We start from the raw sequence: 144,179 nt of genomic DNA on the forward strand, positions 1-144,179 counted from the left end.
TTCTTGCTGGATAAAGTAATAAAGATCTTGTATCAGGTTTTAGATAGGGGGCCTCATTTTTGCGCAGTTGATTTTACTAGATCAGGAACAATTTGAGGGTTTTTTAATTTTATTTTTTACCTTGATGTAGAATATGTTATTTTTCTTTAGTAGATGTTAAATTTGGAGCATGTTGGTATTGGAGGATCAATCTGCCTTGGATATTTATGGTTTGGAACTGGTCTTGAGAAGAATCATTGAGCCCTTTCCAATTAATACAGTGAGCTAAATAAAGATCTGGAAGTAAAAGAATACCATGGATTTAATGTATTGCCTTTCTGTGGTACAACCAAAGCAGTTTACATTTAAATATTTCTTTTACAGAGTATATCTCATTCTTAATTGGATCTTGATTAATATTTTTTACTTTAGCAACCTTTTTGTCAAGAGTTGGTGGGCGAGACTGGAAGCAACATTATACTCCTGGTCTATTTTGCTGTTTTTGGGATCCAACATTTCTGCTAAATTGAATTGAGAAAGTGTATTAGCTTTAAAGGGCTTTTACCAAGTGCCAATGTTTTAGATTTGTCTCAGGTTTGTGGAACTCTCCGGATATGTGCCTCCCGGGCTGTACTCTCAGACAACATATCCCTTCTCTTCCATCTTTAAATGTGTAAATTTATTCCTGTATACTGCTTTTCTGGACAGACAGAGGAACTTCTCTCCCGTCTTTATTTAGGCATGAGGGAAAGAAGGAGTTTCCCACCCATTACTCTTTTTTATGATTAGCAGGAGCAAGGGATTGGGGAATTCCCATGAAATTAGACTGGGAAAGAAAAATGTGGGGATGGAGGGAAAGAAATAGTCCAGCAGCCCCTGAGAGCATATTTAAAGATGCTGAGGGCAATGGCATATCTAGAATTGCTTTTTTTATTGAGGGTAGGCAAAGTTAAATGGGTGGAACTATTCATAGAAGATTGAACCATGGTACTTGTATAGTCTTACAGAGAAATATAGGCTAATTCTATAACCTAGGTGTTCATCTTTATGTGTAAAGCACACACAGAAATATTTAGAATACTAACAGTTATACACATATGTGCACACTTATGCATATAAATGCTAGCATATCACTTAAAAGCAATTCTGTAAATACCTGCTGTGTGTTTTACAGGGAGGCATAAGCATCAATGGCACATAGGCGGGAAATAGTGAGGCTCCCACTTAGGCACACACTTGTTCAGTGGTGTAGTGAGGGTAGGAGGTGACTGGGACAGAGGCACCCCTCTTTGATCGCCTCTCTGCTCCTCCCCAATACCACCCCACCTCTGCCCCTCCCCATTCAATGCCAACCTCCCCCTGCTCCTTCTTTGCTCCCACACCACATTCGCACCCTCTTCCCACTCCTGTACCTTTTTAAATCTTCACCAGTGTGAGCAGCTTCTCTGGCCTGTTGCTCGTACTGGCATTGGCTTTCCCACTGATGTCACTTCCTGGCCCCTGGAAATGATTTCAGAGGGAGCCAGGTCGGTGTGAGTAGCAGGATAGCGTAGTTGCTCACTCTGGTAAAGATTTTAAAGAGGTATGGGGGCAGGGAAGGGAGGGCATGAGCCTAGCATGGGGGGTCATAGAGATACTGGTGCCTCCACCAAGATGGCATCCAGGGCCAAGCTCTGGAGTCTCAATGCATGGAAGAGGTGAAGGTGCAGGGAGGAGCATTTAAATTTGTTAGGAACTGGGCAACATACTGGGGAAGGGGGAGCCTATTCTACAAAGATGGGCTCCACCTTAACCAGCGTGGAACCAGGCTGCTGACATCAACATTTAAAAAGAAGATGGAGCTATTTGTGCCGAGCATCACACAGTAAATTAAAATCACTCCCAACCCAGTATTTTTAACTGGGTTGCCGGAGTTTTGTGCATCTTGTCCTTAGTCTCTTCCATTTACTGCTAATGCTCCATATAGTACTAGCATTGTACCAAGGAGAGCTTCATTCTGGAGTTCATAAGGTATTATGTGTATAGGCAGTTTATCTTTTTAAGGAGACCTGTGTAACCCAAAACAATGGAAAATATTTCTGTAGGGCCGCATGAGGAGTCGCTTGAGTTTCACTCTCCCGTTAACTCCTTGAAATATAATTTTGTCCTTTTTAAACTCTTTACCTGTCGCGATGCCGAAAAGGAGGGGACGTAGCGCTGCTGGAGCCTCGCAGCGCTCCAGAACGGCCGTCTTCAGGAACATTGAAGAGTTAATGAGGAGAATGCAGGGCACGCTGACAGCTTCAGGGAGTTCCCCGCAGGAGACGCATGGCGGAGGCGCATCAACGACGTTCACCATGGGGCCGGAGACATCGCTAAGCCCCGAAGTAAGAGCACCTCCCCCACGCCCTCAGTCGATCAGTTCCCCGCGAGAGGAGGAACTTCCTGAGGTTGGAGTTCACCTCCTCTCGGAGGCTAAGGAGAACAACGCGGAGACTGTGCTGCAGGCCTCCCTGCTGGAGCAGAGGAGTCTGAACGAGGAGACTGAGGAGGAAGCAGTGGGGGATGAGAGAATTCAACAGACTGCAGGAGGAGACACGCTGCCAGAGGGTGAGCTAATTAAATTAAAACTATAACCATTTCAAATTGTGAAGCCCCGAGAGATTACATTAGACTCTCTGTGGGATCTGGTAGCCAATTTGGCAAAATCCATTAACCCGCAACTACAACAATTAGAAAAGAAACTAGAAAATCATGAAACTGAGATTAAAAATTTAAAGATTGGACTTGAGGACTCAAAAACTTCAACACAAAATATTCATCAAGAATTAAAAGTTTCCCAACAAATTACTGAGGTACTAATCAAAGACAATACTAACTTAAGAAGGAAGATGGAGGTAATGGAAAACTTTTCTCGTAATAATAACCTCAGACTGATAAATTTCCCTAGGGTTTCTGTGATAGCCCCAAGGGAAATGTTGAAACGTTACATGACGGAAGTATTGGAGCTTCCTGAAGAGTCATTACCACCATTTACGCAGGTTTATTATCTCCCAAATAAGCCTCAAGACCAACAACAGCAACAACAACAGAAATTGGGACCTGATTTAATGAATATATCTAATATTTTGGAAATGTCTGACAGAGAATTAGTGACCCCGGCAACTTTACTTTTGACAGTAGCTCTCGCACCAGATAAAAACTGGTTGCTGAGACTTTTCTTTAAAAATAAACAAAAAGAGTTTTTAGGTTGTAAAATTCAGATGTTCCCAGATTTGGCCAAGGATACGCAGAGAAGGAGACGAGAATTTTTGTTAAGGAAACCTGGTGTTTTATCTCTGGGGGCGACCTTTTACTTGCAACATCCATGTAAATGTGTTGTTAATTATCATTCTCATAAATATGTTTTCTTTGAGCCATCTCAACTGACAACTTTTCTCTCAACTGCATCTCTGGAGAAAGAAAGTGCTTAGTTTAAGAAAGGGTACCTTAATCTCATCCGACTAGTTATTGCCTGGTTTAAATAATTTCTTTGATTCGCCTATTTCCCTTCTTGGATCTCTTTGAGGACTTGAGTAGAAATTTATGCTCATATTTGATATTCTTTGATATATGTTTTCATTTGTATTAATTTCTTGCTAAATTTCCTTTCTGTACAAGTTGTATGCTTGAATATATTGAAAAATTCAATAAATATTAAATTAAAAAAAAAAAAGAAAATATTTCTGTATCCTTCTTGGTTTCAGTTTGCACCTCCACACCTATTATATTCAATCAATGATTATAGGATGATTCTCCTGGGCCCCAACAGGGCCAAGATTGAATCAGCTAGACAGAGTGCTTACTTCTTTCTCTAACTCTGAGTCTATGGAACAAGTTACCTCTCTCTATTAAATCTGAAACTTATACAAGCAATTTATAGCTAACTTGAAAACCCATTTTTTTCCGTATGGCCTTTGGGGATGATGGAACGCTGGACAGAGGGCAGCAATAGTATCGCTGAATGATTGTTGACTTGTAATGCATAATTTCTCAAGGATGATTGTGTCTGTCCTATCATTTATTGGAGTTCTCTTTCCTGGTTTCTAATATTTTAACTTTGTACATCTCCTTGATTTGACCTCAGCTGAGATTGGAGATTCATCAATTTTTAAATAAACATTTTTTGATACATGAAGATTTTTTTCCTCTCTACACAATTCACCTGGGAGCAGCCCCTCTATTATCAGTAGCATGTACAAATTGCAGAGGTGGTTTTTTTCTTGTTGTGTTTTTCATATAAGATACAATTTTGCTTAGTCACTTCATATTTTAGTACATGAGGGCCAAAGTCATTCAAATCCTTTTGAATATTGATCCATCTACAGAAAGTTCAAATTCCTGTTCATACAAATAGCTTTATAGGAGAATGGCCGTTAAAAAAATCCCTTCTAATTTGTGTTATGGGTTTGTAACCCGAGGTGCCCGTGAGAATATGAAATATATGCTATAGTAGATTCTTTAAACAGTCTATTCTAAAATTATAAATCTTACAATATGATACAGGTGGAAGACAAACACAAATAAATATGATTATAGCAAGATCTTGAGTGTTTGCTGAATTATATTTAAAGCAATACATTATGGATAACAAGATAAGACAACTTCATTACTGTAAATTTAATCCCGATAGACACATTCTTAACATAAATCTACATACAGAACCAGGTACAACAATTATGCTGTTGATAGATTATTGTGTGCTAGAGGGTAGAAACTTGTATTTAAGCAAACGGGGGTTCTTATCTAAGTATCCTTATCTCAGTATGGAGAATTTCAGTTAATCATATATCAATGTCATGCCTTGCTTTTGCTTTAATCCTCATATTTACATGTCTAATGAGATGAGTTTCAATGACTGACCGACACTTCCTTCTTTAGTATTTTCACTTTAATTGCTGTTTTCTCTTGAGTAAGATGCAGGAGCAGGGCATAAATAATCCTGGCAGCTTACTTCAGTGGCAACTTAAAAGTTATGTATACAATGCTACTTATGTTCACCCTTGACTAACACTGAAGAAAAGGAAACAAAATTAGTTTGTGGTTACTGCCACAATCTTGATCTCTTTTTGCTCCCAGGTGATATCTCTGTGATTAAGGCAATTAATAGTCTGAAGCACATGTAATAAGGGTAATTTTATAACTGAAGTCCTCATATTTATACATTTCTAACGTGTAAATATTTAGAATATATGAAGCAAGATACATCACACACAATTGAGCCTTAAATCTCGGAGCAGCAAGAAACTGTTTCAGGAGCTGCAGGAACAGTGGTCCCTGTAGAGGCCCAAGTGAGTGCTGGTTTGAGATCTGCAGAACAGGTTACTAAATCCAGAAGGCAATTTAAATATGTACAAGCTTTGTTATAAAGACCCGTGATGCAGGCCTAATAGCCGAAACATGGCCATGTCAAGTCTAATGGAAGTTCTCCAGTAAAGTTTTTATATCTTCTGGATGTCCCATTTTGGTTTCTGGTCCTATCCACTGTGTGTGACATGGCTTTCTACTTCATGGAGATTTGTTATTTTGTTTGTTTTACAGAAGAAAAACTCCACACGAAATCCCAAAGGCAGGAATTAGTAGAGATGAGTCACTAAGGGCCAGATTCAGCAGTGCACCCTCTGTGCACGTAATTATAGATACCCAGTTATAGAATTGGTCCAAATGTGGGTAATTTTAAACAGGTGTCCTAGGTTTTAAGCCTATTTTATTGGAGATGAGCCTAGAAACCCTACCGGTATGATCATTTTTAGATTTTTTAAATCTTTTTATTTACCTTCCTAACAATAATGGAGTTCCTTTTCATTCTTTCTTGTTTTTAATTTTACTTTATTTTATCATTTCTTTAATGAATATAGGCCCTCTTTTACTAAGGGCTCTTTTTACAAAGGTGCTCTAGTGTTTTTAGCGCACGCACTGGATTAGCGCGCGCTACCCGAAAAACTACCGCCTGCTCAAAAGGAGGCGGTAGTGGCTAGTGTGCGCGGCATTTAGTGCGCGATATTCCACGCGTTAAGGCCCTAATGCACCTTTGTAAAAGGAGCCCTAAGCCATGGTAGAGTTTTCTACCACGTCCCAGAGCGCTAAATGGTCCGACACTTCTCTGAAGCTCATAGGAATTCTATGAATGTCGGAGCATTTAATGCTATGGGCCATAGTAGAAACCTCTACTGGGACTTAGTAAAAGGAGGGATAGTTAAATTGTACACTGCTCAGAAGGTATTTGAGGCAATATAGTAAAAAATTAATAAACTTGAAACTTATAAAATTCAATTTCCACATACAGTTCATATTCCTTAAAAAAAACAAAAAAAAATTATAGCCTGCTACATCTGCCAATTCTTTGTGGAATATAATTAAACATACACAGTAATACACTAAGGAGCTCATAATAATAATAAAAAAGTCCAAAAAGTGGCCTAAATCGGTACTTGATGATCAAAAAGCCAGACTGTCCAAGTACCGATAATCAAAGCTGGTTTTAAATGTATCTAAAACCAGCTTAGGCCTTACCCCTGCCTCTAAATGCCTAGAGCGAAAAGAGGCATTTTTAGAGGAGGGGAAAGAGTGGGAGGTGGGCAGGAGGTGGGCCGACCTAGACTTAGTCGTACAGCAAGTATAAACGAAACCTTTATCAGGTTGCCTAGTCGGAACTTATATGTTTTGACTTAGATCAAGTCAAAACAGGTATAAGTTCCGAAAATGGGCTGCTGAGCTGATTGCGGATGCCGCGATCAACTCGTCAGCCCCGGCAATCCACAGGAGGGGCCTAAGCCTACTGAGCCTATTCCGGTTGGCCCAGGCGTATCAGGCACCACCTGTGCGCGTGATTTGAGCCGCTTGGGCCAATCAGGCCCTAAGGCCAGCCATTCAATGATGGCTGGTCTGTCGGACGGACAGGCTTGGCACCCGTCCGTCCAACCAACGATTCTGAAGGTACGGGGAGGGGGGGGTGGGGTTGGTGGGGGGTCACGGTCGGCAGGGGAGGTGATCGGGGGTTCAGGGGGCCCTTGCGTCGAGGGCAGGAGGACTTGGGCTCCCTCCTTCCCTGATAGTGTCGGGAGATTCAGGGTTCACCTGGGCAGGAGGGCTTGGGCTCCCTCCTGCCCCGATAGTGTCGGGGAGTTCGGGGGTGCCGCAGGGCAGGAAGGCTTGGGCTCCCTCCTGCTCGGATCATTGTAGGGGGGGGGAAATTCTGTAACCGGTGTTGTTTTTGACAGACACCGGTTACAGAATCCAGCTTTTAGGCAAAGGATTAGCTCCTCCTTCGCCTAAAAGCTCTTGTTTTGGGCATTTGGGAGTTAGGCATTTTTTGGGTGGATTATATGGTGTTAATGTAGACGTAGTGGTGGTCTGGGCGTTTAAACAGCTGAACGTAGAGGTAGGCCATTATCAAAAAAAATCTCCTTTTGGATGTTTTTTTTGATAATGGACATTTTCCCTGCTTCTACTTTCAACGTTTAAGGCCTTAAGCCAAAAGGGGACTTAGACATTTTTTTTTATTATGCCCCTCTATGGCACTCCACTCATGATGCTTTTCCAGTCCGCGTATTGTCCATTTACCCCCCCTTTCTTTGTTTCCTATCCGCCAATCAGCTTTTAATCCATGTGAGTATATCACCCTCAATTCCATGGCTCGATTCCTAGCCTGCCCAACTTGCCTCTTTCTCCACACCCATCTTCCCCATTTTCCAACTGCCTTCCCTTTTATGCCCTTACTGCCCAGCAAGTAACGATGAGAACCACCGACGCCTTCCAGCCCTGTGTTACTGGTGCCCATCGAGATAAGCTCTCGGGCTTTTATTAACATCGGGATCTGCACAGGTCCTGTTGGCCTCTCGACTCCCCCTACACCCCTTTTTCTTAGTAGCATATATATATCACTTGGCAATGTGCCTGCATAAATCAAAACACGGACACTTTCAGTTGGGAAAACCTGCCGCAGCTCTGTTTATTGGAAACTAAAATTGATGCAAACATTAATAGTTGAATAATAACTCCCGAGCTACAACATAAGTGCCAAGAGAAACCACCATAGATATAGCCCCCAGGCCCGACCACGTCAGCAAGGGCCTAGGGAATAGCATGGACATCCATGCCCCATTTCCGGGTGACCCGACCCAATGGCAACAGTTTCCATAGTTTACTGCCAGCTAACCGTTCATCGCCAGATGAGCCAAGTACCCAGTTGCTCGAGATCACCACCACAGACCTGTAATAAAATTACAGCCCCCCCCCCTCCCAATCAACAGAGCTGCAGCCCAGGCTAAACAGAAAATGGTAACCTCATCCCACGGTAGCCCAGGGTGAGAACAGTTCTAACCACCAAAGAAGGGGGTTCCCACCCCCATCCGTGACACAAGGCCACTTCTATCCACACCACCTTCCAAAGCATCCCCACCCCTAATAGCCCCTCCCCCCAGGCCAAAAGCTGGGACCTACTTCCAACTACCTGAACCTTACAACCCTAATCACCACCCAGGTCCCAGGGACGCTGACAACCCCACCACAGCAGGACCCCAAGACTTCGGGATTACCAAAAGAAAAGGCTCCAGGCGCCAGGCAAACAGCCCCAATTCCAGTCCCAGTAACAAGAGGAATGAGCACAAGAGAAAATAACACTAAACCAGTATTAAACACCCAGAAAGAAAATCATCAAAGGGAACCATAAACAAGACCAAACTTTTGACCTCAATCAGAATAAAAGTACAGATGCCGCAACACCCCATATGCCACTGACCGTCTGCTGCCGCAAAGCACCCAGTCCTACACCCCACTTTAAGACAGGCAAATAACACCCCTAATAACCCAGAGGCAGCAATCTCTAATGCAATGGGCTAAAACCCAATGACCCCAAACTACCTTGCACCAAGGTGGAACAAAATGCGCTCCAAAGCCACCTAACCACACATAGTAGAGAAGTTAAAACATAGTAGAGAATTTAAAACATCAGACCCCAATAACAGGGAACCCCAGAACCCACCGGCACAGTGTTCCATTGATCAGACCATAACTCCAAATGCAGCCAACCATGTGCCCTAACCGACTTCCCCCTGCCACTCATTTCCCGGCGAACCACCTCAAACACCACCAATGGGATTCCCCATCCTGGCAGTACTATACAACCCGCAGAATGACAACCAATTGCCAAATAAAGGAGGAGAGGGGAATCCAAGAGATACCCACAAACTGACAAATTGGCCAGGAAGCAACGAGCACACCACCAACGCATTAAAGCAGCCCATACTAGATCTCCCTGCTAGCCATGCTCATGCACCTCTCCCTGGCTGTAAGAATTCCACTACCCCATATGCCCTGTCAGGCTGCCCAGCACCGAACTACCCAAGGAACAGAACTGGCCTACCCCCCACCAGTATACCCCAGGAGAACCCCCCTAAAAGCAGGAACGGGAGACCCATCAAGGCTAACCCTCCAGACACTAAACAATCGCCCCCTCCCCCGCTTGGAAAGTCCCTGCATCGCGGGATACCCAGGAAAAGAAATAAACAGGAACACGCTGACCAACATCAGAAGTATCTCCATCACAGGTGACCCGAAGACCTCTGCCCCATGGTACCATGTCAATCAACAGTACTGCAAACATCAGAAGCTAGAAAAACAAAGTCACACTTAACAGGATACCATGCACACATCCTGCCAACACAGTGGGACAGGAGAATCCAGAACCACCATTCCAAGAGTGGATTACCACTGGCCAACCAATGACCACTAGGTGGTGCCCAGGATCATAGGACTGACGTCCCCTCACCACCCCTCAGGCCCAGGGGCAAAAGCCACATGTCATGTATCTAGACTTCCTAGGCAGCAAAACCTCACCAGCACCCAAACAGGCCTCGTTCCACACTAATAGAGGCACCCCAGCACAGGAAGCCCACTAGGAAAAGAAATGGGAAGCAAAACCAAAACCATAGGCATGCTGAATGACCACCTAAATCCACATGGAATGCCACAGGGCAACCACCTGGCAGGGAACCAGTCTAGCCAGTCTAACCAGTCTAGCTCCCCAAAAGGGCTCAGCAGTCAAACCTGAGTAGTGCAAAACCCGGCTCTCGCACCACAGAGCATTCAGCCTATCTGGTATGAAATGAGTCGGACCATTCAAATAGGAACCGCAACCATAGGAAGGCACAGCTCCAAAATAACCACCTCCCCACAGCGGCCTGGGGTAATACAGTAACCCACCGAAGCCTCCCCACGAGAACCCGACTCACATCCCGCAACCGGAAGGACCATGCCACATGACCAAACCAGCTACCGTCCCACATGCCCAGGAGTGGGAGGTCAGTCAAATACTGCAGAAGAAATTTGTCCCAGCCCTCCAAATGGATACCCATAGACAGACATACATAACAGCCAAGGATGCCCAAAAGGGGCTAATAGAGCTCCCCACCCAGCAGGGAACCACCCTCTCCCATATAGGAGCTAGTTGCCAGCATGATCCCCACCCGAGCCCCAAAGCCAGTGGACCCATGTACTAGCTGGAGCAGCCAAACTGTCACTCCGCCTACCAGCACAAATCAACCAAGTGACACCTAACCAGGTACATAGGCCCACAACAGGACCCCCTCGCCCCAGCCCAAAATAGCAGCAGCAAATGCCCTGTCACCGCAACCAAAGCAGAACACCGACGACTGCCCCTGAAGTTCCCCTGTGCTGTGAAGGCGCTGTAGACCCCACTGTTGCAATGTAAGGGAGAAGATGTCAAGGAAGCAGAAGCAAAGGAGGCACGCACTAGCCCCCCTCCCCCCAACACAGCCCTCCATACTGTACCAGGATCCCGTCCACCCACAATCAAGCACCCCAAGGCAGCATATCAAACCCACAGCAATGCTCAATGCTGCCCATCCACTGGCACCAACACTCAATGATGCCATCTATTGGCTCCATTGCCAGCCAACACCCCATCGGCAGCTCATCACCCCTCAGCTGCCTCAGGTATTTGCCACCCACACTGCAAACTGCTGTGCCAGGCCTGTACGTATAACACCAGTCGGCAACACGGTGCCCCCACCAAAGGCCCCGCATGCCGCCCCCCAGCCAGCAGAACGAGCAACTCTACCAGCCATCAGTTGCCAGACATATGGGGCCAACTCCACATGCCACAACAGCCACACATCACCCTGCTGCTGCCAACCCATGGCCACAACCAGCATGCCAGGGCATCCACCACTACTACCATTGGAACCCAATAAGGGAAGCCCGACCACTGGACCCGTGCCTGCAGAATGGATCACACCTGATACTCCTCTAGCCATTGTACACGTGACAGCCCCGCCAGCAATCACCAGACCACCACAACAGCCACAGTCACCCTCCTGCTGCCAGCCCATAGTGGCCACAAACCAGCACGCCAGGGCTACGAGCACTTTTCCAGTGGGAACTCAACCAGCCCCTATGGGAAGCCTGGACACTGTACCCGTGCCTGTAGAAATGATCACTCCTGAAACTGCTACCAGCTGCACCAGTGACGCCTCCGCCATCAGTCACCATAACATTCAAGCGCTGTCCCTCGGCTGCCACTAAAGAGGCCCCCAAACCAGCCAAGGGGACTTCTCCATCCACAACTCAACACTACTCCATGAGAAGCTGGCTCAAGACCTGCAAGGAAACAACAAAAGAGAAGCAGCAACCAGCACAGCATGCCCATTACAAAGGCACACCTGCCCACCCAGCGCCGGACCAGACCCCTCCCACCCATGACTCCCTATACTGCTAAGCTCTCTCAGGAGGAGCCTACCTCCACTGCAAAACAACAGGAAGAGGGCGGAAAAATCAACCCCAGGAGCCACGTGCCATGCCTGCACAGCACCTGCGGCAGAAACAAGAGAGGCCATATTGCACATGCTTAACTGGGTTGACATCCCTCCAACCCGCCCAGCACCTCTAAGGCTCCCAAAGACACCCCCAGCCCCCAATTATGTGGGCTCCTGGCGGAGGCCAGAGAAGAATCCCCTGCCAAGCCCCGTTAACACCGACAACAGAGCCGGCAGGAAACAGGGAGAGCTGCACTGTAGTCTCTACAGGATCCAAACACCCTCTGACCACCCTGCCTAGGAACTCCCCTGAAAGCAACGAGTGTACTGCGCAGGATACTCGCTGACACCGGAGCTTGGGATGGCCTCCACGTCACCCTCCCACACACGATGCGCCAGAACTCAAGCTACCCCACCCAGCTACCCAAGCTCCGAAGTCAGCCCCGGCGCACGCACAAGCCTGTTCAGTGAAGAGACACCTCGCGGGAGCACCCCAGCCAATCCCCTCCCACGAATCCGAACCGGCACCCCCGGGAAGCACTTGCCTCATCAACATGAACACAGGTTAGCCAAGCCAAGCCAAACCAAGCCACCTCTGCGGATCAGGAACAGGCCCTGAGCCTCAGAGGTCCCGGCCCTTTATGCCCCTCCCAAGACCAACCATTCTCCATCCCCCAACCAATCACTCTCAATCTCCCAACCAATCATCTCCCTCTTCTCACTCGGGAAGCTAGTCTTCCAGAACGCCTCCTAGCCTGCCCAACCTGTCTCTTTCTCCACACCTGTCTTCCTCTTTTTCTAACTGCCTTTCCTTTTATGCCCTTACTGCCCAGCAAGTAACGATGAACGCCACTGAGCCCTTTCAGCCATGTATTACTGGTGCCCATCGAGACAAGCTCTCTGGCTTTTATAAATAAAGTCTCTATTTGAATGAATAAAGCACTCTAGCACCCAGAGGTCATCTTCACTGTCTTTTGTGGCAATACATTTCCATACATGGCTGTAGAAAACAAGGCTTTACAGGTTTTATAAGTGAAAAGGACTTGAATCACACAGTACAAAATAAGAGCCACATATAATAAACAGAAATGTAGGTTGCACAGCTTCAGATTAGGGCAGGTTCATGCGCCAGATTTCACTGCTTTGTAAGAAAGTGCATTTCACATATTCATTAGAGCACCAGTGTTAAACATTTCAAAGTGATGCCGATAAAGGTACAAAATGAAAAGGAGTAGCTTGCCTTCTGATATTCAGTCGTCTACATTTAAAACTCTTGAATATTTTTTGCAAAGATTATGCTGTTTATTGAATTATTTATTGCCACTTAATACCACCAGATCCGGACTTTGTTTGTTTAACTGTTTTCCCCCTTCTCATAGGGAATTGTTGCTTCTTATTTTCCTGCCAGCTCTTAGGTCCCCTACTATGCAGGAGAGAAAAATCAGGTAGAAGGTAACCTTAGCTGGGGTTTATGCCATCCTAAATTAGGGCTCGATAAACGTTTGACAAAAATATATTTATTGACCTTAATGAGTAAACATTACTTAAAAGGGATGTTCATAGAACATAAGTAAGAGGCTTTTGAATATTACAAAAGTGCAAAACTGTATACAGAAATAATCAAACAATAAAAAATATCCGCTATAATAAAACCCTTAGAGCGCATGCACACTTCAATCACTGTGGTGCCGTGCCTCTGTGGTGCCGTATCCACGCATGCGCAGTAGGAGCCTGTGGCAATTTGCGACGCTTGTGCCGGTTTCCCCAGTGGCAGTGGCGGTTTGTGATGCTTGCGGCAGTTTCCACATCTGAAAAAGGAGCCAGCTTAATAACGAGCGGGAAAAGGTGCTGCTGGACAGGTGGGAGGGAAAAGGAAGGGAAAAGGGCTACTGCGGGACAGGGGGAGCAGGAAAGGGGTGCTGCTGGACAGGGGGGGAGACACAGAAAGAAAGAAAGATGGACAGACAGCTAGCAGAAAGAGAGACAGAAAGAAAGAGAAAGAAAAAAAGAAATGCCTAAGTCTACACATCTATTCTAGCACCCATTAATGTAACGGGCTAAAAAACTAGTATATATATATACTAGTCAAAGCCACAGAATGCTGGTAATTTCAAAAAGATACGTACACTCTACTATATAAAACAAAAAACGCAACCACTCTTAGAGAAGGTGAAAGAAAACGCGACCACCCTTAGAGAAGGTGAAAGAGACCTTTGTAGTATTCCACTCCACCCACATCATTGCCCTCTATATCGCAGGGAAAAAAATGTAAAGTTCTATGTGTTGTTGAACAGAGGTTTAAACTAACAGGGCCAACGATCGTTTTGTGGTCTAACACCACTTCCTCAGGGTCTCATAAACCTTCAAACATGAATTTAGAAGCAATCTCTTCCTCTGCTTGTTCAGCAGAGTGTTCTTTTTGCGTAATTTTCCTCCACTCCTCCCAGTGTTAGTTTGGCAATTTCAAAGACACATACAGCAATAGTTAATGCAAAAAATTATTATTGAGCTTACATTTAAACAATTCCATTATTTTAAATAGGAAAACTGCCTGTTTGGAGGATTACAATGAGGTGCAATGATTGAGAAATGAGGCAGTAAATGAGAACCAGGAAGGTTGAAAGTTCAGATCTCACTGATGCTTCTTGTAATCTTGGGCAAGCCACTTAACCCTCTACTTTTTGGGGCTCAAACATAAGGGTCAATCTTCAGTATGGTTTATGCAGGTAGGAGAGGATCCTGCCCTCTTAAACCACGCGGAGTGGTCACCAATATTCAGTAGCACTTAATTGGGCAGTGCCACTGAATATCAGCTCTGAATACTGAGCACTGTCCGAGCAGCACTGGGGAGGTCTGGGGGCAGATTTGTTGAGGAGCTAGAAGTTCTATCTTTGCCTGCTTAGCTTCACAGGTGCCAGCAGTGAATATTGGTCAGCATCCGCATAACGCCTGGGTCAATTGAATATCCAGGTTACATTTTACCTGCAGCGGTCAGCAGTGAACAAACTGCATGGACTTTTTCTTGCGAGTCAGTTTTCTATGTATTGCTTTGCACCTCAATTAAACTTGAAGAAGGAGGATGAGATGTATGGCGTCAGCATCTATGAGACAAACTTATTTTTTTTTTTGTTGCATAGAAGTTTTTGGACTCTGTTAGATTACAATAGTTAGTTCAAAATCTAATAGATGCTGGCACTGTCGTCTTGATATAGGGACACTGGATCATCTGCTGTTCTATTGTCCTTTGATACTCAACTTTTGGAGTCAATATGGGGACAGATTAATACCATACTAGGGTCATCGATTCCATTGACATATGATTTTGTCATATGTGAGATGATATTGCATCTTAAACCCTCATTGGACAGATATAAATGTCGGTTTTTCCTTATTACGACCGGGATAACCATGCAAATGGTTACTCGCAATTGGAAAAATTGGGATCGCCTTAGTTTTACTTTTTGGTGGGCGAATTTATGCTTACGTTATAAGTATGAGAAAATGAATGCTGATATGCTAGGGCAGTGGTTTGCAAACCGCGGCTCTTTAGCCACTTGAGTGCAGCTCGCGGCTCAGCTAGCTAGAGCAGGCGTGCCCAACCTGCTTCCCTCCCCTATAAATAGGATGCTGAAATGCCGGGACGACCAACCTTCGCCACCCAACGTCAATTCTGACGTTGGAGAGGAAGTTCTGGGCCAGCCAATCGCTGCCTGGCTGGCTCAGAACTTCTACTCCGATGTTAGAATTGACGTCGGGTGGGGAAGGTTGGTCGGCCTGGCGCTTCAGCGTCCTCTTTACAGGGAAGGGAAGCAGGGAGAGCTCAGAACTTGGTGGCAGCCTGTTCCCCGAAGGCGGCGGCAGCAGCCTATTCCCCGACGGCGGTGGTGGCCTGTTCCCCAATGGCAGTGGCTTGGGGGAGGGCAGGGAGAAAGAAAGAAAGGGGAGGCAGGGAGACAGAAAGAAAGAAAGGAGACGGGAGACAGAAAGACAGGGAGAGAGACAGAAAGGGGGCATGGAGAGAGAAAGATAGGGAGACAGACAGAAAGGGGGCATGCATGGAGAGAGAAAGACAGACAGAAAGAAAGGGGCATGGAGAGAGAAAGAAAGACAGACATACAGAAAGAAAGGGGGCATGGAAAGAGAAAGAAAGAAGGGGGCAGGGTGAAAGAAAAAAAAAAGTGGGGGGAGGGAATGAGGTCTGGAGGAGAGGAAGCATACAGGAGGCTTAAAGAAGGGAAAAAATATTGGATGCACAGTCAGAAGAATAAAGTGCAACCAGAGACTGATGAAATTACCAGACAACAAAGGTAGGAAAAATGATTTTATTTTCAATGTAGTAATCAAAATGTGTCCATTTTGAGAATTTATATCTCCTGTCTATATTTTACACTATGGCCCCCTTTTACTAAACCGCAATAGTGTTTTTTTAGCACAGGGAGCCTATGAGCATCTAGAGCAGCGCAGGGCATTCAGCGCAGCTCCCTGCGCTAAAAACCACTATCACGGTTTAGTAAAAAGGGAGGGGGTATATTTGTCTATTTTTGTATAGTTGTTACTGAGGTGACATTGCATAAAGCCTTGACCTCTTTGAAAACCCACGGAATATAAATGATAGTTAACATTTTCTCTGCGTGCAGTATGCTTTGTGTTTTTTCAAATTTTATTGTTGGTAGATCATTTTGATTTGGCCACGAAGTAAGAGAGAGGGAGGGAGGGGAGCTGCTGAAAGACATCTAGTAATCCTTGCAGGCTTGACTGTGCAGGGAATTATTTTTGTAAAATCATGTTTTGTTATGTGACTGGCATTATTTAGACTTTAATTTCTAACATAGAAACTTAGAACATGACGGCAGAAAAGGGACATTTGGGCTAGACTTTTTTCAGTAACAAATAAGTGCCAAAAAGGTACCCAAATTGACCAGATGACCACTGGAGCGATAAAGGAATACCTCCCTCCCCTATAATCCCCCAAATGGTCTTTGAATCCCCTCCACTCTCCCTAAAAGTTGAAAGTGACAGTACTTATCAGATATAATGATCATTCCTCTTAGAGCAGGCAACATGCGAGTCCCTACTACCTTCGAGTCCCCTACTACCATGTCGAGCCCCTACTACCATGCGAGTCCCTACTACCAAATTAGGTGACAGTAGGGGCTAATATACTAATTGGAAATTAGTCTATGGCCATTAATACTAAAAGCAGGAAAATCAGCCATTTTACCTCAGCAGTAAAACCGGCCTTAGTGTGCGGGAATGACCCATGTAAAGTCATGCTAAGGCCAGTTTTTACTGCTGTATGATAAAAGGCCCCAAAGCGAGGTTAAACTGAGCTTTGTTTTTGTAAGACTACACTGCTTGTTATGTTATTAGTGTGCTGTATTTCTTGGATCGGTGTGGCCATAAGAGAATTGTTCATGATTGCTTATTTGTATGCTGATTCCTAGTATTGCAATGTTCGCACTGCCCTTGTTTCAATAAAAGACCTTGCTCAATTAAAAAAAAAGACTGAAACTTATTGTTGTAGGATGTTTCATTCCCTGACCCTTACTTCTGACAGATCTCATAGGCCCCTCAGAAATTTAAATCCTCAATCATTTTGCAAGCACAGAGAACTTCAAATGGCATCACTGAACAAAACAGCATCTTTCAACTGATATTTCAAAGCTGTTTAAACTATAATTGGCATGCAAATAAGCGTAGCTAAAGGAAAACTATTCCTTGGTGATCAATTACTATAGACTATAACATTTATACATCACCTTTTGATGTATTCATGTATCCTGTTAGGTTTTATTACTTATTAGGATATCAAATACATTTATTTTCTATTAGCTGTCAAATTCTGTTCCATAAAATTTCTATAAAATTTGCCAGAAGGGTGTTAATAACCAGCATTAACATTTAACAACAGTGCAAAAAATAAATTCTAAAGCCGTGATAAATATCAGCAGAAGTGTACTATGACCAGTTTACAGTACCATGGTGTCACATTTTGTAAGGAATCATCCTGTCTGTTTTACACCATAATCCATAGCAGCCTTTCAAGGCACTCAGTGCATGAAACAGCTGGGGAAATCATTAAATAATTTAAACAAATCAGGCTCTTGCTTGTTAAATTTTCAAGGTTTCATGATTTGTTTAATCACAAGCAGTGAAATCTTGAACAATTTAAGCTAAATCTTCAGAGATGCTAATCTTGTAAATCTGTTCATATCAGCTATGTTGTTATGAAACTCTTACCACAGTATCTCTATTGCAGGACTTCACAATTTATCACATGCGTGTTATTTGCAAATGTCCTAAAAACCTGACTGGTTATGGTGTCCCCAAGGCAAGTTAGTAAAACCTGATCTACCTACTAAACCAGGGGTGCCCACACTTTTTGGGCTTGCAACTACTTTTAAAATGACCAAGTCAAAATGATCTACCAACAATAAAATTTTAAAAAACACAAAGCACACTGTACGCAGAGAAAATGTTAATTATCATTTGTATTTGGGGTTTTTATCAGAGGTCAAGGCAGATGACTTTAAAATGTAATGTCACCTCAGTAACAACTATACAAAAATAGACAAATATACCCCCTCCTCTTTTACTAAACTGTGATAGCGTTTTATAGCGCAGGAAGCTGCGCTGAATGCCCTGCACTGCTCTCGATGCTCATAGGCTCCCTGCGCTAAAAACTGCTATTGCGGTTTAGTAAAAGGGGGCCACAGTTCAAAATATAGACAGCAGATATAAATTCTCAAAATGGACACATTTTGATCACTAAATTGAAAATAAAATCATTTTTCCTACCTTTTCGTCTGGTGATTTCATGATTGCACTTCCTTCTTCTGTAAAGCCAATATTTATTTATTTCTGCCTTTCTTTCTCTCTCCCCCTGCCCCCTCTTTATTTCTGCCTTTCTTTCTTTCTATCCCTGCCTGCCTTTCTTTCTCTCTCCCCCTGCCCCCTCTTTCTTTCTGCCTTTCTTTCTCTCTCCCCCTGCCCCCCCAAGCCATTGCACCGATTTCTCCACTTCCCCAGTCTATAATATGTCATATATACAATAGGAACACAAAAAGCTCTTAGAGAAAATAAGACTGTATTCGATGATAGCTCAGCTAATGGTTCAACAACCAAGATTAGTTCTGGCCGTTGACCTTGGGCACTTGAGAAATTAAGTCTTCATCTCTATGTATTGAGCTGAGGTTATCTTTGAGTTGTGTGTTGGCCTTATTACAGGAGTTTAAGTAAGATATTTATATGTTGCACATACAGTTGCCCACCAAAAACTAAAATTAATCCTATCATGATGTTTCCAAATAGATGTGATCATTTGAACTCCTATTCCTGTTAAAATCATAAAAAGGCGACTACTATTTTTATCCAAAGTGGGTTTAACATGAAGAATAGTTCCAAATATTATTGCTTCATATGTCAAAGGGATATCAGCTTGAAGAATATTATTGATTTGCCCCCAGATCGACTTCCAAAAAGCAAGTATCAATGGACAAAAAAACAGAAGATGATCCAAAGTCCCTATATCAATTTGACAATGCCAACATCTATTGGATTTAGAACTATCTACTTTGTTTAACCAAACTTATTAATCAGAATATATTATCTTTGGAATATGTGCATCACAAATATATATATATATATATATATATATATATATATATATATATAGCTATGCCACTGAATATATATAGCTATGCCACTGAATATATATAGCTATGCCACTGAATGCAATATATGTATATTGCATTCAGTGGCATAGCTATACAGCTGATTTGGAGAGAGGGGCTGGAGCCCAAAATGGGTGGATAGACACCAAATTTTCTCTCCATCTGAATGCAAAATATAAATACTTGAGCTGGTAGAGATCCCCAACCCCTGGCAACTGAAGACCTCTCCTGGTCTGGCAACCAGAAGTCTCCAAGCTTTGCAGCTAGTGGCAGTATCCTCAAGCTGCCAGTGCTTTCATACATACATGAGAGCCAAGCGGGAGGGGGGGGGGAGGGGAGAGAAAGGACTACAGTGGCTCTGCAATATTACTGCCAACTGCAGAACTTTGAAAGTTCTGGTCACTGGACCTGAGGAGGGGAAGTCTATGGTTACATTTATTTTTAAATTCTGTCAGAAAAAAGGGAGGTGGAAACTTTTAGATGGAGAGAGAAGGCATTTGTCCTCGGCCCCAGTCCTTCTCCCTCCATCTAAAAGTTTCCAACCACCTTTTTTCTGACAGGATTAAAAAAAATAAATGTAACCACAGACTTACCCACCAAATTTAAAATTGTGTCCAATGGACATTCCCGGCAAAATTTCAAATTGTGTTAACATCAAACTTTCCCACCAAAATTCAAATCTGAGCCTAACTGGCGATCCTCATAATGATTTCAAATCACAGCGCACACCATAATGTTTAGCTTTTGCACAGCATTGGTGCCCTAAGATTTCTCATTCACAATTTGCATTTTTCTGTTTTTTTTTTCTTTGGATCAGCTTGAAGTTGTCAAAGTGGGACCCCTGATGAAGGCATTTCCACTTGGCCACCATTATGCTACACCGTTTGTCAGCTAATTTACCATACTCAGCTTGTGGCATTTATTGTCTGCAGATAAGGACTTTCCTTTACAGACTGGTATATACCTGGAACTATTTGCTATTATTACAAGCTGTTTTTGGTCTATCATTGCTTTTGATTTTATGTTTTAATAATATATATTGTATTAATAAACCTGGGAGTTTCAAGTCCATCTACTCCACTTTGCTGCTTTGACTTGCCGGTTTCTAGTTTTGTGATTTCTTCTTTGCGCAATGGAGGATTGAAGTTCCTTGCTTGTTGTGACTTCAGAAAGAGATCTGCCTATGTCTTCAAGCTTTTGCCATAGAACCTGTCCCACCTCAGAAGAAAAAAATTACGGGTCCTACTCAAGATACTTTCTCATTAAAAAAAAATACAGGAGGTTTACACTCTATCCTCAATCGCAGGGACTTCAAACCTCTTCAAAGAAAAAATCAGAATGATTACTACTCCTTCAATTTTCCCTTAGCACAATAAGGGATATTGAATGTGTACTCTGGATCCCAAAGATGTATACACACATAGTAGGAAATTCTGAGACATGCCTAATGTAAAGTGACCATTTGTACAACAAGGAGTAGATATTAAACATAATTCAACAAGTCACAAATGGCTAATGACCTGTCAAATCACCTGTTCAGGGATAACCAGTCATTTTCAGTAGCACTTAATTGGTGAGCACTGTTAAAACACAGAAATATAGAAACATGATGGCAGATAAAGACCAAATGGCCCATCTAGTCTAACCATCCGCAGTAGCCATTATCTCTTTCTCTCTCTGAGAGATCCCACGTGCCTATCCCAGGCTCTCTTGAATTCTGACACAGTCTCTGTCTCCACCACCACTTCTGGGAGACTGTTCCATACATTTACCACCCTTTCTGTAAAAAAGTATTTCCTTAGATTACTTCGGAGCCTATTACCTCTTAACTTCATCCTATGCCCTCCCATTGCAGAGTTTCCTTTCAAATAAAAGAGACTCAACTCATGCGCATTCACATTACATAGGTATTTAAATGTCTCTATCATATCTCCCCTCTCCCACCTTTCCTCCAAAGTATACAGACTGAGATCTTTAAGTCTGTCCTCATACGCCTTATGACGAAGACCACACACCATTTTAATAGCCTTCCTATGGACCGACTCCATCCTTTTTAGTGCTGAACTACCAACTGGCTAATTAGGTAGAGTTAGCACTTGGAGGTAGAGTTAGCACTTGGTTGATTGGGTACTAATATTCATAACTGTCTAGGTTTACCACATAAACAGAACTGTATCTCAGGACCATCCTGGATTCACAACTAAAATTTGATCCTCACATAATTTCAGTAGTAAAATCTTGTCTTTTCTTTTTGTCTTTGCGCCTCATCTGCTCCCTTAGGAGTTACATTAATGATGCTGCCTATGCCAGTTATCTTATTCTCTTTTCACAACTCGTCTTAATTACTGCAATATAGTCTACTCTGGTATTCTGGTTAGCTCCCTGAAATATCTTCAGACTGTCCAAAACACTGCCATTAGAATTCTCTCACACTCATCGTTGCAATTATGCCACTTCTTTACTTGTACAACATATTTGTCTCCCAACTGCATTTGGTATTATGCACAAAATTTTAATCCTTGTCAATTTCCCTACCTATCTGTCCTCCTTAATCACGCCCTACACTCCCTCTCGTGCCCTTCATTCTGCTACTGCCTTGTCCCCGGTTTTTTGCTCTCATCTCGAATCAACTCAACATTCTGCCTTCTTTTGCCAAGCACCTATGCTCTAAAATTTGCTTCCACCTGAACTCTGCTCTGAACTCTTTTATCCCAAGTTCCATTCTGCATTGAAAACTCACTTTTTTCTCTTGCCTTTCCCTCAATGTCCCCTGATTAGTATTGGTTCCTGTGGACAGCAGGATTATTTTAACTTTTAATTATGCCTTGATTGATTACATCTTCCATTCTTTTCGTTCTTAAATTGATGAGGTTACTTTCTGTTTTTAGTTATTGTTAGTCTCTGTACACTGCCTTGATTTTTTTTTGGGGGAAAGGCACAATATAAAGCATTAATAAACATAAGAGTCAGTCCTATCTTTATGGAAAAGCCCATAGCCAATTAAGTGCTGAAAATACCACTTAATCAGCTATTAGCTAGCTGGTTCTGTAAACCTGAAAATTCAATGCTGAAACCTAGACATGAACTGGCAATGAATTTATGGGTTTAACACCAATTGCGGTCAGCAAATATTGATCACTACCAGATGAATATCTATCTCCAAGTTCACAGAATAGTTGCACTTATTTGTGTGAATGACACCATTCACACAAACTGGCAGTTATAGATGCAAGTGCTATGTACTATTCTATAACCTTGGCACATAGCACGTAATCACAAGTGAGCCATGCCCATGGATGGAGCATGGGCATGTAATGGGCTTTCCACCTAGCAGTGCATACAATTTACAGAATACTATCAGTTGCACACAAAGCAAAGTGCATACAGGCATACCAGCTCATGCCAACCATTGCTCTGGTATGTGGTTATGCCTAAATTTCAGTGTAAGGAAAAGGGCGATGAAAATGATAAAAGGGATGGGATGACTTTCTTATGAGGAAAGGCTAAAGCAACTAGGGCTCTTCAGCTTGGAGAAGAGATGGCTTAGGGGGATATGATAGAGGTCTATAAAATGCTGAGTGGGGAGGAAAGGGTAGATGTGAATCACTTGTTTACTCTTTCCAAAAATTCTAGGACTACGGGGTATGCAATGAAACTACTAAGTTGTAGATTTAAAACAAACTGGAAAAAATATTTCTTCACACAACGTGTAATTAAACTCTGGAATTTGTTGCCAGAGAATGTGGCTAAATCAGTTAGCTAAACGGGGTTCAAAAAAGACTTGCATAATTTCCTAAAAGAGAAGTTCATAGGCCATTATTGAGATGGTTTGGGGAAATCCACTGCTTATTCCTAGGATAAGCAGCATAAAATCTGTTTTACTATTTGGAATCTAGCCAGGTACTTGGGACCTGGGTTGGCACTGTTGGAAACAGGATACTGGGCTTGATGGACCTTCGGTCTGTCCCAGTATTGCAATTCTTATGCCCTTTTGTCTTGCTGTCTTTTTCAGTCATCATAACTTTTACATATGCATCATAATTGTAAATAGCAGCTTGCACACATCATTATCATTCTGTCGAAGTAGGCTTGTATGTTGCTAATGTTTTACTATTGAGTTAATATCTTGTCATTAGGAGCTATTAATTCCTAGAATCTGCTTGAAGAGCATTAGCAGCTGATCTAATTATCCACAATAGATAGAATTCTATTTCCCAGCAAGCTCTCATCCCCCAGCATTCTCCACAATAGAAGAGCATGAAGGCATTATTTTGGGATCACTGTTTGCAACTCCACTTACTGCTGGAAAATGAGACAATTACAATGTGATAGGAGGTGGGCAGTGAATGAAGTTGAAGGGCACCTTCTGTGTTTTAGAGCTGATAAGTTATAGCTGTTGGGGGAGGGGGGAAAGGAAAAGGAGAATAACAGCCACTCGATGGATAGTGGCAATAACATGTAGGAATGTGTTTTTGATTGAAATAAGTTGTTTCTTATCATTTTTATCCCAAACCAACAGGAAAAAAAGCTGGCATTTTGATCTTTTTTCTGCATCATCAATAATGCATTGTTGCTAATAGCATACTCCATCAATAGACATTATTGAACAATAGGGAATACGTTTGCACAATAGCATGCACTAATGAGCAGTGGGGCACACTATCTGAGTAATAGTGAACTTCAAAGGCAACTCCAGTAGCTGGAACCTAAGGACAGTACCAGGTGGACGTCTAAGGCCTATGCCCCGGAAATAACAAAGAAAAAAGGCATTTTAATTTAATCATGAAATTGTAATGCATGTAATTAAAGGGCAGACAGGTCTTTATCTGCTGTCATTTACGGTGATGGGTCAAAAGCGCGCGAGGACAAAGGCGTGCCGACAACCGAGCGCGGACAACTGAGCGCAGGGCTTAATCGCGCTGAAGAAAACTCGTATTTTAAAGGGCTCTGACGGGGTGGGTGGGGGGAACCCCCCCACTCTACTTAATAGGGATCGCGCTGCCTCACGCTACCATGTTGTAACCCCCCACATTATACTGAAAACTTAACTTTTTCCCTAAAAAACAGAGAAAAAGTTGTTTCCAGTATAATGAGGGGGGTTACAACCCCCCAAACCCCCCACAACGCCAGCACAATCTCTATTAAGTAAAGTGGGGGGGTTCCCCACCAACATCCCCGTCGGAGTCCTTTAAAATATGGTTTTTCTTCAGCGCGATGAAGTCCTGCGCTCAGTTGTCCGCGCTTGGTTGTTGGCGCGCCTTTGTCCTCATGCGCTTTAGACTATGAACCGTCATTTACTATGCAATAGTGTGTACTATGAATGACATTAATCTAAAATTGAAAAAAAAAACCATGGCATTAACATTCGCACTCTGTCACCTCCAACTGAAAGCTAAACACCATCAATCATTAATCACACAACTTAATTTTATTGGAATAAATATTTGGCCACAGCTTTATTATCTATCTTAATATTATATCCATGTCCAAAACCCAATGCATATTTCACAGCACTTCCTCATCCTGTGTAGGCAGGCCGACAGTTGTAGGCAGGCCGACATTTGGAGGCAAGTTTTGTTGTGCCGCCGGCTACCCGAAGATTTTAAATTACAGCGGTAGGGAGGTGATAGTTGGGAACTTGGGAGTGATCGTACAATAGGATCCAGTTGAAAGGGGAGGGACTGAGGTTGGGATGGGAATGACAGATGCTGCACAGGTTGCGGGAGGGGGGGGGAGTTGGAAAAGCAAGAAGGACAGATATTGCATGGACTGAAAGGGGTTTGGGAAGGCAGTGAAGGATAGATGCTGCAAGGGCTGGGGGTTAGGAAGGGAGGGAAAGAGAGACTGCATGAGTGGGGTAGTGGGAAGGAAGGGAAAGAGATGCTGCTAGTAGGTGAGATAAGAGAAAACGAGAATTGGTAGACATAGGTGTGTGGAGTAAGAGGGAAAGAGAGATGGTATACGTAGGGAAAGGAAGAAAAAGGGAAAATTGTTGGACATGGTGGTGAGAGGAGGGAGGGACAAATATTACACTGGGAAGGAGGAGAGATGATTCAAAGAAGGGAGAGATGTCAGATTCTGGAGGAGGAGGATGGAAGGAGGGAAGAGAGAGATGTCAGACCACTGGAATGGGAATGAGAGAGAAATGTCAGACCAAGGAATAGAAGGGAAGGAGAGGAAAGAGATGCTTGACTGCAGGAAGGAGAGGGATGCCAGATTGCAAAAAGAAGAGAGAAAGAGAGAGATGTTAGACAACAGGAAGAGGGAGGGAAGGAGAGAGAGAGAGAGAGAGATGCCAGACCAAAGGAGAGGAGAGAGATTCCAGGCTATGGGAAGGAGAGGAGAAAGATGGCAGACCATAGGGGGGAAGGGGGAAGGCAGAGATGTGTGACTATGGGAGAGGGAGAGAGAAGGATGAGATGGTGCACAGGGATGGAGGGGAAGGGAAGACAGAGGAATGAGATGGGGCACAGCAATAGGTGTGGCAGGGAAAGAGATAAGAAGAAATGCTTCTTATAGATAGATGGGAATAGGGGAGAAGAAAGAGAGAGGAGATGGTACACATGGATAGATGAGAAGGGAAGACATGGAAAAGTAGATAGATTTTGAGAAGAAAGCAGAAAATGGAACAAAGTTGAATGTTAAAAGTTAATGCTAAAGATGGATGTAGGGTAGAGTGAAGAAGGAGAGAAAAACAGCAAATGGATAAGAAGGTCCTGGATACACTGTTAAGAGCATAGACAGAAGGAAGTGCAGCCAGATACTGGGAAAAAATGGTTACAAAAATAAAATCGCCAGACAACAAAGGTAGGGGAAATGATTTTATTTTCTATTTAGTGATTGAAATGTGTCAGTTTTGAGAATTTGCATCTGCTGTCTATATTTTGCACTGTTCAGGAAGAAATGCATTTGTTTCTATTTCTCTGCAGATTTACTGCATGCAGAGTCTTGCATCTTAGGGTTTCGTTTATATATAGTAGTACTTTTAATTTGTGGTCCTGTATTTGCATAGGGATTTTCTGTGTTCTGTATGTGTGACCAAAGCCAGGTGTTCTGGTAGGAATTAATGTTGAGAAGCATACAGTATACTTTATGTAGTTTAATTTTGTGGTTAACCATTATGTGCTGTTAATAAGATTATATATGAAAAATGAATGGGAAAAATGGTTTTAAAAATTAGAACTTGGGTGGGGTCTGGGGAAGAGCTTTTGGGCCACCCCAAATAAAAAAGCATTCCGCTGTCTATGCCAACAGGTACAAGACAGGTACACTAGCACCTCATCCCATCCACATCTACCTGAACCCAGCAGCTGCAATGACCACAATGCACAGCTTACAGTATCACATTAATCTCCCTTCCCCAACCCTAAATGTCTACATTTATGTGACTGCTCATTCCCCCACTCCTCTCCCCCAGCGAATGTGTGACAGATGATCCTACAGCCCTGTCAACTACTAATGGATCACCCACAGCAGGCCCACAATACACATCAACCCAGAATATGTACACACTTGCTTTAAAAGGTGTCTGTGAAGGGCAAGTCCCTGGCTAATACCCCTGTTCCATCTATGTTCCTTGGGGACATCAATGATACACACGCATACACATATCTTGCAGGTTCTTTGAAGTGTGCTGCAGCCTTGAGGCCAAAAACTCTAATTCCAGGCAGTTCGCTAGCTCAACCCATCACTGGTGCAGAGGTTGAAGAACCAGATTCAATGGTAGAAAGGTAAAAGCTATTCTACATTTAGGAACACTGCCTCACTCCATGTTCCCATAATCTCAATATCTCTTTAATGATGAAGCTGAATACAAATCTCTACTGAGATGAAGGAAGAAACAGAAACTTAGAAACATAGAAATATTACAGCAGATAAAGGCCATATGGCCCATCCAGTCTGCCTATTCACAGCATCCATTATCTACTCCTTGCCCTATGAAATCCCACGTGTCTGCCCTATGCTTTCTTAAATTCAGACACAGTTTTTGTCTCCACCACCTCCACCAGGAGACTATTCCCTGCATCTATCACCCTTCCTGTAAAAAAGTATTTCCTTAGATTACTCCTGAGCCTATTACCTCTTAACTTCATCCCATGTCCTCTCACTCTGGAGTTTCTTTTCAATTGAAAGTGACTCGCCCCAGGCGTATTTATGCCACGTAGCTATTAACTGATCTATTAAAATAGCCCAATGCTGTTTATGACTTTGTCTATGTAATATACACCATCAATCCACAACGGCATATAGTAAACGTCAAAGTGCCTAATTTCTAAGCAATCTTTTTTTCAGATAATGCATTTCTAAGTACCTCTATGGTCTTCAGTTCCAGCCAACCACCAGCCAAATTATTTGAAGGCGTGTTTCTCTTTACGGCTTTTATTCATCATCAAACCTTAGTTTGTTAAAGTGCTTGTGCTCTATACTCTATGGGGCTCAAAATCAGGGCCGGATTTAGATGAAAAGAGGCCCTAAGCTATTCCACTTATGAGGCCCATTCACCTCCCATTTTTAAGTTTGTAAATTACATGACAGATAATAAAATACATCATTACTGTGATATATATCAATATGTTAAATGAAACATGTTATTGGTACTAACCTTTATAAAAAATGTGACACGGATAATAAATAAAAAAAAGTCAAGAACACTTATTTGGACATTTATTCTCAGCACCATATATAGTACTTGTAACAATAACTAATCAAACATAACACACAACATTGCCCCTTCCTATGTCCATAGTGCCCCCAGTGCGTCCTTCCTCACATCACCCCCCCTCCGATGCCCGTCTGCCTCCCATCCCCCTTCCATTGAACACCCCCCATGTCATCCTGCCTGCCTGCCTTCCATTAAACCCCCCACCCCCTCTCCGATGCCAGCCTGCCTGCCTCCCATCCTCCTTCCACTGAAACCCCCCTACCCCACACCCCCGATGCCAGTCTGTGCCGCTCTGTCCTGATGGATCCACGTTTTGCCTCTCTCCCCGCGGGGCTGGGCTTTGCCCAGCTGTTTCCGGACTGACTTCTTTCCCTCCCTGATCCTCCTCCCAGGGCGAGAAAAAGAAAGGGAGAAGCCGAGTCGGTGCCCCGTTGCGGCCAGAGCTGGTTCCGATCCCGAAGAGTAGAATTTCTCCTTATTTTCGGTTCAGTGTTTTAGTGTTCACTGTTTTTAGAATAGTGTAATTTTAATTTTGCTAACAATTTGAATGTAGGCCCCTCTTGATCTTGAGGCCCTAGGCTGAAGCCTAGTTAGCCTATAGGAAAATCCGGCCCTGCTCATAATAATAATAAAAAAGTCTACAAAGTGGCTTACATGGGTACTTGAACGATCAAAAAGCCTGATCGTCCAAGTACCCATAATCAAAGCTGGTTTTAGACGTATCAAAAACCAGCTTAGGCCTTTCCTTTGCCTCTAAACACAGAGCCAAAAGAGGCGTTTTTAAAGGAGGGGAAAGGGCGGACGGTGGGCAGCAGGTGGGCCGACCTAGACCTAGGCGTGCAGCAGGTATAACCAAAACTTTAGGCAGGTTGCCTAGTCGGCACTTATACGTTTTGACTTAGACCAAGTCAAAACAGGTATAAGGGCCGAAAAGGGGCCGCTGAGCTGATCGCTGCAGCTCAGCGGCCCCAGCAACCTGCCTTCCCCCTACTGCAATGTTCGCTGCAGGAGAGATGGCTCATCTCTCCTGCTGCGATGGTGATCGCCCACCCCCCTCCGAACCGCAGCACTTCGGGGTGAGCATCGCGGTGTTCTTTACATAGAGAACACACGTCGGGATGCTGTGGAGCTAAACAAAAGGGGGGACCAGTTCTTGAAAAAGCCTTCGGGCGAAACTTGTTGAACCTTAAGGTCCTTCCCGAGGTTCAAAAAAAGAATGAAGAAATAGCTAAAGCTAAGTACATAAGTTTTAAAGTTGTATGAGAAAAGCAGTGGCGTACCTAGGGTATATGGCACCCGGGGCCCATCATTTTTTGACACCCCCCCCACCCCCATGTAAAAAATATTTTTTGTAATAACCATGAAACGGTATAAATGGTCAGAATAGAAACAGGGAGTGAAAATTTTCTTTTATTGAACCTCATAAATGTAACCATTATTCCAAACATAACATAACATAAATTATGTCTGAATTGTCATGACATCAGAAGTACATATGGAGCAGTTGCAGGTGATGCTTGGGACAGTTCAGATTGTGTTAGTTCGGTTTTATGTGTTTTTTGAATAGAAGGGTTTTTATTTCTTTTTTGAAGGTTTTGTAGTCTGTGGTCGAGGTCAATAGGTTGTAGAGTTGGGGGTCGAGTGTTGCAGCTCAAATGGCTAGGAGGTTGTCGAACAGTTTTTTTCTTTGATGTTTTTGGTTGGAGGGTGTGTGAATGGTGTGCGAGTTTTCCTATGTCTGGTTGAGGTGGATTGAATTATTTAGCTGAAGAAATTAGTTACCCCCCCCCCCCATTCCACACACATTAATTCTCTTCAATTTTTGTTCCCATTATAAAAAAAACACTGATAAGTTCCCAGAAAAAAAATACATTAAAATAAGAAGTGAAAACAAAGGCCCCTACAGATGAGAACATAACATAAGAATAGCCTAACTGGGTCAGACCAATGGTCCATCATGCCCAGTAGCCCATTCTCATGGTACCAATCCAGGTCAAAACCCAAAGTACCTGGTCAAAACCCAAAGAGTAGCAACATTCCATGCTACCGATCCAGGGCAAGCAGACACTTCTCCTATGTCTTAATAACAGACTATGGACTTTTCCTCCAGGAATTTGTCCAAATCTTTCTTAAAACCAGCTAAGCTATCTGCTTTTACCATAACTTCTGGCCATTTCATTTTTAAGCTTAGATCTTTCCTTCCAAACAGAGACCTTGCTAGATTTCAAATACAGCACAAGGGAAATTCACACGGACTTTGCTGTGCAGGAAATGTGAATCTCCTCATACACCCACCATATAGTGCAAAAATGTGCAAAGGTCTGGTTTTTTTCTTTCGATCACTACATAGCCTAATGCCACACAAGCAGCACTGTTACAAAAGATCAATGCTAAGGTTAACAAAGTTTCCTTCCTTGGACTCCAAGGAGATACTGACAAACCACTGGAAGAGATCCCAACAACTACCTAGGCACAATACCCAAAGACCCACTCAGTGTGTGAACCAGTTGAGTGGAGTGGGCCCGGAGTTTGCTCAGGAGAATTTCCCAGACCACCTCTTCCTCTCAACACATTGACACACTGCCACCACCACCACCACCACTGAAAAGGATTCAGGTCCCAATTCCTGCCCCATACTTTCTCTGTCTCTGTCATTTGTAAGTCAGGTACCTGGGGACACATCTTAAAGACCAGAAACCATCTTTCAAATATGTCCGTCTTTTATTATGAGTTTCACATATTTATACGAATCAGGTTTGCCAGCATGTGATGGCATGTGACGTAAGGTCACATGAAACTTTAAACACATCAGCATTTTTCCTATCTAGAGATTGAAGTCCAAAAGGTAAGAAAAAGCCTTGACCAGCAGAGCTTCTTAACTAAATCTGTCTGTAAATACGGCTTAACAAAACAATTGAATTCACTTCACTACAACTCTGTTTAAACATTCATGTCAAAGAAAGAAAGACAAACATAGATGTCCTTATACCATCTTCAAAGAAGGGAAAGATAAACAGGGCCTACCTTTGCATCTTTAAACAACATATGCCTAAGGACACTTACTAAAGTTCTGATACGTGTCCGTTCAATTCCCCTCTTACGTCATGTAAATGACGTCACAAATACACAGCATGAGCTGGAAGGGAGTGATACTCTAGGTATGTCTCTCAAGGAGGGGTCTTTTTAGGAGCTGTAATACGAATAACACAGTACATGAGCAGTCAAGATAAGAGTGCAAATAATAAGAGATTATGCATTCAACTAAAGTGCTGATCCCAAGAATTAGATAAATCAGAGTTACATTTGAACTCAGCAAAGAGGTCTGCTAATTTCTGAATGTCCATAGGAGGACCTATATTGTCAGAAAGAAAAGTACAACAGCATAAAATACTGAGGAGAATTTTTCAGAATTCTCAGCTAGAATCATATCTAGGGCCATATGATTTTGAGAACCATCTGAGAAGTGGAGCCTAATTGATCAGTAATACCTTGCAAGGCGTTCCTAGAATAGTTCACAAAGCGTTGCTGATTATAATAATTTTAACTAATCCGATCAACATTCTTATTAATAGTAATAAAGGGAATAAGGAACTCAAACCCAGCCTTAACCTGAGCTCGGGCCTTAAATTCATCTGGGACCCCTCTTGGGACCCCTATAGCATCTATGTATACATGTGATCAGATTTATATCAAGACAAATAAAAGGAAAAACCATGTGAATAGGAAGGATGCCTTTCAGAAAGAATATGCAGAAGCATGGTAACCTTAACTAAAGTGCACTGGCCTATCCACTGGCTGGGTAGCTTAACAGGGAGCCAAAAGTCTCCATAAAGCCAGTAAATATCAAATCTGATGCAGCAACAATGGGGCATACCTATGAGCCAAGACAGAACAATAACCTGGGGGTAAATTACCTACAAAACTACTCTGTGTCAGATTAGAAACATGACATATGTAATTGCCCTTATAGATGATAACGGCAATATCAAGCTTTTGCTGTCCTGGCAACAAAGGGTATTTAGAACACTGCAGTGCACAAAGAGGATAGGTAAAATTAGAGGAGATATTGGTAAATAACCCAGAAAAGCATGGTTGGATACCAGGAGGGAGGTCCAGAGGTACGGTTCCTAGATGGGGTCTAGCTTGAGCACATATGTAACAATTACTCTTATTATGTTGATCAGCAGTGAATTTCATCCATTCTAACCAAAGGTTAGGTTCTGAAAACCCTACCTCAACAGCCACAGTATCTTCAAAAGTGGGATTGGCAATAGCCATCATGTCAGTAAGTTTATTGAATGTAGGGGCCAGTGGGTTAGTATTTTTTGGGGCCCCCACAAAATGGCGGGAGAGGATGAGTGGAGGTAGATAGATCCCGTAAGAAAACTGATGATAGCTAGACCCACCCTTAAACCTCATGTCCATAATGTACATACCTTCATCAGTAGGTCTAGGGTTGTCAATAGTAAGAAAAAGCTTAATAATTTGTGCAGGAACACTTTTCCTATAACAGTGTCCAACCTTATGAAGGGTCATACAAGTAAGCAGTGATTTACCATTTTGGTCCACTGTTTTTCAGGGTATTTTCTAGTTTATAAGCCCAGTCAGTATTAATATTCCACCCTACCACTCCCCAGAATGCACACTTATCCCCCCAACGTAAGTCAGTAACATATACATATATGTCCTTAGTTTTAGGAATCTCTGAGGACCAATGGCACAGCCTTGGGATATCAATTGATGAACAGTCCACAATGTCACAATACTCAAAGGAGAAGGTGGCAACTTGCACACTGCTGGAATTATACCAAAGGGTAGCATACTATCGGTCTTTTCTGGATTCCAATTGAAGGACAGCCTTTGCGAGGGAGTAGTCCAGCTTGACGTCGTGTTCGCAAAGAGGTGTCGGGGGTGCTGTTTACAGCAGGAGTGTCATTTACAGATGGGTATGGGCAGAAAGTGTCGTGAACCCAGAACACATCATCCCTGTAGACCCAGTTAGAAATGATCCATACAGGGAGAAAAACTAGCAGCAGCAGTGCCAGTAAGAGAATGATAAAGTTGGTAGAATGCTGCAATGAGATCATCATGTTGTTCTACTGGAGGAGGTGAAATCTGCGCAGGGAAGACTTGCTTCTGGGGTTTTAGGTTAACCCTCTTCAAGCGACTTGCGTGGATCCAAACAGGAAACTCCTCAGTGAGTGCAGCGGGCCTGGGCACAGCGATCACAGTAGTGGGAAGGCCAAAGGGGAAATCTGTCTGCTTCCGATCCTTGGAAAGCTGCTGGATAATCACCAGGCTGGAAAAAATGGGTAGGAATCTGTGGAGAGAAAGGAGAAGTGCAAGACACGTTTCTTTGAACAAGCCCTAATATTTAAATTAGCTTTTGGACGTATTCCTCCTGTATCAAGGGAAAATCCACCCATGGGGCGGGGAAAGGTCATCCCGTGAGAATCTCAAAGGGAGAGCAGCCAGATGTCTGTGCATACAGAAAGAGATACTTGAAAAGAGATGCTTGGAAAGCATTCCAAATATCATTCAGCAGCTGTACTCCAATGTGATCCAAATAAGAGATAGAAAACAAGAGAAACCATGTTGCCTGTACTGAATGTGGCAACATGCACAATACCAATTCATTTACTTAGCATAGCTATTGCAAAAGAGAGACAATACTCACTTACTTAAGGTTCTTAATTGAACAAGCCAAAAAGATATGTTTTTTCGTGCTTCATATAACTATTATGCACCTCAGAGAAACCATACTGATATACTGAATGTATTCAGAAATGTATGGATCATATGTAGGGAACACCACGAAATAAACGCTGCATAAAGTAAAACTTTTTTCTTAAACATATAACCCTTAACTAAACTATATTCAGAATATAAAAGCTAAAAGTAAAAGAACATTGCGCAGTTAGGCTAGTAAGAAGTGGAAAAAGAGCTCTAGAAATGGCCAATATTATGTATCCTGGGGTACCCACTAAACTAAGACAAGTAGACATGACACAGACAAAACATAAAGTTTTTAAACGTGGAGCTATTTCTCCATCTGTCAAGTGTGCAGGGCTGAATTTAACTCTGCAAATAAACACATTGATATAAAAAAACCAAAACAACAAATAATGTATATCATAACCATCTCATATTTGGAAAAAGGCATAAAGCTAATGTCTCTTTGGAGCGTCTCTATCTCTGCAGTGATAAAGAGGACCCGTGGAAAACATTAGAAATATCTGTGCCAAAATGGATCTGGGATGGCTATGTATAAATCCGGAAAAACCCATTTTAAATTAGCAACATCCTAATTTCAGCTAAAACACTAGAAAGGAATTGTATTTTCCAATTTATTTTCAATTCACAACCGTGCCAGCTGTAATTATCAAGCTATATATCTCTGTATCAAGGAGCAAAAGGTCAAGAATGAAAATATCACTAGCAAGAAGTTAAAATGTCGAGCGAGCACTACGATAACCAATACCATGATATTGGGCAATGAATAAGGGAGAGCTAGCAGCTGGTATCCAGGGTTTCCCCTCTTTGCACCAAAGTCCGTCCAAAAGGGCGGCTTTGGGCACCTGCCAAACGCCAGGCATCAAATTCAGAGGAGGGGGTGGTAACAAAGGACTGAAGCTGTGAAAAAAGAGAGGAAGAGAATCCTGTTCACCCTTGAGACCCAGAAGCCTATTTAAAAGAAGGGCTTGGACATCGTGAAAAGTATGAAGGGTAATGGGGTGACCTAGGATCAGAAAAGTAACCATCTCTACCACCATAGCACAAGCAGTCAGGGAACTTGAACAGGAGTGACTATAAAAAAAGGCAACAGAGCGTAACTTACCGCCATGTTCTCCCTTCATGGTGTTACAATAGTCCCAAACAAAGAGATAAAACATGTGGGCATAAGCAGGAAAACCCAAACTTGAGCTAGAAACCAAAGCACATCTTAAATGTCCAACATTTCATAAGTCCATCTGATAAGAGCAGTCATTTCAGAAACCAGGGTCTGTCTCAAAATCTGGTCATAGAAGGAACAAGCAGAGATCCATTGGCGGCAGTGACCAATCATAGCAAGAAAAGTAAGCATGTCTTTCTTGGTAGCTGGGCGGGGCCGACCCAGAATAGCAGCAGTGCAGAAAGTGCAGATTTTCCTCTGACCATGAGACAGGACAAAACCCAGGTATTTCACTTCAGATGTACACCAGTGCAGTTTATTTCATGACACCTTGTGACCACACACAGACAACCATTATAAAAGGTACAAACTATCAATCGGATAGGTCTCCTGAATTATGGAACACAAAAAGTTGTACAAAATAAGAATAGGACCATGAGGGGCAGTGCATGACTTGTAGAATAGCCCGAAGGACATTCCACACTAGGTATACTGTTGCTTAAAGGTGAAGGCAAAAAAGGAGCTGAAAAGCTTCACCAAAGGGACTAAAATAAAACATTCTTTAGGAAAATGACAGAAAAAAATCATTGGCTGCCGATGGAATGGTGGAAGAAACATAAGGGCAATGAGAATTACCAAAATATTAACAGCCCGAAAATCTAGGACGAAACAGGGAATGCCATCAGCTTTGGCAACAAGAGCGATGGGCGTATTATAAGAAGAGATGGTGGTTTTGATAATGCCGGAGAAAAGTCAAGAGACAAGCAGTGGAATCTCACCTTACTGCTTTATAAAACCAAGAATGAGTAATTTCAAAGAAGCACTATAGGGGGTCAGTGGAAGCCCAAACAGAGAAGTCTGGGGGAAGGGACAAAAACATTCATGCACAGACCCTGATAATGAAAGTAAAGAACAGATTAGCTTTGCTCTGCACAAGAAAGAAAACCTTTAAAACGGAATTTTTTCTTTTTCTTTTTTTCTTTTTTTAACTACAAGGGAAAGATCTTAGACTGATTCAAACAGCGCATTCAATTCATTCCACATAACAGCATGTCCTACCTCAGTAGTAAACATTGGTGACACAGAAAGATGGGAGCTGAAGGAAAAATGTCATACACACACACAGCCGTACAAGTCTCATTTGTCTAGGAGTAAGTGCCTTTATGACTCATTACAAAACCCATATAACAATGCAAAAATATTCGCTTATCTTACCTTATAAGCGAGGTACAGTAATAAGAGACAATAAAATCTTATACTCTATAAAAGTTTTTAACCTTACAAATGACAGAGTGGGCAGGGGGGTTCTATAAATAATTTCATTCTTTCCGAAAGAATGGCAGCTGCTTATATATATGAGGGGCGCTTACCGAAAGTACCCCGAGATTTTTCCCAAAAAAACTCCATAATAGAACCCAAAGCTTGAACTTAAAATAAAGGGTTGGGTACAGGTCACCACTACCCAGTGAGTATTAAAGAACAGAAAAAATTCAGAAATACTCACAAAATACCGGTGATATCATCTGCCCATCGCGGACAAGCCCCCAACTGAAAAGGATTCAGGTCCCAATTCCTGCCCCATACTTTCTCTGTCTCTGTCATTTGTAAGTCAGGTACCTGGGGACACATCTTAAAGACCAGAAACCATCTTTCAAATATGTCCGTCTTTTATTATGAGTTTCACATATTTATACGAATCAGGTTTGCCAGCATGTGATGGCATGTGACGTAAGGTCACATGAAACTTTAAACACATCAGCATTTTTCCTATCTAGAGATTGAAGTCCAAAAGGTAAGAAAAAGCCTTGACCAGCAGAGCTTCTTAACTAAATCTGTCTGTAAATACGGCTTAACAAAACAATTGAATTCACTTCACTACAACTCTGTTTAAACATTCATGTCAAAGAAAGAAAGACAAACATAGATGTCCTTATACCATCTTCAAAGAAGGGAAAGATAAACAGGGCCTACCTTTGCATCTTTAAACAACATATGCCTAAGGACACTTACTAAAGTTCTGATACGTGTCCGTTCAACCACTACCACTAGGAACACCTCACCGGGTAGGCCAGCAATGCTTATAAAATTTATAATTTATTCCTCTAAGGTGATATTGTAAGTCACCCTTAATACCTTGTAACTAACTATTGTTCAATCAACTTTCATTGGCCCTCAGAGATGTCACCCAGGGATCAACTCGATCATATCCCTCGGCTTTACACACCCAATCGTCATCGGGTCAAAAAATTTTTTTAGTGCATATTATGTATTACTTCTTTTTTTCTTTTTTTCTTTTTTTCTTGTGTATTAAACTCTTATTAATAATCTTAAAACAATAAATATAACTGTGAGTTTTTTTTAAAGAAAATACTTAGCTTCACCGGGATGGTAAGTAGCAGTTGGTAAGGGATATATATGCCGACATGTTTCACCCCTAAAAAGGGGGTTTCTTCAGGGCTACTATCCCTTTTCTGTTAGTTCTACACGGCTGGCCACCCGATCTAAGTTATTTCAAGTTATTTCAACTCACAGTTATATTTATTGTTTTAAGATTATTAATAAGAGTTTAATACACAAGAAAAAAAGAAAAAAAGAAAAAAAGAAGTAATACATAATATGCACTAAAAAAATTTTTTGACCCGATGACGATTGGGTGTGTAAAGCCGAGGGATATGATCGAGTTGATCCCTGGGTGACATCTCTGAGGGCCAATGAAAGTTGATTGAACAATAGTTAGTTACAAGGTATTAAGGGTGACTTACAATATCACCTTAGAGGAATAATCAATAACACCTTGTAAGAGAATACAGCTAAAAATCGATTGTCCTAATTTATAAAATTTATAAAACACATTATTATATTTTCTTATAAAGAAATATATTTTAACTGAACTCTCTGACATCCTCAGCCTTGCCATTCACAAAAATAGAAGGAAGAAAAGTTCCCATTTCCTGCTGTCTCATGTCACCGGCCTACACAATATTTTTCTTCTGCAGACCCTTCAAAAGTCTGACCAAATCCTCATTTCACTTGCATTATAAAGTACTGAGGATGCCATCTCTCCCCAATCCCAGGTCCTAAAGTCTGAGACAGTAGCGCAAACTTTCCGATTCAGGAAAAAAAATTTCGATTCAGCCTATTTAATTGGTTTTTCAATTCGATTTTCCTGCCCAATTGGGTGATTTTTTTCAAAAATCCTGGTGGGTTTTATAACTTTTTCACCCCCTTTGGCTTCTCCTAACCACACTGGCGCTGTGGTGTAAATAAAATAAAGAAACAAAAAGGACTTTTCCTCTCTCTGTTAAATCCTAGCTCACGTTTGCGGTCTAACACCAGCTCTGGCAGGATACACATTTCAAATCTGACATATTGTAATCACAAAACAGAAAATAAAATTAATTTTTCTACCTTTTGTTGTCTAGTTATTTTTCAAATCTTGTTGGTCCAAGGCTCTGGTTTTCTTCTGATAACTTGCTTGCCAGGGTCTCCTTCTTTCTTCATGATAACCATCCATCTCCCATCTCTGTCCTCCCCTTCTATTTCCCTTCCCTCCCCAGGAAGTCTGGCATCTTTCCTTTTTTTCATCTCCTTCCACAGATCCACCTTTTCTTAACTACCCTTTCATCCGGCATCTCTCCCTCCTTCCCCACCACCCCAGGGTCCACCATCTCTCCCTTTCTTTTCCCAATTACCCTCCTATCCAGTATCTCTATCCCTCCTCCACACCATCCCTTGTGTCCAATTTCTCTCCCTTTCTGTTCCTTCCCTCCCTAAATTCCATAGTCCATCATCTCTCTCCCTCTCCTCTATTTTCAGACCCATTATTTCTTCCCCCCCAAAGTCTGGCATATGCATGTCTCTTTGAACACCCCCTTCCCTCCGTGTACTTCTACACCAGGGTCCCCCCCTAAAGGCCTGTCCCCCCCTTAAAGGTCTGCATCCCACCCGTGAAGGCCTGTCCCCCCCTTGAAGGCCTGCATCCCCCTTGAAGGCCTGCACCCCCCGAAGGCCTGCACCCCCCCGAAGGCCTGCACCCCCTTGAAGGCCTGTCCCCACCTTGAAGGCCTGCACCACCCCGAAGGCCTGTCCCCCCCTTGAAGGTCTGTCCCCCCACATGAAGGCCTGTCCCCCCTTGAAGGCCTGCACCCCCCCTGAAGGCCTGTCCACCCCTTGAAGGTCTGTCCCCCCAAATGAAGGCCTGTCCCCCCCCTTGAAGGCCTGCACCTCCCCCCTTGAAGGCCTGCCTGCCTCTGACGTCAGAGGAGGGGGGCTGGACCGCGGCGGAGGAAACAGCACGAAGCAGCTGGTTCGGGGAGGCTAGAGAGGAAGAACCAGACGTCGGGGGAGACCGGACGCCAATGACCTCAGGCTGGGAGCACCCCTTCAGGGCTTGCACCCAGGGCGGACCGCCCCCCCCCGCCCCCTCTCTTGGTACGCCACTGGAGAAAAGTTTATTGATTTGCACAAAACATAGAGTATAGAGCACAAGCACTTTAAAAAACTAAGGCCTGATGATGAATAAAAGTCAGAAAAAGAAACAAGGTTTCAAATAATTTGACTGGTGGTTGGCTGGAACTGAAGACCATAGAGGTACTTAGAAATGCATTATCTGAAAAAAAGATTGCTTAGAAATTAGGCACTTTGAAGTTTACTATATGCCACTGTGGATTGATGACATAGGTATTAAAACATCTCTATCATATCTCCCTCTTCCGCATTTCCTCCAAAGTATACATATTGAGATCTTTAAGCTTGTCCCCAAACACATAATGATGTAAAATACCAACCATTTTAGTAGCTTTCCTCTGGATTGACTCCATTCTGTTTACATTTTTTTGAAGGTGTAATCTCCAGAATTGTACACAATACTCAAAATGAGGTTTCACCAGAGTCTTATACAGGGCATCAACACCTCCTTTTTCCTACTGACTATAGCTTTCCCTATGCACCCTAGCATCTTTCTAGCTTTTGCTGTCACCTTCTCAACCTGTTTGGCTACCCTAAGATTACCATATACTATCACACTCAAGTCCTGCTCCTTTTTCATGCACAAAAGTTCTTCACCCTCTAAACTGTACTTTTCCCTCGGGTTTCTGCAGCCCAAATGCATGACCTTTCATTTCTTAGTATTAAATCTTAGCTGCTAAATTTCAGACCATTCCACTGGCTTTACTAGGTCCTTCTTCATGTTATCTACACTAGCATGGGTGTCTACTCTAGTGCAGATTTTAGTGTCAGCAATATCATTTACAAAAATGTTAAAAAGAACAGGCCCAAGAGCCAAACCCTGAGGCACCTTTCCTTAGAGCAAACTTCATTGACTACTAACGTCTGATGAGTTCCTGACCCAATCCACCACTTTGGGGCCCATCCCAAGGGCACTCAGTCTATTTATTAAATGCCTGTGGAACAGTGTCAAAAGTTTTGCAAAAATCTAAATACACCACATCTAGTGAACTCTCTCTATCCATGTTGTCTCATCCCTCCACACAAGGATAGATGTGTGTTGAAGCCACAAGTCAACCATGTGTGTGTATAAGTCTATGAGAGCCAGCCATACAAGTCATGGTGACACCCCATGTCCTGGGCTCTACATAGATCAACAGGTGCCATTGTCCCCCAAATGAAATGTTCCTGATACAAATACTTCTGACCCCTGCAGTTCACTGAATAATGTTGGTCATCAGACTTCTCTGTAATGCAGGATGGTATGATAAAATTATGAGAGAGGTGGAAGAAGTGGCTGAGGAAGAGAATGAGGACAATGTGGCCACAAAGGGTACCACCTCTGCCCCCTATCAGAGCAGCACACAGCACCCAATTCCCATTGGATCCCTCTGCCTGGAATCAACCCCTCATGAACGAGGGAGTGAAGGAAGCAGACGAAGGGGCAAGGAATGCCCATGGACCCATGCCACCCCTAGAATCCAAACACAACCCAGCACGTGCAGCACACCAGTTGAGGGAACATCAGCTGCAGGGGCAATTCTTGACACCTGCAGGTTGTGGGGTGGCCCTATAGCCTATGCTCCCTCCCACCCTTTTAGCACTAGCACACACCCCAGGTGCTCATGGTGCTGATCTTGGGGCCCATGAACTACAGTGCTTGAGTGTGACCCAGAAGGACTTTAACAATCTCCATGGTGACCTTCTGACAGTCTCACCCATTACAACAAGGTCATGAGCCTCATGGTCAGCACTATGGAGGGCATGTAGGCTGAGATACATGCCTTGACAGTGACCATTAGGTACCTTGAGGCATATATCTCAGTTCCACCATCCCAGCACACCCATCACTGGTACACCGACAAATCTGCGCACAATTGTGCTCCGACAAATGCGCCCTGACAATTGCGCACATGGACAAGTGCGTGCACGAAAACTGTGGCCCGTCAACTATGCCCCGTGACTGAATCTGCCATCAGTGGATATCTGGAAGGCCCTGATTTGCTCAGACTCCTCAGGCCCCGTCCCTTGGGAGAAGCTTGAGGTGCCTGAGGAGTCTGAGCAAATCAGGACCTTCCAGATATCCACTGATATAAAGGGTTCCCATAATTATGATGTAAACCTTACCCTAACACTAGATAGCAATGTTTTAAGTGTAGTGGGGAGGGGGGGGGAGGCTCCCACTCCCTCCTCAAAAAAGAGGGTTACTTCGTAATTCTCAAAAAGACAAAATAGTATCCACCGTTGGGGCACATTTGATGGGTCACTTCCCATTTAGTGTGCATAGTTGTCTTGCACGCAATTGTCAGAGCGCTATTGTCCTGTGTGCATTTGATGGGTCACCCCCACTACTACCGTACCAGCTGTAACAACTGGTGCTGCACTTCCCATCCTTATATAGCAGCCCCCACGAATGTTTGGCATTCAATGTGTCCGCTTGGGGAAAAATGTCAGCGGGTGGGATTACCCTCTTCTTCCTGCAGAAAAAATCCCAAAAGATGGGAACAAGTTTGGCTAGTAAATTAATCAGGTTGTCAGCACTAGGTCTGTGTAAGGTGAAATACTGTAGTTTCCGAACCATAGGATCTTAGTCTTTAGTTTGTTGAGTTTGAGAAAATTTGTTGTTGCCCATATGCAGATATTGTTGATCAGTTTTCCTATGCATGCACTGCTACTAGCACGGTTTCCATGTTCAGATGTCTTCTCAACCATGACTGGACAGTGTTGCAATGGCCATACCCTGTTGTGCCCTGCTCAGAGCTGCAGTGAGACATGTAGCGTGCAGACAGATATTGTGGGGACATGCAGGGCTGATGATGTGCTTGAGATGGGTACAAACAAGATAGCATTAATGACAAAGTACACATATATCTGAGAGGTAGTGGAAAGACAGGAGTTTGTGAGCTGATTATCAGTATTCGCCACAAATTCTCATGTGGCTTATGTTGCATTGTTTGCTCTTATCTACAGCTGATACCCACAACACATAGGCAGAAGCAAGGCCAAATGGTGAAGCTGTTGTGGCAGGACAACTGCCTTCAGAAGCAGAGGAGAGCATGCAGGCATCTGCAGGAGAGGGTGAGGACATCAGTGAGTGCATGGACACACATGCTGTGAGGCAACATGGCAGTGCACATGTAGAAGCAGAGGACATACTGCTGCCTATGCCCCACCGTTCCAGAATGATGAAGATGCTGCTACAGATAAAGGTGCTGGAATTTGTCTCCTATGCTCATCAATTAATGGGCCAGAACTGATAGCTGTTGAAGCAGAGAGGGTGCAAACTTACCCTACACGAAAAATGCTAGAGGGTATGTAGCAGCAGCAAGTATGCAACAGAGCAGAAATTTGTCATACATCCACTTTGCAACATATCCAAAAGAAGGACTGCAGAGATGATGTACAAGGTTCAGGAACTTTTATTTAAGTCAATAAAAGGTTTTCCAAAAAATGATTCTCATTTGTAAGAAGACAGGACCCGACACAGTCCATTTTTCGCAAAACACTCCTTCCTTAGGAGTACTATTGGAAAATATAATGATTTAAGATGTAGGATGTGGTAAATTACTATAATGAGTGCACCACCCGCTAATGGGAATGAATGGTGAAGTATGCAATGGTGTGAAAAACGTTATATTGTGTGAAATGTATAACAAGAGAAGAAAAACCTTGGTACACTCAATACACCTTGGTATAGAAACATAGAAACATAGAAATAGACGGCAGATAAAGGCCACGGCCCATCTAGTCTGCCCACCGCAATGACCCTCCCCCACCTAACTCAGTGAATAGATCCCACATGTCTATCCCATTTGGCCTTAAAATCAGGCACGCTGCTGGCCTCAGTGACCTGAAGTGGAAGACTATTCCAGCGGTCAACCACTCTTTCAGTGAAAAAGAATTTCCTGGTGTCACTGTGCAGTTTCCCTCCCCTGATTTTCCACGGGTGCCCCCTGGTTGCCGTGGAACCCTTGAGAAGGAAGATATCTTCTTCCACTTCGATGTGGCCCGTGAGATACTTGAACGTCTCGATCATGTCTCCCCTCTCTCTGCGTTCCTCGAGTGAGTAGAGCTGTAATTTATCCAGCCTTTCCTTGTACGGAAGATCCTTGAGACCCGCGATCATCCGGGTGTGTGTGTGATGATATTAAAAAGAAGAGTGCAGAATGGTGATAAAGTGGGTAGTGTTTTTTAGGTGTTGTCCCAATAATAAGAGAAAAAGGTCTATGTGGAAATAAATGGAGATGATGTGATGAGAGTGAGACATGTGCACATACCGTGATGTTCAGTGCTTCGCTAATTGAGAACCATGTGGAGTACAACAATAATCCACTTTGCAGCAGGGTGGAAACCCTGAATGAGTGGGCAATCGATATAATACTACCAGTGACTTCCCATCACTACACAGCAAGCTCCAGTCAGACTACACCATCTAGTGTCTCCACAACACATCTTATTGACCATATGCCATGGTTCTGTACTAAGGATTGCAGCAGGCAGTCATTGCACATCATCAATGGAGTACAGAATGCTATTACCACAACCATTGGCCTCCCAAAATCCCACCCCTGTGATTCGGACCATTTCATGAAGCTGCCAGGGATGCAAGAGAATCGACCTGTTAGGGAGTGGCTGGGGCTGGAGCCAGGGAGTAGCTAAGACCTTTGGGGTGGGCATTATATTGCAGCGAGCCTGCTGTGCCTGCTGGGGTTTTTTTCCCATGATTTATAGGCCCTAACTCAACTAGTGGTGCATCACTGCATCTCGTATTAGATTATAGACATAGTAATGAGATGCAAAACATGTAGTTAAATATTGCCACGGTAAATTTGGCCAAGCTGTGTTAGGATCATTTAGGTTGTATTAAGGGACAAATAACGTGATTTAAATCCTTAATACAGCTTGATAACTTCCCTCCTATATACAAAAAATAACAATAATTATCCATTCAGAGTGAGGAGGGTTGGGGGCAGTTCAAGGCAACAGGCTTCAACTGCCCTCTGTAAGACTTTATGCTCAAGTTTGAATGCAGAAAGGAATAGGATATGAATGTCATGGATATAATAGGATATCATGGATAAAAATGTACATAAAGTTGTATGGATAAATTATGTGTTTAACTTTGTGTGTTCATTGTCTCACTGAATAATACTCTTGTAGTTTACATTTTTCTACTTAGGCCAGGTGATTAGATGTGCTTTCTGAAAGTGGAAGAGTCTGTTATAATATTAGAATAAATGAGTAATACTAAAATGACATGAAACTGTCAATTTAAATAATATGCTATGACCTTTTATACAATTTGTGCCAATTTTAGTACACAATTGGAAATAAATAATGGATAATGAAGTAATACTAATGCATGCTACAATTTTTCTATCATATTTATTTTCAAAATATGGAATGCCATCTGGGGCTAACTATGCTCAAGAAACAACAGTATGCTATGAAATTACCCTTCACCGTCGTTAGTCCCAGATGGTATTATTAATTTTGCTTTAGGCTGATGTAGACCATCTGAAAGCCACTGGAAGTTATTATAGAAAGTTTTAATGAAGCAAAACTTTAAATAAGGTAGTACATTTTTATACACATAGTTGTGGAGAACTCTAATGATTCAATTCACCCAAATTATATTTGACCTCTGGAAGGCGAAAAGAGCACAAACTTAACTACCATCCAAGCAAATTTTTCCAGACAGCAGCATAACAAGAAAAAACATTGGCTTGACATGAAAATAAAAGACATGAGGATGGTACGTGGAATGACAAATAGACAACTTTGGATTTCAAGTTTTAACTGATAAATTCAATACTCTCCTGAAGCAAACGGAAAGTAAAATTGGCGCTTATTGGAGAAACTCATTAAAAAAACAAAAATCTTTCCCCCCAAAGTTCTCACCCTTATCCTGGTCTGTCTTGGATCTTCTACTGAAGCTTTTGTGCTTTTTCTTGCTAACTCCTAAGTGACAAAAATGTATATATTTCATTCAGCTAGAAAAGGCAGTTAGCAATAGTAGCATGAAAATATGGATAAAACACAGAGGCCCCCCTTTTTATCAAGCTGTGTAAGGGTATTTTATCGCAAACCACTATGGTAAAAGCTCCAGCGCTCATACAATTTTTATGAGCGTCAGAGCTTTTACCACAGCAGCTTGCAATAAAAAAACAATAATGTATTGGCACTCCGTTATGCATTCGCTGTTCCGCAGAGGTTAACTCTTATTTTCATGGAATCTGGAGTTGTGAGGGGATTCAGGCTTTTTGGAAGGCGCTGGCCACCTTTTTACAGGACTTGGTGCGGACACCTGTACCAGTCTCAGTGCTTACTATGTTGTTTGCCCAGTTTTCTTTTATGTCCATGTACACTTCTTCTGAAAAATTATTTCTTAGCAAATGTTTTATTTTAGGGAAGAAATGTATTTTATGTTGCTGGGTCTCTCCGGAACCCCCTTCCTTTTGGCACTGGAGGAATCGACTTCATGAACTTATGGGCTGGGAGGCCCGGTTGGCCTGTTCTTCTCGTCGCCGGAGCAGGGACTTTGTTAACACTTGGACTCCATACTTGAACATTTTGTCCCCTGAGAGTCGTAGCTGGATCCTGAACAGACTCCGCCTTTGATTCAGTGTATCTATTTGTCATGGTTGTTCCCTGCTTGTGTACTGTATGTTTCTTTGGGTGGGAGGGGAGGGTGGGGGGTTCTGTGAGGGGGGAGGTTGTTTTGATCGTGGAGGACATCAGAGTCCAGTCCTCCGCGGTGCTTGGGTGAATCGTATATACTGTTTTTGCTGTTGTACTTGCTGTTGTACTTGCTTAATAAAATAGATTTGAACATAAAAAAACAATAATGCAACTTGATAAAAGGGAGCCTGATTTTTGTGCCTTCAAAGAGCCCCTAATTAACCACAAAACAACAATCTAAATTTACAGTTTTGAAACACCTGAAAATAAAAGCCTTGTATCTGATTCATTAATGCTGAACAATTTCTAAACAAACATACTACAACTAACCATAGGCGTTGGAACAGGGGAGGCCACAGGGGCCATGGCCTCCCCCAAAACTGGTGCCCGTCCTCCCTCCCGACTCCGAGGGTTTAACTTAAAATGATCGGGCAGCTGCCGCCACGCAGCTTGAAGGAGCAGACCTGCCCCTGGAAGTAGAATGAAGACTTCAGGGGGCAGGCCTTCTTCTTGATGCTCAAGATGGTATAAGATAGTAGTAAGACCTACTAGTGATAGTTCTGTGGAGTGATGTTTTCTGAAGCCGGTTTGGTTTGGGTGTAGTACATTCGTGCTTTCTACAAAGTCTGAAAATTGGGAGAAAACAATCTTTTCGGTGATTTTAGCTAGAATGGGAATATTAGAGATTGGATGATAGTTGGCTACTTCAGATGCACTAATTTTGAAGTCTTTGATTAAAGGGTAGATGATTGCCTCTTTCCAGAGTTTAGGAACGGAGCTCGAAGTAAAACTGGTGGATACAAATTCTAGTAAATGGGGACCAAAAATAGAAAAATGATGTTTCGGAATGAATGGTGGAATAGCCTCAGTACTGGAACCCTTTATATCCATAGTAGTAATGGTACGTTGAATCTCTAAAAGTGAAGGGATTTTGAAATGAGAATATTTGGAGAAAAATAGACTGGGAGACTGACGGCCTCTTTTACAAAGCCGCACCAGCAGCTGCGCTGCGCTAAAGGCCCTGAAGCCCATAGAGATTTAAAGGGCTTCGGGGCTGTTGCTGTATGGCTTTATAAAAGAGGCCGTGAGTGTCAGTAACAGAGGTAGCAGTTGAATTAGTCTGAGCTGAGTGATGAAATGTAGCTCTAATCTTCTGAATTTTATTCTGTAAAATAATCGGCCAAAGTTTGTGCTAATGGAAGATGAAGAGAATTGGGCTGTTTTTGATGATTTGTGGTCAAGGAGTGGACAATTTTATAGAGGGTCACCGTGTTCCTAGCTTTTGAAATTTGTTTTGAGTAGTAAAGTGATTTTGCTTTTATTATTTTCAATTTATAGTAAGCCACGTGTTCTTTATATTGGTGTAAAGTGGTCAAGGATTTATTGCGCCTCCACTTTCTCTCCAAAGAATGCAGTTGTTTCTTTATAAGCTTGAGTTCGGATGAGTACCACAGATTTTTAAGTCTTCTAGTAGTAACAAATTTAGTTTGGAGTGGAGCTAATTTATCTAGGAGTGTAGATAAAGAGTGATTCCATTCAGCAATGAGCTCGCCTATGGTTGCATCGGGAGTAGATTTACGCTTATATTTAATTTGTATGGTGTCAGACAGGGGTCATTGGTGATCAGAAATGAGAAAAGATAAGTAGAAACTGCTCTGACCAGGACATGGGGTTTTTAGAAATCAAAGAATAGAAAGGAGCTGCAGATTTAGGAACCATAATTGTGTCGAGCGTGTGCCCTGCTCTGTGAGTTGGGGAAGATATTAGTGGGAATAGATTTAGATCATTGAATAAGGTCATCAACAATAAGGCACATGAGTTACTGGAGTCTTCGAGATGAACATTGAAGTCTCCAAGGAAGAGAGGGCTATCAGTGGTGGTGCAGAAGTCAAATATTGTAGATTGAAGAAATAGAAACTTTCTTGGGAAATAGGTGGAGGGAGGTATAATAGTAAGCAGTCATGGGTAACATTGTTTTAGAATTTGAATGGAATAAATTTTAAAGGACTTTGTTTAGAAGAAAATTCATGATCAAAAGCTAATTTTTTTCGGTGGTCTATGGCTACCCCACCTCCTCTTTTACTGAAGCGATGATTATAGTGATATATATAACCAGGTAGACAGGCCAATCAATGGCCAATCAGGGACTTCCTTAAGCGCTTCCCTAAGGAAGTCCCTGATTGGACATGATGCACTGGGGAGGGGCCTAAGGCCCACATTGCTGACGGTGGCTGGTGGAGGAGCAGAAGGGACTGACTGAGCACCCCTCCTGCTCCTGACTTAAAGGTATGTGGGGGACAGACAGGGAGATGATGGCAGGAGGGAGTGGGCATCCCTCCTGCCATACTTAGGTTCGGCATGGGTGGGCATTGGGGGGAGCATCTGGTGGCAGGAGGAAGTGGGGTGCCATACTTAGGTTAAGCATGGGGGGACGGGCGTCCGGGGAAGCATCTGGTGGCAGGAGGGAGTGAGCATTCCTCCTGCCAGTTTTTTGGGGTTCAGTGAGGGAGGGGTGCTTTGTCAGGGGGAGGGGGCTTTGTTGGAAGGTTTTTTTTTCGTTTTTTTTTATTGGGCAGATATGTGTGTGTAATACATGCAAAATATCTGTGCCATAAAAAAAAATTGGCAGAAGACTTGACAGCAGTGACAGGAGGTTGAGTGATTGAGTGATCAGCCTCCTGTCACTACTATCAGACTCTGCGCATGTCTCAATCACTCACTGAGCGATTGAGTCATTGGGTTTGCATGCAAATGTTTGCATGCAAACTTAATGATGAATCAATCGCTGTTGGAAAATTGGCATCCCTCCTGCCATATTCGCGCAGGGGGGGAGCGTCTGCTGGCAGGAGGGAGTGGGCATCCCTCATGCCATATTTTTGGTTCGGAGAGGGAGGGAGAGGGTACTTTGTTGGGGGGGTGCTGTCGGGAGGCTTTTTTTTCCTTTTTTTTGGGGGGGGCAGATATTTTGTGTGTGCCATTGCAAAAAAAAAGAAGCAGACCTGTTGGTAACAGTTACCAACAGGTCTACAGCAGTCGGATTTTTGGATCATAAAACCCAATGCAAAATAGCCAAGCAAATGTAAATGAATCAGTCACTTGGCTATTTTGCATGGGGTTTTACTCATTTGCATGGCCGGATTGGAAAATGGGCAATCAAGGGGAAAAACATGCGGTGGGCCATTTTATGAATCAGGTAAGTTAGCAGCGATCATCGCTAAACCTGTGAAAACAGGTTTAGCAACGATCACTGACTTTAGTGAATCTGGGCCTTAGTTGAATGTGGTATGAGTGGATACTGGTACAAACACCCTGCCATCTTTTGTACTCTATTGAATAGGTACGTTTAACACCTCCTGGGAAGATGGCTCAGTCTCTCAGAAGCCAAGTTAGAAATAACATTTATTTTAAATCCATCAAAATTCAACCATTTCTTGGCTCTGGTAATACATTTATACTTTAACTCCAGCAAAATTAATCATACCATGTTACATAATTAGAAAATGAATGATATACATTGAAGAATTAAAGCTGATACTGGGCAGACTTGTATGGTCTGTGTCCCATACATGGTAATTCGTTTTAGAATGGGCTGGGGAGGGCTTTGATGCAAACTCCAGTAGTTTAGAACATGAGTACAGTGCTGGGTAGACTTTTATGGTCTGTATCCTGCAAATGACAAGACGATTCAGATAGTCTGGCATGATCTACGACGGAAACTCCAGTAGATGGAACCTAACGATTGTACCGGGCAGACTTCTACAGTCTATGGCTTGGAAATATCAAAGAAAAAGACAATTTAATTATGAGTTTATAATAGATGAAACGATTGGGCAGACTGGATGAACCATTCAGGTCTTTATCTGCTGTCATTTACTATGTTACTATGTTCCTTTCATTTGATAATGCCTAAAGTCCAGGAAGTTCGACTTGAAAGGACGAGTAAGAGGAGCTATTTGGTAACTGGTCGTGTGGTTTGGAATATGTTGCCAGTAGGATTCTGTCTAGAACATAATCTAACTCTATTCAGATGACTGTTGAGACACTTGCTTATCCAGGATCGATGAAATGGGGACGCCTCTGCTTCTGACAACACCCTTTTTTGTTGAAAATACATTAAAACTTTTGGGAGTTCAGTCCATGGCTAGAAACTAATCCATCCTGGGCTTTTTGGCTTATCTTCCTCTTCCCAAAATTCCAAGGAAAGTTAGTCCAGTGTTCAAAATTATTTATTATCTTCACAAGCAAATGTCTTCCACCATGTTGCAGACACTGAACCCTTCATGTGACACTAAATAATAGTTCATTAACGTTCCAAAGGCTTTCTTTCTAAAACACAGCTCTGCAACAGTTCAGATATCACAGTTCCTTTTAGACAGCACTCAAATTAATGGGCTCTGCAGCAGTTCAGATATCACAGGTGATAGCAATTGTGGGCCCTCTCAGGGCTGCAAAGCCCATGAACACTTTTCCAACAATAAACAGCAAAACAAAACCAGATGTTTACGAGTACCTTGTCCATGCCTCTTTTTCTTCCTTGAAGCTGAAGACTTTCCTTCCTGCTACATTGCCAAACTGCAAAACTGTGTGCTTTCAAGCCTCTCTCACATTGCGCTGCCCTGGGAATCTCTCTCCCTTGCAGGCTGCAGGCTTCACAAAGACAGCACTTCTGCCCTCTCCCGTCTATCCTTCTATTCTCCATTGCAGGTGAATCTGCATTGCCCTGGGGCTCTTACCTCTTGCAAGCTTCACTCTATTGCCCTGAGGACTCTTCCCTCTTTTAGGTTTTAGACTTCAAACAGGGAGTACTCTGCTCTCTCCCTTGTAGCTTTTTGGGGCTCACCAGCCTCTCTTACCCCGGCTTTCTGGAAATGAGGTTATCTGGCTCCTCCCCCCTCTCCTTTTCCTCTCTCTTTCCTTTTACCAAAGGATGTTTTAGCTTGTATTCCCTGTGGGTGGGGCTGGGGGAACTCGGCTTGTTAGAATCACTAAACTTTCCCACAGTTTCCCAACCCTAGCCTTTAAAGCAAGGGTGCCCATACTTTTTTGGCTTGCAAGCTACTTTTAAAATGACCAAGACAAAATGATCAACCAACAATAAAATTTTAAAATACACAAAGCACACTGTACGCAGAGAAAATGTTAATTATCATTTGTATTTGGGGAGTTTTCCCGAGATCAAGGCAGATGACTTTAAAATATGCAATGTCACCTCAGTAACAACTAGACAAAAATAGACAAATATACCCCCTCAACCTTTTACTATACTGCGATAGCGGGTTTTTAGTACAGGGAGCTGCGCTGAATATTCCTCACAGTCACAGATGCTCATAGGCTCCCTGCGCTAAAAACCACTATCACGGTTTAGTAAAAGAGGGCCAAAGTGCAAAATATAGATAACAAATATAAATTCTCAAAACAGACACATTTTGATCAATAAATTGAAATTAAAATCATTTTTCCTACTTTTTTGTCTGGTGATTTCATGAGTCTCTGGTTGCACTTCCTTCTTCTGTAAATCCAATATTTATTTCTTTCTGCCCCCTTCCCTTTTCTGTCTCTCTTTCTCTCTCCCCTTGACACCCCCTCTTTATTTCTGTCTTTCTTTCTCTCTCCCCCTGCCCCCCCAAGCCATCGCACCGATTTCTCCACTTCCCCAATTCTTTCTCTCTCCCTGCCCCTGTCCCCCCCAAACCACCAAGCCAATTTCTTCCTGCTTCCACGAGCCAGGCCTAGTGTGTACAAGAGCTAGACCCACAAGCCTTCACCTCCGACGTCAATTCTGATGTTGAAGAGGAAGTTCCAGGCCAGCTAGGCAACGATTGGCTGGCCCAGAACTTCCTCTCTGATGTCTGGCCTGGCATGGTGAGGCAGGAAGAACAAGATCGCAAAGGTAATGCGATCGACTTGCATTGCCTTTGCGATCTACTGGTTAATCGCGATGGACCATTTGGGCACTCCTTATGCTATTCTGGAGCTGACCTTTCATTTTAGCACATTCAGTCATAACCCCATGCACTACTGCTGGCTATTGAACACTCCCTCCCATTCCAGGGGATTCCATTCCAGGTATCTCCTTCCCCCATGAGTTCTAAACCCCTTTTGCAATTCCATAGGTTAACTAAATGGGGAAAAGGCAACTGTATGTATTTACTGTATGTACACCACTTTGGAATAAAGCAGTTTATAAATCTGAAATGAAATGAAGAGTGTGTCAAACTTATCTGGAACAACTAGGCAGTTTGACCACCACAGAAATACAGCCATGGTAATCCCTCAAGCACTCTTCCATCCAAATTAACCATGAAAGCCTAGGCACATTTTTACCTTGACAAAAGAATAACATTATCAGCCAAGCTCTTTAGCTAGGTATCTGTCTTTGAAAAATGTTCTCCAAGAACTGTGAATCCAGTCCAAGGCCACAGAAATATGTTTGAAAAAGATGATGTACGAGTGGCAAAGAATGTGCTCTGTTTCCTTGCTCAGGAAAAAATAAAAATACTGGTAAGATAGCAATTAAAATTCACACGTTTCTTTGATTGTGACCCCTATAAATATGTACCCTACCCAGCAGAAAGTTGGAGGCAGAATTGCATTGCCATGCTGTGCTATGAGCTTTGTATTTCTGTTTCTTGGCAGCTGGTTTCCTAAATTAAAGAAACTTTCACTTGCAGCAATTTGTTTTACATTTTGACTTAGAGATTGACAAGACATAGGCTCCTTATCCTACACAAGTGATCTTTCCAGTAAATCCATCAATTTATGCAAGCTATATCCATATTCATCTGCCTCTTTGCCATATACAGGGTGGGCCAAAAGTAGATAGAAACATAGAAACATAGAAAATGACAGCAGAAAAGGGCTATAGCCCATCAAGTCTGCCCACTCTATTAACCCTCCCTAACTACTCTCCTAGAGATCACACTCAGGTGGCGATACCTTTACACTTCCCTCGTAGAGATCCGACGTGGGCATCCCACTTATTCTTGAAATCAGGCACGCTGTTGGCCATGATCACCTGCTCTGGGAGCTTGTTCCAATGGTCAACCACTCTCACTGTGAAGAAATACTTCCTGGTGTCGCCATGAAATTTCCTGCCCCTGAGTTTCAGCGGATGCCCTCTTGTGGCTGAGGTGCCTTTAAGAAAGAAAATATCATCTTCCACCTCTACACGACCAGTGATATACTTAAATGTCTCAATCATGTCCCCCCTCTCCCTGCGTTATTCATTTTTTCTTTTTATTTTACAGGTATTGAATAGGTATAATATAGGGTTCCTTTTACAAAGCCACACTAAGGCCTTAACGTGCGGAATAGTGCGTTCCAAATTGCCGCATGTGCTAGCCACTACCGCCTCCTTTTGAGCAGGCGGTAGATTTCCGGCTAGCGTGTGCTATAGTGCACGCTTATCCGGTGCATGCATTAAAACCGCTAGCGCGGTTTTGTAAAAGGAGCCCATAGTATTGAACAATAATGAAGCAAAAGCAAAACAATATACTTGATACAAAAACTTTACACAAATGTTATTTGTGACACCTGTAAAGTAAACAGAAATAATGAATAAATACTGTATATCTACTTACAATTTACCCTGTTTAAAGGATAAATTGTCTGTACAATAATTATGGACTATTTTTGAAACAGAAAAATGTCTAAAAATGGCATAAAGTAGAAGATGAACAGAAAGAAATACAAAGGGCCTTCAAGTTCCGGGCAATTAGATCAGTTTATTGATGATCCCTGTGTCAGGGGTCGATCATTGGGATAGCTGATAAACAACCAAAATCATCCAACAAAAGGTGATTCCTTACAATATTGTAAATCAAATCAGGATTTTGGCATGTCAACAATCAAGCAGCATTCACTTCGCACCATGACTGAAAGCACACACATGCTACCGGGAAAGATTGAAACCAGTGTGAGCCATGATACCCCTTATTTAAAGATCAAACCATGCCAAAAAAAGCGGAAATATCCGAGACATCAACAATGTTATCTAATAAAATTTTAAATCAGTCATCAAACCTATAAAAACAATGGTGCAATATAAACAAAGCCAAATTAAACTAAATTGTATTTCATTTGGTTCTGTTTATATTGCACCATTGTTTTCATAGGTTTGATCATTGATTTTAAATTTTATTAATGGCTCAGATATTTTCCCTTTTTTAAATATTTTGACCTTTAAATAAGGGGTATCATGGTTCATAATAGTAGCACGCCTGTATGTTCTTTCAGTCAGTGTGATGCAAATATTGCTTGATTGTTGACATGCCAGAATCTTTTGCTGGTTGATATTGATTATCAACTATCCCAATAATAGATCCCTGAGGCAGGCGTGTACACTGAAACACAGCCTGTGTCAGGTCTATTAATAAACTGAAGTTTGATTGTCCAGAACTTGAAGAACCTTTGTGCTTCTTTCTGCTCCTTGTGTGGCTTGTACTTTGGTTCTCTCTTTGCTTTTGACTGATAAAATAGAACAAAAATGTCCAAATTGCTATTTCCAAAACTCATTTTAAAGACATTTTTCTACACAGTATGTCTGAATCTCAAGGAAGCATGGTGAGGACATGCTTTGAGTAAGACTAGAGCAGGCTTATGATTTGGACATTTTTCTGCACAATGGAACATTGTAAAAATATCCAGGGCCCAAAATAGGATGTTTTAGGCTAGATCTGTTTCAATAATGACTAACCCCCTGTTCTACTAAGGTGCGCTATGCGTTTTAGCACACACTAAATATATGCGCACGCTAACCGCTAATGAGTCCATAGACTGACATGCACATATTAGCATTTAGTGCGTGGTTAGCGTGCATTAAAACGCTTCAGTGCACATTTGTAAAAGGAGCCCTAAGTGCCAAAAAGGTGCCCAAACTGACCAGATGACCACTGGTGGGATAAAGGCATGACCCCCTTTAATCCCCCAGTGGTCACTAATCCTCTCCCATCCCCCTAAGAGATGAAAGTGATAGTATATACCAGGTTGCAGATGTAATTGCTAGTCCTCTTAGAGCAAGGAGGTGTCTGGAGTAGTCTTGTGGTCGGTGCAGTGGAATGTTGAGAAAGGACCCAGGCCCATATCCCACTCTAACCAGTACACTCATGGTAGAAGGTGTAAGTACCCCAACCCCACAAAATGCCTACTAAACTCACATAGAGGTGACATCTGCAGGCATATGGGCTATTGCAGTGGGTACAGTATATTTTTTTGCTATTCCTGGAGAGCTCTCAGTATAATATAAGGAAGTTATGATGTGATGTATACCTGGGACCTTTTATGCGCATTTCACTGTGGTGCTTCTTAGGCTGCTCCAATGCTCTGCTGTGGTGATGTATGTGGCTGAGAGTATCTTTGTCAACTGCAATCATACAATCTATGTGTTTTTTTTCTCTTACATCAAGTTCTGTGGACTCCCTTGAAATCTAAATTATGTGGCACTTCAAATACAGATCTCTGCTGGTCCTGCCAAAGAGAAGGCGGAACTCACATTCTTCAAGTATACGGCTGTGACAGCCTGCAAGCCTTTTAGACAGATATTTGGGATCAAGATAAAAAAGATTTTTAATTTGCGTGAACAACTTTCTGTTAAAATTATATAATGTATGTCTAAAGCCTTACCTTCAAGTCTATCAGAAGAAGGCAATGTACTAGTTGACTTTTTCTTTTTTTTTTAACTTTATTTTTATTGAATTTAACATACTTTACAAGTATAACTACTTGGTTTAGAAATACAGAATCATGTTCCAAAAGAAAAGCATCATTAAACATTACAATATTTAAAATAAATATATATATGAAACTTAACTCTTCCTTAGACCTCAAATCAGGAGGAGGAAAAGAAAACAAAGATATTATAGGGAGTAATATTACAATAATATAACAAAAAAGTAAAGGCTTAAACGCTACAACCCAGCAATTCCTTTAAGCTACACTCCCTCCACTAGATAAACCTTTGAGATCTAAAAAGGAACGTAGATGATCTGGTGTAAAATACACATATTTCAGACCTTTAAACTTAATAACACATTTGCATGGATAAGCTAGCAAAAAAGTAGCACCTAGCTTCCTTGTTTCTTCTCTCATGCCCAAAAATATTTTCCGTCTTTCCTGGGTTATTCTAATTACATCATGATATAACCATAAACGTTGACCACAAAAAAGTGATCCAGACTTTTTAAAGAACAACCTCATAACTCCATTAAGATCTTGTTCAAAGATAAAGTTAACAATTAAAGTTCCTCTCTCTTTAACTTCCGTAGATGATTCCTCTAATATTGCCGTAAGGTTTTGCAAGTCTTTATCAGTGACCAAATTCTCACCTTTAGGTATATCTGAATTTCTTTTTGAAGTAGGTAAAAAGTATACTTTATTTAGAGGCGGAATCTGATCTTGCGGATAATTCAAACATTCTACCAGAAATTTTTTAAAAATCTCAATAGGTGATATTGCCAAAATCCTTGGGCAATTTAAAATTCTCAGGTTCAATCTTCTGTTAAAGTTCTCGATCATTTCTATTTTACGGGCAGTGGAATTTTGTTCTTTAACAATAGTGGTAATTGAATTTTTCAATGAAGCTGACTCAGTTTGTATTTTGTCCATGCACTCTTGCTTGACTTTCAGCAAACTTTCAGAAAAATTATCCATTTTCTTAACCATTACCTCAACATCTGAGGCAGTCTTCTCCACCTTCACATCCAGTCTCTTGATAGCCTCCAAAAGTATTTCCAGTGTCACTGCTGGGGTGCTTGTTGGTACTCCTTCTCCTTCAGCAGCCCTTCCTCCCAGCGTTCCAGCTAGGGCAGTAGCTCCTCCCATTGCCTGCTCCGGGGTCTCCAACTCCTCTCCCTCGGGGTCAAGCTCGACACTCTGTGCCTCTGCTGGACATGGGGGCGCAGAGAGATGCGGTGGAGACAACGATGTCATCAGATCCAGAGACCCGAGTGCTCCCTCACTCAGGTCCGACGCGGAACTCTCCCGCCGCGGGGATATCTGGGCGTCGGCTGGTCTCAGCGGCTGCAAAAACCGCTGAATTGTATGCTGGGAAGGAGACAATGTGAGCAGCGGCAAGTGCCCCGCTCTCACACTCCCCTTCCTCTTCGTATGAGGCATTCCGTCAAAGTAAGTATCTATTTCCAGTTATTAAGATAAAGAAAAAACGCTAAGCCTGCCGAGCACAGCTACACAGCGTCCGCCATCTTGTATTCCTCCCCCCTCGACTTTTTCATTTCAATTGCTTTGTATGTTAATCATAAATCATTAGGACTACCCTCATCTGCCCAGTTACAGTATATGTGATGGAACTGGGTCTTGCTTTGCAGAAAATATGAAAAGACTTTAGCTTCATTGCAATTACATAATTTTATTGGTAAACATAAAGTGAAAATCAATAGACAATTATCTCATCATTTTGAGGGCATACTCTGGTTGTCATTTTCTATGTATGAGTAGCTCAACCATGTCTTGCTTTATTGTTGCTGATGGTTGTTATTGCTTTTTTTTTTGTTCCAGATGATGAAAAATTAATAAAAGTATTTTAAAAAAGACAAACTGAGCAGAAAAATGTCTAAAATACAGCAATTTTTGAATCAAAAATATAGACATTTTAGTGGTTCGAAAATGGCCATGTTTGAAACTGGATTTTTGCTAAATCTATCCCACTACCTACCTATCACAAATAAGTAAGATTCCTCTCCATATCCTAGCACAAACCTAACCATTCCATGTTATAGAGATCCCTACTTAAGCACCCAGAGGGACTGTAGACTTTCCATCTATATAGACTTCAAACTCTGAATGATGTTGCCTAGACGAACATATGTAATGATACATTGCTAAGTAGCATCATGTAGTTCAGTGACTTGGACCATATAAGGACTCTTCAGGTGGTTTTGTACATAGGCTACAAAAGAAGATCTTGTTTCCTGGGACTATGTGGCAGTGGTGGTATTAGGACAATTGCCCTGAGCCCTCCTCTCCCCTACCTGAAGGAAATGCAAGATCCTCACAGACTTTGGTGATCTCTCCCCAATTTATATTTGGGCTTACCATGGCTGACACTGGACAGGGTGTTTCAAAATGTGCCGCCCTGGAAAATGATCTTGCTTTTGGGGTGGGTGGATGAGTTACTGCTGGTTTTTTCTTCTACAAAGAGAGAATTACTCCAAAGAAAGAGTGCCCTGAAGTGAGCTGTTGATCAGAAGATTAATAATTTGACTGGAGTAAGAGTTGTGGTCTACCTTGCAATAGGAAAGCAAGGACATTTGTTTGGGAGGGATTAGAGGACAGGAAGGACTCGCCTATGTTGCCTAAAGGTAAAAGGGCCAGTTTATGTAAAGGTTTCTAAAGAGAGCTAGCTTGCGTATAATAGAATATTTTCTATGCACATTTTTACAGTAGCCATACTAGTATGACAAATATTCCATTCATATAGAGTAAATCTTTCTGCATAACAAATGCAGTGATGTCTTACCATATACCGTAACTCACATTTTTACTGATACACACATTAGTTTATTTCTGCCATAAAACATTGCATAGGTTTCATTTGATCTGGTTTTGTAAATAGGATTCAGGAAGGCAAAGAGATATCTATTTAAAAGTCATTTTATATGGGCTCCCAAACCCAGCCCAACTAGGGTGAAATGCTGGCATTCATTACATTACATTAGTGTCTTCTATTCCGCCAATACCTTTTGGTGCTAAGTGGATTACAAAAGAATTGGTCTGGGCATAGCCAGTGAGATTACAAGATAGATAATTAGAAGAAGCATTAGGATCAGGGGTTATATTGAGAAGGTTAGTTTGACTTGACAAATTTCCTGACATGCATATTTACATGTACTCTGAGATAGGTGTAATTATGTGCATTTACTTTTCACACAATCTTGCTTATTTTATAAAATACATGCATACATTACAACTGTGCCCCTCACTGCCCGATTATATGTCACCTGGAATGCCTACATACTACTCAGCTGTATGAAAAGGAGTGGAGAAGTACCCGAATGGTTAGTGCGGTGCCATGGCAACCAGATTCAATTCTTACTACTGGGCAAGTCAATTAACCTCCCTTTGCCTCAGGTGAAAAAAAATAAATGAACCTTGTACTATGGTTCCACAAGGGACAGAGAAAGCACTTGTACAAGGGGCCGCTGAAAAGTTCTCAGACTAACCAACAAAGCTGGGGCAGTCTCCATCGAGGGCTATACACTGAGTGGAAGATGCTCAAAACTAAAATGTGCCAGTTTAGCGTGCATGTCTTTTAGTGGCAGATTACCAAAACGGCTTACTATGGTCTTTTCCAAGTTTTCTGGCGGTCTCCGATACTGCTATGCAAATGTAGTACAACGAGGTTATTAATATTAAAATGAACACTCCAAACAATTCTCTATCATTGCCGAGTGATTTCCTAACCTCGTTATGCCACATTTGCAGCCAAAATTTGCCAACAGGTCTGAGCTGTCATAACCTTACTCTCTGATCAGTGCCTGAGCGCTGATTGGCTCTGGCACTGACAAGAAAGTAAGATTTGACAACTCAGACTCCTCTCCCCCCCATGCAAATTAAAAAACAAACAAACCTAAATCAAAGATTGGCAGGAGAGATGCCCACTCTCTTCTGCCAAGTCACACAATCCCCCGACACTACATCCCATCCCCCCACCCAACAGCGGAAAAGATGCCCACTCTCTCCTGCTGAATCGTAAAATCCCCCCTGACACTACTGCCCACCACCCCCACCCCGCAGCGGGAGAAATGCAACTCCCTCCCGCCATTGTCCAACCCCCCAATTCTCCCCATGTCCCGATGATGCACCCCTACCCCTCCCTACCTACCTTATTCACAAACTCCAGAAGGATGCCTACCCACTCTGGCTGGCAGGCCTGCCTCTTACAAAATGGTAGGCCTTCCCCTTCCTGGTGCATCTTGGGATGCGCCAGGGAGGAACCTATGGCTTTGATTGACCCAGGTGCTTAAGGTTCCTCCTGCTATCAGGGGTTGGTGTCTTCGATTTGGTTTGGTGTTTGTGTTTTTTTTAATAGGTGGGTGTATTCTGCACATGTGCTGATCGCTACCACTAGCAACTCATCTCATGCAAATTTAGTAAGCCTGTTGTAAACATCCGCAAACTTCATTTGCATGCGGGGTCTTTTAAGAATGACTCGCCCTTTAGAAATTGTTACAATAGCGACCTTGGTAGCAGGCCATCGGATTTTATTGTGAACTTTTGAGAATCTTCCCCTTAGGGGCTGATTCTCATTGGGCTGTCAAAAGGCATCCTACCACCGCCTAACTTAATTGTTTTAATTGGTTCAAGTTAAAATTCAATTTATTTGATATACTGCAAATATAAAACCAGGGTTAAAATCTAAGTGGTTTACAATATCATAAAATAAAAAGGGTAGGGAACAAACTGAGTGCTCTTGGATGGGTCCCAAAGTGATGTGCTGGGTCAGGAACTGGTTAAGTGGAAGACAGAGGGTAGTGGTCAAATGGAGATCATTCTGAGGAAAGGGATGTTACCAGTGACATGCCTCAAGGTTCTATTCTTGGGCCTGTTCTTTTAACATTTTTATAAGTGATATTGCTGAAGGGCTCTACTGTAGTGGGTTTTCTATTTCTTTTGATCCCGACATTCTATTTTGGGTGTGAATTTTTTGCCAATGATAAAAACAACACTAGCTTACAAATCATCAATGATTGCTAAGTGAAATATCACATGAGGCTTTTCCTCCAACTTTTTTACTTAATTGGGGGATCTGAGGAATTAAGTCCACTGCTGGTGAGTGACATTTTTGAAACTATTGATTTTACTGTCACTATGATTTATTTATTGTTAGAGATGTTTAAATACCTACGTGGCGTAAATGCACAGGAGTCGAATCTCTTTCATTTGACAGGAAGCTCTGGAATGAGATGGCATAGGATGAAGTTAAGAGGTGATAGATTCAGGAGTAATATAAGGAAATACTTTTTTACAGAAAGGGTAGTAGATGCGTGGAAGAGTCTACCGGAAGAAGTGGTAGAGACAGAGACTGTGTCTGAATTCAAGAATGCATGGGATAGGTATATGAGATCTCTTAGAGAGAGGAAAAGTTAATGGTTTCTGTGGATGTGCAGACTAGATGGGCCATTTGGCCTTTATCTGCCATCATGTTTCTATGTTACAAATATCTCCAAAGCATAAGGGAAAAAATAGGTTAGTTACAATAAAATCTGGGTTATAGGGAAATGGAAAAAGCAAAAAAAAAAAAAAAAATAAGGTTAAGGATAAATATAATCACACTGTTTTTGCCCATACTATAAGACTATGAATAAAATGCCTGAGAAAAATAATATGGGGCTCATAATAATAATTAAAATAAAAGTGGCCTAACTGGGTACTTGGATGATCAAAAAGTCTGATCGTCCAAGTACTCATAATCAAAGCTGGTTTTAAACCAGCTTAGGCCTTTCCCCTGCCACTAAATGCATAGAGCTAAAAGAGGCGTTTTTAGAGGAGGGGAAAGGGCAGGCGGTGGGCCGACCTAGACCTAGGCGTGCTGCAGGTATAACCAAAACTTTAGGCAGGTTGCCTAGTTGGCACTTATACGTTTTGACTTAGACCAAGTCAAAACAGGTATAAGTGCCGAAAAGGGGCCACTGAGCTGATCGCTGCAGCTCAGCGGCCCCAGCAACCTGCCTACCCCCTACTGCAACATTTGCTACAGGAGAGATGGCTCATCTCTCCTGCTGCGATGGTGATCGCCCTCCCCCCTCCGAACCGCGGCACTTCGGGGTGAGCATCGCGGTGTTCTTTACATAGAAGAACTTACATCGGGATGCTGTGGAGCTAAACAAAAGGGGGGACCAGTTCTTGAAAAAGCCTTCGGGCGAAACTTGTTGAACCTTAAGTTCCTTCCCGAGGTTCAAAAAAAGAATGAAGAAATAGCTAAAGCTAAGTATATAAGTTTTAAAGTTGTATGAGAAAAGTTTATTGATTTGCACAAAACAGATTATAGAGCACATGCACTTTAAAAAAACTAAGGGCTGATGATGAATAAAAGTCAGAAAGAGAAACAAGCCTATAAATAATTTGGCTGGTGGTTGGCTGGAACTGAAGACCTTAGAGGTACTTAGAAATGCATTATCTGAAAAAAAGATTGCTTAGAAATTAGGCACTTTGAAGTTTACTATATGCCGCTGTGGATTGATGACGTAGGTATTAAAACATCTCTATCATATCTCCCCTCTTCCGTATTTCCAACAAAGTATACATATTGAGATCTTTAAGCTTGTCCCCAAGCACATAATGATGTAAAATACCAACCCGGCCCATATGCCTAAGGCACCGTCCACAGGAGGAGCCTAAGCCTACTGGGCCTATTCCGGTTGGCCCAGGCGTCTCAGGCCCCACCTGTGGGTGGGATTTGAGCCACCTGGGCCAATCAGGCCCTAAGGCCAGCCATTCAATGATGGCTGGCCTGTCGGATGGACGGGCTTGGCACCCATCCGTCCGACCAACAATTTTGAAGGTATGGGGAGGGGGGGGTCGTGGGGTCGATGGGAGGGGAGGAGGGCTTGGGCTCCCTCCTGCCCTGATAATGTCGGGGGTTAGGGGTTCGCCTGGGCAGGAGGGCTTGGGCCCCCTCCTGCCCCGATAGTGTCAGGGGGTTCTGGGGTGCAGCGGGACAGGAAGACTTGGGCTCCCTCCTGCCCAGATCGTTATGGGAGGGGGGGATTCTGTAACTGGTGTTGTTTTTGACAGACACCGGTTACAGAATCCATCTTTTAGGTGGACTGGCTCCTTCTTCGCCTAAAAGCTCTTGTTTTGGGCGTTTGGGAGTTAGGCTTTTTTTAGGTTGATTATATGTTGTTAGTGTAGACATAGTGGTGGTCTGGGCATTTAAACAGCTGAACGTAGAAGCAGGCCATTATAAAAAAAAAACCTCCTTTGGACGTTTTTTTTGATAATGCACATTTTCCCTGCTTTTACTTTCAATGTTTAAAGCCTTAGGCCAAAAGGGGGACTTAGACTTTTTTTTTATTATGCCCCTCCACGCTTTTAATTGAGCCTTAAATTTCAAAACTGAACTTTCTATAGGAAGATAATATGATAATTTGTCATAAACAATGCAGTAATTGACTGCATCATTTAAAACCAATTAAAAGGTGAGTTAAAAAAAATATCCACTACTAAGCAGCCTCCGCAACTGGCACCTATCACCCTGGTAGCTAGCAGTGTATAGTGATGCTGAAGTCTGAAAGGGGGCATGGTTAGGGATGGCACCAGACTTTGGTGTTACTTTGCACCGCTGGCTGCAATTCTAATGTGACCTTAGGGGATGAAAATGTAGGCCTATGAAACCCTGGCCTATATTTCCAGCGATGAGGGTCCCGTCAAGCCGCGATTCTGGAAGCAGCGCCTGTCGGTGATTGACACATTGCAGGTGCCCATTTTGTAAGTACCTGCCATGGCAGGTGCCGCTTCCAGAACCAGCCCCTTTATCCAGCGATTTTCCACTTTTTACGTTCCAACAGAATGAAAAAAGTGGGAAAAATCACTGGACTATGTGTACTATATAGCTCTCGATGGAGGCTGCCCCAACTTTTTTGGTTGGGCTGAGAACTTTTCAGCAGACCCTCATATATAATATATAAAATACTTTGATTATAATCACAGAAAGATGGTATATCAAACCTTACCCTCTATTCTTTCTTTTTCTGCATGTAGATTAGACTATAAATGTGACTAAACGTATAAAATTTCCTCACTGTGGTAATTATTTTGGTGGTGGGGGGGTCTAGGTTTGAAATATTTATTGCATTCCTTCCAATTACACAGTTATGCTCATTCTTAAAGCTAGTGATGTCACCATTTTCTATTCATTCTTTTGGCATATGTTCATGTTTGCATGATACGTAATTTAACATTGGCACAGAGTATCAGTGAACATAATTATTTGTACTTTGTTTTGTATTTGAGATGAGCACATTCTGAAAAAGCCTGCATGCATCATTTTTATCTAGGATAGATTCCAGTTTTTGTAATGTCTTCTCTATCTAGTGAATAATAAATAAAACAAAATCAAATAACCCAAATAATCTATGATTAATAATCTTCAACATATGTTGACATACACATGTTTCCAAAAACAGTATCAAAGTAAAAAAAACTTTATTCTCATTAAAAAAAAAAAAATTGAATATTTATAAAACTGTAGTTGCAGAGGAACATTTCAAATAGGTTTAGTTTATTGAAATTTGCCTACCTAACCTTTAATTCACAATATACACATTTTTAGTAAGGTAGAGTAAGTAGGAATTCTATGAGCGTCAGAGCATTTACCGTGCCGGCCAGTGCTAAAATCCTCTAGTGCAGCTTAATAAAACCCAGCCTAAAATTATCTTGGTGGAATCAAAATACCTCAGTCTGAAGACTATAGGGGAGAGGGGAAGATTAAGCAAAATAAAAATTAGAAAGGAAAATTTTGCTACATTTACAACAAAGGTGTTGTGGTAGTCCATCACTTTTTAAGATTCTGTGGGATGCTACATAAAAACATAAGAATAGCCTTACTGGGTCAGACCAATGGTCCATCTATGCCCAGTAGCCCATCCTCACGGTGGCCAATCCAGTTCACTAGTACCTGGCAAAAACCCAAAGAGTAGCAAAATTCCATGCTACCGATCCAGGGCAAGTAGTGGTTTCCCCCAAATCTGTCTCAAACACAGACTATGGACTTTTCCGCCAGGAAATTGTCCAAACCTTTCTTAAAACCAACTACGCTATCCACTCTTACCACAACCTCTGCAAATGTGTTCTAAAGCTGAACTATTTTCTGAGTGAAAAAATATTTTATCCTATTGGTTTTAAAAGTATTTCCCTGTAACTTCATTGAGTGTACCCTAATGTTTGTAATTTTTGACAGATTGAAAAATTGATTCACTTGTACCCGTTCTACTCTACTCAGGATTTTGTAGAATTCAATCATATCTCCCCTCAGCCATCTCTCTTTTCCAAGCCAAAGAGCCTTAACCTTTTTAGTCTTTCCTCATACGAGAGGTGTTCCATCCCCTTTAGCATCTTGGTCTCTCTTCGTTCTACCTTTTCTAGCGCCACTATATCTTTCTTGAGATAAGGAGACCAGAATTGAACGCACTACTCCAGGTGAGGTTGCACCATGGAGCAATGCAGAGGCATTATAACATTCTTATTCTTGCTAACCATTCCTTTTTTAATAATTCCTAACATCTTGTTTGCTTTTTTGGCCGCAGTCGCACATTGGGTGGAAAGTTTCATTGTATTATCTACAATGACACCCAGTCTTTTTTCTTGGGTGCTAGTGGACCCTAGCATCTGGTAACTGTGATTTGAGTTATTCTTCCCAATGTGCATCACTTTGCATTTGTCCACCTTTTGAAGAATGTGGTTAATGGAGGATGTTAATAGTCCTCTCACATGCAGCTATGTATATATCTATATTATGTAATTGAAAGCACAGTTCATTTTAACAAATCAAGAAGGACATGGGAGACAGTGTCAAAGCCTGTATAGTTTAGTTTGTCTATAAAATGATAAAGGTATTCACTCATCTTCAGCCTACAGAGGATTCAATTGAGCCATAGTAATTTTATCGCAGTTCACCTGTGGGGAGGCTAAAGAGACACCTTGCGGCTATTTTATAGAAACATATAAGTGCCCATGCACAAAGCATACAGAGGCTGATATTTAGCTAGCTGGGAATGGTTCCCAGCTGGCTAAATAGCACTTTGCCAGCTATCCCACAATATTCAATAGGATATAGATGCTGTTTTCCACTGAATATCTGGCTTAGTAGATTGGCCAGTCACGTGACATAGCCAGTAAAGGCCAATATTCAGAGTCTCACTGGTTAAGCTTACTGGCCAGATAAAGCTGCCTAAAAGGGTGGTCATTGAGACTTAGCCAGCTAGTCACTGAATATTGGCCTAGCCAACTATATATCGGCCGGCCAAAAATAGACCAGAAATTCAACGCCGGTCACTGGCATATTTCATGGTGACGGGTCAAAAGCGCACGAGACATAGATGCGCCGACAATGCTGCCCAGACAATCGCGAGCAGGACGTCTGCGTGCTGGATTTAAACACTATTTTAAAGCGCTCCAAGGGTGTGTGTGTGGGGAACCCCCCACTTTACCTACAAGTGTTGGCACTCCTGTTGGGAGGGGGACCCCCCCCATTATAGAGGAAACTAATTTTTCCCTAAAAGAAAGGGGAAAAGGCTGTTTCCTCCTATAATGGGGTGTTCCTCCCCCCCCCAACACCCCCCCCCCCAATGGGAACACTGCTGGAAATCATTAATCAAGGGGCCATGACACTCTAGCTAAGGACCTCTTTTAAGAAGCCATTTATCACAGGCCACTGCCGTAACTGCACCAAAGCCCATAGGGGTTTAAAGGGCTTTGGGGCCATTGCCATAAGGCAGCCCCTAGTGCAGTTTTGTAAAAGGGGGTAGGGGTAATTATGGAGCTTCAGATACTGTTGCCAGTTGTCACACACCTTTCAGCTCAAGCATTAGGCATTAATAAACCACTCCTTTTCTTTATGTTGATTTTTAATATAAAATATGAAGAATAGTTCTATTCTTGACCAGGCTGTGAAAAACAGAACTAACTATAAATTAATTTCCCCTTGGCTCACTTAAAACTCAACGCAACAGTATATGAACAGGCACAATAATGGGAGTAATATAGGAACACTTTTACTAAGCTACCCTATAAAGTGACCAGAGCCAGTGATGTAGTGAGGGGTGGGGTGGGGGGCAGAATGGCCCGAGCTAGCACCTCTCCACCACGCTCACGCCCTCCCTCCCCCCAACTCCCCTTACCTCTTTAAATTTTCTCCATTACAAGCAACTACTCTGGCCTGCTGCTCGCACCAGGAAGTGGCATCAGAAAGAAAGCCAATGGCAGTGCGAGCAGCAGGCTGGAGAAGCTGCTCGCACTAGCAAAGATTTAAAGATGTATGGGGGTGGGAAGGGAGAGTTTGAGTGTGGTGTGGGGAGCGTGGAAGGAGCAGGAGATGGCATGTAAGAAGCAGAGGGGCATAGAGGAGGGTGCAGGGGGTAGCACCACCCCAGGCGCCTCCTACCCTTGCTACGCCACTGGCCAGAGCTACCCCCAGTGCAGGGCTTTCCCGTGTGCTGAGGCCACTTTTAGTACAGCAGTAAAATGGTCCCATTTTCCCCATTAGCACATAGCCTTTACACATGGTTGTATATAGTGCATAGTTTTTAGAATGTTATTTTATTGCCTTTGTTGTGTTTGTTTGTGCATGTGCTTTACAACTCGCATAGAAATGTAGGATATAGCGAGTAGTAAATTTTTTAAATAAATAAATCAATATGAGTGCTTACCGATACCTATTTTCTAGGCAGTGAGAGCTTATATGCTAACCATATGATAATCATTTAGCACATAGTGATGTAGCTGCGCTAACCGATTAGCACAGTACAGCCCTGATTCTGTAAGTGGCACCTGCCGCTGCAGACGCCTACAAAATGGGTGCCTGCCGCATGTCAGTCACTGATAGGTGCCGCTTCCAGAATCAAGGCTCCCAAGAACCCTAGGCACCGGAAATGTAGGCCAGCGCCCAGGGTCCATTATGAATCATGGCCAGCTGCGCCTAGTGGTGCCAAAGTCCGGTGTCACCCCTAACCATGCCCACTTCCGGGTTTTGGCATCACTATGCGCCACTAGCTGCCAAGGACCTAGGCGCTGGTCCCGGAGGCCACATGGTGTCGGCTATTTTTTTAACGAGTGTTTAATCAGGTTTTGCCGGCACCACCGATTATCATGCCCCTTAAACCCAATAAAACCAATTAAGTTAGGCTACCACTGCCTAACTTTCAGCAGCTTTTGTAGATTCTGACCCTACATGCATACTGAATCATACACTGATCCTGAAACTACCTCGGGATGCCTGAGTATGCCCTGCATTTGTGGCTTTTAACCTGAGATTATGCACTTATTTTTGCTTACTGCAGCTTAGTAAGAGAGCCCCACAATGCTAGAAGTTTGATTCTAGTTAATATAAGCACTTCTATTCAAAAATCTTTTTCATTTAAATTCAGTGCCTGTCACATGCCTCACAAATGAAATTAAAAGTTGATTGTGTGAGTAATTTTGTGTAATCAGCAAATTTGATCACCTCACTCATTTTTTTGCCCCCGATTCTTTTCTATTTTCTGGTAGGATTGCTGTTGTTTTGCCAGTCTTTCAATATGGCTTGCTTTTTTTTTCTGTAAATCTGAGAAATCTGGGCTAGGATGAATGGTGTAATGTTTTGCAATAGAGATCTGACTCTCCCTTTGGTTAAGTCTCTTTAAGACATCAACATGTTCAGCCAAAGACAATGATTTTTGTCCACACGACACCATGGTGCAGTTCCAAAAGTTCGAACACCTGGCCAGGCCTAGACTGCTGTTCCGAAACATGTGGCTCATCCATATCAGAACGTGATTGCTTTTAACCGGAGTGAACGTAACATGAAAGAATAGAGGTGGGACCTATGACATCAGTGCGCATAAGCGGATTGTGTGCTTATCAGAATTGCAAATATCTGGAGTTTACGTCCATTGACTTTAAAGTTTAAAAAAAAACAAAAACGGGACCATGGTGGTCGGCTGCGGATAACCAAAGTGTGTGCTTAACCGACGTGCACTTAGGTGGAGTTGACTGTATAGAATACACATTAAGAAAAGGAGATAAATTTGTGCTAAATGATCCTTCTTCTTAACATGAAGATCCGGTGATAATGATAAGCTATACTAGGATTAAACATTCTCCAACAGCAATTGAAGGAAGACAAGTTTCAAGTTTATTAATATTTTGAAATACCAACCATCCCAAGCATCTGGTCGGTTTACAGCAACAAAAGATAAAAGATATATATATATATAAAAAGCAAAATAAAAAATGGGGGGTAAGGTCGATACAAAAACTTGATTACGAAGGGTATGTAACAAAAGGGGAGAGAGGGGAAGGGAAAGTTAGATAATAATTAATATATACGTTCATAGTCAACCCCCCATACCCATCCCACCTTTTAGAAAGCTGTGCTAGCTGCTGCTGCTGTGGTAACTGCCCCAAAGCCCATAGGGATTTAAAGGGCTCTGGGGCTTTTGCCACACAGTAGCCGTTAGCGCAGTTTTGTAAAAGAGGGGTAATATAACTAAAAATTCAGCTCCATGATAAATAAAGATGACAATTTAAATGAGATTCTGTGGAACAAAGCAGGAAACTGGCGTGACATGCTGATGCCAGAGGGCCTGCATAACATAAGGCACAAGAAGGTAGCATTTCACATCTACTGGAAACTGTGTAAACACTGTAACATTGCTGTAGCAGAATTGCAATGGAATCATGACCCCCGACAGAACTGCAAAGAATGAAAACACAAGAACAGCACTGCTAGCATTGCGTATAGGAACTCACTATCCTGTACAGCAAATGGAGAGAGAAAAATCCTAAATTACCAACATATGTAGAGTCTCAAAATTGAGAATATATGGCAGACACAGACAGTCTCAATCTTGCAAGTACTAGGATGAACATAGGGCAACAAATCTGAGAGACTAAGATCGTACTCAACATATTCTAACTAATGAGTGAGATTAATATACACAAAAGGTCTCAAGTTTCAAGCTTTCAAGTTTATTAAAATTTGATGTGCACGTAATGTCAAATATTTCAAAGCGTATTACAAATTAAAAATAGGGGATAAACCAAATGGCAGTTTATTACAAAATAATACATACATACAAAATTCAGTATAGATACAAAAGGAAAAGGGGATGAACTATAATTGTTAAAGCAGAAGGAGAATATTTATGGGGAACACAACAGGGGGGGGGGGCAAAAAAGTGAAAGATAAAGAATGAAAGAAAGAAAAGAGAAAAAAATTTAAGCCCAATAGATGAGGACTGATTAAAACTGGATGTTAAGATATAAAATATAAGATTTTAAACGCAAGCTGGTTGTCTTGTCTATGCCTCAAATGCATCCATATACAGAAAACTTTTTTAAAAGCCTTTGAATTTTTCTAATGAGGTTTCCCCATGCAAATAATTTGGTAAATTATTCCAGAGCTGAGGAGCTATAACTGAAAAAATAGTAGATCTCCTAGTGCCTATAATTTTTAGGGAGGGGATAGTCAAAAGATGCTGTTCTGTTGATCTGAGTGTTCTACATGGAGTATACAGTATAAGAAGATGGTCAAGAAATATTGTTGCATTTGATTGCCAGATTTTAAAGGTTAATACAGTCAAACCTCGGTTTACGAGCACACCGGTTTGCGAGTGTTTTGCAAGATGAGCAAAACATTCACAAAATCTGCGCCTCGGAAACCGAGCTTGACTCGATTTACGAGCGACCCCCCCCTGCGATCCAGCATCCCCCCTGCGATCCAGCATCCCCCCCACTCGTGTCACCCCCCGCCGCGATTTGGCATCCCCCACACATCCACCCACCCAAACACGTTGGCTTACCCCCATGTGGCACCGGCACCGGCACCAACGCACAGGACATGCCGGTGGCCGAAGATCTTCCATCTTCCTTTTGCTGGGCCTTGAGCATCTGCGCATGCTCAAGACCTTCTAGTCTCACTCTCTCCAGGATTCTCTGAGAATGAGACTAGAAGGCCTTGAGAGCATGCACAGATGCTCAAGGCCCAGCAAAAGGAAGACGGCAGATCTTTGGGCACCGGCACCAGCATGTACTGTGCATTGGTGCCGGTGCAGGTGCCATATGGGGGTAAGCCAATGTGTTTGGATGGGTGGGTGGGTGCGTGGGGGATGCCAAATTGTGGCGGGGGCGACGCAAGCGGTGGGGGATGCCAGATCGCGGGGGGAATGCTGGATCGTGGGGGAGGGATGTGGAACAGCGCCGGTGGCCTCGGGGGTGGGGGTGGGGGAGGGTCAGAACGCATCAAGTGAGTTTCCATTAGTTCCTATGGGGAAACTCGCTTTGATATATGAGTACTTTGGTTTATGAGCATGCTTCTGGAATGAATTATGCTCGTAAACCAAGGTTCCATTGTAATGCAATTTTGTAAGTGATTCTATAAGAGACTGGTAGCCAATGTGCTTTTAGCAGAAGTGGTGTCACATGGTCATATTTTTTTGAATTGGTGATTTTTATTCCTGTGTTTTGTATAATTTGCAATCTTCTCAATTCTTTCTGTATTATGCATTGATACAATGTGTTACAGTAATCAAGCCTAGAGATAATTAAAGAATGAATTAAGATGTTAAGGGCTTCTGGTTTTAACACTTTTGCTAAGGATCTGATTAATCGTAACTTATAGAAGCAGTTCTTTACCACTGAGCTGATCTGGTCATGATATGAAAGTTTCTGATCATTGATTACTCCCAGAATTTTTGTAGTTGTTACTATTTGTAGTGGAGTTTTATCTAAGAATATCTGAGATGAAAATGTTAGATTATCTTTCCATGGGAAAAACATTGCTGAATATTTTGATATGCTAGCATCTTGTCTTTAAGTGAGAAAGGAATTTGTCCCAGAGGACAAATTTTACCATTTTGAGTTGGCTCGTACCATCAGATACACTTGTAGATTTCACTTGTTGTCCTTCCCTACACTGAAAGGTTGTCTTTACAAGAAATTGTGGTTCAGTGGTTAAAGCTACAGCCTCAGCACCCTGGGGTTGTGGGTTCAAACCCACGCTGCTCCTTGTGACCCTGGGCAAATCATTTAATCCCCCCATTGCCCCAGGTACATTAGATAGATTGTGAGCCCACCAGGACAGACAGGGAAAAATGCTTGAGTAAACTGTTCTGAACTCTCCTGGGAGAACGGTAAAGAAAATTAAATAAATAAATTTCTAGATAGGACCCTTTCATTTCAAGCTGGTAAAATGAATGATTGGTTAAGTGAAACCATTTTGAAAGCTTTTTCTTACCAATGAGCTTCAACATAGGAAAATGCAAGGTCATGCATGTAGGGAAAAAGAACCCGATGTTCACTTACAAAATGGGGGGGATCACCGCTAGGAGTGAGTAACCTTGAAAGAGACCTGGGAGTGATGGTAGGCACATCATTGAAGGCGTCAGCACAGTGCGCCACAGCCTCAAAGAAGGCGAACAGAATGTTGGGCATCATTAAGAAGGGTATCACGACCAGGACGAAGGAAGTAATCCTGCCACTGTATCGTGCAATGGTGCGCCCGCACTTGGAGTACTGTGTCCAGTACTGGTGCCGTACCTCAAGAAGGACATGGCGGTACTTGAGAGAGTCCAGAGAAGAGCAACTAAGCTAATAAAGGGTATGGAAGACCTCTCATATACTGACAGACTGAAGAAGTTGGGGCTTTTCTCCCTGGAAAAGCGGAGACTTAGAGGAGACATGATAGAAACCTTCAAGATCATGAAGGGCATAGAAAGAGTGGACAGGGACAGATTTTTCAAATTACGGGGAACCATAAGCACAAGGGGGCACTCGGAGAAATTGAAAGGGGAAAGGTTTAGAACAAACGCCAGGAAGTTCTTTTTCACTCAGAGGGTGGTGGATACATGGAACGTGCTACCGGAGGATGTGATAAGCAGAAGCACACTACAGGGCTTCAAAGAGGGTCTGGACAGGTACCTGGAGGACAAAGGGATTGAGGGGTACAGATAGGAGTAGAGGTAGGTAATAAGGATAGAATTAGAGGATTAGAGGCAGTTACAAAATTAGTCATGGACACGGTTCAGGCAATTAGACCTGATGGGCCGCCGCGGGAGTGGACCGCTGGGCAGGATGGACCTCTGGTCTGACTCAGCGGAGGCAACTTCTTATGTTCTTATGAGTAAAGACGTGATCTTTTTGATAAATTTGTAACTTCATAATTACATATAAGTACATCACGGGACGCATCGAGTCAGAAGATGATATCTTCTGGCTCATGGGACCCTTGACCACCAGAGGGCATCCGCTGAAGATCAGGGGAGGGAAGTTTCATGGCGACTCCATGAAGTACTTCTTCACCGAAAGAGTAGTGGATCATTGGAACAGACTCCCACTCCAGGTGATAAAGGCTAGCAGCGTGACGGATTTTAAGAGAAAATGGGATACTCACGTGGGATCTTTAAGGGAGTAAATTCAGGGGAGGGGATACTTGGAATGGGCAGACTTGGTGGGCTATAGCCCTTTTCTGCTGCTTTTTTCTATGTTTCTATGTTTCTATCTCCCTTGTCAGCTGTCTCTTTACTGTGAACCACTTAGAACTGTTATGGAATTGCAGTATACAAAAATAAAGTTATGATTATTATTAACAAGAGAAAGGGGGTTGTGTCTAGCTCAGCCACATTTTTATTCTTTTTAAGGTGAAAAAGATCATTCATTAATCCATGGATTCTATCCTCACTGACCATGGTAGATTTTGTCTTGTGGGAAGATCTCCATATCATTTGAAAAGTAAACAAACTATACTTAATTTTTATGTATTCATCCAATCTTTTATTTAATTATTTATTTATTAGACTATATAATATAAACAGGAAAATTATAATGGGTGCAAATTTGAAATGTGCCAAAAGGAGGAAAATAAAATTTTACACTATAACAAAGTTAATAGCTAATACTCATTAAACATTAGATCACTGTAGCAACATTAATAAAGGAAATTAATAAGGGAGAGATGGAATTTGATATACTTTCTTTCTGTGGTTACAATAAAAGCACTTTACATATTACATATATATAATACAGGTACTTATTTTGTACCTGGGACAATGGAGGATTTAGTAACTTGTCCAGAGTCACAAGGAGCTACAGTGGGAAGTGAACTCAGTTCCTCTGGTTCTCAGGCCACTGCACTATTAAGCCAATATTTTCCAAACTGTGTGCCTTGACACCCTGGGGCAAACTCATTGGGGTATTATCAATAAAACAAACACACTGAGAAAAATTAAAGTTCACAAACAGAAGGATTCAAATCTAATAAGATATAATATAACCCACAAAGAATCCTCTCATAAAGATCGCAAATTAAATTCATTCACTGGATCGCATTGACATAACAAGTGAATGAATTTAATTTGCGATCTTTATGAGAGGATTCTTTGTGGGTTAAACTCATTGGGGTGCCAATGAGTAAGACACAAACTTGCTGCCAGTCTGGCACCCTACCTCTCTTCCCTCAGCAGGAAGTCTCTCTCTCTTCCCCGTGCTGTAAGCTTGCAATCTTTGTGTCGTTGGCAGTTTAAACATGCTGCCTTTGATGACCCGGAAGCTTTCCCTATATTCCACTATCCTGCCTCTGCGGGGACAGGAAGTTGAAGAAGAGGTGAAAGCTTACGTAGTTGCTGAAGGCAATCTGTTTAAGCTGTTGGTAGCTCAGATATTGCAAGCTGCAGCTTATGGGAGAGAGAGGTACCAATTCCTGCGAGGGGGAGGGGTGGTGGAAAGAAATGCCACACCCATTTGAGAGGGAGGGCTAAGCAAATAAACTGCCAAATCGGGGAGGGGGGGATAGAGAAGGAATAGGGAAGGGAAGGTAGAAGAGATGAGAGAGATGGCAGACCCGGGAAAGGGAAGGAGAGGAGAGAGATACCAGACTTGGAGGAGGTGGGCGGGTAGGGAGAGAAAAGGAGAGAGATGTCAAACCATGTGGGGAGAGGGAAGGGAAGGAGAAAGATACCATATTGTGTGTGTGTAGGGAAGGGGGGTTGGGAACCGGTATTTCTTTTGACTTATGGGTTCCATGAACAATTAACATTAAAGGCATCTTATACAAAGCTACATAAGCAATGCTGCTATGGTAAATGCACTAAAGCCCATAGGAACTGAATGAGCTTTGGTGCATTTACCAAAGCAGCATCGCTATTGTAGCTTTGTAATAGGGGCCCTAAGGATGCCTTGAACAGAAAAAAAAATTGGAACCCCCGCATTAAGCTACTCCTCCACTCCTTAGGCTACTCTAAAAGCGAGACCCCCTTTCATTATTATAATGTAAGCAAAAGCCATTGACTAGATAGTACCGAAACAGATAGTTGTCTTTGAATCCAAGAAAACCCTCAATTGTTCAGGAGTAATAAAACAAGTACCTAATTCCAGTGTACTGAATGAAACATTTATTAGGCTATCTTACTAAAGAAGAGAAGCACTAAGGTTCCTATTTCTCATTTCATCATATAAAATGTTATGGGGCTCATTTTTCAAAACAGAAAAATGTCAAAAAATGGCACAAAGCAATGGATGTTATTTTGCAAAAATGTTGAAATTCATTACTTTTCTTCACAGTTCTTCTAAATCTCAAGGGGGTATGTTGGTGTGTGTTTTCAGTGTGACTAGAGTGGCTTATGCTATGGATGTGTTTCTACAATAATAGAACATTGTCAAAATGTCCAGGACAAAAAAAAGGGATATTTTTGGCTAGACCTGTGTCAATAACAACTACGGTAAATGCCAAAAAGGTGATTAAACTGACCAGATGACCACAGAAAGGATAAAGGCTTGCCCCCCCCCCCCCTTAATCCCCCAGTAGTCACTGACCCCCCTCTCACTCCTCTAAGTGATAAAAGTGACAATGCTTACCAGGATCTATGACAGCTACAGATATAATGGCAATTCCTCTTAGAGCAGCAAGCAACTCCCTGGAGCAGCCTAGTGGCCGGTGAACTAGACTGTAGAGAATTAGACCTAGGCCCATATCTCACTTTAACTGGTGCACTTGTGGTGGAAAATGTGTCTGCCCCCAATCCCCCCAAATACCAACTAAACCCACAAATAGGTGATACCTCCAGGCATTAAGACTACTGTTTGCTATTCTTGGAGGGCTCACTATACAATATAAGGGATTTATGATGTAATGTTCAACTAGAACCTTTTATATGAAGTTCTCTGCAGTGCCTCCTAGGCTGCTCCACTGTTCTCAGAAATCTGTGTGACCAGTCTTATAAGACTGCTGGCCCCCAGACATCTCCTTCTCATGGGGAGGCCTTAGGTACCTGAGCCAACTGGAGTCTTAAGCCTCCTTCCCATTGCATCCTGGTATGCACTGGGAGTGGCCTGACTCTGATTGGCCAGATACCTAAAGCCACTCCCAGGATGCACCGGGAAGGAGAAGGCTTGCCATTCTGAAGAGGTGGGCCTGCCGGCCAGAGGAAGTAGATATCCCTCTGGCCAGCCTTGCTGATAAAGGTCTGGGGGGTTCGGGTGGGATTTGGGGGTCATGTGTTGGGGGGTGCTGGCAGGAGGGAGTGCCAGGGATTGTTTCGGAGTGGTGGAAGGAGAGATTTGGCATCCCTCCTGGCAGGGGTTGTTTCGGGGTTCCAGCAGGAGGGAGTGAGCATCTCTTCTGCCACAGACTTTGTGTGTAGGGGGGAGGGGTTCAGGGATAGCAGCAGGAGGGAGTAGGCATCCCTCCTACCGGTCAACTTGCAGTGGGGTTTGGGGGTTCCCTGCCATGGCTGCTCTTCTGATTGAGACAGGGAGATTTCCTTTCTACAATCAGTTTAGCGGCCATGTCTATTTGAAATGTAGTTCCCAATCAAATATACTGGGTCAAATCGTATAGAAAGTTGTCTCCCAAAGGAAAGAACCAAACAAATAAACAAAAATAAAGGAGAACCCCTTATATATAGAAGAGAAAACTTTCAACCAGAGAGGTGCTCAGAACCTTGAACAAAGGTGATGAAAAACACTAACTGGGAAAGTACCCCTATAAGTGTTTCAATGCTCTATCATTGAATCTTCTCCTTTGGAAGAAAGAAATCCGTTAAAAACTTGTGCAAAAAACTTAACTGGTGTCAAAAATATATATATAATATGAGCAAAATGTATTTCTAATAATGTGCTAAAACTTAGCTTGCATAGGTGGCTAGGAAGCAGGCTCACTCCAGCAGGCTCTAACGCGTTTCACCATTGGCTTCCTCAGAGAGCCTTCAAAAGCTGGAACAGAATGAAACTTCTTCCTACCAAAGCAAAGACAAATGCTGTTAAAAATGCATTTATATAGAATCAGTATATACACATACTTAACTGATCTCCCATCGCCTCCGCCGGTTACCTTCCTCGTCACCCAAAATGACATCACTTCCTGGTAATGTGACCTGCACTTGAACTCCCAGATCATATACTGATGCAACTGTCAATCTTAATGGAGGAACGCCCACCATTCTACTTCTCTATTCAGAGCAGCCGGGCTGACAGTCTGCCAATGGAAAATCCAGGCTTGTTCCTGTTTCCATAACAGAGCTTGCTTGTTCCCACCCCTTCTTAAAATAGGGTCTTCCAACACTACAAACTTCAATTCCTCTAAAGAGTGGGATGAAGCTTGCCAATGTTGTGTAAGAGGGGCTCCCATGTCGCCTCGACGGATCTTGCTAAGATGTTCTATGATCCGAACTCGGATGGTCCTGGTGGTGTGACCTATATACAAGAGTTGACATGGGCATATAATCATATATACCACTCCCTCAGTGCTGCAGTTTGTGTATTGTTTTAAAGTATATGACTTATGCAAATGTGAATGAAGAACCTGCTGAGTTTCTATGCCATGCGGGCATACACTGCACCTCCCACATTTGTAATGACCCCTAGGGGTAACAGGGACTAGATGATTAGATTGTACAAATTGAGAAGATGTAATACGATCCCGTAAATTTTTCCCCCTAGAGTTTGTAAAAATGGGAAACTGTTCCAATGTCTCATGCACCTGTAAAATGTGCCAATGTGATTTAATAATCTTTTTGATGTCAAATGCTCTATAGGAATATGGTAGACTACATATCATCCTGGACTCATTAGAGGCACTAGAGGGTAGAAGTAAATGGTCACGCTGTGCATACAGGGCCCTCTTGTAGGCCCTTTTAATGACCCCTGACGGGTATCCTCTTTCTTCAAAGCGCTGCCACATATCCTTAGATCTAATTTTATATTCTTCCACAGTGCTGCATAGGCGCCGCAGGCGTAGAAACTGACCCACAGGCAAGTTTACCCGTAGGCAGTGGTGTACCAAGGGGGGGCGGGAGGGGCGGTCCGCCCCGGGTGCCAGCCCTGAAGGGGTGCTCCCGGCCTTGCCGTTCAGTCCCCCCACACCCCCGAAGGACCGTTCGCCCCACTGACCTTCCTGCACCACCTGTGAAACAGGAAGCAGCAGGATCACGAGGTCAGCTATCCCTGAGCTGCTTGGGCGCTGCTTCCTGCGCCGCGGTCCCGCCCCTCCTCTGACGTCAGAGGAGGGGCGGGAACGCGGCGCAGGAAGCAGCGCCTAAGCAGCGCAGGGATAGCTGATGTCGCGATCCTGCTGCGGCTGCTTCATAGGTGGTGCAGGAAGGTCAGTGGGGCGAGCGGTCCTTCGGGGGTGGTGGTGGTGGTGGGGACTGAACGGCAAGGCCGGGAGCATAGGTAGTGCTGCTTCATAGGTGGTGCGGGGAGGCCAGGGGGGCGAGCGGTCCTTCGGGGTGGGGCGGGTGGGCAGGCAGGCAGGCAGGCATTCAAGGGGGAGGGGGATGACAGGCAGGCAGGCCTTCAAGGGAGGGGACAGGCCTTCGGGGGGGGGGGTGCAGACCTTCAAGGGGGAGGGACAGGCCTTCAAGGGGGGGGCAGGCAGGCCTTCAAGAGGGGACAGGTCTACAAGGGGGGACAGGCCTACAAGGGGGTGGGCAGGCCTACAAGGGGTGGGACAGGCCTTCAAGGGGGGTGCAGGCCTTCAGGGGGGGTGCAGGACTTCGGGGGGGGTGCAGGCCTTCAAGGGGGGGGACAGGCCTTCAAGGGGGAGACAGGCAGGCAGGCCTTCAAGGGGGGGGACAGGCCTACAAGGGGGGACAGGCCTACAAGGGGGTGGGACAGGCCTTCAGGGGGGTGCAGGCCTTCGGGGGGGGTGCAGACCTTCAAGGGGGGGACAGGCCTTCAAGGGGGGGACAGGCAGGCAGGTCTTCAAGGTGGGGGGACAGGCCTTCAAGGGGTGGGACAGGCCTACAACGGGGTGGGACAGGCCTTCAAGGGGGGTGCAGGCCTTCAAGGGGGGACAGGCAGACCTTTAAGGGAGGACAGGCCTTTGGGGGGGACCCTGGTTTAGAAGTACACGGAGGGAAGGGGGTGTTCAAAGTGACGTGCATATGCCAAACTTTGGGGGGGATGAAGAAATAATGGGTCTGAAAATAGAGGAGAGGGAGAGAAATGATGGACCATGGGATTTAGGGAGGGAAGGAACTGAAAGGGAGAGAAATTGGACACAAGGGATGGTGTGGAGGAGGGATAGAGATACTGGATAGGAGGGTAATTGGGAAAAGAAAGGGAGAGATGGTGGACTCTGGGGTGGTGGGGAAGGAGGGAGAGATGCCGGATGAAAGGGTAGTTAAGAAAAGGTGGATCTGTGGAGGGAGATGAAAAAAAGGAAAGATACCAGACTTCCTGGGGAGGGAAGGGAAATGGAAAGGGAGGACAGAGTGGGCAGATGGATGGTTAGCACGCAGAAAGAAGAAAGAAGAAGACCCTGGCAAGCAAGTTATCAGAAGAAAACCAGAGCCTTGGACCAACAAGATTTGAAATATAACCAGACAACAAAAAGTAGAAAAATTAATTTTATTTTCTGTTTTGTGATTATAATATGTCAGATTTGAAATGTGTATCCTGACAGAGCTGGTGTTGGACTGCAAACGTGAGCTAGGATTTAACAGAGAGAGGAAAAGTCCTTTTTGTTTCTTTATTTTATTTACACCACAGCGCCAGTGTGGTTAGGAGAAGCCAAAGGGAGTGAAAAAGCTATAAAACCCACCAGGAGTTTTGAAAAAAATCACCCAACTGGGCAGGAAAATCGAATTGAAAAACCAATTCAATAGGCTGAATCGAATCGAAATTTTTTTTCCTGAATCTGGCAGCATTAGTTTGCGCTACTGTCTTAGACTTTAGGACCTGGGATTGGGGAGAGATGGCATCCTCAGTACTTTATAATGCAAGTGAAACGAGGATTTGGTCAGACTTTTGAAGGGTCTGCAGAAAAAAATATTGTATAGGCCGGGGACATGAAACAGCAGGAAATGGGAACTTTTCTTCCTTCTATTTTTGTGAATGGAAAGGCTGAGGATGTCAGAGAGTTCAGTTAAAATATGTGCTTTATAAGAAAATATAATAATGTGTTTTATAAAGTTTATAGCATAGCTGGCCTTCCCAGTGAGGTGTTTCTAGTGGTGGTGGTGGCAGCATGTCAATGTGTTGAGAGGAAGAGGTGGTCTGGGAAATTCTGCTGAGCAAACTCCGGGCCCATTTCCACCCCCCAGTTAGTCCACTCCACTCAACTGGTTCACACACTGAGTGGGTCTTTGGGTGTTGTGTTGGGATCTCTTCCAGTGGTTTATCAGTATCTCCTTCTGGTCCAAGGAAGGAAACTTTGTTATCCTTAGCATTGACCTACAGAATATGTTTGTAACAGCGCTGCTTGTGTGGCATTAGGCTATGTAGTGATCGAAAGAAAAAAACAGACCTTTGCACATTTTTGCACTATATGGTGGGTGTATGAGGAGATTCACATTTCCTGCACAGCTAAGTCCATGTGAAGTTACCTTGTGCTGTATTTGACATCTAGAAAGGTCTCTGTTTGAAAGGAAAGATCTAAACTTAAAAATGAAGTGGCCAGAAGTTATGGTAAAAGCAGATAGTGTAGCTGGTTTTAAGAAAGATTTGGACAAATTCCTGGAGGAAAAGTCCATAATCTGTTATTAAGACATGGGGGAAGTGTCTGCTTGCCCTGGATCGGTAGCATGGAATGTTGCTACTCTTTGGGTTTTGACCAGGTATTAGTATCCTGGATTGGCTACCATGAGAATGGGCTACTGGGCATGATGGACCATTGGTCTGACCCAGTTAGGCTATTCTTATGTTATGTTCTCATCTGTAGGGGCCTTTGTTTTCACTTCTTATTTTAATGTATTTTTTTTCTGGGAACTTATCAGTGTTTTTTATAATGGGAACAAAAATGGAACAGAATTAATGTGTGTGGGATGAGGGGGTAACTAATTTCTTCAGCTAAATAATTCAATCCACTTCAAAAAGACATAGGAGAACTCACGCACCATTCACACACCCTCCAACCAAAAACGTCAAAAGGAAAAAAACTGTTCAACAACCTCCTAGCCATTCGAGCTGCAACACTCGACCCCCAACCCTACAACCAATTGACATCGACCACATACTGCAAAACCTTCAAAAAGAAATAAAAACCCTTCTATTCAAAAAACACATAAAAGCGAACTAACACAATCAGAACTGTCCCAAGCATCACCTGCAACTACTCCATATGTACTTCTGATGTCATGACAATTCAGACATAATTTATGTTATGTTATGTTTGGAATATAAGAAAATTTTCACTGCCTGTTTCTATTCTGACCATTTATTCTGTTTCATGGTCATTACAAAAAATATTTTTTTACATGGGGGTTGTCAAAAAATGATGGGCCCCGGGTGCCACATACCCTAGGTACGCCACTGCCCGTAAGTGTCTGGGGTGATAGCTGTCAAACCGCAGAAGATTATTTCTATCTGTTTCCTTACGGTATATAGTGGTACTAAAGTGGTCCTGATCCAGATGAATTTCTATATCCAACTGGATGCTGTAAATTGCATATTTAAATCACAACTGTTAACCCAATACACAAACTTATGTAGCTGTTCTTCCGTGTTGGTCCATATCATGAAGATGTCATCTATAAATCGTTTCCATGTGTGTATATACTGAAAATATGGAGAGGTATATACATGTTGCTCTTCAAAATCGCTGACATAGAGGCATGCCACTGAGGGTGCCATGGCAGTGCCCTTGATTTGTAAAAAAAATTCCATATCAAACTGAAAGTAATTTTTTTCATGAGCTATGTGGGCAATAGTTATTAAAAAATCAAGCCTCATTTGTGACAAATTTAAAGAGCTAAGATGTGAATCCTGATTGGCTGGTTAGACAGCGGTAGGACACCTACCTCTACCTACAATCGGGATTCCGTTTATAGAATTTGCCCCAAAGTGCTCACACATTATTTTTTTCCATTTGCCAGTGAGCTGAAAATCCAAAAATTGAAAATGCCCTCAAAAGTTGCTGTGGCAAATCTAAGAAAGTACTGTGTTAGCAAGAACTAAGCCCAGATTTCAGTGCATGGTCTCTTATCTTTATAAATCCAGGAAAATGAACATAAACCTACATTTAGGCCCTGAAGATTTAAGTTTTGTATTATTTCACAATGTGCTTTGTAGTGGAGAGATTTATGTTGTTATTGCTCAGGTGACATGAGAATCAGAATATTTCATGGAAGTTGGATTTTTATGGGTACAGAGCATATTTACATTTAACTCATAAGAAACGCGATTCTGTATCAGTCCAAAGATCCATGAGGGTCATATACCGTATTCAGTGTGATATATCATACTGTATATGCATGTCAGGACAGGACTAAGGGTTAGAGAGCAAGGAATAAAATTGAGGTAAAAAAAGTTAAAAAGGAAATTAGAAGCTGGGGATCTTTTTACTGAGGTGTGCTAATGGATTTAGCACCCACTAAATCCTGAAAAGACTATTTATGCCTGTGGGTTCTTAGCACTTAGCTCACGATAATTTTTAGCATACACTAAATCCGTTAGCATACCTTAGGAAAAGGACCCCTGGGAAAGAAGAAAGGACTATATAGATGTAGCAGCATATTTTATTGAATTTTGTTTTTGAGTTCTATTTTAGCTTTAAATGGACAAGCTGTGTGGCACAGTGCTTAGAGCGACAGCCTCAGCACCTTGAGGTTGTGAGTTCAAATCCCATGCTGTGCCTTGTGACCCTGGACAAGTCACTTAATCACCCACTGCCACAGGTGCATTAGAGTGTGAGCCCACCACGACAGAAAGGGAAAAATGCTTGAGTACCTGAATGTAAACCACTTAGGTTATAAGTGGTATATAAAAATTAAAAATAATAATTTAAAATTTGATGGAAATATGTATCTGAGGGGTGTTGTTATCATCATGACCTACATAATTTTACCACTAACATGCTATTTTTGCACAAGTCCCATTTTGTGCAATGAAATCTAATAAAATAACATGTCTTAATGGTTAACCGGGTTGATAAGAACATAAGAATTGCCGCTGCTGGGTCAGACCAGTGGTCCATCATGCCCAGCAGTCCGCTCATGCGTTGGCCCTTAGGTCAAAGACCAGTGCCCTAACTGAGACTAGCCTTACCTGCGAACGTTCTGGTTCAGAAGGAACTTGTCTAATTTTGTCTTGAATCCCTGGAGGGTGTTTTCCCCTATAACAGCCTCCGGAAGAGTGTTCCAGTTTTCTACCACTCTCTGGGTGAAGAAGAACTTCCTTACCTTTGTACGGAATCTATCCTCTTTTAACTTTAGAGTGCCCTCTCGTTCTCTCTACCTTGGAGGGGGTGAACAACCTGTCTTTATCTACCAAGTCTATTCCCTTCATTATCTTAAATGTTTTGATCATGTCCCCTCTCAGTCTCCTCTTTTCAAGAGAGAAGAGGCCAAGTTTCTCTAATCTCTCACTGTACGGCAACTTCTCCAGCCCCTTAACCATTTTAGTTGCTCTTCTCTGGACCCTATCCAGTAGTACTGTGTCCTTTTTCATGTACAGCAACCAGTGCTGGAAGCAGTATTCCAGGTTAGGGCGTACCATGATCTGTTTGTGATCCCCTTCTTAATCATTCCTAGCATTCTGTTTGTCCTTTTCGCCGCCACCACACATTGCGCGGACGGCTTCATCGACTTGTCGACCAGTACTCCCAAGTCTCTTTCCTGGGGGGGTCTCTCCAAGTACTGCACCGGACATCCTGTATTCATGTATAAGATTTTTGTTACCGACATGCATCACCTTACACTTATCCACGTTAAATCTCATTTGCCATGTTAGGTAATACAATATATATAGAAACATAGACATAGAAATAGACGGCAGATAAGGGCCAAGGCCCATCCAGTCTGCCCACCCTAATGTCCCTCCCCTACCATTGCCCTGTGAATAGATCCCTCCTCTTCCTTTGCCCTGTGAATAGATCCCACGTGACGATCCCATCTGGCTTTAAAATCAGGCACGCTGCTGGCCTCGATCACATGTAGTGGAAGACTATTCCAGCAATCAACCACCCTTTCTGTGAAAAAGAATTTCCTGGTGTCAGCTCGTAGTTTCCCTCCCCTAATTTTCCACGGATGCCCTCTTGTTGTCGTGGGACCCTTGAAGAGGAAGATATCTTCCTCCGTCTCTATGCGGCCCGAGAGATACTTGAACGTCTCGATCATGTCCCCCCTCTCTCTGCGCTCCTCGAGTGAGTATAGCTGCAATTTGTTTAACCGTTCCTCGTATGGGAGATCCTTGAGTCCTGAGACCATCCGAGTGGCCATTCTCTGAACCGACTCCAGTCTCAGCACATCCTTGCGATAATGCGGTCTCCAGAATTGCACACAGTATTCCAGGTGGGGCCTCACCATGGATCTATACAATGGCATAATGACTTCCGGCTTTCGGCTGACGAAGCCTCTGCGTATGCAACCCATGACTTGTCTTGCTTTGGATGAAGCTTGCTCCACTTGATTGGCAGCCTTCATGTCCTCACTGACGATCACCCCTAGGTCACGTTCTGCTTCAGTTCTTGTAAGGATCTCGCCATTTAGGGTGTAAGTCTTGCATGGATTTTGGCTGCCCAGGTGCATAACTTTGCATTTTTTGGCATTGAAGCTGAGTTGCCAGGACCTAGACCAGCGCTCCAGTAGGAGTAGGTCGTGCATCATGTTGTCGGGCATTGAAACATCATCTATTGTGCATTTGCCCACTACATTACTTAGTTTGGCGTCATCGGCGAATAATGTTATTTTACCCCTAAGCCCTTCTGCCAAGTCCCTTATAAAGATGTTGAATAGGATTGGGCCCAAGACCGAGCCCTGTGGCACTCCACTGATCACCTCCGTCATTTCAGAGGGTGTGCCGTTCACCACCACCCTTTGAAGCCTACCTCCAAGCCAGTTCCCAACCCATTTCGTCAATGTGTCACCTAATCCTATAGAACTCATCTTGTTCAGCAACCTGCGGTGTGGTACGCTATCAAATGCTTTGCTAAAGTCCAGGTACACGATGTCCAGGGACTCCCCAATATCTAGCTTCCCCGTCACCCAGTCAAAGAAGCTGATCAAGTTGGATTGGCACGATCTCCCTTTTGTAAATCCATGTTGACGGGGATCCCGTAGATTCTCCTCATCTAGGATCTTATCCAATTGGTGTTTTATCAGTTTCCATTAGTTTGCTTACTATCGATGTTAGACTCACTGGTCTGTAGTTTGCTGTCTCCATCTTGGAGCCTTTCTTGTGGAGTGGAATGACGTTAGCCGTCCTCCAGTCCGACGGAACGCTGCCTTTGCTAAGGGAGAGGTTGAAGAGCTTGGACAGTGGCTCCGCCAGGACATCACACAGCTCCCTTAGCACCCTGGGGTGTAGGTTGTCAGGCCCCATTGCCTTGTTAACCTTGAGCCTTGATAGCTCACTGTAGACACTGCTTGGCGTAAACTCAAAGTTACTAAACGGATCAACTGAGTCAACCCTTGTCTGTAGCTGAGGGCCAAGCCCCGGCGCTTCTCGGGTGAAGACTGAGCTGAAGTATTCATTTAATAGTTGGGCTTTTTCCGAATCCTTTTCCACATAGTCTCCGTCTGGTTTCCTAAGACGTACAATCCCGCCTGAGTTTTTACTTCTGTCACTGATATACCTAAAGAAGGATTTATCTCCCTTCTTGATGTTTTTTGCCAGAGACTCCTCCATGTGAAACTTGGCCTCCCTGACTGCCGTTTTGACGGCTTTTGATTTGGTCAAGTAGTCTGCTCTAGAGACCTGTTTCCCTGACCTGTTGCGGCCCATTTCTTGAGCGTGTCTATGTCATGTTGCAGATCTTTGCAATCCTCCTGCGTCTTCACTACTCTGAATAACTTCGTATTGTCTGCAAATTTAATCACCTCACTCGTCGTACCAATTTCCAGGTCGTTTATAAATAAGTTGAAGAGTACAGGTCCAAGCAACGAACCCTGCGGCACTCCACTTGTGGCGCTTTTCCAGTCTGAGTATTGTCCATTTAACCCCACTCTCTGTTCCTATCTGCCAGCCAGTTTTTAATCCACGTGATAACTTCTCTTGGTTCCCCCTCCCCCCCTCCACACACACACACACACACACACACACACACACACACACACACACACCTACAAAGACAGAGACCATATCACTTTTAGCAACAACAGATAAAAAGAAGGAGCTTTTATGTGAAACTGTAATGAGAGAAAGATTTTGTATATTACTTCAGTAACACAAAGATTATTCTAATAATTAATACTGTGTTTGGCTGTTTCACACAGTCATCAGGAAAAAAATGACAAACAGCAGGATGTTTGTCAAAATTCTGGCAAATCACATCAAGTTGCATTGAATTTTGGCGAATGCAAGATACTAATAATCTACTACACAATAGAACTGAAAGCATTTATGCAAGATTCTCCTGATACCCTTTCAAGTAGTCCAGAGAATTCAATGATGACAAATGATTCAGGATATCCTAAGAAATGTTATAGCTATTCCTGTACTTTTCTTTCAGAGTTCACAATAGGAGAAATTTTGGCAGTAACATATCATTGATATTGTGCACTGGGACTTTAGACTTGCAATGGAAAAAAAAAGGAGAAAAATTGGCAGCAACTTATTGTTTCTTTATACAAAGTAAGAAAGGAAATTGTGTTGGTTTTCCTGTAAACCAAGCAATAAATTGCCATTTTTGTAACATATTTTATTTTAGATGGTTTTCTATGTGTTTGTCTGCAGTGCATCTAAATCTCAAGGAAACATACTGAGGCGTTTTCAGAGGGTTTAGGGTAGCCCTATGATTTTGATGTTATTCTGCAATAATGAAACAAAACTTGGACATTTGAGGCTACACCTGTTTCAAGAACAAATAAGTGCCAAAAAAGTGGCCAAACTGACCACTGGAGGCATAAAGGCATGGATTCTCCCCCTTTTTCCCCCAGTGATCACTTCTCCCCCTCCTACCCTGGAAACTGGAATACGAGGACAGACTTATAACACTAGGATTGTTCTCCCTTGAGAAAAGGAGACTGCGTGGGGATATGATCGAGACCTTCAAAATACTGAAAGGAATTGACAAAATAGAGCAGAGAAGATTATTTACATTGTCCAATTTGACACGGACTAGAGGACATGTAATGAAGCTAAGGGGGGACAGGTTCAGGACTAATGTCAGGAAGTTTTGCTTCACTCAGAGAGTGGTTGACACCTGGAATGCCCTCCCAGATGAGATTATTGCGGAATCGACCGTCCTAGGCTTCAAGAGCAAACTAGATGCATATCTCCTTAAGAGAGGCATATAAGGATATGGTGGACTATAAATTACGACAGGTGTACACCTGGCAGGGCCTCCGCGTGTGCGGATCGCCGGACTTGATGGACCGAAGGTCTGATCCGGAGATGGCAGTTCTTATGTTCTACCCCCAGAGATGCAAATGAAATAGTACATACCAACTAGTATGACAGCTTTAGATGTTACAGCCAGTTCTATTACAGCAGCTAGCAGGTCTTTGGAGTGGCCTAGTGGTTGATGCAGTGGCCTACACAGATGGGGACCCAGACCCATATCATACTCTAACTAATACACTTATGGTGGACAGAATGAGCCCTCAATAGCCCACACAAAAATTACCATACTGCCATGTAGGTGACAACTGCAGGCATAAGGACAATTGGAGTGGTACACAGTTGGGCACAATAGGTTTTGGGTGAGTTTTGGAGGGCTTACCATACAATGTAAGAGGGTTATGGTGAGATGTATACCTGGGACCTTTTATGTGAAATTCATTGCAGTGTTTCCTAGGGTGCCCCACTGCTCAGTTGGGATGTCTGTGTGGCCAGTCGTTCTACATCTCAATGGCTAGTTTTTGTGTGTTTCTATTTGGACTTTTATTTTTTAATGGTTCATAAAGATAGATGCATTAAGGACAAACACATCTAGGAAATGGCCATTTTTGAAACAAAAAGTTGCATGTTTATCTGGTTTGAAAATGGCCATTTTCTCTACAGGATTTTTGCCCATTATTCTCAAAACATTCAAAGTCAGATTTAGACATCATATTAAAAATGCCCCTCCACATCCCAGAAAAACAGACCGTGACTTGATCTTCTTTGTTATTGACGTCTGAACTGATTTAAACCAGAGAAAAAGTGACAACGTGAACATTTTTTCAAATCTTAAGGCTCCTTAGTGGTTTTTAGTGCAGGGAGCCTATGAGCGTCGAGAGCAGCCCAGGGCATTCAGCGCAGCTCCCTGCGCTAAAAACTGCTATTGTGCTTTAGTAAAAAGGGAGGGGGGGTATTTGTTTATTTTTGTATGGTTGTTACTGAGGTGACAGTGCATAGAGTCATCTGCCTTGACCTCTTTGAAAAAACCCCAGAATAGGAATGATAATTAACATTTTCTCAGCGTACAGTGTGATTTGTAGTTTTTTATTTTATTTTATTGTTGATAGATCATTTTGACTTGGTCATTTTTAAAGTAGCTCGCAAGCCCAAAAAGTGCGGAAGTTGCATCAGAGACGACCTTTACGCAGCCATATGCAACAACAACGCTCCGGCTGCTGTAAGAAGTCAGTTTAGACATCGCCGGCCACAGGGCAGGGAGGTTTGTCGGATCGGGCCTGTTGTCCGGGCCAGGGGGTGGGTGGGGGGAGAAAGCGCCTCGGAAGTAAGGGGCAGGGAGGGAGAAAGGGAGAAAAGGTGAGGTGGAGAGGAAAACAGGGTAAAACAGAGGGGGGAGAAGGACGCTGAAAGCACATGGGGAAGACAGAGTGGGAAGAAGATGCTGAATGGAAATGAGGAGCAGAGAGTGGGGAGAAGATGCTGAAGAGAAATGAGGAACAGAGAGTGGGGAGAAGATGCTGAAGGGAAATGAGGAACAGAGAGTGGGGAGAAGATGCTTCAGGAAAATGGGGAAGAGAGAGTGGGGAGAAGACACTGGCAGGGAAGAAGACAGAGATGCCAGACTATGGGAGGAGCGGAGGGAAGAAGATGTGTGCCAGACCAATTTGGAAGGAGGGAGAAAGGGAGAGGCACAGTAACAGAGCAAATGGAAGATGCAGAGAGAAGAGAGACAGTGGATGGAAGGAAGAGAGTAACAAGAAGATGAGGAAAGCAGAAACCAGAGAAGACAAAGGTAGAACAAAAATTTTCTATTTATTTATTGCTTTAGGAGACATGTGTCACTGTTTCTGTGGTGTTGCATTGTATGCAGAGTCCAGCTTCTTGCTGGTTCAATTTAACCTTTGTCTATGTATTTCTATTTTATCACCCCTTTTACAAAACTGTGGAGCATTTTTTAGCGCCAGCCGTGTTGATAGCAGCTCTGATGCTCAGAATTCTATGAGCGTCAGAGCTGTTACCACCGTGGCTAAAATCCACACTAGAGTTTTGTTAAAGGAGGAGGGGTTAGTTTGTGATGACATATTCCATACTAGGCGAAGGTGTTTTCTGTGTTCTGTGTGTTAGAAAGACATGGTTTTCTGTTAGGATTGACGGTGTAGGATTGATCTGTACTAGTCTGGCTTGTTTAGTTTTACAATGGGTGTATTGATGTTGTACTGCTCACTGCAGTATGTAAGATGCTGCCTTTTCCTAGGTACTCATGTGTGACATGTGGCTTGTTACTAAAAATCATGTTTTTCTTACAGATGGGGGGGGGGGTGAGAAAAAATGATGGGCCCCGGGTGTCACATATGCTAGGTACGCCACTGACTATAACTACAGTATAGCTGTTGTTCCATTAGGCTACTTACTTGGATATTTAGAGAAAGATTAGCATATGAACTGTAGGTAAAACTTTTATTGAACTAAATCGAATCTATTTGTAACTATGGGGTTCATTTTCAAAACAGAAAACCATCCAAAAAAGTGGCATAAAGGGGCAGATGGACATTTTTCTCACAAAACCCTTCCAATTTGCTATTTTTGAAACCTATTTTCTAGACGGCTATCTATGCTGTTGGTCAGTAGCTCATCTAAATCTCAAGGGTATGTGTTAATACACATCATGAAAAACTATTCACATAATAAATGTAGCTGTGATGTGTGAGGTCTCTGCTGTGATCCTAGTTTGGCTATCCTTTCCAGTATAACTGCTGATAGGTGGAACTGCAAAAGTTTTAAAATTTTAGATGGATTGAGGGGCTTTGTATGTTGTTAGATGAATGAAATGTGTCTTATTTAGGTATTTATATGATAACATTGATAAAGAACAAGAGGGCACTCGGAAAAGATAGAAGGGGACAGATTCAAAACGAATGCTAGGAAGTTCTTCTTTACCCAACGTGTGGTGGACACCTGGAATGCGCTTCCAGAGGACGTGATAGGGCAGAGTACAGTAATGGGGTTTAAGAAAGGATTAGACAATTACCTACTGGAAAAGGGGATAGAGGGGTATAGATAGAGGATTACTGCACAGGTACTGGACCTGTTGGGCCGCCGCGGGAGCGGACTGCTGGGCACGATGGACCTCTGGTCTGACCCAGCAGAGGCACTGCTTATGTTCTTATGTTCTTATGTTTAGTATAATAAAACACTAAGAGGGGCATAATAAAAAAAATGTCTAAGTCCCTTTTTGGCATAAGGCCTTAAACGTTGAAAGTAGAAGCAGGGAAAATGTCCATAATCAATAAAACCGTCCTTTTTTTGATAATGGCCTGCCTCTACATTCAGCTGTTTAAACGCCCAGACCACCACTATCTCTACACTTATACCTCCACGACATCTACACTTATACTCCATAATGAACCAAAAAAACGCCTAAGCCCCAAACGTCCAACACAAGGGCTTTTAGGCCCCAACGACCACCCCCCAAACCCCCAATCTGGCCCACCAACCCGCGACCCCACGCTGAACCCACAACCCCCATACCTTTGAAATGTTGACCGGACGGACGGGTGCCAAGCCTGCCCGTCTGGCAGGCCAGCCGGCTCCAGAATGGGACCGGATTGGCCCAGGCGGCTGAAACCCCGCACACAGGTGGGGCCTAAGGCACCTGGGCCAATCGGCCCGGGAGTCTTAGGCCCCTCCTGTGGGCGGGGCCCTTGGCACATGGGCCCAACCCGGGGGTTCGCAGGTCGGCAGGGGGGGGGCCGATCGGGGTTCAGGGGGTTCGGTTGTTGGGGGAGTAGTTGTGTCATGGGCAGGAGGGCCTGGGATCCCTCCTGCCCATATTGTAGTGGGGGATGGGGGGTAGGGGGTCCGCCTGGGCAGGAGGGCTTGGGCTCCCTCCTGCCCCGATATCATCGGGGGGTCGTCAGTGCCGCGGGGCAAGAGGGCTTGGGCTCCCTCTTGCCCCGAACGTAATTGGGGGGGTCAATGCCGCGGGGCAAGAGAGCTTGGGCTCCCTCTTGCCCCGATGTTCGATGTGGGGGGGTGATGGATCGCGGCAGGAGAGATGCCTCATCTCCCCTACCGCGATGCCATCACTCCTCTACCTGAACTGCTGCGACCTGCGGCAGAAGAGATAGGGCACTTAGTCCAGTTTTGACTTCGTCTAAGTCAAAAACGTATAAGTGCTGACTAGGCAACCTGCCTAAGGTTTTGGTTATACCTGCTGCACGCCTAGGTGTAGGTCGGCCCACCTCCTGCCCACCGCCCACCCTTTCCCCTCCTCTAAACACGCCTCTTTTCTCTCTGTGCGTTTAGTGGCAGGGAAAAGGCCTAAGCTGGTTTAAGATACATCAAAAACCAGCTTTGATTATGGGTACTTGGACGATCAGGCTTCATCGTCCAAGTAGCCATTTAGGACACTTTTTAGACTTTTTTTTTTTTTTAATTATGAACCCCTAAGCGCGTATGCGCACTCTTACCTCTGTGATCCGTAGGTCCGTGGCCAGCAGGAGTGAGCATGTGCGCTTCGACTCCCCCCTCACTCACTGTAAGGCAGTTCGTCGTCCTCGCCCCCCCCTGGCGCACCCCTCCTAGGCGCACCCGAATCCCCGTTGACCCTCCCAATCTGATCCTCCCATAGCGAGACGACCACAAACCTCCCGACTCCAGTAGCGTCTGCAGTACTCTAAACACGCTGCTTCGCGACCTTCTACTGCCCTGATTTCCTCTGTTGCGTCTGTCTCTGAAGCGGCAGAGGAAATCAGGACAGCAGAAGGCCGCCAAGCAGCGTGTTTAGAGTGCTGCGGATGCTGTTGGAGCCGGAAGGTTTGTAGGTCATCTCGCGGTAGGAGGGTCAGTGGGGTTGGCTGCACGGCAGCGGTAGTGGCAGGGGGAGATGGAAACATGCTGCTCAACGGTTTTACTGCACAGGGGGATGGGAGGAAGGGAGACAGGCTGGCTTCGGGGAGGGGGTGTGGCAAAGTCTGGAAGGCAGTGAGGGGGACATAGGAAGGAGGCACTGGGGGCACTAAGGACATAGGAGGCACTGAGGGCACTAAGGACACAGGACAGAGGCACTGGAGGTACTAAGGACACGGGAAGGAGGCACTGGGGGCACTAAGGACATGGGAAGGAGGCACTGGGGGTACTATGGACACAGAACGGAGGCACTGGGGGCATTAAGGACATGCGAAGGAGACACTGGGGGCACTAAGGACATCCTCATTTATTTCTATCTCTTCTTTCTCTAACAGAACTATCAACCATGGAGGATCCATGCTAACACTTTCATGGCTGCCTCCATCTCATCATAACTCATGCATCTTCATCTTACCATAGCAGACTTCACAGGCTATTAAGGCTAAGGGGCTCATAATCAAAACTTAAACACGTGTATAAACCCACCCAAGTCGGTACTTGGATGACCAAAAAGACAGGTCGTCCAAGTGCCAATAATCAAACCAACTTTCTGGACGTGCCACGGGACTTTCTATGTGTCTGAATGCTGTTGTGCACCCGGAGCTGAAAGGGGTGTATCTGGAGGAGTGGTTAGGGTAGTATGTGGGCAGGATGGGGGCCAATCTAGACTTAGTCGTCCTGCAGGGATAATCAAATATTTTACATCCTGGATAAAACTTAAACATTGTGAGTTAGATGATGTAAAAACAGGTATAAGTGCCAAAAAAGATATCCAAAGTGACCAGATAACTACTGCAGAGACAAAGTAAAGACCCCCACACACTCTCCCAGTGTTCACTGACCCCCTCACACCCCTATAAAGATCAGAATAAAAAGTATAATCCTGTCTCCAGAACATCAGCACTTGGTATAGGAAAGCCTAGTAGAGGTGCACACGGTGTCTTAAATAGTCTGGAGGTGGGCTAGTGAACCATAGAGAGGAGGACCCAGGTCCAAAAGCCATTCTAACCACTACATTTGTGGTGGAACATGTGCGCCCACCAACCCCCCCCCCCCCCAATACTCTACTCTACTGCCATATGGGTGCCACCTGCAGCCATAAGGGCTATTGAGATTTTAGACATGTGGGTATAGTGGGTTGGGGGGGTTCACCATAACCTAGAAGGGAGTTCTAGTGAGATGGTACCCTTTTTGTGAAATTCACAGCAGTGCCCTCTAAGGTGCCCCACTGCTCTGTTGCCATGTCTGGGTGGCCAGTACATTACAAGATTGGCCCCTCCCATTCCAAATGGTCTTGTTCTAGGTGTTTGGGGCTTAGATGAAATTTTGGTTAAAAATGTAGTATAAACATAGACACCCTGGTGATCTGGATGGACAATAGCCTGGATGTTCAGATAGATGATCTTCCAAAATTTATTCTAGATGTATTTTTCGAAAATGAGCATTTTTCCACTACTGACTTTAGGCGTTTAGTGCTATACGCTCAAATTGGACTTAGACATACATTTTGATTATGGCCTTCTAAGTGTACACTTATCTACTTAACCCCCTTTACAACCCTCAACTGGAGAGTCAGTTACATGTTACTTGACTCATCCTGCTTGCCCAGGAAGAATGCCTGGTTACTTACCTGTAACAGGGGTTCTTTGTGGACAGCAAGATAAATTAGCTACGCACTCATATACACATTCCCTTTTTGGATGAACCTGCCAATGCTATGGAGTCACCGAGGGAGGTAGTGGACTAGTTCTTGAGTGAGATCACTGAATCATGCTCCAAAGGACCTTTACAAAAGGTCTTTCTGAGAGATGAGAGAGTAGGCCCATGGCACCTTCAGATGAAATTTTCTTATATGAAATGATGTCCCTAGTGATATTACCACTAGAGATCATCTGCACCATACTGGACGCTGGAATAGTCCCAGGCAGAAACAGAGGGAGTACAGTTCTTGCCTTGGTTCCTCTGAGCTACCGATGAAGAGCTTAAGGGGGTGGGGGATGAGGGAGGGGTAGACTTTGGGGGAAGAAGTCATTTTCTTCTTGAAGGTAGGAGTTCTGAATAGGTTGAGGTTTCTGAATGGAGGTAGACTGGAACAGGTGGGGGAGGAAAAAATTTGCATTATCAGCAATCATGACAGCTAGCAGATGGTAACCTGTGCACTAGCTGTCACAGCTGGCCATTCCTCCATCCCTGCCCTACCCCTCCTCATATCACATAAACTTAATGTGAAAGTGCATGCTGTGGACCAGCATGTGTTAATGGTTAACACATGCTTTTTGCATTTGCACACCACACTTTATTAAAAGATCCCCATTGTGTTAAAAACAAATTCAAGTCAACTAAATCAAAGACTGATGATAAGTGAAACAAAATTTAAAAGATCTGGATGATTGCAAATTATTTAAAACTCAATAGAGAATAAACAAAACTCATATTGGTGGGCCCAAAAGTCAATTTAATCAAGGAACCCTATTTTATATACCTTAGAGCAATCAGTAAAGATATTAGGTTTTATTTTTGACTCTAAATTGACAATAGTTAATCAAATTAATCATATGGTAATGACTTGTTTTTAAACTATGAGAAAACTAAGCAGGATTTGAAAATATTGACCCTTAACTGAATTTACTGGTTCAATTTCTTATTTTGAATAAATTATGAGATATTGTAATAGTGTTTACTTGGGTATCACAAAAAAATTACTACATAAGATACAGACAGTCCAAAACACTAAAGTCCATATAATTTTTTCTTTGAAATTATCAGTTCATATAACCCCTTCTTTTTTCTCCCTGTACCGGCTTCCAGTGGAGACATGTATATTATTTAAACATGATTGTTTGGTTTTTAAGATTCTGTATGGAATGGCACCACAATATATGTTAGGTTTGGTGTGTAGGCTGACATCAAATCAAATCTATAATACTCAGAACCATGTGTCAACATCATTTCTTATTCCTAAGGGTATATTATCATGGAAAGTATTTCAATCTCTATTTTCTTATCAAGCTGCTATACTATCTGTAGATATTAAAATATTGAATAATGATGATTCTTATAAGAAAGCTCTTAAAACTCTCTTTTATAAACACATTTTAATCAGATGAAGTAATTATACTGAAATAAATATTGCTATGTCATTCCTAGATAAATGATCTACTGTTTTGTAATCCGCTAAGAACTTGTATTGGGACATAGCAAAATATAACCTACTAGTCTTTAAGACCATTATATTAACGGGTGCTAGAATAGATGTATCTGTCTGTCTTTCTTTCTCTGTCTCTCCTTGGCCGCTTTCTGTCTGTCTTTCTTTCTTTCTGTCTTTCTCTCTCTCTCTCTTTGGCCGCTGTCTTTCTTTCTTTCTGTCTGTCTCTCTCCTCGGCTTTCCACCATCACCCCTTCCCTGCTCCCACTGTACTGCAGCAGCCCTTCTCCCTTCCTTTTACCTCCCCCATGTCAAGCAGTAGCGTTATAGTACATTTTTTTCCTTACCTGCTCCCCCTGTCCAGCATCTGCTAGGCCGTGCAGCCTGGGGCCTTTTGCTAGGCCGGCCCGACTCACAATATCGAAGTGGGCCGGCCTAGTAAATGTTCTGCGGCTGCTTGAGGAAACCATGGCTGCTGACACTGCTGGTCCGGGAGTGAGAAGAAGAGGCGTCCCGGCTGCGGCAGGAAGTCAGCCGGCGTCAGAGATGGAAGAAGAGGCGTCCTGGCAGTCTGGAGGAAGTTGTGGAAAGCGCCGCACGCGTGCACGCGCTGCACACTGTAGTACCGTACTATGTCTCTGCCATGGAGCACGGAGACAGGGATCATGGCGTGTCAACTGTGCATGTGCGGTAAGAGTTTTATTATTATTGAGTAGCACTAGTACTACTTATTTCTATAATGCTACTAGATGCACGCAGCACTGTACATTAAATAATTAAAATCTGTAATCTGGTCTCCCTCACCCTTGGGTCTCAAGATTTCATTCTGCGCTGCTATCAAAATTGATTTAATACTTTGGCCTGTATAGAACCTAACTTGTGCAACATATAACCATTTTGTTACTTCTATAAAATTATTTAACTGGAAAAATGACAGATATGGACCTTTCAAAATTAGAGTGGTCATTGAGTTTTGCAACGAAAAATCGACTGTCAATCTGTCCAAAAAGTTTAAAAGAAATTTCAGAAAGTGGGGATGTTACAGATCAAGGAACCCTTTTGCCATTAAAAGAATCTGCCACAGCTTCACAATCAGTCTCTACAAGGATTGTTAGTAATCCATTTCTCCCTGTATGCGAGAAAGATAGTGAATCAATCGCTATTTTAAAATCAGCCAGGAATCGGCCAACAGCGATTGAATCACTATCTTTAGTAAATCTGAGCCTAAGGGCCTGTTTTACAAAGCCGTGCTAGCAGCTGCTGTGCAGCAACAACCCTGAAGCCAATAGATATTTAAAGGGCTTTGGGGCTGTTGCCGCGCGGTAGCCGCTAGCATGGCTTTGTAAAAGAGGCCCTAAGTTTTGGGGGAAAAAAAGTTCGTTTGAACTATTCATAGAAGCCATTACACTGGACAGCCTCTTGCAACAATGTAACCTTTCTCTACAATGTGATGTAATTATTTCCCAATGACACTGCATGGGCCTCTTAACCTTGAAAATGGCCTTGAACCTGTACTGGATAAGTGTGATCCAAAAATTCTGATTAGATTAAATTAGATTATCTTGGATATAAGAATACTTATTTTCACTTCCACAGTCTCCAAATCCAGTAGTATGAATTTGCTAACAGCTTTTCTTCACTCCTCTGTCTTCTTTTCTATTTTTTAAATTCTCCTTATGTGTTATTTTAGCAATGTATGAACAGACTGGAATGACAATAAAGTTTGTTGACGGGGGAGGGGGGAGAGAGAGAGAAATTGGAATGTCAGTTTAAGATTGTAAATCATGTGGCTTAAGGTTATCAGTCACTTTGAAGTGAAATCCCTTGTGTATTCAGAGATAAATGCAAGCATTTCTGAAATAGACAAATGTATTTTTACCCTAAGGAAAATTGTTTAGTAGAACAAAGGATAGAGTGTTCCAAGAAAAGAATATGTACAGCAAAAATAAAAGACCAACCAAACCAGATGAATTAAAATAAATACCGGTAAATAAAAAAACAAACAGATTTTCATATACTTGAGCAAAAGAAAAGCACAATTGGGCAAAATTGCAAAAGAACATACAATCCATCTCCACTTCTTTCTTTGCGCTAGTTTAGACAAAACAAGTACCAGATGCAGGCTTGGTAAGAGGTGAATAGGTATGTACACCCTCTGGTTTCTAGTGAGGCTGCTGCACTCTCTATAATGGAGGAGTGTGTGGCGCAGTGGTTGGATCTACAGCCTCAGCACCCTGGGTTTGTGGGTTCAAACCCTGCGCTGCTCCCTGTGACCCTGGGCAAGTCACTTAATCCTCCATAGCCCCAGGTACGTTAGATAGATTGTGAGCCCGCCGGGACAGATAGGGAAAATGCTTGAGTACCTGATTGTAAAAACCGCTTAGATAACCTTGATAGGCGGTATATAAAATCCTAATAAACTTGAAACATGAACTTGAATCTGGTCTTTGCTATAGCAATCATGGTATGGGGGAAACTATCAAAGAAAGGTGTCACATAGCAGGATTGGGGATCAGGAGCCAGATACGGTAGGGCCCCTTTTTTCAAAGCCGTGGTATCAATTTCCACATGCCGACCCGTGGCGTCTGATTGCCATGGCTCCAGCATTGAATTATTCCTCCTAGCGTCGGATCAGCTGAGCAAACACTTCAATGGTGGAAAATTTCATTGCTATTGGTTGCTTTAGCTGATGTTGTGCATATAGGGACAGCATTGGATCAGCTGAGTTAAAAGGCAGGTAATTCAAACCACAGCCATATGGGTGGCAGCTCCCTCAGATAGTAAGCACTTGATATTTTAGTGAAAGCTGTTTATGTTTAAACCTTTTATAATGAGTATTTAGCAGTTTTCAATGCTGAACTGAAGTTTGAAGATGATGGTTTTATAAAAAGCAACTTTTTGGTTCAGTTTTAGTTCCCCTCGACCCTAAAGAAAGTTTCCAGTGAAACATGCATATCGGGAGAGGTGGTTCAATCGAAGATAACTAATGCACTGAAGAATAAATCAAAAGCTGAGTGATGGTTATTTTATGAATTAATTTCATTTCATGAAAAGATAAAAAAATTTATATACCTGTACATACAAAAACATTAAGGGCTCCTTTTACTAAGCTGTGATGGCATTTTTAGCGTGCGCTGAATTGCCGCACATGCTAAACCTGCACTACGCGGCTAGAACTAACGCTAGCTCAATGCTGGCATTAGCATCTAGTGCGCAAGGCAATTCAGCGCACATTTAGCGTGCGCTAAAATCGCTTTCGCAGCTTAGTAAAAGGAAACTCTAAAAATGCAATAAAATTTGGATCAATGGAGACGTTAGCAACCGGAAGTATGTTGTGCCTGGTTGCGGTCTGAAGATCCATCAAAAAAAAAAAAAAAATCAGCCATTTATTTCAACCAGCTTTATTTTTTCAGTACTAGGTTCAGTGGCTTCATAATTTGAACATCCAAAAAAAGGAGGACAGATTGAGACATCCAGGGATGAATTCCTTTGAAAGCAATGGAAGTAAGTAGGACAGATTGAGGCAACTGAGTTTTACTTCCATTGAAAGAAATGGAAGTACAACCCAGATGTCTCAATCCATCCTCCTTTTTCTGGAGCCATATGGTAACCCTATATGGTAAATATAGATATGCCAACAGACCTTAGATGACACTGTTGTGAACTTTACATAAAGGGTAGCACATATTCATCTCACCATAAACCCCTTAGAATTTATGGTGAGCCTTTCACAACTCCTTCAAAACCAACTATACCCACCTGTCTACCACTCTAATAGCCCTTATGGCTACAGGTAGCACCTACAGTATATGGCAGTATAGTAGAGTTTTGGTAAGTTTTGGTGGCTTCACATTCTACCATAAATATAGTGGTTAGAGTGACGTATGGGCCTGGCTCCTCTCTTTGACTCAGTAACTGACCCAAACTACTTAAGACACCTGTGAAATGCTTTAGTTGGCTTTCCCATACTAGTTGCTGCTGTTCGAGTCAGGTATGTACTATTTCATTCTGATTTTTGAGGGGTGAGAGTGGGTTAGTGACCACTAGAGAAGCATGGAGCATTACTTACCTCCAGTGGCCATCTGATCAGTTTGGGCACTTAAATGTTTGTAAAACAGGTCTAGCCTGAAACTTCTAAGTTCTGTCCAGAACATCTTTGGAAAGATTTGATTATAGCCGCAAGACATCCAAATCTAAGCCCACCCAGAACCAATTCATAGTCGGCTTTAACTTGCCCCTTTACTGCTTAGATGTTCTGGAGTGAGAACGTCCCGCGCAAAACATCTTGTGGTTTTTTTTCTTTCTATTATCAGCACCTGGATGTTTTAGCGAGAGTTTTTTTTGGACATTTTGGAGTTTTGATAATGGCCCTAAAAGTCACTTATGGATTATCAGCATTTAATATTAAGGACATACGAATGTAAACACTGTAAGCTCCTTGGCCGCTGTTTGTCTGTCTGTCTGTCTCTCTGACCCCTGTCTGTTTGTCATTCTTTCTGTCTGTGTCTCTCCCTGGCCCCTTGTCTGTCTGTCTTTCTTTCTGTCACTCTCCCTGGCCCCCTGCCTATCTCTCTCTGGCCCCCCGAGCAAATCAAGATTGCTGCCTGCCCCCCAGCACACCCCTTCCCCCAAAGCAGTCCCTTTTCCCTCTCCCCCTCCACTTCCCTGTGCAGCAGTAGCAGCTGGACGCCTTGCAGCACCTCAGACACCCTCTTGCCGTTGCTCTCACCGCCGCATGCACTGCAAGCCGACGCATGCCACAAGCTGATGCACACCGCAAATGGAACACGGCATGGAAGCATAAATCACGGTGGCAGGGATCACGCCATGTCAATTGTGCATGCGCGGGTAAGGCTTTTATTATAGAGGATGAGCCCTTCAGGAAGGTACATCACTACAATAGCCATCACATTTGCAGTTGTCATATACTTTCAGGTACAGAAGGTATTTCCTATGTTGTAGAAGGGTTCACTTATTTGTACAGAAGTAATAGAACAGGAGTTACACTTGGGCCCTGTTCAAAATCCAGTGCACTGACCAATGGGCTACTCCTTACACTTGTTCACTGCTTTATTTGGAATGACTATAATTCCTGAAGCTATCAGAGCTTCATATCCACTGTCACTTTTACCTTTTAGGGGGATGGGAGATGCTCAATAACAACTGTGAGATTAAGGAAGAAGTCATGCCTTCATCCTTCCAATAGTCAGCTGCTCAATTGGGGTATCTTTATGTACTCTGGATGCGACTGAAACAAGTCTAGATAAAAACTTTCTCCTTTTATTGTCTTAGGCATTTCTTCCCATTCCATTATTGCTGAAAGATGTCCTAATTTTGTGGCCCAATCCTCCCAAAACATGCCTCATACACAGTGGCGTGGTAAGGGGGCAGGGAGGCAGACCGTACTGGGTGTTGTCTTGGTGGGGGCACCAGCACCTCTCCTTCTCTTCACTCTTCAACCTTCCCCGCTCCTCCCCTGCCATGCGTGCACCTTCCCTTCCCTCCATGCCTCTAACTACTCACTGGTGCGAGCAGTTGCTCATACCTGCTGCTTGCACCAGCCTCGGTTCTCCTTCTGAAGTCATTTTCGTGGGCACAAGAGTCTTAGAGAATCTGATTCATGGTAAAAAAAAAAAAAAATGCCGTAGTGGGAGTGATTTTTCTTTTCTGGTGATTCTCAGCACAATAGAATGCAAATTATATGCACACTATTTGTGTGGAAAATCGCTGGTAAAAAGGTGTGTGGGGGGGGGGGGGAAGAACTGTGCCTAGCACTTGTTCAGAAGAGTAATGGCTAGGTATAGCTCTTCCCTCCTGTCAAGGCTGCTCTCCCTGCCCCAATCAACTGAGCTGCAGGTCTCCCCAAGTCCTAAATGACTGTCAGTCAGGGAGTGCAGCAGAAGGAAAAGTCCCCCTCCCACCAACACCCTCTTCACCTGCCGCTGCCTGGCCCCCTAAGCAACCTAACAGCTCCAGCCTGTACAAGATTGGAAGGGATGCTCACTTCCTCCTGCCTCAGATGCTACTGCCCAGATCCATCCAGAGCCCCCCCACACACACACACACATACACTTCTTGCCACCATTGTAGCCCGCCATCCCAACAACCTCCTTCCCTCCATACCTTTAAGTAGAAAGACAGCAGGAGGGATGCCCACTCCCTCCTGCTGGTAGACCCGCTTAAGGCCTCTCCCTATCCCAGGATGCACTGGGCAGAAGCCTAAGGCTCAGATTGGCAGGTCCCTCCCAGGAGAGGGGTCTTAGGCACCATTGTCAATCAGGGCCTTAGGCCCCCTCCGAGTGTATCCCAGGAAGGACTGGTTTAGCACATTGATCAAAGGTCTCAGTAATCTTATTCAGCAGCAAAATATAAAAACAAAAAAAAATAAGTAGCTTACCTTAATTCAGACAAATAAAGTAATTAAGATCACTTTAGTTTTTTTATATTTCAAAACTAATCTAGCTTTGAGAAGGATTCCACCTTTCAGTCTCTTTAATAGTTTCTCCTAACTAATGTTGTCAGGGATCCTAGCTTCCCTTTTTATGGTATCACTTTCAGGAGTGAGGGGACTAGGGGATTCTGTGAAAAATACACCTGTCTCAGTAGTTAAATCACTTTGTCAGGTTTCATTGGAAACAAATTAAATGACAGATATTGTCCACATGACTTTATTTGAAATGCAAGCCGTGAACATATTGTTTTCGATGAATCCTGAGAGTGGTTTGATCCCTGAGGCAGGTACATTTTTTGCTGAAACACAGTGCCATATCAGGTCTCCTGTACATACTCTTGCGGATTTATACAAAAAATTTGTTCCCTGGTTATTCTCCTGGCTTTTGTTGGAAGTCCCTTGTTCAGCCCTACTTTTTCATTGTATAGGAAAACCTGACCATCTGTTGACTTTTGCATTTGGAGGCCTAGCCTAAAATGCAGGGGATACACAAATGCCTGTATTTATTTACATGTGGGGATAAAAGAATGCCAGTAAAATTTAAAATGAGAAAAATTAAGGTTAGGACATGTCAGTTCTCTAACAAAGTATTCTCTGAAAACAGTTTCAGTTTTACAGGATATCAAAAATACTGTATTAACATCTTTCAAGAAGGATTAATACTCCTCACCAAAAGAAGGTATAGTGGTGGTTACCAAGCAACCTAACAGCTCCAGCAGATACTGCTATGTAACACATATGCCCAGTCTCTGCCTGTAGTTTCTTAATATGTTTGTTCTTTTTCTCCAAAAGTTATATTGCATTATTTACTAGAACAATGCACCTCTGTGGTTTTTAAATAGAAGCTACTGCTTTTCTTCAAAAGTTAATAAACCATACTAAATCATTAAAAAAAATGCACTTGTTTACCTTTCTCAAGTTGCCCTTCATTCCCTAACCCTGAGAGTCCTCCCATTGTATCACATATTTCCATAATGATGTATATATTTTGCATTCCAAAAAATCCCAAAACTTTAAGGTTAGATCATGGATCTCCATTTTGTATTTTAAGCTACAAATGGCTTTCACAGTAACAGTGCACTCATTTTCAATGAACACTTATTTTCGGTATAACATGCTGATATGTAGTACTTATTGTCACTGGCTACATAGATCATCATCAGAAAATAGCATGTTCTTGTACACTGTAATAAATTTACTCGCCTAAGAGTGCTATTTTTGACAACCCATGTTCTACTTTCATAAAAATCAGTTGGCGTATTACTATTATAATGCCAGGCATGTCCAGAACAGATTGTACCACATCCTTTGAATGTATCTGGTACATTCTATGCTCTTCATATAAATTAGGAATCTGTAAGGTTTCACTTCCTGCAAAATTACAGTTTAAGTGGCTGTCTGGGCTGCCTGTCTACATCTTGTAATGCAAATGAGGCAGATTATTCCCCTTTCTTGAGTGACACTGGTATTATTACTAATGAAAGAGACATTAACAGCGTGATGGAAATAATTTCTTGCATATATCTCTTCCTTTCGCTGCAGCTGGCAGAAAAGTATATAGAACTTGATTCATTCAAATTATTTTTGGCCTCTGGAGGGCAAATAGCGGAGACATCCCAAATAGAAATTGTTGTAAAGGCAGATGAGAATCAGTCATCTAAAAATTTGAAAAATATCTGTCATTGTTTGGGGAAACAATGATGATCAGGAGGAAGAGACTCCCCAGATGCTTCATTATGTCTTTCTACTTTACAGATGGCCAAAGCAATTCCTCCTCCCACCCCCCAAAAAAATGCATGTCTGTTATTTGTTTCTGGGGGCCCTCTGAACCAAATATATTTCCTTCCAGTTGAGATGGCAATAAGGCAAAGCTAGATCTTTTTCATACCCAAACGCTTGTCATTGCTTCCAATGGGAGCTGTTTAAAACATGTTTCCACTTGCAGAAAAATAGAAAACCTAGCTGTAATGAATCATCATCTGGTACTCTAACAAATAGAAACCCTCAAACAATATTAAACTCTTTCCTCTAATTTATACACCTGGGTAGTTCATCAGCCATGTTACAGCAAGCGGGATATTCTTCAAACCAGTACAGCCTTCAGACATTTGAACTGTAAATAGTATACATAAGTGTGAGATTTTTAAAAGAACAAGGAAAAAAGGAGAGGATTCAAATTTAAGCATTCAGGATCTCTGAGGGAGAAGAAAGGATTACAGAGGTTGCCCCTTTGGTGACTGTACAAACCCGATGGTCTTTTTCTCATGTCATGTTCTACATTTCTGTGCAAAATGAAATTACTGACATTACTGGTAATTTGTAACTTGTGAAAATTACCAGCTGTACCTGAAGATTAAATAGCAGGCAATGTCTTATTGTAGACTGATAAATGGCTAAAACATAGGAAACAAAGAGTTGGATTAAGGTAAGTATTAACGTGTATTATAGCCCTAATATGCCATTTGCTTTTGGTGCAGAATTGCCTTAAATTTCAGTATTCTTTTGAGCAACTTCACGATCATGTGAAGCTGTCTTTGTGCAGAGAGACAGAGACATTCACTGATAACTTTGGCAAAAGAAACAAAGATGGATTTTTTTTTGTATGGATTCTGTTATCTTGTTTTAATCGGATGGTGGAATGGCATGTATTTTTTAAAGGATATTATGTGACTTTAACAGTTGTTTATTCTATCATGTTTTAATAATGGCCACAGAGCATTTTGAACAAAGCAGTGAGGAGAGGGTGTTAAAGTACAAATTAGACAGCCGGGTTCTAATAAAGAAAACAGAAAGCAGTATAAGCACTGGCAGGTTAGATGCAAAATATTGATAACAACAGCTAAAAGAGAATTTGAAAATAAATTTGTCACAGAGGCAAAAACTCATCGTAATAACTTCAAGTATATTAGATGTATGAAGCCTATGAGGGATCCAATGGGACTGTTAGAGCTTCAAGAAGTAAAGGCCATAGCAGAGACTCAATGAATTCTTTACTTTGGTCATTACTGAGAAGAATGTAAGAAATTGGTGCCAGAAATGGTATTCAAGGGCAAAGATATTAAGGAAATTAAATAAATCTCAGTAAACCTAGAAGATGTATTGAGCTAAATGAACAAGTTTAAAGAGTGCTAAATCACCAGGACCAAATGGTATATACCCCAGGGTAGTGAAGGAACTTAGTTTATGGATTACTTAAATAGTAGCTCAGCAATTCCATTTTTAAGTTCCTTCACTACCCTGGGGTATATACCATTTGGTCCTGGTGATTTAACACTCTTTAAACTTGTCATTAAAATTGTCCATGGTATATGAAGAGTGGAAGGCAGCTATGCAATGCCAATTTTTTAGAGGGCTTCAGGGCATTAGTGCCAGGCAAAATGATAGAAACTATATAAAGAATTAAGACAAACGTGGTTTAATGGGACAGAATAAAAAAATGTGGACTTTTCTTGATTGCTACAATATATATACAATAAAAGATGCTAAATAAAAAATAAACATTAAAAAAAGGAATCCTACTAGATTTTGGGGGGGATTTTGCCAGGTATTTGTGACATAAATTGACCACTGCTAGAAACAAGATACTAAGAGGCCCTTTTAATAAGGGGGAAAGGGAAAAGGAAATAAGGACTTGTATATTGCCTTTTTGTTGCCTTGGCATTTCAAAGTTGACATTCAAGGTGGTGAGCACTGGAGGATTAAGCGACTTGCCCAGGGTTACAATGAGCAGCACTGTGATTTGATCTCACTATCTCTGGGTGCAGAGGCAGCAGCTCAACCAGTGAGCCACAGCTCTTTCTGTGGTGGCAAGCACTAATGCATATTGTGATGGGGTCTGAGCCCACCAGCCTGGCATAGGCCATCCCCTCATTACATGCACAAAATCCAGCTCAACGGAGTGCCAATAGGGAAGTAGCAGTATTCTTTATGCAAACAGTTTCTAAGCCATAATCATTTTTAAAAAACACAAAAAGGTTTATTTCTTTTCACATAGTCCTCCTGTGCACCAAAAGTAAATGTAACCCCCCTCCTTCTCAGACTGAGGTAAAAGGTATACCTCTTGAAATAAGATTTGTTTTGTAGTCGTGCACACCGAGGGTTAAACTGATACCTTTCCCCAGGAGAAGGGGTGAATTACATAAACAAGTTTCAAGTTTCAAGTTTATTAACTTTTTAATATACCGACCATCACCAAGTATCTGGCCGGTTCACAGTACAATTTATACAAAGGAAAACAAAGATAATATTTAAAATATAAAATGTGGTGGGTGAACATTAAAGACATAATTTGACTAACATGAAAGTGAGGATATGAGGGGAAGGGGGGGAAAGTTACATATTCTGGAGAAGAGAGGGAAATAGTGAGGGTAGGGAAACACATATTGGGTAGGATCGCTTTAATTAAAGCGGTTGGATAAATAAGTTGAAACGAATCAGTTGAAAAGGAAAAAATGATAGGAAAAAGAGTGGAATAGAGAAGATAAAGGTAGGCAAAGATTGAAAAAGTAGGGTAAGTAAAAAAGAGAATTTAGGAGAGGGAGAAAAAAAAAAAGGTGGAACTAAGAACAGACAAAAGCATCTCGGAATAAAAATGTCTTCAAATTGGTCTTGAAATTATCTAGATGTTGTTCTTCTCTAAGTTGTTGGGGCAACAACTGTAAAGTTTGTTTTCCGGGTATAATAGAATTCTTTGATTGAAGGAATTTGTAGAAGTTTTTGGTCTGCTGATCTCAGAGTACGTGGAGAGTAATGGGGGATGAGTTTCTTATAAAGATATAAAGGCTGGTGTGCAAGATTTATTTTAAACGTAAGCAGAATGATTTTATAGGTTATGCGGTGTGTAATAGGCAACCAGTGTGCCTCTTTCAGTAATGGGGTGACGTGATCATATTTGCCTATTTTATATATGATTTTTATTGCCGTATTTTGTATTAATTGTAAACGACGGGTTTCTTTTTGTGGAAGACCAATGTAGAGAGAATTACAGTAGTCTAAATGAGAGATGACGAGGGAGTGAATTAGAATTGTAATTGCTTCTGTTCCTAAGATTGAGGTTAATGAACGGATTAGACGAAGTTTGAAAAAACAAATTCGTACAACTGAACTGATTTGGTCATGAAAGGTGAGATATTTATCGATTATGACTCCTAGTAGTTTTATCTTTGTTTCCATTTGTATTGGAGTGGATTTGATAGAGATTTTACCTTGTAAAGATTCACTATTTTTGATTGGGAGCAGTAAAGCAGAAGATTTATCAATGTTGAGAGAAAGTTTGTTAGTATATAACCAATCATTTATAGTGTCAAGTTTATGGTTTATGTCTGTTACATCTGAAGTATTTGAGGTATTGATTGGGTGGAGTAGTTGAATGTCATCAGCATAGGCGAAGATAGTGAAACCGATAGATTGAGCTAGCGTAAGAAGAGGGGAGAGAAAGATGTTGAAGAGTAGTGGGGATAGAATGGATCCTTGTGGAACTCCGTAGGTCGGAGATATGGATTGAGAAATTTCATTTTTTACCTGCACTGTAAAGCTTCGATCAGTAAAGTATGAAATGAACCATTGCAAAGCTGGACCTATAATACCACAGTCTTTGAGTCTATTAAGAGGAAGTGAGTGATCAATAGTATCGAAGGCTGCGGAAAGGTCGAGAGAGATAAGAAGAACCAATTTTTGGTGTTCATGATAATAATGAATAGTTGAGATTAGGCCTAGCAGTGACAGTTCGGAGGAGTGTGAGGAACAAAAACCCGTTTGACAAGGTTGAAGGGCATTAGTATTTTCAATGAATTCAGTAAGTTGCGTATGAATGATTTTTTCTGTGAGTTTAGAAATAAGGGGTAGACTAGCAATAGGACGATAATTTTCTGGTAGCGAAGGGTCTAGGTTGTGCTGTTTCAATTTTGGAATAACAAGTGCTGTTTTCCATGAAGTCGGTATTTGGTGATCAGAAAGAGATTTAGAAATCATTTCCCAGATAAAAGGACCGAAAAAAGAAAAGTATTTTTTAAGGAGTAGGGGGGGAATGCTTTCCCTAGAAGTATTAGAAGTGTTTAAAGATTGAAGGATTAGAAGAAGGGTAGCTAAAGATGGCATTTTGAAATTTGAGCAAGTGCTGAATGAGATATGGGAGGAGTCATCAGAAGTGTGAGAAAGAGAAGCAGGTGGGGGAGGTCCTAGATTTGATCTAATGTTTTTAATTTTAGTATCAAAAAAGAGAGCCAACTCATTGGCAGATGGTTGAGTAGTTGAGGGAGTGGATTTCTTTTTAGAGTATTTTGAAAGAGATTGGACTAGATTGAAGAGAGATGAAGAATTACGAGCAGAGGAGATTAACTTAGAATAGTATTCTTTTTTGGTTTGTTGTATAGTTATTTTATACTGAGAAGCCTTTTCCTTGTAGAGAAAGAGAAAGTTGTTTTGGCGTGTTTTACGCCATTTATGTTCGACAGATCGAAGTTGTTGACGAAGAAGGGTAAGTTTATTGTTATATCAAGGTTGTTGTTTTTTTGAATCTGGTTTGAGATGGGTTTTTATTTCTTGTTGAGGTGCTAGGGAATCAATTAAAGATTTTGTAGAAGTTTCCCAATGAGAGAACTGTTTGTCAATAGAAAGTAAAGAAAAGTCATTGAGGTTTAAATTAAAAGAATTTTGGATAGAGGAAAGAGTTATTTTATTAATGTCCCTGGTAATATGATGATTTTTATTTGTTTTTTGTTGGGAATAGGACGAAAGTTCTGGGAGGTCCATTTGCCAGTTAATTAAGATGTGATCAGTCCAAGGTAGAGAATAAGATTGAAAATTTTTAAAGAGGTTGCATAGGGAAATAGGGCAGAAGATCATGTCAATGGTATTGCCAGCAGAGTGGGTAGGCATTGAGATGAGGGGAGATAATGATAGATCGGAGATTAATGTTAAGAGTTCTGTAGTGTTAGGGTGGTTGGGGATATTAAAGTGGATGTTGAAGTCGCCTAGAATGATAGAATCAGGATAGGAGATATTAAAGTCTGAAATAGTGGAGATAAGAGTAGAAAGCGAAGTTTTAGTCACTGGAGGGGGGAAGTATATAAGAAGGAAGTTGAGGGGGGAGGAGTATTTTATATTAAAATGAAGGGCTTCTACAGGAACATCTGAAAAGGAGGTGACGGTGTTGGTCTGAAGAGGAATAGAGGTATGGTAAATAACAGCTATTCCTCCTCCCATTTTATATGGACGGGGTTGGAAAATTGCTTTGAAATTAATGGGACATGCTTGGGTTAGATATGCCTCCTCTCCCTGAGTGAGCCAGATTTCTGTAAGACATAGAATATGGAAGTTGTAAACAAAATAATAGTATACAATAATATGGTATAACCTTGAAATAAAAATAGTTATTAAACATATAATAAAATAAAGAAGCACTAAGGATTCAGAATTTAAATTAGAAATAATATTTAATAAACAAATAAATCAAATCTAAGCAAAGAGATTCTACTTCTCCTCTGTAAAGTTCTTCTTTTTCCTCAGATTTGGGTATTTGAGGCTTTATGTTCTTGCTATGTAGGGTACCACGTAGGCGCGCTGTTGCTAGCAGACTCTCTCTTGCTGGAACCAACCTACTACTCTGACTTAAACAAACCAATAAGGGAAAACCCTATCCTAATCTAATAACCCCAAATTTCCTAAATATACTTTCTAAGCTAGGAAAAAAAAAATAGATAATTGATATTCCCTACACTTTTTCCCTCCCCAGAATTTCCTATTTCCAAAATCACTCAAATTTCTTATATCTCAAAATACAAATAAAACCCAAAGTCTCAATAAATTTTACAGAAGATATTAAACTTCCAAAACAGTTTATCGAATTTTCTTCACCAATATTCCCTCATGACATTACACAGAAATCTCACAGACTATTTCTAACACCCAATAGTCTCACAGATAAAACAATTCTTCACATCCGCCAGAAATAAATATTTCAACCTTGGATATTACCAGAATCTATGAATCAAACCAACCTCAACCACAACTTACAATTCTTATTCAAAATTCAATAAAATCAAATCACAATAAAATCACAAGAGCCACACAAGCCAAAACACCTCCTCACAGAACCAAGTCACCCTCCCAACTGTCAAATCTCACAGTTAGAATGTTCAGAAAGCTGATGCCGATCTCTGCATGAGGACAGAAGACCTGTGCAAGAGATCAGCAACAGAAAACCTCAAAACTGCACCAATACAAACAATACACAAACCATACTTCTCAAAATAAAAAAACACAGATATTTCCTTCCAGATTCTTTCTGCTTCATTAAACCCTTTAAAAAACTTCTTTAAACCCTGTTTTTTTTCTCAAGTAGCTATTAAATTTTTAACCCTGGTTACATAAAGCACTATCAACACAGGTCTCTCTTCAGCCATCTCATGGCCAACAATATCAGACAATCTAAGGCACTAATTTTCTATTTAAACAGTTCAGTCTTCCAGCTTAACAAAAAGAAAACAGAAAAAGCTCTGCCCACAGTTCCAGATTATGAGCTGCTTCTGCTGCTTTGTCTGTCCATGCAACCTTCTTTAAGCGGAACCTGAATCCCCTGCTTTCTGCCCCTAGGCAGTCCCAGGCAATGCTCCTGCCTACACGTTTTCCCCCCAGTGCTTCCTTAGGTATACTACAGCACTGGTCACATCTCAAACAAACAGTTGCATTTATTTTCCAACTTCCTCTCAGCTGGAGCAGATATGTGGGGAAATCTAACCACATTTAATAAGATCACAATGACCCTGTTCCCTCCTGTGGTCCCCATATATTTATCACTCCAGGTTTGGTCAAACAAGGGAACTTTTAAAACACCCTTAAAAGACTCAGCTTTTTGCACATAGCTTCTGGCTTCAGCTGTGCTGGGGTTTCACACACAGACATTCCCCTCCCCCAAAGCTCGACACACTTTTTATTCAAACCTTTCTCTTAAAGAGAAAAATTTTTCCCTTATTTAACAGGATCATTCCATATATATTTCTAACTTACTGGATCATTCAAACATCTCTTCATCTGGCATAACTTGTTCTGGTTCAAAATCACAGTCCATACCAGATTCTTCCTCATTCACTTCATACTCTGGCTCTTCTACTTCCATGGGATACTCTTCAACACTGCCCAACCCCCCATCTTCTACCTATGGTGAATCACTTTACTTATGCCAGGTTTACTATCATTTCTCTGCCAACCTTCTCCTCTCCATGAAAACCTTTCTCCAGGAACCTGGAATCTCCTTTGTCTGGGCTCCTCCTGTACAATACTCCTGCAAGAAGTAGGAGTTGGTGCCTAGGGTTCTCCAGCCTGTTCCACCCAGCTGTGCCTTTGTGTCTGAGAAGACTGGGTCCTCCCCCAATTTTCAGCTGAAAGGGATCTATTTTCGGTGCAGCATAGCTCTACTGGTACCTTCCCTTTCATTAACCCTTTGATTACTCTCTTCTGCTGGGGAAGTATAGACAGCTTTACTAGTAGCCTTAGGGAAGGAATAATACCAGAAACCTGACTGTTAGGCTCTACCATCCTATTTTTCTCTCTCTAGGCATAGGCATTGGTCTGGCTGAACTAGAGTTAGCAGCAATGGATAATTTTGAAATTATCACATGGCCATTCATGTGTGAACCCTTATCATCAGCTATTTTGTAGGCGGAAAGGTCTCATGCACTAATCCTGTGCTAATTGATCCGTGTGCACCAATGCCCATATGCTAACCAATTACCGCATGGCATGCCTAAACTCCGCCCCCCAATACACTCCGTCCCTAAAGAATAAAATGTATATTTTAACAATGGGTGGCGCATGCTGAGTCTACAGTTAGTACTTGGATCCAGAAAATGGCCCAATAGCACCATTTTTAGGTGGCAGTATATACTGTGGAAGGGAAGCCCCGTCATTGTGAACATGACAGGGGCTTCCCTTCCACAGTATATACTGCCACCTAAAAATGGTGCCAGCGGGCCATACTCTGGATCCATGTACTAACTGCAGACTCAGCATGCGTCACCCATGTGCTAAAATATACATGAATGGCCACGTGCTAATTTCAAAATTATTCATTGATAAGGAAAGCCAAATTACAGCCATTTTAGAGCCATGCTAAAATGTGGCCTCAACATGTGAGTAACCCACGCACTAAAAATAGCACAGGCTACTTTTTAGTGCAGCTTTACAAAAGGGCCCCCAAGTTAAATAAATCTTTGGTCTGACCCATTATTTCAATTCTTATGTTTTTATCTCAGTGTAAATAACATTGCTTCTAAATTAGTCTTAACAAGAAAGAAAAAAACAACAACCCCAAAACTATACCCATCCCAATACTTTCATTGTTTAGCTATGTACAGGTGCTAACATTTATTTTAGCTATGGAATGAATGGAGTGCAGTCTTTCCTTGTGGAAATACTTGTTTGTCTTTATGTGCTCTGTTTTACAGTTTATTTTTGATTCAGATCATATTAGAGATGCAGTTCTTACTTTAATAACTATTTGCTTTAAACTGTTCAAAGATGTGTATCATTAAAACTCAATTATAGATGAGTCTACTATAATTTTATGACTTTAACATGAAAATATTACTCACTCTTATTCTATACTATATATTAATTTTCATAATACTATGTTAAGGTAGAATGTAGAAGGAAAAACAGCAGAGATTACAGAACTCTTACTGTAACATGTATTTACTTTTAAATTTAGCCATAATCATTTTGCAATTTTTACCTCGTATTTATCTTTTTTTCTTCCAGTTGACTTAGCAATGCACTAATAAGCCAAGGTTTGCTTAGCATAACCAATAATGTGATTTAGGAATGCCTGATTTAAAGGATTAAAGGAAAACAAGGTTCCATTATAAAAATTTGGAACAAAAGTGCCACATTATTACTATGGCAGTGGCCCAAAATAAAGAAATCAAACCTTCAAAATCCTAAAAATGTTGTGTTTGATATTCAATATAAACAACTGGGTGAATTCAAAAAACAAAATTGTTCCTAAATGTCCATGACAAAAAACAAACTGATAAAGGAACAATGCTACTTCAAAAAACCTTTGAACCTTAGGTGGTGCTCAGATTCCAAGATGGAAAGCAAAAGACCTCAATGTGGGGACTTAACCCCTATAGAGACTCTGTGGTATCTATCATTGCACCGTGTGAGAGATTTGTATGAAGTACTTGTTGGAGATAGACTCGATGATTGTTTAGTCTCTATCTTTAAACACTTCAAAGTAGAATAAACTTTAAATTGTATAAGCTTGAAAAATGAACTTAGCTGTAAAATACAGGAAGCGTTGGTAATGCAGGGTCCTGACGCGTTTCGCCGCCCTGGCTTCCTCAGAAGACCCGCAAGCAACTTGTATTCAGCTTGTTCTAATTGACGTCAGTAAATAACACAATGTTCAAAACTTGTCCTGATAAGAGAACAAACATGATGCAGATAAATACATTTAAATGGTAAGCTGTGATGAACTAAATAATGAAACTTTACCAACTCTTGACGCTGACGGGAGGGTACCTGATTTACATGAATTTTCTGTTTCCTGTGACGTGGACGCTCAGCTGAGCGCCCGATATTTAAACACTGGAAGAGCTGTCAATCATTTAGTGGAGGAACGCCCACCACTCTACTTCCTTGTTTAAACCTAAGGGTGTCACTGTCTGCCAGTGGAATATCCACTTTTGCTCGTGTTTCCAGAGCCAAGCCTGAGAGTTACCCCCTCTTTTGCTGGTGGCCACTTCAAGAACTGTAAATTGTAAATCATGTAACTGATGGGAGGTGGCCTGCCAGTGCTGAACCAGAGGGGCACTGAGGTCCCCCCTCCTGATTTTGCTTAAATGCTCCGTAATACGAGTCTTGATGTTTCTAGTAGTGTGTCCAATATAAAACAATTTACATGGGCACATAATAAGGTAAACAACACCATACGATTCACAATCTGAATAATGCTGTAATACATGTTTTTTAGATAGCCTGGGATGATGTATACAAATAGTTTCCCATACGTATGGACAAATAGTACAGTGTCCACACTTAAAGTGCCCTATAGGTTCCTGGATCATAATGTCTGCTGGTGTACTAACAAAGTAGGAGCTGGACACACTATCACGAATGTTTCTACCTCTAGAGTAAGCAAAGAGGGGGGGTTGAACTAAACTTTGATGGACCTGCAAAATATGCCAGTGTGAGTTAATGATTTTCTTGATGTTAAATGCCTTATACGAATATGGAAGCGTACAAACCTTCCGAGAGTCGGAAGGAACATTGGAAGGTTGTAACAGGTAGGTCCGATGGGCATATAAAGCCCGTTTGTATGCTTTTTTGATAATACTGTTAGGATATCCCCGTTCCCTGAACCGTTGCCACATATCACCTGAACGCAGTTTGTATTCATCTTTAGTGCTACACAGACGCCGGAGTCTAAGAAACTGACCTACTGGTAAGTTGTTTCTCAAGTGACGAGGGTGATAACTGTCATAATGGAGTAAGGTGTTTCTGTCTGTGGATTTGCGATGTATAGACGTGACAAACGCTCCAACAATAAGGGTGATATGAATGTCCAGAAAGGCTATGTGTGTGTGAGAAAAGTTAGCAGAAAATTGTAAGTGCGGGTTACATGTATTGAGCCATAGTAAGAACTGCTGAAACGTTTCCTTGGTGTTGGTCCAAATTAAAAAAACATCATCGATGTATCGTTTCCATACATGTATGTCTGGTGCGTAAGCAGATGCGTAAATAACCAGTATAGCCACCATTTACCCCCTCTTTTTACTGCTGCATGGCAACAGAAGTGGGGAGGGGCCTAAAGCTTACACCTCCTTCGCAGTGCAGTGAGATGCAGTGGGAGTGGCCTAAGACTCCGATTGGCCAGATACCTAAGGCCACTCTTGGGGCCTGAGTCATCTGGGCCAATCAGAGCCTTAGGTCCCTCCATGGTGCATCCCAGAATGCTTCGGAAAGGGGAAGGCACGCCATTTTGACCCATTTTGTACCAGGGAGGGGTGTAAGGCTCTGATTGGCCCAGGTTGTTTAAGGCCCCTCCTATGGTAGGGCTTTAGGTATCCGGGCCAATCAGAGCCCTGATGCATCTGGGAAGGGGCCTAATGTAACACCTCTCTCTCAGCTGAGGTAAAAGGTATCCCTTCTTGGAAAAAATTTATATTTGTAGTTGCAGATGTCCGAGAGTTAAATAAATACCTTTCCCCAGGAGAAGGAGTGATTGACATTTAAAAAATTTAAATAATGTAACCCAGCTCCTATCTGAGACCAATTCCCAGAAAAAAAAACAGAGCTAGATTTAAAAAATGTTTCACCCTGAAATATAAATGTTTAACAAACAGGTAAAAAAAAAAATACAGTACTGTAGACTTTAGTTGGGATAAGAAATAATATTTAATAAAGCATATTCTGTAAAATATTCTTTAAGGAAAAGCAAATAAGTTCCACTTTATTGTATGTCCCACACAAATCTTTTAAAATCAGTCCTGCAAAGTTCCTTTAATAATTCAAAATCTTCTCTAATCCTCTGAATAGAATACCAAACAGCAGCTGCTAAAATGAAGACTTGTCAGATAAGTAAAATTAATTTTCCTTTAATAATAATAATAATTTTATTTTTTATACTTCTTTTGGAACTGTAATTAAAATCTGGTTAACCAAAATCTAAGAACTGATTCTTTGTGGGTTTTTATTTCTTACAGTATCAAGTATCCAGGAACCTCACTTCTTCTTCAGGTAATTATTGTCTTTGCTTCCTTGGCTTTAAGATGGGCACCGGTTTGGCAAACTGTTGCTTGCAGATCTCTCAGGAACAAAACTACTACTCTAACTTAAATAAATAAGGAAACCTACAGCCCTAAATTAGTACAAACCCCATCTTTTATTAAACTTTTCTAACTAAGGAAAAATAACAGATAATTAATTTCCTTACTCTAGTTCCCTCCCACAATTAACTCTAACAACCACAATAACCTTAACACCAACTAAACATTTTTTATATACAGTATACATAAATCTCTCACTCAGCCAGCAAAAATCCTGCCATCCAATTAATATCTCTATTATCAAATTTTACATGGAGCAGCCCACCAGTAACCACCCTTGACACAAATTGAATAGTCTCTCAGATAAATCACAAATCTTCTCTTCAGCCAGAAATTCTTGTCAGCAAATTGATATTTCTGTTATCAAATATTATATGAAGCAGCCCACCAGTAACCACAGTTGACACAAAATGAATAGTTTCTCAGATAAATCACAAATCTTCTCTTCAGCCAGAAGAATTCTTTAACAACCTTATACTAAACCTCAAACTTCAACCAGAATCTCATAATCCTACTCAAATTTCAATAAAACCAACAAGGCACAGAACCCAAAACCTCCATTCAGATCCAAGGCACTCTCCCAACTGTCAAAATTGACAGAATCCTGAACAGCTGTTACTGATCCCTGCATGGGGACACAGGCACATTGCAGAGATCAGAAACAGAAAAACTGCAAAGTATACCAAAACTTAACAAACTCAAACTTCTCAAAAAGAGAATAAAACAAGCTCCTTACCTGAAAGAAGAGTTCTTTTTCTTTAAAATTCTTTAAATCTTCTTTAAACTTTGAATTTATTATGGGCACGAACTGTCTACATGACAGCCACGACACTATCAGAGTCCCTCGTGCCACTTAGCTTTCAAAAACAACAAACCGCGTGCAGAAATCTTCAGGGGAGTCTCTTCGGAGCCTCTTCCCAGCTGTCAAAAACTTCTGATTGCATTAAATCTTAAAATAAAATCCTTGGTGGCATTGCCGCTAAATCTTTAATAAAATAAACTCTGGCCAAGGAGCTCTTGTGCCGGCTGCTGTATCATGCATGCACCAGCACCAGGGGCGTCATCACCATGCTAGCATGATAATATCACCTACATATGCAGTGCACCAGTGATTTGGCCCACGACATAGCCGAGAACTCCCCAGAGCCCAACACTCCCCTAGTGGCCTGAACTGCCACACAAATAGGGCCTGAAGTACTATTTTAAAATCTCCCGGCATCTGTTCCTCTTCGGGCCAATTATTGGCCCACTGTGCATGAGTGGACTATTCTGATGTCATCACGCACATAGTGCAATGACTTTGCACACATGTGTCACCAACATCCGGCCTCACTCCCTCCTGCAACTCCTCCAGCCCCAACCCTGAACAAACCAATAGGGCCAAGAGACCTGCAGCCAGAAATGGCCCAAAACCTGCCGCTCCAATGTGGGCCAAACCATGCCACACCAGCACACTCATGCGGGCCCAAAGCGGCCCCAAACCTGTGACCACCCCAAGACCCAAAACAGGCCCACACAGCTTCTGGATCTAGCAGAGTCACGGATCCTAACCTGGATTCAAGCCCTGGAGCTCACAACGGCCCCAGAACCACCAGGTTACACTAAGGCTCTGATTGGTCCAGATGCCTAAGGCCCCATCCATACGAGGGGCCTTAAACAACCTGGGCCAATCAGAGCCTTAGGCCCTTCCACAGTGCATCTGCTCCTATGGGAGAGGCCTTACACAACCTGGGCCAATCAGAGCCTCAAGCCCTTCCCCAGATGCACCGTGGAGGGATCTAAGGCTCTGATTGCCCCAGGTTGCTTAAGACCCCTCCCATGTGTAGGTCCATAGGCATCTGGGCCAATCAGAGCCTTAGATCCCTACCCTAATGCACCGTGGAGGATAAGGCTCTGATTAGCCTGGATGCCTAAGGCTTTACCCATAGGAGGGGCGTTAAAAAACTTGGGCCAATCAGAGCTTCAGGTCTCTTCCCAGTGCTTCCCAGGATGCACCAGGGAGGGGAAGACCCACCATTTTGAAGAGGCAGGCTTGCTGGTCAGAGAGAGTAGGCATTCTTCTGGCCAGCCATTTAAGTAAGGTAATGGGGAGAGGCAGGTGTTGTCGGAGGCATGGAGGGTTGCATAGCAGTGGGTGAGAGTGGGCATCCCTCCAGCTGCCAAAGGGTATTTTTGTGGTGGGAAAGAGTAGGCATCTCTCCCGCTGCCGGGGGGTATTGCTTGGTGGTGGGAGAGACTCACTTTTTTAAAATTGCTACTATAATGGTTGCAACAGTGGCCCATCTTTTTTAACACAAATCTTTGAGAATCTAGGCCTGAATCCTTTCATTGTATAGATTGTGGTTTCTGAGCCCAAGCACTTCCATGTCCTCTGCTGTTGGTGCTAACTGTCCTGCAGTGATTGCACGGGGATGGAAGAAATTAAGGACCCCTTTTACAAAGCCATGTTAATGAGTCTTGTGTGGCAAACGTGACACAACCCATTCAATTCCTGTGGGCTGCATCACATTTGCCAAGCCAGAGCTTGCTACCATGACTTTGTAAAAGGGGCCCTAAGTCTCGCTCTTCTGGGGATGGGGACTGAGACTGAACAAGATTTCAAACCTCCAAGGACATGAGGATGGAAACTGGATACAGTTTTTAGTTTGTTCCTTTTCATGTTGCAAAAATTTTTTATTGACAATTAATTTACATGTCTACATGTGTTATGGGGCTTTTTAGGGTTTCAGTGGCTTGTGCCCCATTCCAACTCTCATGTTCTCTCTCTCTTACCCTCCCCTGCACCCAGCATTGCTCCCCTTCCATTGTGCCTTCCTTCCTCCCACTGTCCTCCAGTTCACTCTTTCCCCTGCTGCCAGCTGAATATTGACCCCTATTATTTTTATTTGTGAACTGCTCTGATACAGTTTGTTAGGAGAGATACACAAAGCTTTGCAATAAGTTTATAAATTTGTGCCTCAGTTTAGGTTCCCCAGTCCCATGTGCTTAGTGCAAAGTCGGTAACAGCATCTTGACACCGAGATTCCATTACAGAATATTAGCATAAGTTGGCATTGGTGCACCCATGTTTAGGTGTACTCTCTCACGCCTTGTTAATGGCAGCTATAAGCTGACACACCTAAGTGCGCCAAGTGACGTGCATAATCTTTTTAGACTATATTGTAATAGCAATATATCAAATCATAACCAACTATACGTGTAATTGGGAGATATGCCCATGGCCCACCACTGCTCCTCCTACATGTACATCCCCTTGCAATTAGCCACTAAGGGGCTGATTCTATAAAGGCCGCCATAAGTTAGGCATTTCTTGGGTGCCTAACTTAATTGGCAAAATATCCTTAATAAGGTCAATAATTGCTATACAAAAATTTAATTGGAAATAATCGCCTATCCATTCTATAAAAGATAGGCACCTATCGCATAATGCTTAGTGGCACCTAACACCTGAGTGGGTGTTTCTGAAGGCAATAATTGTATGAAGCAGGATATAAGGGGGGGGCCCTTAACATCCAGCACTGCCTGTATATATGAGACACCCCTTGCATGAAAACCTGTAAAGACACTAATATATATGTATATATATTGTTATAGGGAAGTTCCTGTGCCTGTTGGTGTTAGCCTAAAGAAACCTGTTCCTGGGGGTTAGGCAGGAAAAAATAAAATCATTTTCTGATCATCTTAGACCTGTGCAATCACCTAGAACAGGGAAGAGAACAAAGGTAGCGCCACTGACCCATTTATGTTCACCTAATCCTGGTATTAGGAAGGCTAATGTAGAGTCTGAAGGAACTATGGTGCCTGGTGTCAGAGTTCCTGGAGGTACTTTTAAGTAGGTTACACCTAGTAGCAAGCGGAGGACCAGTTTGACACAACACAAAGCACACAACAGTAGGCAGATTAACATGGAACAGCCTACACGTGTTCCTCATTACCTCAGCACCAATAAAAGTGGACAAGAAGAAGTAACAAGAGAGCAGCAGCAGAACAGCAACAGGAGTCACATAAAATAGAGTGAAAAGGAGCAGGGAAAGGAGGAAGCCAGCACTGCCTAAAAGCCAGGTCAGACATTTTCTAGAGTATATTTGTGATTACCCAGAACTTGAAATGCAAGAGGATTGTTTGTCAGGCATTTCTGATAGTAAGGACCCTGTTGGTCCAGAAGAAAGCATGGAGCTGGAAGAAGCTGATTTTGAAGAAACAGATTATCAAATGGAAACTGACTGTGAATAAAGGCAGAATTAGGCTAAACTTTGGAAGCATACATTTGAATCCAGGTAAGCCAAAAGGGTACCTAAGCTGCTTAGGGAAGAAATCCTAGGACTGTGTTTGATTATCTGTTGCTAGCTGCCTGAGGAAGAGGAAAATTATTTCTACTGTGTGTTTTGAACATTGGAGCTGTTTGGGGCTGTCCTGGCTGTTTGAGGCAATTGGGTGAAGAGGAGCGTTTTGTTTTGGGAGTGTTGTGTCAGTTGGGGTGGCGCAGCGGGATGCTGGACATTGGGAGTGTTGCTGGGGAAGTCCTCTGGGAAGGGGTCATTACCAATGGTCATTGTGGGAGGTTGGTCCCTCTTGCCTCTGAGAGCAAATTAAGTAAAGCTCTGCAATTGAAGAAAACACAGATTAAAAGGTTTGGGAGAATGAAGTTAGTGCTTACCTGGACTGGGAATCCTGTTTGAACCCAGCTGGATGTAGTATGAACAGAAGACCTGCCAAAGGGTAGGCAAAAGACTGCACAAGCTGAATTTAGGAGCTAATTTTTGTTTTGCCTTTAAACTGTTAGAACTCAGTGGCCTAAGAGATCTGGCAAATCAGTCTTAGGCCACTCCCAGCGCATCCCAGAATGCACAGGGAGAGAGGCCTAAGATTCCAGTTGGCCTAGACGCCTAAGGCCCCTCCTAAGGGATCTGGCCAATCGGAGTCTTAGGCCTCTCCCCAGTGCATCCCACAATGAAGGAGCAGGCCCTCCAATCTGTGGAGGCTGGCTTGCTGGCCAGAGGGAGGAAGCATCCCTATGGCCAGCTAACTTAAAAAAGGTATTTTGGGGTCTGTGTGGGCTTGGGGGGGGGGTCAGGGAGCATGCCCTTCGGTGGGGGGTAGGGGATTACCAGCAGGAGGGACTGGGCCTCCCTCCTGCTGATGATCTTGGGAGGGTGGGGGTACCAGCAGGAGGGACTGGGCATCCCTCCTGCCAGTGGATGTCTCAGCGAGGTGGTGGCAGGATGAATTGTGCACTCCTCCTACTTTGAAAAATTGCGAGCCATGGAATCGAGGGTGAAATACTCACGTGGATTAAAAACTGGGTGGTGGATACGAAACAGAGAGTGGGGGGTAAATGGACAATACTTGGACTGGAAAAGCATCACCAGTGGAGTGCCAGAGGGTTCGGTGCTTGGACCCGTGCTCTTCAACATATTTATAAACAATCTGGAAATTGGTACGACGAGTGAGGTGATTAAATTTGCAGACGATACTAAGTTATTCAGAGTAGTGAAGACGCAGGAGGATTGCGAAGATCTGTAACTTGACATAAACACGTTTGAGAAATGGGCCGTGACATGGTAAATGAGGTTTAACGTGGATAAGTGTAAAGTGATGCATGTCAGTAACAAAAATCTTATACACGAATACAGGATGTCCGGGGTGTTACTTGGAGAGACCCCCCCAGGAAAGAGACTTGGGAGTGCTGGTCGACAGGTCGATGAAGCCATCCGCGCAATGCACAGCAACGAAAAGGGTGAATAGGATCCTAGGAATGATTAAAAAGGGGATCACAAACAGATCAGAGAATGTTATCATGCCGCTGTACCCGGCCATGGTGCACCCTAACCTGGAATACTGCATCCAGCACTGGTCGCCGTACATGAAGAAGGACACGGTACTACTCGAAAGGGTCCAGAGAAGAGCGACTAAAATGTTTAAGGGTCTGGAGGAGTTGCCATACAGTGAGAGATTAGAGAAACTGGGCTTCTTCTCCCTTGAAAAGAGAAGACTGAGAGGGATCATGATCGAAACATTCAAGATACTGAAGGGAATAGACTTAGTAGATAAAGACAGGTTGTTCATCCTCTCCAAGGTATGGAGAACGAGAGGGCACTCTCTAAAGTTAAAAGGGGATAGATTCCTTACAAATGTAAGGAAGTTCTTCTTCACCCAAAGAGTGGTGAAAAACTGGAACGCTCTTGTGGAGGCTGTTATAGGGGAAAACACCCTCCAGGGATTCAAGACAAAGTTAGACAAGTTCCTGCTGAATCGGAACGTATGCAGGTAGGGCTACTCTCAGTTAGGGCGCTGGTCTTTGACATAGGGGCCACCGTGGGTGTGGACTGCTGGGCACGATGAATCACTGGTCTGACCCAGCAGCGGCAATTCTTATGTACTTATGGACATTCAGGAGTGGGGGGCAGTTTTGGGGGTTCTGGCAGGAGAGACTGGGCATCCTATTTGCCAGGGGATGTTTTGGGGGGTGGCAGCAGGAGGGACTGGGTATCCCTCCTGCCGGTTGTTTTTGCGAGGGGGGTAAGGACGGACGGGTTCCCTGCCGCTGCCGCTAAACTGATTGCAGTACGGAGATTCCCTTGTTGTGATCAGCTCAGTGGCAACCCGATTCTCTAATCAGCACTTATGACATAGATGCCGGTTATAGAATCATGGTGTTAGGTGATTCTATATAGGATGCCCATATGTGAATCTCAAAAGCCACTTAGGTGGCTTCTGAGACCGGGTATCCTATACAGAATCTGGCCCTTAGATCTGGTTTTACATTGTCTAAGTCACAATATATAAGTTCTGTCCAGGCAGTCTGGTAAAACTTTTGATTATCCCTGCAGTCCGACTAAGTGTAGGTCAGCCCACAACCCCAGGGCAGGATTAATTCATCGAGGGCCCCTAGGCACCCAAGTACACTGGGCCCCTGCCCCGTACCACCCCACCATGCGCCCAGGCGGAAACAGGAAGCTGCGTCAGAAGGAAGCTTTGGACAAGCAGCACCACTTGCACAATTACAGTTCCCGTTGCCTTTCTTACCCACGTTGCTTGCTTGTCTTACTTTCTGTTGATTGGGGTGGGGCCCGCGTTACCGATCGATGCTGGAGAGGCCAATCGCCATTTGGAAAAAGCAATGTTGATACCCTCCTTCATCAGGCCCCTCCCTGACCATTTCGGGCCCTAGGCATGTGCCTACTTGGCCTATTGATTAATCTTGCCCTGCACAACCCACCCACCTTTCGCCCTCACCACTGCTTCAAAAATGCCCCTTTCAGCTCTGGGCTCACAGTGAGATTCAGAGGCCTAAAAAGTATCTGGATATGTCTAAACACCCATTTTGATTATTGGCACATGAACAATTTGTCTTAAGTGGATTTGTAGATATATTTTTGTTTTGATTATGAGCCCCCTCATGTATATAAGCACCTAACTGTCAATTTATGGCACCTTTGACTCACATAAGTGGCACAAATATCTAATTTCTTTATTAAGTCACTGTTTTTCTATCTCCATTGCAGGACTTGTTTGCTATTTGTCTGTTGAGGAGGCATAGTAAAATGAAGCCACCGGATAAAGGCATAGCGATGGAGCAGACCGCCCCAGACCCCATCTTGACAGAGGTGCCAACACTTTTTCTCTGCTCCACTCACCTCTTCAAAATCTTTGGCGATACTGATCTCCTACCTGCTGCTCGCACCAGCCTCAGCTCTTCTTCTGGTCTCACTTCCTGGTTGCACCAATCACATTTGGCATGCCAGCAGTATGAAAAAAATATCCAGCTTCATCTCCTGCCATAATACCTGCTGCTCTGGATGCTGGGTGTAGACCCAGACAGATTTTGTCATGGCTTACAGTTCTTGTTTAAAATGTCTGGAAATGGAAGATTAGCCCATTCCACTGAAAATACTCAGAGTATCCTGGAACAATCCTCCAGACCTAAAATGCAAGGTAAAGAATAGCTTTATCAGTCCAGGTGAGTCATGCTGACAAGCTGTGCCAAGATCATTATTGTTCTGAATTTATTTATATAAGGACAAAAGTGCCCTTTAGCTTAGCTGGTACATGTGCACCACATCTGTCTCTAGTACTTCCAGTAGTGAACACCTTCATCGAAATATGCACTACCTACTGGACCTCCTGATGATGGCCTAAGCCAGGAATGCTCTATCCTTTTCTTTCCTCTTTCTAAATCAGTTCCTGCTCTCTGTTGTTTCCCCTTCTCTAACTTTTCTTTTCTTTCTTAGCCATTAGCCAGTAGAGGGAGGAAAAATAATTTGTAGGTATACCTTGCTGGCCAAAGAGAAACTGGTTCATAACCTCTGATGCTTGATGCAGAGAAACAAGCTAACTTTTTATTCTTCAGACCATGATCTAAACGCCGAGCATTAGAAAATCTCAGATTAAGCATTCAGGTCCTGTGCATACTTCCTGGCATTTAAGGATAATAGCTAATGCCTTAATTATCACAGGATTGAAATGAACAGAGTACTAATGTCTGCACAATTCTTTATGTTCAGCTTTTTTAGAAACAGAAACATGACGGCAGATAAAGGCCAAATGGACTATCCAGTCTGCCCATCTGCAGCATCCACTATTGGATGATGGATTATCGGTTCAATAATGCTTTGATAATGAATGTGACTTGGGCAGACTGAATGGACCATGTGGGATTTTATCTGCCATTATTACTATGTTGCTATGAGATTGGAGCTGGTTCTGGAATACATTACTAGTACATTTTTAAATAAATGTGTGACTGGCATTTACCATTGTTTATGAAATAGGAAAAACAAATATCTCTCATGAATACTAGGTGCTTTTGAGGTGTAGTTCAGGTGACAATATGCAGCAATCAAAGCCATTATAGGACTGAAGATTTTGGACAGTGGCATGCAGCGAGGGCTTTCAGGGGATTCAGGGGATTCAGGCGTCCTTCCTCCCGTTATCCCACTCTTTTGGAACTCCTCAAACCCACACCCCACTAGACCCTCACAAAAACTGAAACTGTCTTTCCCCTCTATAAAAGGTATATCCCGCGCAGGAAAACTTGGAACATCCCTCCCCTTTAGAACCACAGAACTCTGGAACAACCTCTCACCCCTGCTCAGAAATTCAAGCTCCTTCCAATCCTTCCGCAAACACTTGAAAACTTGGCTCTTTTCAAAAATCTAATTACCTCCCGTTCTCTAAAATCCAGTCCCTCTCTATCTTCTTAGTCCCTCTCCTTTATCCCTTCATTGTAGTTCCTTTCCTCTTAACTTCTGTAAACCGTGCCGAGCTCTGCGCTTGCGGAGATGGCGCGGTATACAAACCTAAGATTTAGTTTAGTTTAGTTTAGTTTAAAACTACCAGGTCTACCCACTGCACTCATACAAAGACCCACTCATTCACTTAACACACAAAAAATAGAAAAAAAGTGGAGAAAAAGCCTCAGTTCATCTTCATATGGCAAAAAAACTCCACTTATAAACAACCATTAAGCAAGGTCCAAAATGTATCAGTTCACTCAGCAGTGAGAAACACTATAGTAGCCTGTTAGCATAGCTATTGCTAGCATTCAGCATTTTCAGTTGGCATAACTAATGTCAGCAAAGGCCTATGGGAAACTATATCAATCTGACTCTGGCATGTGAATGCAGATAGACCCTGAGTGAAGGCAGACTATTTCATATAACCCTAAAAGATGGTTTCAAATAGCCCTGATTAAATCAGGATTATCTAAAAGGTATTAATGTGTTAATGTCTGATTAAGAGGGTGCTTAGGACAATGGGTCCAAGTGCACAGATAACTAAAATTAATCAGAAACTATTGTCAGAGACATACTGGAAATACATATATGACTACAGCCTGTTCTTCTTCTGTCTAGCACAAGTTTATTACTGATGGGGATGTTTAACTTCTATTGATTCTATATTTAGAATAAGTTTCCAAACTATAAAAGCCCCTCGCAGCATCACCCCTCTCTCTTGGCTCTTGGCACTCTGGTCCTCTCTTGTTTCTCTTGAGCTCTCTCTTTCTCTGTCTATCTCTCTGTCTATCCTTCTCTTTATCTATGGAACCCGAAACTTAGACCATCACCCCATCCCTCTTTCTCTCTCTCTGGCTCTCCTTAGAACTTCAGACTCTCTGTCTCTTTGCCTCTGAACTCTGTAAGGCAGGGAAACTGCTTTGCTCTCTGCTTAATTGTAATGCTTATAAATATTGCTTTTCTGTAAGCCTATTTCTATAATATATTCTTTATGCAATCACCTCTGGCTGTGCTTCTTAGTTGAGTCTACTTCCTGGTGAATCTTCAGTGAGGGAACTGAACCTGGGACCTGGCGTGTGTAAGGGCGCCTCTAACGTAACCTCTACCACCTAATATTGTGGGGGCCACGGGGGCCACACTAACTAACCTTACATAGCCCTCGTAGGAACCACCTCAAAAAAAAAAATCTAGCATGCCAAATAACAAAACTTCAAAAAAATGTGAGTAAAGCAAGCAGCACATATATGAGTTTCAAACACAGTCAATGGTAAGCAGGAAAAAACAAACAAACACTTAGCTGCAGACGGTGTCCAGGCTGTCTTCCATGCATCCAAAAAGTGCAAGCCTGCCTGGCCCCGCAGCCACTCTTTCCTGACGGTGAAACCTCCGTTTCGCTGAGCTGCGTCAGAGGAATGATTCCAGCCTACTCCACCAGCAACTATAGAGGCTCTCCAAGTGCTCCAACTGCTCACATCCACACACATAAAAGCTGAGGCGTGGGATTCTCCAGCAACCAGTGTCTTCAAAATGAAGTACAGACTCCTCCTCTTTCAGTCAGACCAATCCCCAGCCAGCTTCAACCAAAGAACGCCACCCACTCAATTAGGGCATTCAGCTCAGCTGGTGGACGGTTTGTAGATTGTAGATCCATCTTTGTTCCCTCTCACGTAGCTGACGTCTCCAGTCACCACGTCTCATAAAGCAGGGGAGATGATCAATCACCACACACTGCAGTGAACTAAAAGCATGTTGGGCTTCAAGACAGTGCATCACCAGGGGTTCTTCCACTCTCTTAGTATGTATACATGACTTGTGCTCCAGTAATCTGACCCTCAATTTCCATGAGGTCTGTCCCACATATAACAAAGGACAGGGGCATATGATGATGTAAATAACCCCCTCTGTAATGCAGGATGTATTGCTCTTCAGTCTAAACCTTTATCCTGAAACTGGATGCACAAATTCAGTGATATTTAACATCAGAGAGCACACAGAGCATCCACCACAACTGTGGTGTCCCCGTTCACCATTCTGAACACCCTCCTTGTCCACTGCAGGTAACATATTAGGGCTCAAGATGTCACATAGATTCCTGTTCCTTCCATAAGCAAAAAGGATCCTAGTATCCTGAAAACACGGGTGAACCCGCAGGAGCCCAACATGTGTTTGCATGACCCATTTCACCTGAGGGGACATCTGATTAAATTTAGAAACAAAAGGGATCACATCCCCTTGAAGTTGTTCCCTCCAATACTCCAATAGGGCCTCCCTGTGATTGTAAAGAGCCTGTCTAGCTGCTCTAGACACAATAGTTTCTTGATATCCTCTCTGATGAAACTTCTCCATCAATATTACTGACTGGTGCCTATATTCGGCATTGGAGCTACAAATCCGTCGATAGCGGAGAAACTGGGCAAAAGGTATACTGGTCTTAGATGGGTACGGGTGCATGCTGCTAAATTCTAGAAGGGAATTGCAATCCGTATCCTTCACAAAGATAGTGGTGTTAAAATGTCCATCCAGGATCTCCAATCTCACATCTAGGAACGAGATTTGTGTCCAATGATATCTCATCTCAAAACGCAAAGCAGTATGAAATGAGTTCACATATTCTCTAAATTTGAACAGTTCCTCCAGGGACCCCTCCCACAAACAAAAAATATCGTCTATGAAGCGGGCCCACTCTGAAAAAACAAGAGGGATATATGAATTGTTCTTCAAAATGTCCCATGAATAAATTTGCAACTGTCGGGGCAAAGGTCGCCCCCATAGCCACCCCAGACAGTTGCATGAAGAATTGGTTCTCAAACAAAAAATAATTCTTCTTCATGGCTAAAGCACACAACTCAATCAAAAAATCTGGAGGAATCAACCAAGGGCGTGGGAGATAGCATAATGCTTGATGTAATATCTCAAGTGCCTCATCCTGAGGGATTGAAGTATATAGGGCAGTGACATCAAACGTCACCAAAAAGGTGATCTCTGATGCCCTACAGTCCCACTCCTCCAATAATTTCAAAAAATGGGTGGTATCCTTTAAAATAGATCTCACATTCGACAAGCAAGGCTGCAAATGGATGTCAACATACTTGCATACTCTCTCAAGCATAGAATCCCTCCCTGAAACGATGGGCCTACCAGAGGGGTTCACAAGATTTTTGTGAATTTTAGGGAGCAAATAAAAAACAGGCACCTTGAATAACCTGTGTGTAAGTAAACTGTATTCAGCAGTGGTAACAAAGCCTGATTGTTTGCCCCTATTCACTATGCTCAATAGCAAACTAAAAATTTTGTCAGATGGATCCTGATCTACGGCAAGGTAGTGTTGCCCCTGTCCCAACTGGGAATTAATACTGGATGTGTAAGTCCACAATGAAGGTTTTTAATGTATTTTTTTAAATTAAATATAGTGCTTAGAATCTCCAAGTGTTTGAATCTGGTTGTAAGCTCTTTCCTGATTGGCTGGCTTAGTCTGTAAGAGTGTTTGTTCTAAAGTCAGTTGGGGGAGAGCAATGGACACTGAGGAGAGAGGAAGGGTCATAAAGAGCTGCTGTGTGTGAGAGTAAAATTTTAGGATAAAAAAATGAAAATTTGAGGTGTTTCTGAGGAAAGGTGACTGAGATAATAAAGTAAGTGTGTCTGCAGTGAGAGAGATGAATTTTTGGGAGTGAATTTCCTAATTTTTCCTTCAGGTAGGAAAACTGAGTGAAAGAAGAACTCTTCTCAAGGAGCTGTTCCTTGGACTGTTTTTAAAAGGAATTACAGTGAGCAAAGGGAATTTAAAAGAGAAATATTTGCTGACCAATCCCAGCTCATTTTTTTTCTATTTCATTAAAAAAAGTGAAAAAATTAATTTAAGGGTGCTGTAGCATCTCTGCTGTTGGGAATAAGAGTAGATAGTTGAATTTTCTAGAATCTTAACTTCCGGGAAATCCCTGAAGAGTTAAAAATAGAGACTGACCAATTGTATAATCTAAGTTTTAAACTTTTTTTTTAGAAGTTTGTCTAAGAGGCTATTAAGGGTTCTAAATCCTATTAACAGTAAAGGGAAAATAGTTCTTCAGGAGCTCAAGGGCAACTGTTTTTATGTTTTGCTTGCTTACCAAATTAAGGGCTTCTTTTACTAAACCACAGTAGAGCTTCTTACTGTGGGTTGGCAAGGTAAATGCTCTGATGCTCTTTCAATTCCTATGAGTTCTACCGTGGTTTAGTAAAAGCCAGTGTAAGAAAAGAAGGGTTTTCCCCCACTCGGAAATTTGAGTGTGTGAAAAGTATGACAGAAGCTGTGTGGGCTCCAGAGCAGCGGCATCTGACAGCACAACAAAACCTCAACCTCTCCTGTGGAGAAGATAGAGAACTAGTTCTATAGTGCAGTCAGGAAATAAACTGAGGAAGAAAGAAGAACCGAAGAAAAAAAAATAAAAAGCAGGAAGACTTCAAGATTTGAGGTTCTGTAAACTAGTGGTTCTAACAAAAGACTCCCCACACAAATTTGGGATTAGCCTGAATTTGAGAGGGTGCTGAAAAGTTCTCAGCCCAATCAAGAAGAGAATGACGTGGATATGGTTCAATAAATGATCTGAAACAATGTCAAAATAACAAAATAAGATAACTCTACTTTCAGCTACAATGGCAAAATGACATTCAGCATTTTGGAAGTTTTTTGGTAGGACTGAGAACTTTTCAGTATCCCCTCATACTTTGGTGAGCTAGACATTCCAGTCTGAACACATTTCAGGAAACCAAACTCAAGCTTTACTAAGCATTTCTACTTTACAAGAATTTTGTAACACTTGTAGTTGAAAGTATTGGAAGAAATAATGTTGTCCAAATGACTCTGCAGTTTAGGGACCAGTGGTGTAGCCAGACAGCCAGTTTTGGGTGGGCATGAACCTAAAGTTGATTGGCACAAAGTTTTCTCTACCCTGCCCTACCCATCACTCCCTTCTGCTCCTGCATCCATCTCCCTCCTTCTCCTCTCTCCACCTGTTGTGTCCCTTTCTCTCCCTCTCATATACCCCTAAGTCCAACCATACTCTCTCTCTCTCTCTCTCTCTCTCCCTCCCTTTTTCTCTTGGTCCAATATCTCTTTATCCTTCCCCCATGCAACATTCTCTCACTTTCACTGCTATGCCCATCATCTCTGCCTTCCAGTATCCACCATCTCTCTCCCCCTTCTTTGTGCCCTAGGTCAAACATCTTTCCCTTCCTCCCTTCCACAATAATTTCTAAAATTTCTCCCTCTCTCCCCATGCACTATCTATCCATCCCCTCCACCCCTATTCCACAACATTTCTCCCTCTTGCCCTTCTTCTCTTTCTCCTCCACCCCATATATAATATTTCCCCTTTCTCCACCCCTTTGCAGAATCCCTTCCTCCCCTCCACCCCATGTCCTACAATCCTTCTTCTTTTACCCTCTCAACCTGAAAGCAGAATCTTTCCTTCCTTCCCTACCTCACCACACTTTCAGCTCTCTCTCTCTTGCCTGCATTGGGAGAGAAGGCTGGGTTCCTGCACTCCTTGCACCTCCCTCTCTTCACTCTCTAGCTTCAATGGGTCAGAGTTAGCGGTAGCGATTCTTGTAGGCTTCCTGCTACTAATCTAGAAGCCTCTCCTGTGCTGCATCCAGCCCTGGCAAAAACAGAAAGTTGTGACAGAGGGGGTGTGATGCAGCACAGGAGAAACTTCTGGGTTAGCAACAGGCAGCCTGTAAGAATCTCTGCCGCTGACTCTGACCCTTTGAAACCGGAGAGTAAAGAGAAGGAGGTACAGGGACAGCAGGAGCCCAGCCTACTTCTCTGACATTGGTATGGAAAAGTCCTCAGCAGCTGGGTGGGCGGGCCTAAGTGCAAAATGGGTGGGCCAGGCCCTGGTAGAGACTATGTTCTTGATATTTTAAGTTCAAAAAAGTTTTATTGAAAGTTTTGCATAACAAAAGAGTAAAATAATACAAGTATGTAGCAGGAGATCTGGACAATAATACCTGTACTGAAAAACAGAAAATACATGAGCCAACGCCACAGAACTAGGCGTTGATGATTCAACATTCTATATCAATAAAAAGGGAAGAGGGAAAAAGAAAAAGGGAGAAATAAACAGATCATGATGCTTGTACAATAGTAATAATGTGACATCTGTATACAATCAATCGAAAAAGTACATACCACATCTATGTATTCTTGATATTTTAAACTATTTATTGAAAACCTATTAAAGATTTTAAACCTATTTATATTTTTTATGTTCAATAATTTTTATTGAATTTTAATGTGGAAACAGTAAAAACAATTATACAAATCTCCTCTACACAATCTTAAATATGCCTTGTTTCTTTTACCTGTTTGTGTCAGCTAATGCCAAACCTATTTATATTTTTAATTGATTTTAATACTTGAGTGCAATAAACTTCCTTTGCACTTTACTTGAATCTAGCTGTTTGGATTCTGACTCTATTCCTAATTATTTTTTTGAAGCAGATTTCAAATTCATACATCAGTCATTTACATTCAGTATTTGTCACAAGCCTTTATACTGGTGTATTTTTTTTATTTTTTTTTTTACTTAGATAGAAAGATTCATTCCAGTCCCCTCACTGTCCCTGCAGTGAAGTGCATTTTTCAACCCATCCCCGCAATCTTAATTTTTTTTACTCACATATCCCAGCTCAAAGCATAAAGATGATTTTATGCAATTTTATGGGCCTAAGGTATTGCAAATAAACATTTTAAGCTTATATAGTATGTGGGGGGTGGGGGGCTTTCTATCATTTATTTTGATTGAGCATCAATAAAAGTACATGTGAGGCATGCTGGATTCTGTATTGCAATACACTGTTCTAGATGATTTTCTATACTGTTCATCTGCAGTTCGTCTAAATCTCAAAAGGGCACGTTAGAGGTGTGGTATGGCCTAGACTAGAGCGGGCTTATGACCTGGATGTTTTTCTGCCATAACTGAACATTTTAGAATATGTCCAGGGCACAATTTGGATGTTTGGGGCTAGACCTGTTTTAACAATGAGAAGTGCCAAAAAGGTAACCAAACTGATCAGATGACAACTGGAAGGATGTATCCGTTCTTCCTTAGATGGTCAATGATTTACAATTAAATTTATTCAGAAGTTATCTTAATAACTGTAATATTAACAATAAGTCATTACAAGTTTAAATTTTCACTATGCAGCTTATCAAAATTTCTCTCCTTTAATCTCAACCAGGACTCAGTTACACCACCTCCCTCGCTCAAAATCACTTTATAGCGGGGAACTGCGAGTGTTAATTCGTCTCTGGCCTTTCATTTTTTTAAACCCCTAATCTATTGGCATTCTTCTTAGGATAAAGCTTAATACAAGTTATTTTAATAATAACTATGTACTTATCACAATATATTCATTCCTTTTCTTTAATTTACGATCTGGGAAAATTTGGATCTGACATGTTTCGCAAAGTGCTTTCTCAAGGATCCCCCTACAAACAATTAAACATTGATTACTGAAATCTTTATTCACTTCAGGGGTCTTGTATTAAGGTACGCTAGCCGATTTAGCACGAACTACATATTAGCATGCGCTAAATGCTTACGTGTCCATAGAATATAATGGGCACGTTAGCATTTAGTGCATGCTAAATCGGCTAACGTGCCTTAGTAAAAGACCCCTTCATATGTTTATTAAATAGATTATACCCTAAGATGAATCTTTAAGGGTACATTAAGCTGAAAAACGAATGGGTAAGACAATATCACCTACCAGTGCCGCAACTGTCATCTGACTCTCCCTTACTAATCAGAGCAAGATGGTGGTGGTGTTCTTTCAACCATTTAAATATGTTAATTTTAAAGTGACAGCTACTAACCTGCACCCTACTGGGGAAGAATTAGATCAAAGTGGCTCACTCTACCTCGGCGTGTAACCCCTCCCCCCCATCAACTGTACCTAATAGATATATCCACTTCTGTTCCTTTAGATTTAATGATTTTTCAGCATTACCACCCACCCTCCCTCCCCTGTTTTAGTTGATCAATGACACACCATCTCAAACCATCAATTGAATGTTTATTTTGGACCCAATGTTGGACCGTGGGGAGGGCTTGTAAATTTTGATTTAATATATGGGATTTAAGCTCATTAAGCCGTAATTTAACAGGTCTATTCGTTTGTCCTTTGTAAACCAAGTTACATGGGGATACAGTAGCATAAATGACAAAAATACTATTATAATCTGTGTTTTGTCTAGATTTTATCAATGTTCCCTTACCTGGTACAACCCATTCTTTTCCTTCAATTGATTTTACACACCATTGGCATCTGCCACAAAAACTGAATATTTAAACTCAGAATGACTTATTATTACTGTTATACTGGAAGGATGTAGGCATGACCTCTTGCACACTCCCCCAGGGGTAACTGACCTCTTCATCTTCCAAAGATGTAAATGAAACAGTACATACCTTAAAAATTTTATGTCATTGCTTATTCTTCAAATTTTGAATGTAATTCTTGTTTTAGTTTGGATGTAATCCGCCTTGAATCGCAAGGTAATGGCGGAATAGAAATCACTAATGTAATGTAATGTACATACCTGCCTTTATTACAGCTTCAGATGTCCAAGGCATTCCTATTAGGGCAGCAAGCAGGTCTCTGGGGTAGCCTGGTGGTGAGTGCAGTGGACTGCAGCGAAGGGGTAATGGCCCATATCTCACTGTAATTACTACACATATGGTGGAGTGTGTAAACCCATCAAAACCCACTGGACTATCATATAGGTGCCAACTACAAGCATAAGGGCTATTATTTTGGTGTATTCTTGGGCCTAGTAGATTTTGGGAGGGTTTTGTAGGTCTTACCACACAATATAAGGGGTTTATGGTGAGATGCATACCTGGGACCTCCCTGAAGTTTCCCACTGCTCTTAGGATGTCTGTGTGTCTAAAAATGCTGACCCTTCCTACATCCCAATGGCTTGTTTTGTATGTTTTTCTTTTGTATGTGTTTTCTTTAAAATGGTTCACAAAGATAGATGCAGATCTGAAGAATGGCCATTAAAAAAAAAGATATGGCCTCTTTTACAATGCCACGCTAGCGGCTGCCCTGTGCTAATGGCCCCGAAGCCCATAGAGATTTAAAGTTGCCACGCAGCTTTGTAAAAGAGGCCGATAGAGTTTTGCAGTTTTGAAAATGGGCATGTTTGTGCTCAATTTTTGCGAGTCTTTTGCAAAACTTCCAAACTCAGATTTGGAAGTGATATCAAAAATTACCCTCTACATCCTTTTTGAGATGCAATGACCAGAGCTACACACAGTATTTGAGGTGCATTCTATTTGCTTTCTTCATTTCTGCTGCACACAGAGCAGAGGGTTTCATTGTATCAACGATGACAAATCCTTTTCCTGGCTGGTGACTCCTAATGTGGAACTCTGTATTCCATAGCTATAGTTTGGATTCCTCTTTCTCACATGCATCACTTTTCACTTGCTCACATTAAACATCATCTGCCATTTGGCTGCCCAGTCTCCCAGTGTTGTAAGTGCTCGGTCTCATGCTGTTGGCTGTGCCAGTCCCCTGCCCTGGAACAGGAAGTTGACATCAGAGGGACAGAGGATCGGCAGACTGAGTGCACCTGAACACTGCAGCCCCAGCCTGTTTCTCCTTGTTTTGCCTCTACTGCTGCTTGTTTGGAGAAGCAGCAGTGACCACAGGAGAGAGGTATAAGATGCTGAATGGAAAGGTGAGGAGAAATGATAGACAGACGAGAGGAGATGCTTGATGGAAAAGGGGGTAGATGGATGCTGTGTAGCAAGACAGGGAGAGAAAGGGGAGACATTGGATGGAAGGGGTAGAGAAAGGGGGGAGACTGGTTGGAAGGAAGGAGAGAGAAAGGGGAAATGCTGGATAAAAGGATGGGGAGCGAGACAGGAGACACTGGAAGGCTGGGGACAGAAAGAGGGGAGATACTGAATGGAAGTTTGCAAGAGATGCTGGAAGGAACTGGGGGGGTAGAAACAGTCAAAAGAGAGAACATGAAGATTGGATAATAAGAAAGAATTACCGTATTTTCACACATATAACGCGTGCGTTATACACGATTTTACAAACCGAGTATAACCATGCGCGTTATATGTGTGAGCACGTTATACAAATTTTTTTTCCCCCTGCGAACCGGCATTCTCCCCCCCGCTCGTGTCACCCCCCCTCCCCCGCGATCCTACATCCCCCCCGCAACGCAAAGACATCGCTTACCCGATTGGGCACCGGCACAGCACCAATGCACAGGATGTGCCAGTGCCAGTGCCAGTGCCCAAAGATCCTCCCTCGCCTGTGCTGGGCTGGGCTGGGCTGGGCGGTGCGAGGGAGATCCTCCCTCTTCCCTGTGCTGGGCTGGTCTGGGCTTTGAGCATTTGCGCATGCTCAAAGCCTTCTGGTCTCGCTCTCTCCGAGATTCTCAGATTCAGAATCTCAGAGAGAGCGAGACCAGAAGGCTTTGAGCATGCACAAATGCTCAAAGCCCAGCCCAGCCCAGCACAGGGAAGAGGGAGGATCTCCCTCGCACCGCCCAGCCCAGCCCAGCCCAGCTCAGGCGAGGGAGGATCTTCGGGCACTGGCATGTCCTGTGCATTGGTGCTGGAGCCGGTGCCCAATCGGGTAAGCGATGTCTTTGCGGTGCTGGGGGGATGTAGGATCGTGGGGGGGGGGTGACGCGAGCAAGGGGGGGAGGATGCCGGTTCGCAGGCCAGAAGAGGGAGTAAGCGGGGGTGGCGGGAGGAGGTTATAGCAGCATGCGCGGTATATGCGCAATGCTTTGTTCCCACACGCTTTACGCGTATGCGTGTTATACACGTATGCGCGTTATATGCGTGAAAATACGGTAAATCTGGAGAGAGGCAGAAAATAAACTGAAAAAAGCTGAAAGGAAAAGGAAGAGAGAAAATGGCAAGGCAATCCTGGCAATAGAGTTAAGAGAAGAAGAGGAAGGTAGAAACCAGAGACTGGGACCAACACAGTCATTCTTATATTCATGCAGATTACAACTTAAAGATTATCAGCACACTCTGATGAATTGCAATCCATACTAATGCCAGAAGGAAACAGAGAACATATAGATAATGCAAGAAGAAGCAAATTAATTAGAAAGTTTAAATACATCTTGTTAAGTAATCAAATATTTCTTAAATAGATAAAAACTTGTCTGTGTGAGTTTTTAAGATCTTATATGGTTTGGCTCCTCATTTGAACAAGTTGATTCAATTACCATCCAATAAATATTACTCTCAAGACTCTTTAATGCTTCTTTTACCTAGTCCTAAATAGGGTTACCATATGGCTCCAGAAAAGAAAGACGGATTGAGACATCAGAGTTTTACTTCCATTGCTTTCAGTGGAAGTAAAACCTGGATGTCTCAATCCGTTCTTTTTCTGGAGACATATGGTAACCCTAGTCCTAAAGGCCTCAAATCTAAAGTTAGATATTATGCTAGTTTTATCAGGCCCCTTTTATTTGGAATAATCTTCCTCAAAATATCAGATATATATAGAGAGCTATCTGTTGATAAGTTTACAACTTTCCTAACTAAAAGTCCATCAAGCTCAGTATTGTTTCCAGCAGTGGCCAATTCAGATCACAAGTACCTGGCAAGACCACCAAAGAGTAAAACAGATTTTATGTAGCTTATCCTAGAAATAAACAATGGATTTTCCCTTGTCCATATTAATAATCGCTTATTGATTTTTAGGAAATCATTCAAACCTTTTTTAAACCCTGCTAAGCTAACTGCTTTTACCACATATTTTGAGGAAGATCGTTCCAAATAAAAGGGGCCTGATAGATAAAACTAGCAGATTATCTAACTATAGATTTGAGATCTTTAGGACTTGGAAAAAAGAAGCATTGAAGGAACTCAAGAGTATTATTTACAGTACAGATCTTAAATTGAATCTGGGCCTCTATAGGTACCTAGTGTAATTTCACCAGTAGAGGTGTTATTTGTTAATGACTTGAAGCAGAAAAAATCAGCCGTGCAGCTGACCTGAGAAAGGAGGTTTTGGTCTTCTGAAAGCTAACTGAAAAAAATGTATTTAGTCCAATAAAATGGTATATTTTCCTTTTCTTTTTTTTGTTTTTTGTAGTTGTTAATTTGTAATATAGTGAATGGAATATGTCTGTTTTAGAAATTTACATCTGCTATCTTTACAGCAGTACAAAGAGAAAATATTTTTGTTTTTCTGGTGCTGTCCTGCATGCCAGAGTTTGGTTTTGGGAGTGTTTCTGCTGAATTTTTGACTACATTTTTTATTAGTTTATGGTCATTCTGTAGTAATCTGACTTGCTCAGTTTTCTCAAAAGCTGTACTCATGTTCTGGAGCCCATTGCATATTTATGGTGCAGCCTTTCTCTAGATATGGTCCTTGTTGAATGAATTTTGAGAGTTATGCCAGAATGGTAGATTTGAAGTAAGTCCTCAGTGAATTTTTGTACAGTTTTATATTCACAATATGTTGACAAAGTTTATGGTGCTGTTACTGAAATTGTATTAGAAACAATTTTTGATTCATACTTATTTTATGGGAAAATGTCCTAGCTCTGCTCTACACCAAGGGGCAGAACAGTGGTGGAATAGCATATTTTTATCTTTCAAAAAGTTGGAAACCCTAGGTGCAAGATTTAAGTGTCTATGTTTTGTTGTAGGTGGAGCTAACTACAGTATAGCACTGATGCACTACAAAAATGGACTGTGTAATGGTAGCTCTTATTAGGATTTAAAATCCCTTCCCTTAAAATTATATGAATCCAAGTTCTATTGTTCCATGGAAACTGACAAGCAAGGAGACAAGTCAGTTATTATAAAAATAAAGGCTACTATAGGGTTACCAGATTTCCTGTTTAAAAAAGAGGATACCTGGCCCCTCCCTGCTCTTCCCCTGCTCGTCCCTGTTCTGCCCTAGCCCCGCCCCAGCCATGCCCACAAATGAACCTCATATCTCCTTCCCCGAGGAGGGCCTCTGCGCATGCACGGATGTCAACCCGATGATATCAGGCGAATGAGCAGAAAAAGGAAGGAGATTAATTTGTATTAAAATGATTTACATTCCTCTCCTCTATCACCCCTTCCTCTCTCTCTTAATCCCTTCTGTTCTGCATGGTTTTCTCTTTCCTGCTTCTCTCCATCATCCTTCCTGCAATCCATTCTTATTCTTCCACAATTCTCTTACTTCCCCCCTTCACTCTAATTTTATCCACCACTACTACTACTGTTACTTAATCATTTCTAGCACTGCTAGATGTATGCAGCACTGTACCTTAAAACATTCAAGAGACAGTCCCTGCTCAGTAGAACTTGCAATCTAATCTAACAGACAAACAGGACAAGTAGGGGGTCAGGGAGTGTCTCAGGCATGGGGGCTCTCAGGCTCCACCCTCCAGTACATAGAATCCCAAAATTGTGTTGCGGGCCCTCACTAAAGTGCTAGATGAGCCTTCGTTGAAGGCATCTCTCATGGCTCTAACCATGAAGACAGTCTTCTTGGTCATGTTCTCTTTGGCAAGAAGAGTGTTAGAACTGCAGGCATTCTCTCACAGAGAGCCTTTCCTCATATTCACGGAAGCAGGGGTGTCTTTGCGCACCATGCCTTCCTTTCTAACAAAGCTAGTTTCAGCATTTCATGTCATCCAGGAAATGTGGCTTTCCGCTTTTCAGCCCATGGGGAAGAAGAAACAGGACAAAGTATTGAAATGCTGGATGTCAAGAGAGTCCATCTTTGTTATCTTGAGGTAACAAATGAGTTTTGCCTATCGGATCACCTATTTGTCTTGACCAGTGCTAGCCTTCGGTGACTACCAGCCTCTAAGGTGTCTATTTCTCAATGGATCCGCATGGATATTTCCTTGGTGTACATTGGCTGTGGCTAATTACAGTGAAAGCTCACTCTACCAGAACTGCTGCCTGAAGAAATCTCTAGGGCAGCCACGTGGCATACTCTCTATACCTTTGCAAGATTTCCCAGAGTGGATGTGATGGCACAGGAGGATGGGGCTTTTGGGTTCTTGGTGCTGGTTGCAGGCTCATCTGTGCCACCCTAGACTCAAGGGACTGCTCTCGTACATCTCATCCATAAGGAATCATATGATGTTTGCACAGGATGGAAGGAAGGATTAAGTTCTTACCTTGATAATCCTCTTTCTGGTAGAACAGCATACGATTCCTTACACCCTGCCCTGTCAGATGGCTGTTTTGCCTGCATTGGCTAGTAAGCTGGAAAGTGTTTCCAGCAGCTTGACTCGAGGCAGCCAAGGAAGAGAATCAGAACTTTTTGAATGATGGCATATTTCTGTCAAAATCGATATCAGTACATTTCATTTTGCTCAGAGTTATATAAGTGTTAGTGCCGGTTGCACACAGGTAGGTAGTTTCTTTCTCCACCGTTAATTGTTGCTCTGTTGGGTAGTTGTTCATTGACTTTTATTTAATATTGCAGATCAGATTTAACTTATTTGAGTTGGGGAGTTCCCTGATTCCCCCCCCCTTTGTTTTTATTTCCTCTCCTAGGGGTTATCACTTGCTTTGGTATGGATTGAGGAGTGGGAGTGCTGCATGGAGAGAAAAGGGGGGCAGAGAGAAAATGATTGATATCTTCTGCAAGCATTCATGAGTTGGGATGCTTAATCCATCCGTAAGTAATCATATGTTGTTCTACAGAAAAGAGGATTATCGAGGTAAGAATCAAATACTTCCTTAACCCCACTATCTGTTTTCTATCTTTTAACCAGTTCTTAATCCACAATAGGATATTACCTTCTATTCCATTTCTTTTTAATTCTTTTTAGGAGTCATTTATGAGGAACTTTGTCAAATGCTTTTTTTAAATTCAGATATCATATATACTCGAATATAAGCTGAGATTTGGGGGCCAAAAAAATGGCCCAAAAATGGGGGTCTCAGCTTATATTCAGGTTAGCACCCACCTACTCCCTCACGGACCTCTTGCAGGCCTCTGATGGGCCTGCTATAAGGCCTGGTGGTCCAGCGGTGGGCCAGGACAGGAGGGAACCCTCCCATCTCCTGTCCCAGCCAACTATTATAATTTTTACCTCCCTCCAACTTTCCCTGCATACTTTAAAATCCCCGGTGGTCTAGTGGTGAACTGGAGTAGGAGTTGTCTTCTTGCGCTCCTGCCCTGCGCAGAGTCCCTAATGAATGGCTGCCATGAGTTCTCAGGAGGGGGGTCTGAGTGCAGAGCCTATCAGGGATGAAAGGGGGCTGGGTGCAGAGCCTGGCAGGGCTGGGCACTTGAATATTAACCTCTCGGTTTATATTCAAGTCAACCTTTTTTCTTCCTTTTTTTGAGGGGGAAGGTTATCTCGGTTTATATTTAGGTTGGCTTATATTCAAGTATATTTGATAACACAATATCAACTGGCTCCTCTTTATTTATATGTTTATCCACCTCTTCAAAGAAATGTAGTAGACTGTCGAGGCAGGATTTCCCTAAAGCTGTGTTGGCCTTGTCTCATTAATCCATGCATATGTATGTGCTCTGTAATTTTGCTCTTTATAATAGTCTCTACCATTTTGCTAGGAACTGACTTCAAGCTCACTGGTCTATAATTTCCTGGATTACTTCTGGAACCCTTTTTAAAAATCAGCATTACATTGGCCACCCTGAAATCTTCCAGTACCATACAGCATTTTAAAGATGAATTATTGTACATATTACTACCAAAAGCTCTGCAAGTTTATTTTGCAATTCTGTGTTAGGTCCAGATGTCAGAGGCTATGAGATCACCAGTATCAAAAAAGTGAATGCTAAAACCACCTAAAACAACCAATGGAGATGAATCAATCAAGAAGGGAGAAACTACATCTTAAAGGGTTTGGTGCAAATTATGGGTAACAGGGGGAGGAAAATAACTCAGGAGGAAAAAGATTGCTTGTGGAGGATGAAGTTGAAAGGCCAGCCATTCAAGTAAAAGAGCAGAGTGTGGTGCAGTGGTTAAAGCTACAGCCTCAGCACCCTGTGATTGTAGTTTAAACCCACACTGATCTTTGTGGCCCTGGGCAAGTCACTTAATCCCCCATTGCCCCAGGTACATTAGATAGACTGTGAGTCCACTGGGACATACTGAGAAAAATGCTTGAGTACCTGAATAAATTCATGTAAACTGTTCTGAGCTCCCCTGGGAGAACAGTATAGAAAATTGAATAAATAAATGAAGAATAAGAAGGCAAGATTTCATGAGCTCTCTTCTCCTATTTCACCATGCAAATTCATCAACTGCAACATTCATCTCCATACATTTCTTATAGAGTTCATTCAACCAGTTTAGCAGCCCATTCTGCCAAGTGGCTGTTGGAACTGAGACAACCAGTTCAGATAGACTTTGCCCATTCTGGTGTCAATTATCTACATGTAGTAAGTCTCTTGCTTTTATTTGTCTGTATTAAACATTTGGACTGGCTTAACTAGCTAATACTGCACTAGAAAAACAGAGTATGAGAACAGAAAATCATAAATGTTATATTCCAAATTCAGGTTGGCTTTAAGATGCCTGGGGCATTTTTCAGGCGGACCCAGTCAGGACTCTGCAGCTTACAGAAGGCAGATTTACAGTGTAAGGGAAAGTATTGTAACCTAATTCCAAAAGCATGCTTGACTGAATTTTGATAGAAGGTTATGTTTATTAAACATTATTTTGCTATGCTGTGATTTCAGAAATGTGAATATGGAAGATTTCTCTGACAGAGTAAGACATTCATTGAAAGATATATACAAGATTCCCTTTGCTGTTTAGGTGGGGATTTAGAACATTTCTTTAAAAGATACTTTTACACAAGACGGAAATTGCTTCAAGGAAGACTTACTTGACATGAGAGCATTGTCCTGCTGAGAGAGTGTGAAGAAAACTAGGAGATCCTGAAGATAGGATCATAGAAAGGAATCATAGAAAGAAAGGTCTTTTTTGCAGGAGAAATTCAATCAGCAGCAAATTGCTTTAAATAATTGTAAATGGTTTTGAATAATCTAGTGAAGTCAATAATAGATAATGATGGAGGTGCTATGAAAGAGTTAGTCTGTGAGCAGTTCTCATTACATTTTAGTGAAAAGATTCTTCTGATTAGAAAAGGTTTAGATGAGGATACTCATTCAGTAAAGGAACTAGTTTTTTCAAGGCCTAAAATCAAGTTATATACTAATAACTTGGAGCACAGAGAAAAGAGTATAAAGAACCACAGAGTAGGAGGATACAGACCAAACATGTTTATTTTATTTAGATCTCCATGTCATTTATGGGATCTTTCATATTATTACTTTTGTTTTTGTTATTTTCTGGGGGTGGGGTGGGGGGTTGTTTTTTTGTTTTTGTTTTTGCATTTTCTTTTAGTTTTGAGGCAATGTTGTCAATGGTGCACACTGCTGCTTACACAAAGCAGTTATAGCTCTAATAGAGAAGCCCTTTTACTAAAAGCTCACGTACACACTAACAGACATTAGTGCACATTAAGGCCCTGATTCTATAAAAGACACCTAAAGTTGGACGCCTAGTTCAGTGCACTTAATTCTGCTGAATTTTTGACTACATTTTTTATTAGTTTATGGTCATTCTGTAGTAATCTGACTTGCTCAGTTTTCTCAAAAGCTGTACTCATGTTCTGGAGCCCATTGCATATTTATGGTGCAGCCTTTCTCTAGATATGGTCCTTGTTGAATGAATTTTGAGAGTTATGCCAGAATGGTAGATTTGAAGTAAGTCCTCAGTGAATTTTTGTACAGTTTTATATTCACAATATGTTGACAAAGTTTATGGTGCTGTTACTGAAATTGTATTAGAAACAATTTTTGATTCATACTTATTTTATGGGAAAATGTCCTAGCTCTGCTCTACACCAAGGGGCAGAACAGTGGTGGAATAGCATATTTTTATCTTTCAAAAAGTTGGAAACCCTAGGTGCAAGATTTAAGTGTCTATGTTTTGTTGTAGGTGGAGCTAACTACAGTATAGCACTGATGCACTACAAAAATGGACTGTGTAATGGTAGCTCTTATTAGGATTTAAAATCCCTTCCCTTAAAATTATATGAATCCAAGTTCTATTGTTCCATGGAAACTGACAAGCAAGGAGACAAGTCAGTTATTATAAAAATAAAGGCTACTATAGGGTTACCAGATTTCCTGTTTAAAAAAGAGGATACCTGGCCCCTCCCTGCTCTTCCCCTGCTCGTCCCTGTTCTGCCCTAGCCCCGCCCCAGCCATGCCCACAAATGAACCTCATATCTCCTTCCCCGAGGAGGGCCTCTGCGCATGCACGGATGTCAACCCGATGATATCAGGCGAATGAGCAGAAAAAGGAAGGAGATTAATTTGTATTAAAATGATTTACATTCCTCTCCTCTATCACCCCTTCCTCTCTCTCTTAATCCCTTCTGTTCTGCATGGTTTTCTCTTTCCTGCTTCTCTCCATCATCCTTCCTGCAATCCATTCTTATTCTTCCACAATTCTCTTACTTCCCCCCTTCACTCTAATTTTATCCACCACTACTACTACTGTTACTTAATCATTTCTAGCACTGCTAGATGTATGCAGCACTGTACCTTAAAACATTCAAGAGACAGTCCCTGCTCAGTAGAACTTGCAATCTAATCTAACAGACAAACAGGACAAGTAGGGGGTCAGGGAGTGTCTCAGGCATGGGGGCTCTCAGGCTCCACCCTCCAGTACATAGAATCCCAAAATTGTGTTGCGGGCCCTCACTAAAGTGCTAGATGAGCCTTCGTTGAAGGCATCTCTCATGGCTCTAACCATGAAGACAGTCTTCTTGGTCATGTTCTCTTTGGCAAGAAGAGTGTTAGAACTGCAGGCATTCTCTCACAGAGAGCCTTTCCTCATATTCACGGAAGCAGGGGTGTCTTTGCGCACCATGCCTTCCTTTCTAACAAAGCTAGTTTCAGCATTTCATGTCATCCAGGAAATGTGGCTTTCCGCTTTTCAGCCCATGGGGAAGAAGAAACAGGACAAAGTATTGAAATGCTGGATGTCAAGAGAGTCCTTCTTTGTTATCTTGAGGTAACAAATGAGT

The sequence above is a fragment of the Geotrypetes seraphini genome, chromosome 1 (genome assembly GCF_902459505.1).
Source record: "Geotrypetes seraphini chromosome 1, aGeoSer1.1, whole genome shotgun sequence".
Taxonomy (NCBI): Eukaryota; Metazoa; Chordata; class Amphibia; order Gymnophiona; family Dermophiidae; genus Geotrypetes; species Geotrypetes seraphini.